Source organism: Thermobia domestica, chromosome 15, assembly GCF_964235325.1.
Source record: "Thermobia domestica chromosome 15, izTheDome1.hap1.1, whole genome shotgun sequence".
Classification (NCBI taxonomy): Eukaryota; Metazoa; Arthropoda; class Insecta; order Zygentoma; family Lepismatidae; genus Thermobia; species Thermobia domestica.
In genome coordinates, this window is record NC_137468.1 from 193752196 (window position 1) to 193896374 (window position 144179).

Sequence of the window (144179 nt, forward strand, 5' to 3'; positions counted from 1 at the left end):
CATTGAAATCTCTTATTTTTCTGAGTACTATGAGTGCATACTGTCCAACGTTGTTCCCATCACTCAACAGTTTCCCGTTCTCTCGATATAAATTGCTAATATTTTGTTTGTAAGGGAGATATGGCGTTACAATCATTACGTTTGAAGAAGAATTGAGGAAGATATTGCCTTGCCACAAACATCACCTATTATTATTATTATTATTATTATTATTATTATTATTATTATTATTATTATTATTATTATTATTATTATTATTATTATTATTATTATTATTATTGCTGTTGGTTTACTTACCACTAATGTTGCCTACTTTTATTTGCAATGCAATGTGTTACTAAAAACCAAATCAAATAACACTCCTCGTCATTCACCCTCGCGAACTCTAAATACATGATTTACAGTTCTCTGTGTTAGGGAAAAGCACATTTATTATAATATTCTTTCAAAAAACACGTTTCACAAGTTACTTCACTTTCAATGTGTAATTTCATATCATCACTAACAATCATCTTGTTCCGATACGAAAATAATCCACTCCTGCAAAAAAAAAAAAAAAAAAAAAAAAGGCTGACCGTAGCAAAAGGGCGTGAACCTTCTTTATGCGATTAATCGGGTCCAATATTTCAATAAGTCCCTGCACACAAATATCTCAGTAAAAGAGGAGAAGTTATTCAAACTTTCTGAATACCTATTTATGGGAGAAATTTGCTTCCCTTGGAAGTTTTTAAGAGTTTGAAGGGCCGCCATTTTGAACATTTTCATCTGATTATTCTGGCTAACGAACTCAAGATATTTCAACAATTAATGTTTGTGCCAAGTTTCGTCTCAATCCGCTGAAATTTAGGGTGGTTATGGCATTCACAAATAGCGTTATATATATATATATATATATATATATATATATATATATATATATATATATATATATATATATATATATATATATATATACAGATAGATGTATAAATAGACTCACAGAGGCAGAGAGGAAAAGTGTTTTGCTCCCTGCTCGCACCTGTTGTGCGTCAGAGCTAAACCGGGCCTCTTTGCAAAACGTATTGACCAGACTACCCTAAACACAAACCTCTTACTTGCTAACGTAGAAATGTGGTAGGGAGGTGTAAGGCATGTAGAAATTGTATTTTTAATAACCATGAGTATGATCCACTTCCATGTTTTTCTTTTTTCCTTATTGCAGCTACATCGGAACGTTCAATTTTTATTCTTTACTAATTGCAAATGGCGTTTACATTCAAAATATGAGGAATTTTGGTGGCATTTGTTCGGATATTCTTCTCTTTTGAAATGAAGAAAAGAATAAAAGGAATACGCAAAGACAAAAAGTATTATGAGTACTAAACATTACCAATAATAATTGCTACGAAAAACTAAATACGACCTCTTTTCCCATCTCTCATGAGCTGCATGTATTATTAACAAAAAAATTTAAGAATGTCTTCACCGAAGTTTCGAACCGGTGACCTTTGCATTTGTAAGCCAGCACCTTAACCACTACACCATGATCATGGCATGGTGAACGTTTAGTTGTCGGCGTATTTGTTGTATTTGTGTTTTATGTTCCCACTTCGACAATTTTTAGTCTTTTTTCTAAGTTTAACAGCTGTTTGTGGCTTTCTCTTTCGGTGTCGTTCTTTATTTACACTATGCACTATTCGTATTCACAGCTTGTGCCCCTCTGCAATGTCTTATTCAAATTAAATTTTTCTTTTTGCCCCTCAGTAAACATTTGATTGATTTAATTCTCATACTCTCCACGGATGGAGCGCAGGAATGCCAGACTCGAAAAATAGGTGTACATTTACTTTCCTGACAGATAATACCTGTTCAAAATGGGGAAGGAAAAAGGACCCGCGAGATTTTAACTGATTCTTGTAGTACTCAACGAGAGAAATCGACTAGTGAAGAAATTTTCAAAATTGGCGCAGGCAAGCATGAAGAAAAACGCATTTTCATGTACCGGTTCAAAATGGGGAAGAAAAAAGGGCCCGTGCGATTTTAACTGATTCTTGTAGTACTCGTCGAGAGAAATCGATTAGTGAAGGAATTTTCAAAATCGGCGCAGGCAAACATAGAGAAAATGGCATTTTCATGTACCGGTTCAAAATGGGGAAGGAAAAAGGGCCCGCGAGTTTGAACCGTTACGATGTATGTTCACGAATGTGCTCGTCTTCTCAAATTTAGTTAATTACTGTAGCACTGAAACATGTGACACAGAGTCACGTTGTGGATGACTCTGCAATCGGCAACCACTGCACATATACTCCTCCAGTCCCACAGTTTTATTATTTCGATCCATTCCTCACGTGCTAACGGCATGGTTTAACATCTGCAAGAAAGAGGTAAATGTAACGTTCAATTGGCAATAGCTTTTCACCAAATTAAGCTGCATGAAATCTGATTGCATTTTTGACATACTGAGAAAATTCTAGCCCGTGGCCATATGTATCACATATCCCACCAGTTCATAATAAAAATTTTGAACACAAAATTACGGTCGTCCGTGTGATGTACTCCCAAAAGGCCTAATGTGTATCACCCACCTCACATTCAATGAAACCACATCCGTGTAGAATTTAGAAAGGAACTTCTTATGATGTATACAGTATGTCTCAAAAGTTCCCTGACATAGGGTAACTCTGTTATTATCAGAGTTACAGCAAAATGTAAGAGGAAAAATCATATCGAAATATGACGTTTTCAATCTAAAGTGAACACTTTTTTTTTTTTTTTTCAAAAAAAATCGGACGAGATATTTGTGCTGTATACTCTTTATGCACCCAAATTTAAATGAAAATGCAACGTTGTCATTTACCTGGACCCACAACATAAGTGAATGAAGTTCCTGTTTGAAACGGGGGCTGGCCATCGAAATGTTAGCGCAAAAGAAAGTAACTTCATTCAATTATGTTGTAGGTCCAGGTAAATGGCAACGTTGCATTTTCATTTCACATTAGGCGCATAAAGAGTGTACAGCGCAAACGAGTCATCCGATTTTAAAAATTCTTTCACTTTAGATTGAAAACATCATATTTGGAGATGCTTTCCTCTCCTACATTTTGTTGTAACTCTGATAATAACAGAGTTACCCTATGTCAAGGGACTTTTGAGACACCCTGTATACCTTATTTAATGTATGTTTTATGTCACTATAACTGTAGTATAATTTAGTTTGTTTAAATTTACAATTTAATATAAGTAGATTCGGATTTACATGCGTAGGATTTTGTATGCATCTAACTAATGAATTATTTTATATTCATGCTTCACTTAGTGACTTGGCTTTGGACTGCAACTGATTATTGTAACCCATTATTGCTTGAGAAGAAACAAGATATCCGAATCTTCATTTGAAGAAATCAAAGGTCTATTGGAAAGCTAGGGATTACCATCATTAATTTCTACATTTCAAGGTGCGTAAATTATATATTCTGTGTTTCTTGTTAAATTACTATTACTATTATTGGGTTTAGAATCAATCAAGCACTTCATGATATTTTATGGGGATCAAGATGGGTGCCGGATAGATAAGTATTTAAGCGTCAGGTTCTTAATTCTTTTCAATTTAATATTTAATCAATGATTATTTTCTCCCTCGTTATTCGGCCAAATCGTATTCCAAGATCATCAATTTTCATTACTCAATTCTGACCGTCAACCTACATAGCATATTCGTAGGACGTAAAACAAAGATTTCCTGTTATTTTTTTTGTTTCTATCTCTTTCCTCCATAGCTGTGAAAAATAACGCCTTCAGCATCATAAATTTGTATGCTACTTGCGCCTTCAGTCGTCTACTCTTCGGTGGCTCAGTGGTAGAGCGTTCACCTCCGGTGCAGGGGGTCCCTGGTTCGATCCCAGCTCGCGCCGTGTGGACTTTGTGGTGGACAAACACCGTGCTCGTGGGTTTTCTCGGGGTTCTCCCATTTCCTGCCACTTTCTTTATTCCACCATTTCAGTCATTTCTCATTATCACCGTCTCCTTTAGCCTAACCAGCACAACCGTGGGACGTTAAAGATTTCATTTTTTATTAATCTCAGTATTTTATAGTGTATTCTTAAGCTTAAGGTGATGTATAATTAAATTTTGAATTCAGTTAACTTATTTTATTTCTCAGATTGTTTTTAAAATGAATGTACAAACGTTTATTTTCATTCTTGAGTGTTTAAAGTGATGTATAGTTATTAAACATAGTATTTAATATTGTACTCTTAACGTGAAAGTGATATACAGTTAACTTTTGAATTCAGTTAACATTTTTCTTTCTGAAATTGCTTTAAAAAGTATGTAAAAACGTTTCTATTTTCTTTCTTGAGTGCTAAAAGTGATGCAAAGTTATTAAGCTTACTACTTTATATTGTATTCTTAACCCTAAACTGATACACAGTGCGTTTTTGAATAAATTATATCAAGTTATTTGAGTGACGAATACTGGTAGAAAATCCTGACTACTACTGGAACATTTTGATTTTAAGGTGACGACTACTGGTGCAAGGATTTTAAAATATTGTTTTTCCTTCAACGGCTACTCCTTTTTGAATTCTGACTATATGGTCATTATAGGAAGGATCAGTGAGTCCTTCCAACTATGGTACAGCTCCGACAGATTCACGATGCTCAGAGAAGAGACAAAATAGTATGTTTTCAACCTTAAAGTGAGAACCATTGGCGTTTTTACCCTGCTATGCAAAAGTAAGTGAGTACTCCAATGGGGTTCCAATGCGGTACCTAATTTCTGCATTTTAGATATTTGGAAATACATGTCTCTAAAATGTAAACAACTGATTTTTTTTTTTTTTTAACTGAAAACTGCAACTCGGTAAGCCTTATGGATACCGAGATATGGGAAAATAAAGAGCGATACTATAGGTATGTGGGACTTGCATACTTGACGCTAGAATTCGGAAATTGAATTAAAATATGACTAACGGCTATCAAGATGTTGTCAAATAAAGGGAGGACCAACACAGTTAAGGGGTTTTAGTGTTAGATGCTAAAATTTCCGAAATCGGTCATAGAAAGTTAATAAACACCAGTAGCAATTTCATCTTAAAGTAATTAGATATCTTCAGGGGGTGTTAGAACATCATGGAGTCTACCAAAATTAAATTTTAAAAGCTTTTGGAAATATAATCTGACATTTGTAAACAATATTTGAAATATGTGTTTACCCAAAACTTCCAGCTAGTACATCTAACATCTGGAGAAACACTGAAATAAAAGCGTATGAGATCTTGAAATTTCGGAAACAATTATTGGTCGCAACAAAATTAAATCAGATGGGTACTTCTATGGGTTAAATGAGTACCTTAGTACAATTTCGATCGAAAATTTAGTTCAGTCCTAGGTTTTCTTCAGGCAATTCCAAGGGTTCATCGAGCTGTGCAAAAGAATGAAAAGTCGCTGTCAATATCTAAGATAGAAGATATAAGGAATTATATATTTTATGACGTAAAAATAGATCTTTATGGATTTGTACTTTTGGGTCTTTCCCATAAGAAAAAAATTCAGGAAACTACTGTATATACCTTAATAGACAATTCAATGGACGGGGATACAGTAGCTTAGTGGTAGGGTTTTTAACTAGTCTTGTTTTGCAGAAACTATTGGAGTTTTCACTTATCCCATAGCGATACGATCATACTTAACTCCCTATTTCATTTTAAAATTAAATAAAAGGAAATATTTCAGTGTAGCGACCCACGATTATGCATTTTAGTCTCAGGGAGATTACGATTAAAGCAAGTGAATGTTGTTGACAGAATTGATGGAATGCAAAGGTGGGAGGAGAGGTAGTACCCCTAGAAAACCCACGAATACGATGTCCACTACAAACTGACGGCCGCGGATCGAACCACGAACCCAATACACCAGAGGTAAGCACTCTACCACTAAGCCACCGTGCTCCCGCCCATTTAATTTTCTATTAAGGTATATACGGTTGTTTTCTGAAATTTCTTCTTACAGCAAAGACTCAAAAGTACAAATCCATGTGGGTCTCTATTTTTACGACGTCATAAAATAATTTCTTATATCTCGCTTGCTATATTAGATATTGACAAAAAATGTTCACTTATTTCAGAGCCCGATGAACGCTTGGAATTGTCCAAAGAAAATTTAGAGCTGAATTAATCTTTCGATCGAAATTGTACTGACAAGTCTGAGGTAGTCACTTAACCCATAGAAGTACCATCTTATTTAACTTTTGTTAGGATAAATAATTGTTTTCTGAAATTTCAAGATCTAATACGCTTTTATTGTATGGTGTCTCTCTAGCTGCTAGATGTACTAGCTGGAAATTTTAGGTAAATACATATTTCTAATACTCTTTACAAATGTCAAAATATATTTTCCAAAGCTTTTAAAATTTAACCTTGGTAGACCCCATGATGTTCTTAAACTCCATGGAAGTACCTAATTACTTTAAGATGAAATTGCTACTGATGCTTATTAACTTTCCATGACCGGTTTCGGAAACTTTACCACCTAACACGAAAATCCCATAACTGTATGGATCCTCCCTTTATTTGACAATATCTTGATAGTCATATTTTAATTAATTTTCTAAATTGTACTGTCTAATATGCAAGCTCCACGTACCTATGGTGTCGCTTTTTATTTCACCATATTTCGGTAACTGTTAGGCGTACCGACTTGCAGTTTCGGCAAACACACACCTCTAACGTTCTTTAAAACGTTATTAAGACATATTTTAGAATATTTAGAAATGAGAGTTCTGCGAATATCATGGTACCCGAAAAGCCCCATCAGGGCGTGTGTGTAGTGTATTTAATTGAGTTACTTTTGAGGTTGTTGTAAGCCCTCGTAATTACATTTCCGAAACTGCACCATCTAGTACTCAAACCCCACACTTCTATGGTGTCGCTCTTTATTTTCCCATATCTCAATATCCATAAGGCTTACCGAGTTGAGGTTTTCGGTAAACAGATGTCAGTTCCTTACATTTTAGAGACATACATTTCCATATATCTAAAAAAATACAGACATTAGATACCCCATGGTACCCCGAACACCATTGGGGTACCCACTTACTTTTGAATAGTAATACATTTTGAGTTGTTATTCAGCATCAATAAACACTTCGTAATTTTTCTATGTGCAACCTAAAAGTCCATACCTGACCGAACAGATTTTGTCCATTTAATCTCAAAAATGTTAAGATACTTTGTATTGTTAAGTACAACCAAGTTGAGCACACCGAATGTAACATTTTAAATGTTTTCTGATTTTTGTTTCAGGTATTTCGTGCGTCAAACCAGGATTCTGCTTGAAAGACAGTGAAAAGAAGCAGTGTAGGTTGTGGCTAAAAGTACGTCCTTTCTGAAGACAGACCCAATTGTACTTACATTCTTTTGTACGAACATATAACCCTAATAAAGATACTGTACTACAAATTATTTCTTTCTTCCATTAATTAGAATAAAATATTGTCTCTGTTTAAAGAAAATGTTTGTTACTGTTAAGTCATTTCAACTCTTTTTCTCTGTAATAAGAACATTATCTTTCGCAATATTTTTTTATCTTCGTGCTATTACGTTTGAATGAAGTAAAATTCTATACGAAGCACTATTATTTCAGACATGCATTAATAACTAATGTATTGTTCTGTATGTAAGACAATGTGTATACTGAACATGTCTAGCAAAGGTGTTGTTTTAATACAGAATCTGTAACTCAGCTTTTCAGTAGTCAACTTTATTGGGAATCCGAAGAAAGAAGTAAAAAAAAAAAAAAAAAGTTCGACTTACCAACGTATATGTGTTCGAATTCTGGACTAATCCAAATTATCCAGAGAAATCATATATTTTTTGTTGCAATTTCAGATGTATCCTTTATCCAAGTCGTATGAAACGGAGACTTCATACATCGCTATACTTTGTATGAACTATGTTCCGTATTTACTTAATCACTTTGTAACTTTCTCTAGTGTTGACAAGGCCGCAGGTGTCAATCGAATAGTTTAGTGTTTCACTCATGTCACCTTGTGACTAAGGTACGTCCTGTCGGTATATATATATATGGTACTGGGTTCAAGTAGCGATAAAATACATTTTTAGCATTAAACAAATGCAAAAGTCTACACGAAATGAGATACCATGATCTCTGACTTACGGATAACACCATGAACTAATGGTACTGAGTGTGATTGAGTTTACTAGTTACTATCTGGCTAAAATCAGTGTTCCTTTAGCTATAGTTCTTTTCGTGCTCTGAATTGCAAAGTTTGAAATAACAGTTTTAAATTATTGTATATATATATATAATATCTTCCGAGTAATTCTGAGAATCATTGCTCTTTCTTTAAGCAATGTATGAGACTGTTAATCCGCTCGTTGCTTAAAATGTTGCACTAAGAAGGATGCACCCACGAAAATCCAAATTTGCAGAATGTCTAGAGCAGGGAAGGATAAATATGTTTAGTCGATGGCTGCACAACGCCTCCGCTGTCACCACGTTGTCGCACAGCGAATACGGCGGACGTTTAAGAGTATTCTGCACTTACTATTAGGTATCGGCCTGGGAACTTTGGCGCAGCTACCCAGCCTCCTTCTTGGTGTTTCATTTTTATGGCGAGTACTGAGTAGAAATCATCTTGTGAGCGAACACGTTTTCAGCTGACACCATACTTTTAATTGTTGCGACATTAAAAAAAAAAAAAAAACATACCTGTTAATTAAAATGTACAGAGAAGTTGTTTGAGTTTGAATATAGGATTGTATATGGCTGTGCATTTTGCATTATTATTAAAGTGCTGGAACTAACTAACAACAAAGCATATGATAAATTCTTACAGTAATATATCACATATTGATTTACTCTGTATGAAAACGAAAATAGTTTAACATATGGTTAACCTCCTTTGTGCCCATAATTTTAAAATTAACGCTTGTGTCACTTTTCAACACTTGGCTTTGCAGTAGCTTCCCAACGAATTAGCAGGAAATCCAAACTTATAGGACACCCTGCAGGTAAATACATTTCTTTGGACACTTTCACTGCTCCAAACTAAGATTGTTAATTTTATTATTATTGGCACAAAGGAGATCAAACATATTTTAAGCTATTTAGTTTTCATACAGAGTAAAACAATATTTGACAACATTACAGTAAGAATGTATCATGCATTTTGCAGTATGTTGCAGCACTTTAATAATGGTGCACTATACGTACAATCTAGATCCTGCATATGTCCAATCCATATATTACAAGAAGGCAATACGTATGCGATACAGGTAAAATCCGTATATTTCATATGGACAACCTATTAGCTATATACATCCAATCCATACATTACATATGGCCAACCTGTACGCGACATACGTATAATCTATATGCTGCATGCATACAGTCTGTAAGCTACATATGTGCACTCTGTATGGTGCATATGGATATTCTGTATGCTGTATCTGGACAAGCTGTGTGCGACATAAGGAAAATCTGTATAATACATACGTACAATGCGTATACTGTATCTAGTCGTACGTACGGGGCACAAGTACAATATAGATGCTGTCTTGGGGTTGAACGAAAGAAACATACGTAAAGAACGTATATTGCATACTTCTTGAAATTATGCTCCGTCCTGATAGTCAGTGTGTGTCGTCATTATTAACCCACATGCTACATACGATCCTGACGTCACAAAGCTAGATATCACCTCCGTATATATTTGTTACTGCAGATGACGTCACACGAATGACGTCATTGCACTTATGCAGACAGTGCGTATAATACATACTTTTTCAGCTATACGTTTGCTGCAGGATGTTATATACGGTTGTACGTTAAGTCCAGAAACTACAGGAATTACGAATGTAACCTACGTTTTTAAGTATGCCACCTACATTTTTTTTTTTCTCAGTGCACTAGAAGTCCGCATCGAATATTGTAACGTTAAGTCCGCATGGGGTCAAATTCGACCCCACACTTAATTTCGCAGCAATTACGTTTCGTTATTTATTTATTTCACTGATTTAGAGTTAATTAAAATTTTTTAAATGATAGTAAAGCATCCATGCGCAGAACCCATATATAATACAAAATAAGAAGTTTCTATAGATATTAACTTAGAAACTGATTCTATAAGTATTTTACTGTGAAATCTGAAATCTACTAGAAATCATACTTTTGATTTTATATCCTATTCCGGACCCATCCTTTCATTCAGGGCCGTCGCGTGGCTTGAAAGGGCCTGGGGGCGAGAATTCCCGAATGTTATGAAAATAACCAGAGTTTATTCTGTACTTCTAGATTTAAATATGGAATGTAAGATCATAGTGTAAGCTAAAAGAAGTTGGTATTATGTTATTTTTGAAAAGTGAATGGCTTTTGTAGTTAAAACATAAAACATAGTTTTGAATTATTTAAATCCAGGTCTATTCTTGTTTATTTTAAACTTGATACACATCAACATAGTAATAGCATAGAATATACAAATAACGATACAAATATTAAATTCCAAGATTTAAAAAAAAAAAAAAAAAAAAAAAAAAAAACTTCTCACCGAGGACTGGAGACAGTTCCAGTTGAATAATCCTAGACGATGTTTTACATTACCGGTAATTCTCAAGTTCGATATTTTATCGGGAGTACCTCAAGGATCTAATCTAGGTCCTCTGTTGTTTCTTCTTATTATTAATGATATGCCTCTGCATTAAAACTTCTCAAGTTCTTCTTTTTGCCAACAATTTCAAATTATACTCCGAAGTAAGTTCAATTGATGACTGCGTGAAACTGGGATCTACAGAGAGTTAAAATATGGTGTAATAAGAATACGTTTGTCCTGAATGTGTCCAAATGTAAATCTGTATCTTTCCTGAAGAAAGAAAATCCAATTAACTCCACCTATACAATCAGTGGCTTCCTTGTCTACCCCAAATACTATCAAAGATCTACGAGTTATATTTGATAATAAATTAATCTTTGCTTAACACGTTGACGCAATAACGAGTAGTGCATATAGAAACCTACGTTTAGAAGAGGACAAACTTTCTACAAAGAATCAACATTTATAAGGTTATATTTTTCGTATGTGAGGTCAAAATTAGAATACTGTTGTATTGTTTGAACACCAAATGTCACTAAATACTTTGATGCAATAAAAGTATACAGTTTATTTTTTTTAATGCTTGCATACAAGAAAACCGGTTTCTACACAAAGCATGTCACCTATGAAAACTTGGTAACGAATTTTAATTTTCAAACATTAGAAAAAAGAAGATGGGTGTTTGATCTGTTTACATAAATTATTAAACGGTAAAATTGACTCTCCACAATTAGTTCTCCTAGAGCAGCAAACATTGGGATATTCTATTCTAGAAAAGCAAGAACTAACATATTACATAAATTTTCTCTATGGAGAATATGTACTGTATATAACGAAATGATTAGATTTAATGTAGTGGATGTATTTAGTGTCTGAAAACAAGTTCAAAACAACTGTCAGGCAATAACTTCTACATAATTAAACTACGAATATTTAAATATAAACTAATTATTTGTTGAGCAAAACTGTATATTTTCATTAAAATTCAACACGTGTTACAGTTTCGCCAACTAACTCTTTGGCTTCATCAGACTCTTTGACTTCTGCTTTTATTTATAACCCTAGGAAAATAAAAGGTGTTTGTGTTTTTGAAATTTTCGCGAAGTCCACTTGTGGTCTTTTGGGACTGCAACACACAGTTTTTCACAAATTTTGTATTTCTATTTCTAACTTTATTATTTTGTTTGAATAAAAATTATAAAATTATACCCAGAAAACGCTACAAAGCAAAGTCACAATACAACAACAACAGAACTAAAAGTGTAAGAAATATAATAAAATATATCATGTTGGGGTCAAAGAAAGACCAAATTCTAGTGTTAATCTCAAGGTTGTATGCATAAAAAAGCGAGAAAACGTGACGTCATTTGAGTTTAATCTCAGGTACCTGACAAAATGCTCGGAACTGATGAATCAAACTGCGATTTCTCACTTTTCGTATGCATAAAGTTGAATATAATCTCAACTAGCTTAGATTAATCTGCAAATTTTGCGAACCACCTCAGTGCTTAGTTCACTTGTCTCACAGTGTGTTAGAGTGGATCGAAATGGCTGAATTTATGGATATGTGGCCAAGAAGAAAAGTGTACAAAGTTCGAAGAGACTCTGATGTGTATGACTATAAAAGTCTATATAGATTTGAAAAACAAAATGTATATACAATGGATGGCACAGCATTTGCTTTGAAATTTACTGGACACCAGAAGTGGGGCTCTGAATAATGAGAAGAAGATAATTTTTTGCTCTCAAGTTGCACTCTTAGTGATAAAGAATACAATAAACAAAAACATGTTAAAAATAGTGGCCCCGCTTAGCGTAGCCCCTAACGCTCTCGCCTTCGGTGCGAGCGGTTCCGGGTTCTATTCCCAGTGGAGGCACTCGGTGGAAAAAGTGGAAAAGCTTTTTCAGACCAGGAATCCTAAATGAGGTTTTCCTGGGTTTTCCTCATTTCACACCGGAGTGGTACCTAACTTCTTGGTCCAAGGCAGCTTCCTTCCTTCCCCAATCCCTTCTTCCTTCCCTTTCCCGAATAGTGTGCACGCCGAGGGACGTCATCCCTCATGTACACTCATGTCCAAAATTATTCTCGCATATCTATAACTGTCTTCTTGTAAGAATATAATTTGATAATGATTTTGTGGGGTATTTTTGATACTGATACTATGTGTATAATCAGGAAATGTTTATTTGTTGTAAATTTCAGAGGAAAAGAATTATAAACACGAAAATTAGAATGAGTAAAACAAAATGTTGCTAAATGGACAAGAAAGTTTTATTTTCGTTTTATTCTTCTTATTTATTGCTCTTATGACACGAAATTTGCCACATACATATCTTTGCCGGTTATAGACATACTAACGTTGTAAGAAATACCGGGCGAATTCGTTATCAAATTATATTCCTACAACAACACATTTATAGACATGCGACAATAATTTTGGACATGAGTGTACGTGACCGGTTAAATGGCCTTCGATGCCGAAAGCTCAAAAATCTAAACTCCTAAATCCTAAATGTTAAAAACATAAATATAATAAATAAATATAGTGATGTACGGAGGAACCACTTCTTGTTCTTTAGTAATTCATAGTGTACTCCATTTTAGGGTCACTGGTGCTCCGTCCACTTCCGATTTCAACATGTTCTCTCTAATACTCGCTATGTGTGATTGCATGTAACCTTTTATGAGGAACAAGATTGCACTTGATCATTTTTTTTCTATTTCTTATAATCTGTGAGCTAATCGAATTTTTTCTGCTTATTTGAAAACTTTGATTCCTGTTCTTTAACCTCTTCTAGAAGTTATCAAGAAACCGAGATTGCCATTTCTTTTCAAAATCCGCGGAAACCGCAAACACCGTTGCATGAGATTATACTCACTAGTACTTAGTCACCTTTGTGCATATCACCCAATCTCACCTTCTTGAACGAGATTCATCTACAAGTGAGTTCTTAATCGTAATTCGTATGCATAAAAAGAACGAATACGAATGAGATTGTTCTCACCGTGACAGGCAGTTCCGTCTTATGCGAACTTAGGTTTGATGACGTTTCATACAGAAATGACGTAATGAAAGCGATGTTTATTTCCTTCCCTTTTATAAATCAGGAATTCACAGGTGTGCAAGAAATGAAAACATGTCAGTAAAATTAAAATCAGTGGCGCTATTTACCCAGCACACAAAAAGCACTACATTTTCTTCTGTTGGATTAGATCGATTAAACTACGGCTACTTTAGTTTTAATTAGTGCTGTCGAAATCGGTTTTTGAAAAAACCGAAAACCGGTTTTTGAAAAAAGTGAAATTTCATAAAACCGAAATGTCGGTTTTGAACACCGCATTTGCGGTTTCGGTTTTGAAAACCGCATTTGCGGTTTCGGTTTTGAAAACCGCATTTCCGGTTTCGGTTTTGAAAACCGATTTTCTCAAAAACCGAAAACTGCAGAAGTCACAAAAATTCGAGAGCACTATTATCAAGTAACGACGAGGAAACAGCAAAGAATCTTTCCCATCTTCGGCTCACAGTTGCCAGATGGAGGGAAATTTCCCCCGGCGTAGGGAAAAAATGCTCAAAATTTGCAGAGGTGAAAGTAGATATTTTTTCTTAAAATGTCTTAACGTGTAGGGAAATTCTTGTTTAGTATTCTTTTACAATTGGCAGAATAAAAAAAATAAGTTGCAGTTTCTCACAAAGAGGCACGGCTATCGTTATTGGGAAGTAAAAAGATATAGAATAAAATATGATCGGTGTTTCCTTCACGTATGAACTATTGCAGGTGTCTGGGACTTGCGATAAGAAACCAGTTAACACATGCAAAACCACAACATTCACATTTATCGGAGTGGCAACAAATCAACAATAAAATTGTGTATTGCGATCTAAATTTTTTTCTTTTCTTTTTTTTTAAGAAAGGGAGGTGGTGTTTTTTTTTTTTTTTTGTTAACAAAAGAAAGAGTGGCAGTACTATTTAGAAACAAGGTGAAAGAGTAATGATAATATAAAAGATCTCAGTCTAAGTGGATGAGATTTCAAATTGGATTTCATGAGTTGCAGATGTAGTGATCTTAAATAGGGATATAGGCCTACCTTATTTTCTATTTAGCTTAGTGTTGTCATATTACCCGATTTTTGCGGGTACCACCCGATTGTCAGGTTCTATATTCGTCCCTCGCTATCTTAATCACGAAAATCCACCCGCTTTTTGGGATTGTAGAAAAATCTAAGACGACTTAGTGAATAAAGTGTTGGTATATTCAACGTAAACCGCTACACCTTTGACAATCTTAATCGCGATTGAGTTAAATTTGGACTCGCGCTCAGGCTCAGGCTGTGAGCTATCTGAGCAGTGCGCTGGTGTAGGGCCATTCGCTAATAAGAGATCTGCTCTAATGCACAATAGTTTTCTTTGTGTAGTTCATGTGTTTTTAATGTAATGTATTGGAGGTTCTATACGAATGAATATTCTTTTGTAGATGTTGTGACAAACATACTTGAATTATTCATGCCTTCATAAGCTACAAGAATGCCGAACGACAATTTCAAGTGTAACTTTAACGGCACTTATAGAAGCGAATTTATGTATGTTAGCCAGGGCAGAACTCAGTTTGAAACAAAATGTACACTCTGGAAAACTGAGTTTCGTTTGAAAAGTAGGCTGCAGGGAAGCAAAGTGGACCCCACCTGATATTTATATATTTTGTAAACTAGATCACGAGGAACACGAATCTGGAGTTTTGACATTCCGACTTCCGGAGCTCGAGATATTAAAACTAAGTTTAATAATTTTCTATACGAAACATATTATGTCCTGTGAGATATATAAAGGTAACCAAGAAAGTCCTGTCGCTTTTTGTGGAGGTCTGTGTTCAATTGATCCTCACACCGTGAGTTGAATGCGAATGGAGAAAAGGCGAAGGTCAAATGTTGGTGTGCAACATTCTACCTGCTTGTGGCAGTTCAGTTACAACATGAACTTGTGTAAGGACATAGTGAATATGGAACCTCCACAGAGCGTCATAAGGGCGTGTATGCTGTACGAATTCAAACTTGGATCAAACGCCACTGCAGTGGGGCGGAAGATATCTCAGGCCTTTCGTGAGGGTGTCGTGATTACGCAGACAGTGCAAGGGTGGTTTAGAAAGTTTAAGGACGGTGACAAAACACTCACGAAAGACGCACCACGTGCCGGAAGACCAATACATGTGCAAAATGAAGATCTTTAGGTAGCAATTAAGGCGAACAGTGGAGAGACCTGTGAGGAACTGGGGCTAACATTCAATGTGAGTGGAGAAACCATCCGGCAGCACCTCCATCAACTTGGGAAACACTACAATTTGAGTCTATTGGTCCCACATGAATTAACTCCGGGTCAGAAGACTACGCGTGCAGACACCTGTGTTTCTTTGCTGTCTCGTCTGAGGAAGGAGCCATTTCTGGACAGGATGTTGACATGTGATGAGAAGCTCCATGGCGTCGTCATCATTGGTTAAAATCCCATGAACTGGTTCCAAAACAGCTGAAACCAGTAATGCAGCAGAAAGTCCTGCTGTGTGTTTGGTGGACTGCTCGCGACATCGTGCATCGTTAACTGCTACCGGCTGGTCAGAGCAGAACATTAATGCAACTGTCTACTGTCAGCAGTTGAGCCGTGTTCAAGAAAAACTCAAAACCCTGGAGCCAGCACTTCTCAATCGCTAAGGGGTTCTCCCGTTACGAGACAACGCTAAGCCCCACATGATTAGAGTGACCCGGGACACCATCCATACTCCCTGGACAATGCACCGTCCGATTATCCCTGAACCATTTCTTGGACACTCACATTAGAGAACTAAAGTTAACTCCGTAGTAAAGGTTCAAAATGCACTTGATACCTTCTTTGCTTCACGGCAAACCAAGTTCTACCGCGAAGGAATCCATGCCCATCCCGAACGTTTTCAGAAGGTCGTTGATACTGATGGGTACTATTTTTGATCTTCCAGGTACGTCTTAGGCAGGGGTGTAGCCACGGGGGGCCCATCGGGGCAAGGCTCCCCAAATGATTTCCTGGCCCTCCTAATGACCAGATGTTAAAACATCATCGTGAGATTACTTCGCTTCAGTCATTTAAAAATAACAATGTTTACATATAATTTATAATTTACGGTAAAATAGTACGGAAAAATAGTATTTTACCATACCGATCACAAAATAGTATGGTATTTCTTCCTTATAGCGATCCGAAAATAGTATGGTATACTTTTTGTGACAGTAGATTACATAATTTACGGCGATTTCTATTTGACAGTTTGAAGACAAACGTTTTGACAAGGTACTATAAATTCTATGAAATGAAATGAAACCGTTGAGTTTAACGTCCCACGCCTATGCCGGTTAGGCCAAAGGAGACGGTGATTATGAGAAATGAATGAAATGGTGGAGTGAAGAAAGTGGGAGGAAACGGAACCCCGAGAAAACCCATGAGCACGGTGTTTGTCCACCACAAAGTCCACACGGCGCGAGCTTGGATCGAACCAGGGACCCCAAGCACCGGAGGTGAACGCTCTACCACTGAGCCACCATGCCCCCCACTATAAATTCTATCATAAAACAATGGTACTATACTAAATCGTAAGTACATTATATTATTTATATGCTGTAATTAGTGTTTCAAGAAAACTTTTTATCAGATGGAAAATTTGGTGAAAAGCAACGTTTTTATTCAGTTTTTCAGTTTGGATTTCATTCGCTTTTTAAAATGCTATTTCGTGTAAAACAGGAAGTGAGGTATAGTTGTTAATAAAATAATTATGTCTTTTTAGTCACGAATAATAAATAAACATTTTTTTTTTCAGAAAATCTTAAAATAAATTAAGTGCAATTTCAAAGAAAATCAGTCTTATGTATAAAAGTAACCACGAAAGTTCTGTCGCTTTTTGTGGAGATCTGCGATAATTGGCCCTTACTGGCGGCCGGGTTTCGTCGAGTCGAAACATATATCTCGCGTCGGGGTGTTGAAGTTACTACCGCGTAGCAGCGACCAGCGAGAACTTCGTCTTGGTCCGCACTTCTTAGATTCTTCGCGGAGAATCGTGAAGGGACCAACACGAACTGTCGCCAGTCATGTGCATGCGGTTATTATTATATTTTATTTTTTGCTGACGAATTGTTCCTAAAGTGAGCTCCGAGGGTCAAGAATAATCTCTGCCTCAACATCATGACGTGAAAAATCTTGAGATAAGTGCGATAATTGTATGAATTTAGATGACAACTGTCGTCGATCATTAGACAGTGAGTATGCGAGAACTATGAAATAAAGTAAATAGACACGCGTCATTTTGTTACAAAATTACATGGCGAACACATTTTATCTAATTCCAAACACATTTTATCAGAAGTTATCGTCGAATATACACGGTTAAAGGAGCACTGTGATTGACCAAATTAAAAAGATATTAACGATTTATCCCTTTACAGGCGACGTTTCCTTCATCGCCATCGTAGCGAAGTAGGAAGAACACTTGCCTAGTAATCGTAAGGTTGGTGGTTTGAGTCCCCTTCGGAGTAATTTTTTGGTACTTTTTAAAAGTGTTCTTTAGACTCACCTTAATGTAACTAAATCACACATATAGCCGATTTAACATTTTGGGGGAGTAATTTTGTGGTTCATTGGCGTTTTGTAGCATCTCTGCCGCTGGTGGCATAATTTTCAAAACGGTAGAGGGGCCACCGGGGATCGTCGCTGCGGCGCCGCCAATGTTTGGCGTGATGTCGCTAATTGCCCATTTGTGGTCCACTGACGCTTACGGCATGGGGACAATTCAGTGTGAGTGGCGAAACCATTCAGCAGCACCTTCATCAACTGAGGAAACACAAGAAGTTGGGTCGATGGGTCCCACATAACTTGATTCCGGGTCAAAAGGCAACGCAAGCAGACACCTGTGTTTCTTTGCTGTTTCGTCTGAGGAAGGAGCCATTTCTGGACAAGGTGTTGCCATGTGATGAGAAATGGGTCCTGTACGAAGTTCCACGGCGCCGTCATAATTGGTTAGCACCCCATGAACGGTTCCAAGACAGCCGAAACCAGTACTACACCAGAAGAAAGTCCTCCTGTGTGTTGATGAACTGCTCGTGGCATCGTGCATCGGGAACTGCTACCAGCTGGTCATCGCATCAATCCAACTGTGTACTGTCAGCAGTTGAGCCGTGTTCAAGAGAAACTCACAACTCTGGAGCCAGCACTTCTGAATCCCAAAGGGGTCCTTATGTTACAGGACAACGCTAAGCCCCTCGTGGCTAGGATGACCCGGGACACCATTTTACGCCTTGGATAGGAAACACTATTGCATCCGCCATACTCCCTGGACATTGCACCGTCCGATTATCATCTGTTCCCTTCCTTGGACAAACACTTTAAAGGATGCCAGCTCAAATCCCAAGTAGAGGTGCAAAATGCACTTGATAACTTCTTCACTTCACGGAACACCAACCTCTACCGCGATGGAATAAATGGCCTTCCAGAACGTTTGCAGAAGGTTGTCGACCTATTCTTGATCTTCCAGATACGTGTTAGGTGACATATCAATGTCCGGAGGTGGTGGGTGAGAAAGCGATAGAACTTTCTTGTTTACCTATATAGATCGGTTCTGTGTATTGAAATAGTTATGCACAAAGGTATAATGTTTGGTCGGGGGCAGTAGTTCTTGGTTAAACATAATACAAACTATCTGTAATATAATTTATGAAATTATTATTATTATTATTATTATTATTATTATTATTATTATTATTATTATTATTATTATTATTATTAATAATAATAATAATAATAATAATAATAATAATAAGCTAAAACAGTGTTTTTAGTTTTCCGGAAGGAAACCAAAATTTTCCAGTTTTTTTCAGGCTTCAAAAACACTAGCTGTAACACATTTTTTTTAGATTGTAGCTGCCCCCTTTCGAAAACGACGGGCCCCTCCTACAGAAACCTGCTGGCTACACCTCTCATCTTAGGTGACATATCGATGTTCTAAGGTGATAGGTCAAAAAGCGACAGAACTTTCTTCGTTAATTTTATACATACTATGTAAAACTACTGTATAAGTTCTAGTATCTCGAGTTCGGGAAGTCGGAATGTCAGGGGTCCAGTTTACTTCCCTGCAACCGAAAAGTACCTTGGAAGTGTCATCAAAGAAGTAACTAAAAAAAAAAAAAAAAAAAAGAGCAAATGATCCCAGGTCAGTATTTGTAACACACAAGTTCAGATCAGTACTTACGGAGTTCTAAACCGTAAGAAAGTGGGAGGAAACGGGAGCAAATACAAAAAGTTGAAACACAGACATAAATCAATACAATTGTCTCGATCGATAGATGCTTTCACAATTGTTGAAAGGTGTAATTAAAAACATTGGTTTCGGTTTTGAAAAACGCATTTGTGGTTTCGGTTTTAAAAACCGCATTTGCGGTTTCGGTTTTGAAAACCGCATTTGCGGTTTCGGTTTCCAAAACCGCATCTGCGGTTTCGATTTTGAAAACCGCTTTTGCGGTTTCGGTTTTGAAAACCGCATTTGCGGTTTCGGTTTTGAAAACCGCTTTTGCGGTTTCGGTTTTGAAAACCGCATTTGCGGTTTCCGGTTTTCAGAAAACCGGTTTTCTCAAAAACCGAAAACCGCAAATGTCACAAAAATTCAACAGCACTAGTTATAAGATGTACCGGGCGAATTCGTTATCAAATTATATTCCTACAACAACACATTTATAGACATGCGACAATAATTTTGGACATGAGTGTACGTGACCGGTTAAATGGCCTTCGATGCCGAAAGCTCAAAAATCTAAACTCCTAAATCCTAAATGTTAAAAACATAAATATAATAAATAAATATGGTGTACGGAGGAACCACTTCTTGTTGTTTAGTAATTCATAGTGGACTCCATTTTAGGTTCACTGGTGTCTCGTCCAGTTCTAATTTCAACATGTGCGCTCTAATACTCGCTATGTGTGATTGCATGTAACCTTTTATGAGGAACAAGATTGTACTTGATCATTTTTTTCTATTTCTTATAATTTGTGAGCTAATCGAATTTTTTCCGCTTATTTGAAAACTTTGATTCCTGTTCTTTAACCTCTTCTAGAAGTTTTCAAGAAATCGAGATTACCATTTCTTTTCAAACTCCGCCGAAACCCCAAACACCGTTGCATGAGACAGGGGTACAGTGGCTCATTGGTGCCCTCAACGCTGGTCTAGTGGCTAACACGTGCCTCTTTGGTGTACGGGGATCCCGGATTCGAATACCGGCGAGAGAGCCTTTGGAAGTTTAACTGTCTTCGTGTCCCTGTTGTTACGGAAGTTACTGGAAAAACTGTAGACTGTACAGTGAAGTAAAAATAGAGTAAAATAAGGATATTAAGTTACTGTTACTTGTTCGGTGAATCAGTTAACTTTTAAAAAAGTGGTACAGCGATTACGTCTAGTACGTGGGTCCTTGGTTCGATCCCCGACAAGTAAGATTGTGGTGTACAACATCGTGTCCATGGATTTTCCCGGGGTATTCCCATTTCCTTGCACTTTCTCATTCCACTAATTCTTCCATAATAATTCATTTATTTTAATCTTTGCCTCCCTTAGTCTAAATGGTATAATAGTGAGACGTTAAACTGTGTGTGTTTTTTTTTACTGTTGCATGAGTTAGCCCGTTTTGGGCTATGCGGGTTGTTGCATAAGAGGACCCCGTTTTGTTCCCCTATTACAAATGCAAAAGTGTTCCCAAATTGGTTCCTCTTAATTGAAACAAGAGTTGTGGCCGTATAGTGCAAAGAACTTGGACGTCACTGTTTTATATGCTGGAGTATTCAAACGAAAGTAGCCGTACTTTAATCAATCTAATCCAGTAGTTCTCAAAGTGGGGTCAGCGGACCCCTGGGGATTCGTGAGCCCAACCAGAAGGTCCATGACGCCTAAAAAGTGAAATGTGTTTTAATAAAATAGAACTTACAGCTGTTATGCAAGAAGTATTTTTTCAGTTACTAAAAAAAAGCAATTAGAAATTATACCTACGTTTGTAGACTTAAATGTTCTCCTACTTTATTAAATTTCTGCCCTGAAGCTCGTCAATCGTTATACAGTACTACTTCAAGTGAGAAAGTTCCTTCTTTGTTAGGGCATTTTTTCAAAGGCAGTTGTACTTTGCCTGCACGACCCCTCGGAATTTCATGGATTTCATCTTCAAGTGGCGGAAAGCTCCCACCATACCACCAATTTCAGACCTTTTTTTAAAAAAGAAAAAGAAATAAATGTTAAGTCATTCCTATGCTTATAAACATCAATCCCCCCCCGCAATTCTGGGATTTCTAAAAAAGAAAAGAAAAGATTAGAAACCCCTCCCAAAATATGTTCCTAGATCCCCACTGGGAGTAACGTTTGACTCAAATTGGTTTGCGTGTGCTCTGTGAGTATGAAGAATTGTCTGAAAAGGCATTGCAACATTTGATGTCTTTCTTTACATCTTACTTATGTGAGCAGATCTTTTCTCCTCTTTGCAGTATTGAAACTTGAAAACGAAATCGTCTTAATGTGCAATCGGACCTAAGAACGATGGTGACAAAAATTATTCCCGAGATCAATGAAATTATGGAAAAACGAAGAATTTCATTCCTCACATTAGTGATCCCCTAATTTGAGAACGTTGTTTCTCAAGTAGATTTCTTTTTTCTAAAAAAAAAAAAAAAAAAAAAAAAAAGGAAAAATCAAGTTTAGTTTTGAAAGTTGCTGTATTTTGAATTAAAATTTCGTTCTCTAAGAAACAATCATGATGTATCTTTAGAATAAATTACTTATTGCATTATATTTCTTGACCCTTTTCTTGTCGGTCGTAATTCTAACTAGTATATTTTTAATACAATGTGAAATGGCAGATAGCATTGCAAGGGAGTCGGTAGATCACTTCCCGAATGAACAGAGGTCCGCGCTATCGGAAAGTTTGAGAATCACTACTGATCTAATCCAACAGAAGAAAAAGTCGTACTAACGCCACTGATTTTAATTTTATTAAAATGCTTTCACTTGCTACAAACCTGTGAATTCCTGATTTAGAAAAAGAATGGAAATAAACATCGTATTCATTACGTCATTTCTGTATGACACATCATCAAACCCAAGTTCACATGAGACGGAACTGCCTGTCACAGTGAGAACTATCTCATTCGCTATTCGTCCTTTTTATGCATACGAATTACAATTAAGAACTCACTTGTAGATTAATCTCGTTCAAGAGGTGAGATTGAGTGATATGCATAAAGATGACTAAGTACTAGTGAGTATATCTCACCTCTTGAACGAGATTAATCTACAAGTGAGTTCTTAGTCGTAATTCGAATGCATAAAAAGAACGAATAGGAATGAGATTGTTCTCACTGTGACACGCAGTTCCGTCTCACATGAACTTAGCTTTGATGACGTTTCACACAGAAATGACTTAATGAATGCGATGTTTATTTCCTTCCCTTTTATAAATCAGGAATTTACAGGTGTGCAACAAGTGAAAACATGTCAGTAAAATTAAAATCAGTTGCGTTATTTATTCAGTATAAAAGCAGGACTTTTCTTCAGTTGGATTAGATTGATTAAAGTACGGCAATCTATTCGTTTGAATATTCCAGGAATATAAAACATTGACGACCAAGTTCTTAGCACCATACGGCCACAACTCTGGGTTTCAGTTTTGAGGAACTTATTTGGGAACACTTTTGCATTTGTAATAGAGAAACAAAACGGAAGTGCTAACTCATGCAACAGTAAAAAAAAAAAAAAAAAATATATATATATATATATATATATATATATATATATATATGAAATGCAATATTTCAGTTTAACGTCTTACGGTTACACCCTTTAGACTAAGGGAGACGATGATTAAAGCAAATGAATCATTATGGAAGAATTGGTCGAATGAGAAACTGGAAGGAAAGGAAAGTACTCCGAGAAAATCTACGGACACAATATTGACCACCACAACCTCACTTCGCCGGGCATCGAAGCAGGGACCTCAGGCGCCAGAGGTAAGCGCTCCATCACTTTTTTAAAAGTTAACTGATTCACTGAACGAGTCTAAGTAACTTAATTTCCTTATTTTACTCTATTTTTACTTAGGGTGACCAAATCGTTAACTAGAAAAAACGGGACAACTTTTTACTTTTGGATAGGTTTACTCCCCTAAATATATATTTTGCCTCTCCGTTCTCTATCTCTCTCTCTCTGTGTATCTCTCACAAAAAGGGCAAATTCACATTTTTCGTTTTAAAACCTATTGAAGGTTGTGGAATTAACTAAATAATAAGTAACTATCAGCAACTAACAAAAAATGAAATTTTGAAAACATTACTAAAACTACGTGTAACATTCATCAATATGTGTCAATCAACAAAATCTGTCACCGGCAGAATTTATAACGAACTACTCTCAGCATCGGATTCCAACTCCCTTTATTTGCTTTTTTCTCATTTTTAAACATTATTTCACTTACAACTAGTTTTCTTCTTACTTTCAGTTTTATAGTTCTATACTTCTGTTCACCTTTCATAAATGACAGTATGTTACATCTGAGTTAAATCACAGAAACACTGTACTGTATTAATGACAGCGCCTCAGTCTTCCACCGTCCGAAACAGAGAGTAAAAACAGTTTGTTTTTCATAAGACTTTCAGCCCCTTGCACTGTCGTCTGCGGAGTGGGAGTCTTGGAAGGGGAGGCCTAGGAGGGAAGACAGTGCAGCCACCACATCCAATATCGCAAACGTCGTAATGACATTGTTCAGTAATTAGACATATTCCAATATAATCACAGCTTAGAAAATAATAATATAAATTAGGAAATTTTAGATTGGAAAGTTTTTTTTTGTACCCAATGTACGTAAATACGGGATTTTTTGGCGTCCCGGGAACATTTTTCGGGACACAGGGAATGGTAGTGTAAAAACGGAACAATCACGCTTTATGGGATGGTTGGTCACCCTATTTTTACTTCATTGTACAGTTTTTCCAGTAACTTCCTTAACGACAGGGGCACGAATACAGAAACATAGAGAACAGTTAAAATTCAAAAAGGCTCTTTCACAAGCAATCGAACCCGGGACTCCGTACAACAAAAGCGCATGTACTAGCCACCAGATCAGCAGGGAGGGCACCACTTAGCCACCGTGCCCCTATCTCATACAACGCTGTTTGGGGTTTCCGCCGTTTTTGAGAACGAAATAGCAATCTCGGCTTCCCGAAAACATCTAGCAGAGGTTAAAGTATGAGAATCAAAGTTAAAAAAAAAGCAGAAAAAGTAGATTAGCTCCAAAATTATAATAAATAGCAAAAATGATCAAGTGAAAACTTGTTCCTCATAAAAGGTTACATGTAATCACACTTAGTGAGTATTAGAGCGCACATGTTGAAATTGACAGTGGACGGAGCACCGGTGTCCCTAAAATGAGATCCACTATGAATTACTAAAGAACAAGAAGTGGTTCCTCTCTACATCACCATATTTATTTATTATATTTATCCTTTAACATGTTTTTGTTTATTTATTGTATGTATTTATCATTGAGAGTGCAACGTGAAAGCAAAAACTCCCTTCTTCTCATTATTCAGAGCCAGGCCCGTATCCAGGGGGTCTAGGGGGTACGCTCCCCCCCTAAAATTTTCCTGCCCCCCTAAAATGTTCACAGTAGGCTTGCAAATGAACTATAATATTGTGGCAGTACCCAAATTTAATCAGAATTTCATGTATAATAATTTTATTTTATTGATCAATTTTATTTATTTTATGGATATCGGGTTTTATAAAATAATGAGGTGAAGGTAAACAACTATTAAGAATCGAGATTAACGGAAGCTGATGCAAATGTATTATTTAATTGTCAGCAAGATTCAGTAAACAAAAATGCACAATGGAGAGTCTGCGAATGCAGGAAGACAATGTATGTAATGCGTTAATTCCTACATAAACGACATTCTGTAAATCATGAAAAATAATTGTAATATGTTTGTGAACATTTCACACATTCACGGATATGAGGAAATTGCCTAGAATCGGGAAATCGGAGTGTGTCGAGTGTTGCAGTTTTTGAGTCTTGACAGGGTCGAGGAAAGAATTTGTTTTTCCAAATGAAAGGAGGTCACACGTGCCTAGCAGCAGACGACGCCAGAGAATTCCAGAACGGAGGAGTTGAACAAAACCAAGAGACAGGAGGTCTTCTAGGAAGATAGAGAGATAGATAGAGTGATAGAGAACCAGGACAGAGAGATAGAGAAAGAACCGTGTGTTCGAAGTGGAGGTAGAAAACCGTGAGTTCTATTGAAAGAGAAGTCATCGCAATCTGGATGGAAGCTTCAACATTTAGAGAAGCTCCAGTATTTTATTAAAGAAGTTCTACGATTCATCTAGAGCATTGGGAGTGAGACTAGACTCAATGCTAAGCAGCAGCGTCTGTCCATAGAAGTATCAAGCTTGGATTCAACTCGTCAACACCGAGGTCATCAGCGAACGTCATTTGGAAGCGAACTGAAAGGTATGTGTTTCTCCTATTCAGGATTCAATTGCTCAATGCTCGTCCGAATATCCGTACTAAAATTCACAACATCCACATTCATTACATTTTACTAAATACGAAATACAGTTGTTACCTAATCATTGAAATTAATGTTTTTATTAGAACTCAATCCCCATTTGGTATGTGTTAAATTAATAAACCTCTCGCATATGAATTTGAGAACTTGCCCACTCATTCTAGATGGTGAGTGGAAGGCGCTCAGCTCAATTCAAATTTAGCATCCCCAAAATAGGCACGAATTGAGCCGGGTTGTCAATATGGTGATGAACTATAATATTGTTGGATCGCCCCCCCCTTTACTTAAGCCGCTCCCCCCCTAAAATTTTGGGCTAGCTACCGGCCTGTTCAGAGACCCTCTGGTTTCCAGTAAATCCCCAAGAAAATGCTGTGTGGTCCATTGTACTGTTTCTCGAATCTATATAGACGTTTATAGTCACGCACATCAGTCTCTCAGAACTTTGAACACTTTTCTTTTTGACTCCAGATCCATAAATTCAGCCATTTCGACACACTCTCACACACTGTAAGACAAGTGAAACAAGTGCAAAGGTAGTTCAAAAAATTTGTAGATTAATCTTAGCTAGTTGAGATTATACCAACTCTATGCACACGAAAAGTGAGAAATCACAGTTTGATTCATAAGTTTCGAGCATTTACTCAGGTACCTGAGATCACGCCACGTTGGGTGACATGGCGTGAGTAAGAGTAAGTACTAGCAAGTATAATTTCACGTCTCAAACGAGACTAATCTACAGATGAGTTCTTACTCGTAATTCGTATGCATAAAAAGAACGAATAGCGAATGAGATTGTTCTCACTGTGACACGCAGTTCCGTCTCATGTGAACTTGGCTTTGATGACGTTTCATACAGAAATGACATAAGGAATGCGATGTTTATTTCCTTCCCTTTTCTAAATCAGGAATTCAGAGATGTGCAGCAAGTGAAAACATGTCAGTAAAAAATTAAAATCAGTGGCGTTATTTATCCACCATATAAGCACAATTTGTGTTTTCTGTTGGAGTAGAAAAAAACTACGGCTACTCTTGTTTGAGTATTCCAGAAATGTAAAACATTGACGACCAAGTTCTCAGCACTATACAACCGCAACTCTGCTTCAAGTCTGAGGAGCCAATTAATATTGGATTAGCGTCAATTATCTGCTTCGCTGGATTAAAATAAGAAAATTAGTAATGTGTTCCGTTAGTCAGACGCTTTTTACTATTACTGAAGTGCTCTTTAATATCGGTCATTTCCGATCATTTTTATGTATATCTTCTCCTCCACCAACTTGCGGGGCTGAATTTGGATTTAAACGGCATCGCAAGTGTCACTGTTCATCTCAACGACCCCGAAAACTATGGATTCGGCACTAATATCGGTCATTTTCGATTATATATATATATATCCCCCTCCTCCCACCATATTGAGGGGCATGGTAGCGGAAATGTCACTGTTCATATCAGCGACCCCCAAAACAATGGCTTCGACGCTGATACTGGTCATTTTCGATCATTTTTATACATCTCCTCCCTCTTCCTCCCCCAATCTGCGAAGCTGAATTTGGATTTGAACGGGATCAGAAGTGTCAGTGCTCATCTCAACGACCCCAAAAACTATGGATTCGACACTAATATGAGTAATTTTTAAAATCATTTTTCTGGATCTACCCCTCCTCCAAGTTGCGCGACGTATGTAAATGGGATCGGAAGTATCACTGTTCAACTCAGTGAGTCGGAAAACTATGGATTCGACAGAATTATTGGCCATTTTTTAAAATCATTTTTATGTATCTACTCCTCACCTAAGCTGCCAGGCTGATTTTGGATTTAAACGGGATCGGAAGTGTCACTGTTCATCTCAGCGACCCCGAAAACTATAGATTCGATACTAATATCGGTAATTTTCGATCATTTTTAAATATTTCCCCCTCCCCAACCCTAAGTTGCACCGTCAAAGTGATATGATAAAAAAACACATCCCAGGTCTGAACCTCATCTATGTTGAAAATTTGATCGAGATCGGTCTGGTGGTTCAAGAGATTAAGAGTACAAACAGTGAATTTTAATTTTATATATATAAATATAGAAAGGGAACACCTTTGCATTTGGATAGAGGAAACAAAATAGAAGTGCTAACTCATGCAACGGTGTTAGGGATTTCTGGAGATTTAAAGAATTGGGTTTCTCGGTTTCCCGAAAACATCTAGAAGAGGTTAAAGAACGAGAGTCAAAGTTTAAAATAACCAGAAAAAATTGTAGGTAGCTCCAAATCTAAAATGTTGAAATGTTGAAATCGGAAGTCGACTGGATATCGGTGACTCTAAGTTGGTGTCCACTATGAATTGCTGAAGAACAATTGGTAGTTGCTCCCTATATCATCATGTATTTATGTATCATATTTATTTTTAATATATATTTTTTATTTATTGTATGTATTTATAGTTAAGAGTGCAACGTGATATGTTTTTGCCATTCTAGGCACTGCGCTGTTTCCCCAGCTGTTGTAGCTTCAATTATACTGTGCAATAAACGTTGTACAGTATCAACAAGGAAACTCATGAAGGTAACAAATGTATCCCTACATAGATAAAATGAAAAAAAAAAAAAGTAACAAGAGTAATAAGATAAGTTACTCTTGTGTTAATATATTCATTCCTATGTTCAGCTGGTTTCTTTGTAAGAATGTGTGTGTGGTAAATTATCCGTATAGCGTCGCGGAACGTATACTTTTTTCGCAATACAGTTCTCGCATTCTGGAACGCTGCAGCGGTTGAGGAGAATTTTAGCTATTGTTCACCTTTTCATTTAAGAGTCTTCATCCCGGCGAAATTAAAATACCACTAATTTTACAGTAATTATGTGATATCTTCAAATAGATAAAAGATAATCGAAATGTGGAACAAGAGCGCCCTAGACAATATTATTTTATATGAGAAACCGTTATCACGACTCACTTATCTGCTTTCGATTTCGAGCCATTTTGAAAGTCGGCATTTATTTTCGCGTTTCTAAATAGCTGAAAACGGAAAGCCACTATGTGGCTTGTGATAACAGTACCTAAATGCCATAAACTTCCCATTTAGTTCTTGATACTGTGGGCTGATGAATACCAGTTTAAAAGCCAGGGTTACCAACATAACGCAAGGAAACTTTTCTCATTATTCAGAGCCCCACCTCTGGTTTATAGTAAATCTCCAAGCAAATGCTGTGCCATCCATTGTACATTTTAGTTTTGAAATCTATATAGACGTTTATAGTCATACATATCACTGGACACTTTTCTTCTTGGCTCCATATCCATAAATTCAACCATTTTGAGCCACTCTCAGACACTGTGAGACAAGTGAAATAAATAGGTGCTGAGGTGATTCACAAAATTTGTAGATTAATCTCAGCTAATTGAGATTATACTCAACTTTATGCATACAAAAAGTGAGAAATCACAGTTTGATTCATAAGCTCAAGCGCGCTGACTATGTGGGTGCTCCGGGGCTCCAACACCTACACAAATAATATTGTGGGTGGACAAGATTTTTAGTTTGGATCCGGGTTTGAACCCGTTTCTTTTGCGTTTAAGTCAGCCGTGTTATCGACTTAGCTAGGGCAGTCACAACTTATCGTTATAGTACCAGTATATTTTACTTTATCACAGCAAAGCGCTTTATGACAGTGTTCATAAAAGATTTTAACTAAAAATAATCAAATATCGAGACTTTTTTGGTAACATATAGCACGTCTCGACATTGATATGCACCCACATAAATTTTGGAAAGTCGGCGGCGTTGCATAAGTTCCGAGCATTTACTCAGGTACCTGAGATTGAATTCAAATGACGTCACGTTTTCTCGCTTTTTATGCATACAACTTTTGAGATTAATCTCAAAATCTTGAGCAAAGAAGATATCACTTTTATGCATATCATCTAATGATATTTGAACGCTAAAGTTATCGTTTTAAAGAGTGATTTTTACTCTGTCCAAATACATGATAGAACACTTGAATACCGATATAAACCCATGTGAAAGAAGGAAAACAAGTGTCAAGTACCAAATTTGGTACTCACGGCAACCGTGGCAACAGGCAGTAAACCATTTAAGAGGCCTCATCCCGACGAAATTAAAATACCGCTAATTTTACAGTAATTATGTGATATCTTCAAATAGATAAAAGATAATCGAAATGTGGAACAAGAGCGCCCTAGACAATATCATTTTACATGAGATACCGTTATCATCACTCACTCATCTGCTTTCGATTTCGAACCATTTTGAAAATCGCCATTTATTTTCGCGTTTCTAAAGGACTGAAAACGGAAACTAGGTGACTTGTGATAACGGTACCTCACGCAAAATAATATTGTCTAGGGCGCTCCTGTTCCACGTTTCAATTATCTTTTATCTATTTGAAGATATCACATAATTACTGTAAAATTAGCGGTATTTTAATTTCGCCGGGATGAGGCCTCTTAAGAAATACTTCAAAGGCAGTGAAGATGTTAATAGATGTCTTCATTGCCATACTCGTCCAATATAATCGCTCTCTAGCTGTCTATTACAAAAATTCTGTTTTCCTGCTAAAAGAAATTAGTTTTTCATGAATATAAGTATACTCCCTTAAAATGGGATAGACTACCACGAATTTCCCTTACTAAACAGTATTTTTATGTTGTTTATTTTTTCGGTGACACCTACTGCAAAGTTTTACTAAAAATTGATTTCTTCCATGCTTATTTTTCTTTTTTAAACCCATATTGTGTGTTTTATAGCCTAGATATTTTCACTTTGCACCACGACATTTATTTCGGTCTTTGAATATCTGAAAATACGAAACTTGAGCTAGGGATGCGTCTACACAGCTTGCAAGACCTACAGACAAACAAAAAGAAACATCATAAAGGCATATCTTTTTATGAAATCGATTTATTGAATGAACAGCACCATATAATTTATGCATATATATAGGCTACTAAAATTTAGAGCTAATTATTCTCGCACCAATTACGTAGTAAATTATGTAATTTCGACGCGAGTCGACAGTCATTTGTTTTTCCTTGTTCCAGCAGTACAAATTAAAGTCCACGTAAACTTGAAAAGATCAGGACTTTTGCTGTGTGTCATAACTTGTGTGTAATTTGGATTACTTCAAAAGAAGAGAAACTGCTATCTTTTTCATATAGAAGATAGTAATTTTAGAGAATGTAGAATGTTTTGATGTAACGTTCAGTAAGGTAAGGCTACTGTGTAAATTCCGAAATTGTTAAACCTGTGTAGTTTTCCTTTATATTCAATATGGTTTTGTATTATGTTAGTTTAGAATGTTAACCCTTGAATAATTATTATTATAGTCGATGAATTATAAATACAATTATGGAATGCTAATTGCGTTCAATAATACGAGAAATATTAGTGCCTTGCACTCTACAGGTTAGATTTATATGTGGTATTTCACTTGTGAAGGGATTACGTAGCCAAACGATTGAGAACCTTAGGATAAGGCTAGAAAGTATATTTCTGGGCATTCGGAATCCTTAGTATAAGGCAGAGGTATAATGTAAGCGTCCAAACACCTTCGCGATTTAGAAAGTGTTCGCAAAAATCGAGCATTACATGGTTTTGGTAGTCTCATTTACGAGATTAAATATTACAGGAATTTTTATATTTCAGCGCTCGATCGCAGAGTTTCCTACTTTATTTCCTCATAAGGCAAACAATTAAACAAAAGCTAAGGGCATTACTCGAGCAGACGGTTCTACCAGATTTCGACACATTTCTTGCACTTTTCTGTTTCTTCATGCAGAACATGCACTAAAAGAGGAACTCTAAAGACCACAGTGCATAAACCACGAACCAACTTGTGCTAGGTTGCCACTGAAAGGCATGAATGCTGTCTAACCGAGTGAGAGTAGGAGCGCAGCGGGGGCCCGAGGGGGTGCGTACGTAGAGAGGAAGTGCGTCAGAGACGGAGGGTATAAACGAGAAGGGTGGAAAAACACTTAAAATATCCGTAATAATCTGTAAAATATCTTCGAAACCACTTAATTTCGATCCTTCAAAAAAAAAAAAAAAAGTATTTTTCACAGCTGATACACGAGTGTTACTGTCTTCTTTTATTACCTTGACGACATAAAGTAGTGTATGTAGGACTATTGCCTCTGTTCTGAATTTTTACTTCTTTTTCACACTTTGCACAGTTCATTTTACGCTTCATTATACCACTACTCTTCAGAAACTTTATAATTCTTCTCTCTTTATCACATAATTCTTTGTAAGAAAAAGAAAAACCCGACGTATGTTTGCATTACATCCATCGCACATGTCCATAACTAACGTATGAATCATAAATAAATTCCTGCTGTTTACTTCTACTCTGTTTGCATTCTTCTATTCTTCCGTTTCAGTAAATAGTTAGACATACAATACTTTCATTACCATTCAAAATCCATTCCAATCTGCTGTGCAATGACAGAAATAATTTACATTCACAGTGTCATTGCTTCACGAAAAATGTTTCACATCATATTTTACCTATAAATTTTGTTTTTGGTAGAACCGTCTGCTCGAGTGAACCCAAGTTAAGCTCCACGTAATTGAAATTCCTGAAGTAATCATTGACTGCCAGAGCCATCTGATGCTCGATTACTGCGATCTCTTGCTAAAATCACATAAACGATTGGCTGTTTATGTTAGAACCATCGCGGGATTTGGGTTAACTTCCGCAGATGGCGTCCCCGAAATACAAACTTTACGAGAAAATCAATAGAATCACACGAAATGTCAGCATGAGAATAAGAAAAAGAGTGAGGGATGGGATTTAAAATCTCTCCCAACTCGTTTCATAGCTTCAGAACCGAGTACCTTGTTTTCATCTAAATTGTGATGAATTTAACCACAAGCACTGTGAGACTTCTCACCCCTTTCGCTCGCTCAGCTATATTTTGTAAAGTAAAACTGAAGATGTTACATGTACAACATGGGGGAAGAAAGTAAGAGATACCCAAAGTGAATGGTCACCATTAAAGAAAGAACAAATACAACGTTTAAAAGCAGCTCATGTGGTTTTATTCGGGGCAGTTTAGCCAACTGCTGTATCGCCGGACCAATTTTAGAAAATTTTCCACATCAATTTAAGAGTTTATGTTGGATTGTAAAAAAGAGTGATTGAAAGTGAGGTGAGGGGAATAGTTGAAGTTAAGAAGACACTTGTTGTAGTTACTTGTTTTTGATGTTTTAAGCGGCACTATATGTAGAGGCGGAAGAGACTATTTGGAGGAGAGGTACATTTGTTAGGATTTATGGGAAAGGCAGTGTTAAAATGGTGCGTAGATGGCAAGATCGTGTCATATCGTGTTTAAGTTTTATCGAACTGTGCAAAACTAAGGAGTGTCAGTTGTTGAAATTGCGTGAAAGACATGGTCTACTAAACAGTTGATCGTAAGTGTGGAAATGAATTGAAAGTACAGAAACGAATAGAAATATCTAACCAAACCTAATTGAATCTAGCCTAATTTAGTACACTTTGATATATATATATATATATATATATATATATATATATATATATATATATATATATATATATATATATATATATATATATATATACGAGGGCTATCCAGAAAGTAGATTACGTTTTGGAATAAAAAATCAACAAAGTATAGGAAACAAATTTTATTATATACAGATGAAAGCCACACACAAATACTACTTTTCGACATAGTCACCATTCAAATTAAGGCATTTATCGTAGCGATGTACGAGCTTGGAAATTCCTTCGTCGAAAAATTCGGCCGCCTGCGACTTCAACCACTTCGTTACCTCTTCTTGCAGCTGTTCGTCGTCATCAAAACGCTGCATAGCCAGCCACTTCTTCATTGCTGGGAATAGGTGGAAGTCGCTCGGTGCCAGGTCGGGACTGTACGGCGGATGAGGAAACAACTCCCACTGAAAAGATTCAAGAACTTCACGCGTGACATTTGCCGTGTGGGGCCGGGCGTTGTCGTGAATCAACAAGATCTTAGAGCTCAACATTCCTCTGCGCTTGTTTCGAATTGCTCTTCTGAGGTTTTGCAGAGTTTGGCAATACCTTTGAGCGTTTATTGTAGTGCCTCTTTCCAGGAAGTCCACCAAAATCACACCTTTTCTGTCCCAAAAAACAGTCGCCATCATCTTCCTTGCCGACATTGTTTGCATGCATTTCTTGGGTTTTTGGGGAGAACCTGTGTGCCCCCACTGCATTGATTGCAATTTCGTTTCACAGTTCACGTGTTTCACCCATGTTTCGTCACCAGTAACGATGCGATCGAGTAAAGAGTCACCATCCTTATTGTAGGCGTCCAAAAAGTGCAACGCTGCAGCCATTCGCTGATTTTTGTGGTCCTCTGTCAAGATTTTTGGAATCCATCTTGCACAAAACTTGTGGTAACCAAGCTTTTCGCTGATGATTTCGTGCAACAAACTTCGCGAAATTTGTGGAAAACTCAAAGAAAGTTCCGTTATTGTGAACTTTCGATTTTCACGGACTTTAACATCGACTTTTTCGACAAGTTCGGCAGTCACTTTGCTGGGTCTCCCACTTCGATCTTCGTCGTGAACATTGGTTCGGCCATTTTTAAATCTTATGACCCACTGTCACACTCCACCTTCAGTGATAATGTTGTCCCCATACACTTCACACAGCTGCCGATAGATTTCTATCGGTTTACAGTTTTTTGCTGTCACAAACATTATTACTGCACGCACCTCGCAGCTCGCGGGATTTTCAATTAACGCAGACATTTCAAACCGTCACAGTATCTTAACGGAGCACAGCACGAACCTCTCACTAGCACGGCTAGATGCCGACTGAGCTGCGCAACGCTCTGACCCCAAGATGGCCGCGCTAGCCCCGCCCCTAGCGGACACAGACGAAAACGTAATCTACTTTCTGGATAGCCCTCGTATATTGGATGGCTTTTAGTATTTCCCTCAAAGCTGTGCAACTCATAAGCCATGTATTTTATGACATATAAAGTGTTTTTTCACTACCCTTGTTTATGTATGTACCCATCACCACTGACGCGCCTTGTCCCTACGGACACTCCGTCGCTCTAGTGCACTGGGTTCGTGTTTTATGCACTTATACGCATAATCAAGGATAGTGGGAAACCACTTTAAATGTCATAATATGCATGGCTTATGTGTTGCACCGCTTTGGGGAGATGCTAAGTGCCGTCCGGAATATTATTTAGTTTCTTCCCCAATCTTGCACATGTGAGATCTCCAGTGTACTTCACAAAATATAGCTGAGCGAGCGAAGGGGGGTAGAAGCCCCGCAGGACTCGTTGTTTTGTACCTTTATCACAATTTAGACAAGAGCAAGGTCTTAGTTCTGAAGCTATGAAATGAGTTGGAGGAAATTCTGAATCCCATCCAATATTCCTTCCATTTTCGTGTAATCGGGCGATACAGCAGTAATGCCCGGGATTTGCTTGGCATGAGTGAAAAAAAGCGTAGGAAAAAAAAACTCACTCAGGATGGCTGATCTGAAAAATGTCCCTATTTGGAATTGAACCCGGGACCGTTGATTATGAACAACGATTTTGACCCTGCAGATATATTCTTGTATGGAGGAAAAATGACACAATGGTACTAACATTGCTCAAATGGGAGCGTGAGTGATAGAGATATCGGAAGGTAAATATTCCAGGGATTGAAAGTAGGGAGGGAAGGCTCATTGCTTCCCAATTGTATGTTCAAAGTAGCCTCTTGTTTCCTGGCGCATGCTCAAATAGCTAGGTACAGATTGATAGTATGCCTACAAACTGAAATGCCATAGAAACGATTAGCCATGCGAAAAATACACAGAAACCTATTCTAGGCGGTGAATATAAACAAGAATTTGGTTAGTAGGGTAGATAGTTAGGTTGGTTAATTTACTAGAGTAAATTAGGTTAGGTTAGTAGTGTGGGATACGTTAGGCAAGTAGAGTAGTAAATCTTCCAGTTTTACGTCACACGTTTATACGTTGTAGGCTATAGGAGACTAGTGATGATCAGAATGTATGAAATGGTGGAATGAAGAAAGTGGAAGGAAACGGGAGAAAACGAACGCACACGACTATGTTTCTCCACTACAAAGTCGACTTGGCGCGATCTGGGATCGAACCAGGGCCAACACCCGAGAGGAGAATGCTCTACCACTGAGTCACCATGGGCCGTTAGTAAAATAGCGTAACCGGTACCTTAGATTAGGAGCGTATGGTAGGGTAGAATAGAGTAAGTTGGTTTATGTTAATAATGTAGGTTAAGTTCGTTTATTAAAGTTAAGTTTAATTAGGAGGTGTATACTACATTTACAAGTACCTTAATGTGAGTTTTGCAGTGAAACTAGTTCTTACAGCACTTGCAGTGGTTCACACTAGTAGCGCTATATTTGCCTCAGTAGCAGCCTGAACATGTGTTGACATACTTGCTGTAGAAGCTCTTTTAGTTGATAAATATTAGTGCAAGTTGTATTGCTGACTTGTTCTTCAGCGTACACCATATTTCTTCTATTGAGTTGACGTTAAGTCTAACGTCCCCTTCAGCAGCGATGAGACGGGACCTACTGATTGGCGTGAAATTCAAAGTACATGAGCTCCCGCTGGAAATCGAAGCCGGGTCTCCCACGCCAAAGGCGCGTATGCTAACCGTTTAACCACGAAAAAACTGTTTCTTCTATTGAATTAAGGACTGGTCTGTTCCTTGGTCCCCTTGCTGCTTCAGATGATTCATAATAAATTTGAAAGTACGGCAAGGTTCCTCATTCTCCATAAAAATTCCACCATTTTCTGGATACCATTCCATATCTGAGAAACTAGATAAGTATCCGATACATGTCGACATTGTTCTTTCCTCATGGTACCTTTAACAAAATACAGTAGTCCTGTACGTTTGAGAGATATTATACTCCACACATTACTTTAAACTAGAGTATTTAACACTTTCTTTGGTACACTTTGAAAGTAATTGTTCTCCAGGTCGTCGCCACACATATTTTTGCCAATCATGCATTATTTCCACCCTTAATTTCATCTTAGAACCAAACTTGCAAGAAAGTATTAGAAGTAAGATGAATAGGAAACCCGATCGTTCGTGATGTTTTTTGATAGGACATATAAAAAAGCGTTATGGTGGGTTTGAATGAAATCTGTTGATTAAATCACTCATGGTCTAATTAACTAAGTAACCTAACTTTGACCAAGCAGTGTGAGTCATGGCCCAAGGCAGATTTTTTTTCATCATACTTGGTGTTATGATTGATATTTTATTAAATAACAATTTCGCAAACAGAAGTCGTGCAGTCCTCTCGAATTGTTGTGCTAATTTTTCATTCCACTTCACTCAACAAATAACTGATGCTGTTTACAGTAGTCTTTCAGGTACGTAATGCGATATTCTTGAGCACTTTGGGCTCAGGCCTCTGGTGCCTGGGGTCCTGGGTTCGATTTCAGCGCGCGCCGAGTGACCTTTGTGGTGGACAAACACCGTGTGCATGGGTTTTCTCGGGGTTCTCCCGTTTTCTCCCACTTTCTTAATTCCGTCATTTCATTGATTTCTCATCATTACCTTCTCCTTTAGCCTAGCCGACATAGAACTCAAAAATTTCATTCTTGAGCATTTTTTCTTGCCTTGATATGGCATTCCTCAGTCCTTGTCAGCTGTTTTGCTTTGTTGGCGATAGTGGTTCGCCCATGTCTGCTTCCTTTATTTATTCTTTCTGCACTTTAGGGGGAAACATTACATTTTGTTGCTTTTCCCCACGATTTTATGTAACATACTCGCCCTAACATATGCTCAATTTCCTTCTATTTATTTGCAGTCAAGTCTTTTCTTTTAGCCACTGCGTTGGTTGTTGTTCTTAGCACATATATCACGCTGAACTAATCATAAACTCATTTTAATTAACTTGTGCTAAACCTTTTTCCCAATTAGCTGAGGGTTTTCGGGAAGAACGTCAAAAACATTCAAGAAGGTTGAAATAAGAAATTTCCTTTCACAATATTGAGCATGTACTAAGAGAAACAAAACTAATGATGGGAGATTCTTGAGCACTCTTATCGTCTAATGGAGGAAAACATCAAATCCCTCTGGTGGGAAAAATCTATATGTCTTTTATGTGCCAATCAAAAGAATGCTTCACATTCATTTCTAAATGATCAGACGCTCTCAGGTGTGTATAATGATGCTAGAAGTTTCTGTGCTGAAATAGGAGAGAAGAAAAAAACATATAATTTGTTGTACACCTACTGTATACATTAACTATATAATGTCTATATACTAACTCACAATATATATTACGTAAGTACTAAAGTAGTCCATAACATTTATATGCATACGTCTTTGACTACGCTGTATTTTTTTTTTTTTAAATATTCTATTCATTTGAAAAGAAAAGATCACCCAATCCTTTTAGTAAATTGGCATGGTGTTCCTGTTGCTATTAGCCCACATATCACGGAGATTGCGCTGAAAGGGACATCTCACAGGAATCGCTGTGAAACCAATAATATGATGATGGTGGACCTTATGGATGCATAAATTTTAGTTTCATCCCCTTCATTAGCATTTACTGCTTCACTAAATTTAACATACCAATGTAAAGCATAAACAGGGCAAATAAACTATAATCACTATTTTGTCCGTATTCCAAGTAAAACTCTTAAATAGTGCTGTCCAAATCGTTTTAAAAAAAAACAACCGAAAACCGGTTTTTGAAAAAAGTGAAATTTCATAAAACCGAAATGTCGGTTTTGAAATTTTAATTTGCGGTTTCGGTTTTGAAAACTGCATTTGCGATTTTAGTTTTGAAAACCGCTTTTGCGGTTTCGGTTTCGGCAAAATCGAAAACCGCAAATGTCAAAAATTCGACAGCACTGCTCTTAAAGTGATGGCATAATGCTCATCAGCAGTTCCCCTTTCGCACTGATTTTTATTGACTAGAGTAGATTGATTTAGATCAGTCTGATTTAAATCACGATTTTAATCAAGATTTAAATCACCTGTTTTTTTAATAATCGTTGATTGATATAAAATTCCGAAGTAAATTAATTTGAAGTAAAAATAAAAGAAAACCCGTTACTGTCCTGAGTTGCATAAAAAGGCTACGTAAATTAAGGTGTGTGTATGAAATAACGATGTTCGAAGCCCCCTTGAACCTTATTAGTTCCCACTGGCTATAAAGTTTGAATTCAACTCTGCTAGGGACCTATAGTTTAATGTAGATTTCTAACCAATTTACTACCCACCAAGGTTTGAACTCAGAACTTTCTTGGTACAAGGCGATTAGTTTAACCATTGCTCCACCGGGAAAATCGCCATTCAATATTTAAGATGAAAATCTTGTGTGTGTGCGTCTATTTGTTTGTTCCTAGATAATAGGGGTGTATTTAGGGGGTCCGATCCCTTCTCCGAAACTTAAGAATTTTGTACATTTTACATAACTTTTGACGAAATTTATGTATTTATATGTATTTCGTGCCGCAAGCTAGTTCTGGACTGCGCAGTTTTTAAAAAAATATATCCCTGCCAAATATTAGTAACTTGTGAAAAATAAGTGCTATGTTGATAAACGTTGTCGTACTTTTTCTTTAAATGCTTAAGAAACATTGTTTGGGTTTGAAATAAGTTTTACTTAAATAGCATAATTAACATTTAATACTAATTCCTAATGTCTTTTCTTCAATTCGTGACTTATATGAGAAGAAAGAGTGATTTAAATAAAAAATCAACAAAAATGATTAAAAAAAGAAGTCATGATTTTTTTTACACCCTGTTATTAATAGGAGCAGAAAGTGAGTACATGGAATTGTTATTGGTTGATGAAATTTGCCACTCAATTCAACACTTAATGCCGTCATGATTTGCTTTGGTACAAAGAAAACTTCAGTTTGTTTAACTGTTTCCTTATAGAAGCCGTATGTGTTAAGAGGAGAAATTATTTATTCCCATGGTTAACAAAAACCATGTTTTTTATTGAAAAAAACCAAAGAAAAACGTTTTTTTTTTTGTGTGTGTGTGGTTTAAACCAGGTTCTTTTGGTTTAAATAATTTGCTGTATGTATTTATATTACATATGGACAGAAATAAGTTTGTTTCGCCTTGCTGTTATTATGCAACAACAGGGTTATGCTAGAAGGGATCTTATAAGCTTAAAGCGGGATCCAAACGGCTTCCTGGCTTACATCCGAGAGAAATTGTCCTCCATTTGGACTCGAAACCGGGACTAATTAGCCACAAATGCAATGAATCTGCTGACTCACTCACGAAGGACTCCTGATAAAAATACGTTGTACTGGTCTTTACATACTTGTTAATATAATTGTCAAGAGTCATTTCAGGACAAAAAGATAAATAGTTGCACAAGTGAAACCAAATACAAAATTACATATAAATCGGGAAACTCCTGCTTTAGCCATTGGGAAAATCCTGTTATTACTTTAAATGCACAGCAAATCCCGTTATTGCTTTGCATGTAAAATTTTAAGGTCAGCGTATTATAATCAGTACGCTAAAACCGAGGTATTAAATTCCAAATATAGTATGTAGGTATCATTCAATAAAATTAAAACGAAGTCCAATCCAAGCTAATGTTGGAAGCTACGTAGGCAGTTGATAAATTTTGCCAATGTCTATCAATACATTTAGGCAACCTTTGCTTCTTTATAAAACAACAAGCATTCAAGCAAGCAAAAATATACAATTTGGCTTTGTTTCGTATGTTTAGGCTTAACATCTTTATGTAATAAAGAGGTTATAAAGAAGACTTTCGCTTTAAAGTGACATCCAAACCCGCTACTTGGTTTACACATGAAAGAAGGGTTGTGGTTCGACCGAGAATTGAACATGGGACGCCTTGATTAAAAGGTGAAAAGGAGATAAAACTAATGCAGATGGTTTGATATGTGGAAACGTCACCATGAAGGTCACACGATTTAAAGCATTTTTCGTTCTTTTTTCTTTTCGGCTTAAATCAGCCAACCCTGTTTATTCCTAAAATGGTCTTTAGAAACTGCGTTCGTGGTAAATTGCATTAATATTCTACCAATACCATCAATAATCTAACTCACCACTACTTAAAAAAAAAAGAAAGAAAAAAGAAAAAAAAGAAAACTATTTGCAATTTAAATTGTGAGTCTTGCTTTTGGTAGCGCAAATGTAAGAAGTTCTTACAATTCTTAAGCCATGTTGAACGCTCGTTTGTAAAAATTAAATCTATATATTAAAATGCTAGGTTTATATGTTTGTGGTCAAGAAAAGTTTATGTTTGTGTCCAATCCTTTCAACAGTGAGTTCTCCGGAACCATAGTCCCTAGAAAGATGCCATTTTCACTGATCGATTGCAAATTTTGTGTAGATTGTTCAGTTCTACTTGATTATTTTGTTTAGTGGACGTTATTTCTGTATTACATTTTTTATTGGCACACTGGAAGTGTAGAAATTTCAAAAAAAGTAAAGCATCATATCCTAGGAGACATACATTTCAACACCACACATTTGTATACAGGGTTAGTATATTTCTCCGGCGTTTGTTTCATGGCCAAATGATAATGGAAAACGAAGGATAACCATTTCACGAGTCTAAAATGAGAATCTATTGTTTTTAGTATTTTGCCTAATGGACACTATATATCACTTACATCATAATTAATTGTGTGTGTAATGTATTTGCTTATTACATACGGTACTGCATGCAAGAAGAAAGAAAGCACTGATCATACATGAATTAGAAACTTCAACTGAAAGTAGGCGCAAATTTTGCAAACGGTGTGAAATATTGAGAAAAAGAAAATCCCTTTATGATACCCTCTGTTAGTTTTTATCAGGATGTCTTTCACTTGTGTATGTAAAGGGACATGTACAAATATTGTGAAAAATGACAAGGAGTTTCATGCTTATATGTGAATGATGCACTTTGTAGAGAGCGCATGTTCGTTAAATTTGATAATATGCCCCCAAGAAATGATAATATATATGACTTTTCATTTAAACACTGAAACAAGTTGATCACAATTGTAATATATTACAGCAGTATGAAGTTTACAATAGTCCAAATGATAATTGTAGAAATTGTCATGATGGATTTAGTTGATTGCGTTCTTTAATTTTTGTTATCATTCGGTTTTGACTTAACTACCAATGTTATTACTGACGTAATAGCTTATATGATTATCTAAATGATAAAAGGTAATTAATACTATTCGTAGTATTTTAAATATAAGTGAGTGCTTGTTAGGGTCATCAAGTCTAGGAGGCTCAGGTGGGCAGGGTAGCCAGAATGGAAGAAAGTAGTTACGTTTTCAAAGTTTTAACTGGAAATCCAATCGGAGAACAGCCATTAGGAAGACCTAGGCGCAAATGGGAGGACAACATTAAGATGGATCTCACAGAAATAGGAATACAAAGTAGAAACTGGATCCAGTTGACTAAGGATAGGAACCAATGGAGAGCTTTTGTGAACGCGGCATTGAACCTCCGGGTTTCATAGGACATAGAGTTAGTTAGTTTGAGTGCTAGCTAAGAGTAGCATTTTACTTTTAAGAGTGAGCAGAAGGAAATTCTGCAAATGAGATTTTATAGATGGCGATTAAACGGTTTCGAGCCTTGATTTTTAAATATAAAATTCACTTTTTCGCAGGAACCTCTGATTTCTCCAAATAAATTACTTTAAAACCTTTGGTAATTTACTTTAAAACTTTAGGTAATTAAAAAAATAAATAATTTTGATGTAATTTATTTTTTGTACAGTATACATTCACTCGTTTTTTTTAACTAACAAGGACACTTTTTCTGGTGTCACACGAAATGTGGAACGAGACTATGGTCAATCGATTTGTGTTAGTGAACAAGAAAATCCATGAGCGGGAAAAACCCTCGATCGCAACCATTCAGTACTTATGAGGGGGGGGGAGGGTAGGGGCACTGCCAACACAACATATTGTGGGTAATGAGACGAAATATGGAGCGAGTTCGATGATAATATGCGTAGAAGCACAACATATACTACAATGTGACATTATATTCGACAATACTCTGACAAGTGATGCAGAGGCGTAGCACATAACGACAGAGGAGGGATGGGAGGAAGCGCAAGTAAAAATGGCCATATAATTGAGGAAAACGGAGAAGCAAGACATGGGGGAATTAATACATGGTCAAGTAATCAATCATAAACTATAGACAGCCTGTAGACGACACCGTGAAGCAGAAATGGAAGAAAGTGAGCTATAGAGGCATGGGCGCTTAAAGAAAATTTTCTAGAGGGGGCTCAAATCCCTGGTTGTTATATTTCATTTGGTATTTTTTATTTGTATTGGGAAAATCTTATGAAATTTAATACATTTTCGTGAACCGGGGGATGCTCGGGCCCCATCCTGCCCTCCCCTTCGGGCCCCATCCTGCCCTCCCCTTCGGGCTTCCATGTATGGAGGGGATTGTCTGTAGGGTCCGGACCTCCTTCTCTCCTAACGTCCGATGTGTAAAGACTGTTGTATACATGTAGGCATTCATTTTGATATGTTTATGATGATGGCATAAAAGTAAGACAACAATATACGCCCCTGTGTGAATGCACTGCAAAGTCCAATACACCACTATACACTGAAAGATCCGTTCAGGAAGGTGGGGGCCGTTGCCCCCTTGCCTTTCTACTCTCCGCACATGTACTTGACCATGTCTATGATATATTACTATGCTATTCCCCTCAAGTTCGGCTCGTATGTGTTGATACCTTCTATGAAACTTTTCCCCTACGCTATACTCTACGCTACCCCCCCCCCTCCTCTGTCGTTACGTGCTACGCCTCTGCCCTTACTTGTCAAAGTATTGTCGAATGTAAAGTCACATTGTAGTATATGTTTAACTGCGCTTCTGTGCATATTTTCATCGAACTCGCTCCGTATTTCGTCTCATTATCCACAATGTGTTGTGTTGGCAGTGTTCTTACTCTTCCCCCCATAATACGGAACGGTTGCGATCGAGGGTTTTTCCCGCCTATGTCTTTTCTTGTTCACTAACACAAATCGATTGACCATAGTCTCGTTCCACATTTCGTGTGACACCGGAAAATATTTCCTTGTAAGTTAAATATATTAGTATTTATATTTCAATAACCGGATTAGCTAATTCCCCAAATAACAATTAGAATAGTACTGCAAAGTATATTGAACACAATAAAACAGAAATCGTGACACTAGCTAACTTCATCCATTTTCTCTGATTATTTTTGTTTCGCTGTGCACTATAATCACTAATATTGTAGACTACTGACAGACTTTAACGAGCTGAAACACTGCAGCCAGAAAATCTAAAATTTTGCTATATTCCTTTACTAGTAAATAAATAAATAAAAACTCCTGTCAAAATATTGTAAAAGTCGCTGTCGATGGGTGTCATACGTTGGTTGAACTGACATATGATGACCCCATAGTAATAAACCGTACTTCTTATTACTGTTTCTATGAGCACAAATCACGTAACACCTTCTGCTACATAAATAAATTCCTTAATCTTTTGTGGATCAACAGATTTTATCTGCGAATTAAAAAAAAAAAAAAAAGCCACGGCATTTTTGATCTGCACCAAAAGTGGCTTTCAGTAGTAAGATACAAAGTGTTGAGTGATGCGCATTGCACGAATGCATCTTTCAGTACCAAGATATACAGAAAATGGATTCTTATATTCATGTACTTTGTGATCGTAGTTGCAAACTTCCCAGAATCGTAGCAAAAAGTACGTTTTGAGTTGCAAAACCTCTGCCTGTAGGATTAAACCGACTAACAGCGTAAGATGTATGGTCAGAGTAATATGGCATTTTTGACTTTGTATATTGCGTAGATCTCTAGTCGAGTGCCCTCTGTGAAGTAAAATGGAAATACGTTGTGTTTGATCTAGTTTACTAGCTTCCATTCTCTTGATGCAAATTTCTAACCTGTACCTACGATTTTCTCTAAGTTACATTCTCCGAAAGTTTTATTTACCGAAACTACTCAGAATATATTCCTATCTTGAACATTTCAACAGAAGGTTATTGCCATTCTCAGCACTAAATTTTTCAGAAGATTAACACTGCTAAACGAAATACAATGCTGTTTATTAACGTTTCCTACAAAATTTTATATCCAGTGGTATTGTTTCAGTGAAATTTCTCTTGCACATTTCTATCCTATTCTTGTGCGCTATCCTTGTAGCCTGTAACGCTGGCGATGGATATTTAATGAAACATTTACTTAAAGTCTCTTCGTTTCATAACAATTAATTTATTTAAAGTCTCAACAATGTGCCTAATGGTTATTCGCCGATCACTCATGATTATTTCATGCACTTTGCTAATGTTCTTCTGAGAGTGCTTCAGCGGGGCTTCTTAATCGAGTGTCATCTCCAATGGAAGTTCTCCCCTCTTAAATTCGGCTCCCCATTTCTCCACTGTAGCATATGAAGGAGGCACTATCACCTAAACTAGAAACCATGTCGGCGTGGATCTCCCGAGGTTTGAAACCTTTCTTGTGGAGATATTCAATAACAGCTCTCACCGTCAACTTCTTCGTTTGGTTACACTTTGCTCACTGTTCTGTTTCTCTGGACTTCTAACAACAGAATAAAAAGTCGATACTAATACCAAATTAGATATAACATCATAGCAAGGTTCAATAAATACTACCTAAAAGTATTACATCTAATACTTTTTGGTTAGGTTTAGAATGTATGTCGAGAGGTTACAATACACAGTGACAGAGTGCTGAGTACACAGGTCTGTGGCTAAGCATGAGGAAAATATTGATTAGATAGGTTTCCAAATATTCTGAATGGTGAACGCAGCCGACAGCTAATGCAGTGTTTTTTCCAGGTATACTATTCCAGGGTGTCTATCCGTCACGAAAGTCATGAAATTTAGCTTTTGAGTCACGAATTTTTTTAATCTGTACAAATATAAGTGCAGAACGGAAAATTTGTTCTATAAAACGTGAAAATTCACCATCAAAAATGTCTATTGTCGGCTTTAGACACTACCAGATCGCATCCAAATTCGCACTTGAGAATGTTACGAAATTTTATGGTTTAGTAAAGAAAAGGTCACGAAATTTCATTTTGAAATTTTAGTAGACACCCTGTATTCCTTCTCTCTTTTTCTTGAGTTAACAAAATGCCTTCCGCCGAGGAAAGATATATCAAATAGTGCCCCAGTGCAGTCTCAACACATTTTAATCTCTTCCTCGGACAAAGTTTCCTGCTTTCCTGGGAGAAAAGTGTACTTGCTTGTGAGTACATCTTTTTTATCTTTATAAAGAAGATACAAATATATTTTAGTCCCCATAGCAGAACATGCCGCGATCTGCGATGTGATCGCAGAAAATTTGCCGCGCCTGTGCAGAAAAAGCTGCCAGAGGAAATAAAATAGCCAACAGAAAAGTATAAAAACGTGAATGCTATGTATAGATGTCTTAAAATGCACGGACGACTCGTATTTAACCTGTTTTTCACGTCGTATAAAGCATATATTTAACAATCACAAGTGTTTCTTCTGCTGGAACTGATCATCTTGATTTTTTAATGTGGAATTATTGCAAAAAAGTTTTGACTTACAAAAGCTCATCGCAGAAAGACAAAGAAAGTTCTGTCATCGGGATTTAGTAAAGATTTGTGACTCAGAATATGAGTTACATCCACCACTTTGAACCTGGAAAAATAAGACAGATTTCAAAGCAGTGGAAAATACACTTCATCCCCACTTCCAAAATACTTAGTAACGGATTTGAGGTAAAGAAATGGTCAGTGTTTAATGAAACTCTGAGGGCATTCTTGTGGTGAATTCTTTACCAAAATGTGCTATGGTAACTAGAGTATACTATTGCGAACTATTAAGGCGTTTAAGTGAAAAGACTGAAAATGCCGTGAAAAGCTGTCTGAAATCATTCTGATGGACCAAGACAGCAGAAAGGTTACAGATCTAACAGCAAATGCCAAGAAATAAAATGCTGTCTCATCAGATTTAGTATCTTCAAATGTTTTTTTTTTTTTTTCTTCTTCTGTTCCCTAGCTTAATATTATTAATAATAATGGACTACGTTCTAGTAGTGATGAAGAAATTATTATAGCTGATAGTGATTTCTCGAACAGTACATTTCATTATGTTTTTCAGCTTTACGAAAATCTTATAGGACAATATAAAAAGTGACTTGAATTAGGAGTTACGTTGGGAAAAATAGAAAAGATTTCACACATGTGCAAATTTTTATTTTTGGTTTGGTTGGAAAGTTGTCAATCGTCCTCGTGCAATACATATAATGAAGAAAGAAGAAGAAGAAGAAAAAAAAAACACCCAAGAATAGTAAAAACAAGTTTTTAAAAAGTGAAGTTACCCAGTTGAATTCGAACCAGCCTCGAAAGTATTAAATTCCAATATAAAGAAACTACTTAACATCCACGGCTTTCGAAACAATAGTAGAGTTTTCCTTCAATTGTATTGATAGCTAACCAGCTCCTAAACAGCCCTCTTTTTTTTTTTTTTGGGGGGGGGGGAGGGAGTCGAAAAGCGTTCGTGTTTTCTTTAATTACAACCAATTTGTTTGGCAAATTACTGTTTTGTTGTTAAAGTTGCATTGCAGTAAACAACAAAATAGGAACTAAATATTTTCAGCAGCGAACTGTGAGCTATATTTGGAAGTTTCGCTGCTGTTTTCCCTTCAATACATAGTTGCCAAACTGCCTATTTTAACGAACTGAGAAAAATTCATATCCGCATTTAAGGTTTGGAGAAGTGTACGCACCATATTAGTAAAATATAATAATAATAATAATAATAATAAAACTTAAAGGGCGAGGGAAAAGTTCGAGCATCAGTTGCTTTCCCGTTGAATACTGTTTCGTAATAATCAAAGATACAAATTACCAGAAATGTTCTTAATTAGCAAACACTTCCAGACCGACATTGGTCAAATTCTGTTCGTTTTATCCTCGATCAGTTAAACAGGTTCTTGTACTTAACATCATTTCTGTTCTAATAATTGATCAAAATAAGAAAGGCGAGTAAACAAAGTTTCCTTAGTCTGTAAGTATATATATATATATATGTATGTGTGTGCATATGTTTACTTCTTAATTTTAATTTTTTGTTTCGTTTCAGGGTATATTGTGGTAACACTAGCCATGTCACATGTAAATAACATAAATATGGACTTGCGCAAACGAGAAGGGACCAAAGTTGTGAACATGAATGATGTGACTGATTTTAAAAGTGAACGTGGTGGTGATGCTTGGAACATAGCAGTGCTGTTGTTTTTATACCTTCTTCAAGGTATTCCGCTGGGACTGACTGCCAGTATCCCGATGATGTTGCAAAATCGTGGTGTCAGCTACAAGGAACAAGCGGAGTTCAGCTTTGTGTACTGGCCTTTCAGTCTTAAACTGTTGTGGGCACCTATAGTGGATTCGTGTTTTATTTCGTGGTTTGGACGAAGAAAGACGTGGCTTATACCAACACAATATCTTCTTGGCTTATTTATGCTGTTGCTTTCGCTGATTGTCGATAGCCTTTTGGGTTCTGAGAAGTTGGTGACAGGTGCTGATGGCATTGAAAAGTTGGTTTATGATAAGCCGAATGTGACTTTTTTGACAGCTATTTTCTTCATTCTTAATTTTTTTGCTGCAACACAGGACATTGTTGTTGATGGATGGGCACTAACAATGCTGAAGAGGTATATTGCCCCTTTTAAATATTCATCTGCACTACCTTTATATAGTTAGTTCATCTGGGCTACTGTGGAGATATGCACTAGATAAAGGTGATTTCTCTTGGGGTCCTCGTCATTAGTTTTATATTATAATTAAGCTAAGTACAGCATGCTCTCGTAATATTACTCATAGACTGAGGTATAACAATAATATTAGTCGATTTTCTTGTCATATAAAGGCTTATTGTGCAGCAATCAGTAAATCTTGCTTTTTCAATTCTTGACTTTCTTCTGTTCATAGCTTAAAAATAAGTTGATCAATTTAAGTATATTTAATAACTAGGAATTTTATGTGTAAAATTTTGGCAAGAGCGGTGCAAAATTGTGGAAGAAACGGTACAAATTTCAAATTCATACAAACAGTATCAAAACTAGTTACATCATATTGCTGTTATGCTATGAATTATCCGTGATTAACATGATTTAGGGACATATGCGAGAGGTGTTGTAAGTCATAGCAACATCCAACTTTTCTTAGAAATCTGGACATCGATAACACAGCCACACACAAACATAAGCACACATACACACACGAAAAAAAAAAAAAAAAAAAAAAGTTCTGTGCACCGAACCCCAGGGATGGATTCAATGTATTTTGTGACACAGAATCCAAATCTCGAAACCCCAAGACAATCGACCATGTTTTTATTTATTTATTCTTTTTTTTTTTTTTTTTTTTTTGTTTTATTTTTATGGGGGGAAAACTTTAGCGATTTTGCATAGGGAGAATACGCGTAAGATGGCCATACAAAAAAAAAAAAAAAAAAAAAACTGTGCATTGGACCCCGGGGTATAAATTCTATGTATTTTGGTACACAGAATTCTAATTTCGAAACCCCAAGACAATCGACTGTGTCAATTTACTTTTATGGGCGAAAAAGTTCAGCGAATTTTGGTACGTAAAACAGCACATACGTTTTTCGTACATAAAACAAAATTGACACTGTCCATCGTCCCAAGGTTTCGAAATTTCGATTCTGCGTATCAAAATACATCGAAACCATACCCTGGACCACGCTGCACAGAACTTTTGCTTTTTGTATGGCTGTGTTACGTGCATTCTCCCTATCTAAAATCACTAAAGTTTTTCTCCCTTAAAAAAAAAAAAAAAAAAAAAAAACTGTGGTCCGGTGCACAGAACTTATTTTTTTGCGTGACTGTGTAATTCCTACGCCAATATTAATTAACATTCTGTTTGTGGTGAAATGAAAAGAATTGAGCTTCGGAGAATGATTGTCCGTAGAATTGTTCCAAGTGTCCACCGTATCATGACTAAGCATGGACAAATATGAAATGGATACATACTTACTTTTTATGTGGTAGACTTATTTATGATCGTATAATAGAAGTCCTATAGATGAAACACTTTAGTATTCGTAACTTTAATTCTAATGTTAAGGTTGGATAAGGAGTCCTTCCAGGACTTCGAGAATCCAAGTCGTTTTGTTCCTTGACTAATGCTGAGGTCTTGCACTTACTGCACTGGTGGTGAAAATAATTGGCACGTGTACGTACAGGAGTATGCTTCTATCATCATTTTTGTCAATGCATGAACTTAAACGTGTAAGGTAGTTGACAAAACACTTGGAAACAAATTCTAAGACAGAATTACAAATCAGGTTTTACAGATAAAGTATTTTTAGTTAATTACAATTGAGTTTTGAAATATCCAAAGTTTCCTTTCAACATCTTTCGCAAGTCATTTTGAAGAGTAATAAACTAAAAGTACAATCGCGGACAAAAGTTTAATACATGAGTTTAATATAGTCCGTGACAATATGTAAAGTCTCAAAATTCACTCATGTATTAAAAGGTCTGCCTAAACAAGTCCCAGAACAGATTGTTATTGAAGTGAAAAGTACAGAAAACACTTAGAACAGATAATAGGCCCATATTTAACATTTCAGTGTTTCTTTTTTCAATGAGGCTCATCTCCGGTTACTACGTAAATATTTGAATCTAGAAAAGCATTGAATATTACCGTACCGATTGTTATTGTTGTGATTGGTCTCTGTGATATAACCTTCCCGTTATTTTTTATTCAATAGCTTTTGAGTTGAGTTGAGGTGATTTTGAGTTTAACGTCCCTTTCAGCAGCGAGGCTATATGAGATGTGGACCTACTGATTAACATGAAATCCGAACCACATGAGCTCCCACCGGGAGTCGAATCCGTGTCTCCCACGCCAAAGGCGCGTACAATAACCGCTTAACCACGAAGGAGCTCTATTTAATAGCTTTTGCCTAGCGAAATTGTACTGAACGAAAAGTAATGTAACCGCACACGATCAGTGTTGCTTGTCCAAACGCAGTAAAGGAGAAAAATGTAAAAAGTGCAAACAAAGTAATATTGAAAAAAGGTATTTACACTGAAAGAAAAGTGCAACTAAAACACAGGAAAGTTCACTTAGTGTTCTCTTTGCAGGACAAACTAATTTGGGCATTTTGAAAGAAAAAAAAAGTAAGGCGTAGCACCTAAAATTCCTAGCACTACTAACCTTACTAAGTCTGTGTATTTATCTAGTGATAGGCTATTGTTTCCTTTATCTGTCAATTTTTCAGTTATAGTATTATAATTTTATGTATTCATGGTTCGGATCGACCTGGAAAATATGGAAAACCAGGAAAAGTCAAGGAATCTAGCTTAGTGATAGAAAGTCGTGGAGAAAACAGAGAATTTCATGATAGAAAAAAAAAAAAGAAAAGGAAAATCAGGGAAGTTTTAAGTGATAGAAAAAAAAAGAAAAGGAAAATCAGGGAAGTTTTAAGTATGGATTTTTACTTCTCAAAAACCATTTCTCTTTTTCTTTTACCCGGCTATTTGGTAGGGGATATTTTATAAAATAAATGAGTTTGTTTCGCTAAACTTCTCTGTCTACACCCACATCCACACTATATATATGTACGTGTTTAGAGATGAGGAACCGCTTGGTAACGTAAATATAGTTGCTTTTTATGCTTTTTACGTTTTTATACAGACTTTTAAATTTGTAAATGGTGTTGTGGAAAACTTGAAAAAGTCAAGGAATTCGTACTCGCCAAGTAAATGGATACCCTGATATTCCAGTTTTTGGCAAATTAGTTATCTGAGTGCTTTCTAGACAGTGATTGTATTTTCTTTTCGGATAGGGAAATTTAATTTTGACTAGATTGAGTTTCGTGCGCTAATTTATCTCCGTATATTGTGACCGATAAAGGAAACTGAACTCTTGCAACTTCTTCACAGGATAAATATACAGTCATAAAAAATCAATTTTATTATTAAGTTTTTAATAGTAGTCGTATACCAAACATTATCTTGCTGCTAAAACCATTATTAAGACTTCTGGGCCTTATACATTTCAAGGAAAATCAAAATTTGTAGTAATGTTTTGAAACTAAAAAATGGATACTCTTTTGTTCGAGTATTCCATTTATACATGAGGGTCACAGACGCCACATCATAAAATCGGATACAAGATCCACTGGTCATAGATGTTAACGATCACTTGCAGTCTCATCTTTCAGAAAAATCGGTCATGCAAGCCACATGAGCGTTCGGTCATAGCCGACATAGAAGCTACAACACGCACAAAATTGGTCATACAAGCTACTGGTCACAGACGCCAATGGACGGAAAGGATGAAATGAATTTTTATGTTTAACGTCCCACAGTTATGCCCTATAGAGTAAAAAAAAAAAAAAAAAAAAAAAAAAAAAAAAAAAAAAATTAATAATTACTGAAAGTAAATCATGGTGGAATTAAATTTTTTGTACTCTCCTACCGGGAATAGAACCCGGAACCATGTACACCAAGGACACACGTGCTAGCCGCTAGACCAGTGGGTTGTCAATGAACACGGGAACAGTATGTGTACAATAATAATAATTTATTTGTACTTTACACCCAAAGGCAATTACAAAGTACAAAGTTTATACATCATTATCGAAAGGATATGCAACCCAACTCCAAATATGGAACTAATATTGGTAACACGAAATAGTGCTATAAATCTTTTTTTACCCTTTACATATGCTGTACAAAAATATTCTACGATGTATCATTTAGTAACTGAAAACCCTTTCGCTTAAAAGTTTTAAATTCATACTGAAATAAATCCAATCCCATAGACTCAATTTTGTTACCTGCATCACATAATTTACACAGTGGTGAATTCCTGTTCACATTTATTCTGTTTACAGGCATATAAAAAACAATATTACCAGAGTGTAAATTTATTGTTTCTTTACAAAAGTAATCAATTCCCTATTTGTTAGCGAATTTTCATATTTGGTCCTACCTCCCATACACCAAGAGGTTACGCGTAACACTGCATACTTAGGGAGGCTTAAAAAAGTGTCAATCACATAAATCATTATTTTCTGTCCCAATGCACAAAATAGAGAAGAATATTACATTTTCTGTCCCAATGCACAAAATAGAGAAGAATATTACATTTTCTGTCCCAATGCACAAAATAGAGAAGAATATTACATATTCTGTCCCAATGCACAAAATAGAGAAGAATATTACATTTTCTGTTCCAATGCACAAAATAGAGAAGAATATTGCATTTTCTGTCCCAATGCACAAAATAGAAAAGAATATTACATTTTCTGTCCCAATGTACAAAATAGAGAAGAATATTACATTTTCTGTCCCAATGCACAAAATAGAGAAGAATATTACATTTTCTGTCCCAATGCACAAAATAGAGAAGAATATTACATTTTCTGTTCCAATGCACAAAATAGAGAAGAATATTGCATTTTCTGTCCCAATGCACAAAATAGAAAAGAATATTACATTTTCTGTCCCAATGTACAAAATAGAGAAGAATATTACATTTTCTGTCCCAATGCACAAAATAGAGAAGAATATTACATTTTCGGGGACAGAAAATATTGGTTTATGTGATTCACATTTTTTTTAAGGCTCCCTTGGTGTGAGGTGTCGTGCCCACCCAATGGTTCCACTTTTAATATCATCACTCTGAAACCAGCAAGTCTTTTAAGCTTTGCGTCAGCTGTACTCGTAGCGACGCCTAGTGTCAGATTCTGCAACTTTGGAAAAACCTCAAGCACGTTATGGTAACACGTTAAACCAAGGGAGGGTACGTTATGTCCACCACTTTAACTTCGAGTTAGTTTCTAGAAATTAAAATATTGAATGACAGGAAATAAACTTGATATTATTTTTGGCACAAAACTTGAGTTATGACACGATAATAAAGAAGCATCTATTAAAGTTCTTATCCTAATAAAAGTGTGGTCAATTGTTAACCCACCTTGGTATACGTAGGGTTAATACGAGTGCCTCCACATACAGATTAATCATTGTTCTACAAAAGTCATATTCTAATGTCATTAAAACTTCTTAACAATTTCCCATTTTGCGTCAAGTTTGTATTATCGCCAGTCCGTACTCTTACGAGACACTTTTCAAACATATTCCTCTATATACATACTCATTATTATTAACACGCCTACTCCTACGGATGCACCTAAGACTTCCATGCGGACCAGTTTTGCCCTGCCCTGGACCGAATTGAATGTATGGCTAACTAATAGTAACCAGCACTTTCTGCAACAGAATATCATGAGCAGGCGATACTAGTGTAAATTAATATCCAGATTTTACAAGTTTAATAATAACTTTAATCACAGAATATTTTCCAATTATTAGGGGGACTGTAAATCTAATTACAATGATACGTATGAAAAACAACCTGGTACTGCTGCACACTGGCGGTTCCAGTGTCCGTTGTCGTCAGTGACTTATCTGACCAACCTTGAACATCCGGTGTAATGTGGGTGCTATGACCGAATGTAAATGTAGTTTCTATGACACATTTCTATTCTGTCAGGCCTTGTTTTCATATTGTCAAACTACTCACAACAGCACACTGAGCAAGGCTATGTGATAATATATATAAAACACACAATCGCTTAACAGTTCCAATACAATAACTGTCTTGTGTCTGATGAAGACAGAGTTATTGTGTTGAAACTGTTACGTGATTGTGTTTTTTATATATTATCACATAACCTTGCTCAGTGTGTTGTTCTGATTAGTTTGACAAATTTCTCTGAAACATGTGGCTGCAGTGAATGTTGGCGTATGTGACCAGTGGCGTGGGTGTGTCTTCTGACACCTGTGATCTATTCCTGTAGATCAGAGCACAGGGTTTGTAGAATAAAATGAAGTATTATCTTTTCTCTCGTTTTTAGTATAAGAGCTGAATTTATACTATAAATTTTACTTTGTATCCATTTAGGTCCTGTAATGTTCTAATTGTGCTTTTGGTTAATTAGAGATTGTGTAATGATCTCTCTATTTTAGATGCAATGTTGGTCATGCGTCAACTTGTAATAGCGTTGGACAAACAGCTGGATATTTTCTGGGATATGTTGTTTTCATGGCTCTGGAATCGGCTGACTTCTGTAATTCATATTTAAGAAGTGAACCATCTACAAAGGGCATTGTAACTTTAGCTGGTAAGTAAGAACGTTTGTTATAACCAATTGTACTGCAATAAATATACAAAAACGGTTTTAAAAAAAGAAAGAAAAAAAAACTTTGTAATCTGTTAATTGGGGATCTAGGTCTTTCTTAATTGTAATCACACCGGAACGCTTGTTGTGTTGAACTCTTTCACATATATCTCTGATGTAAGAAATTATAGGTGTTTCTCTGATTCTTCCATTCTTCCGTTTTCTTGATTCCGTATATGATTTTACATCACTGACGAAGCTGACAGATACCGTATTTTACGAACTATAAGACACACTTTCATTTTTAAGCTTTATTATTATTTTTTTAAAGAAAATACCGTAACATTTTTACAATTTTTATTATTAGATGGTGGGGCGGGAGGGAGACAGTGTTTATCAAGCTTGTGAATCCCCGCAACTCATGTTCGTCGGATCGGTGTACTGCTGCTGCCAGTTGAATCCAATGTTGCCAGATAAAGATAGGTTTCCCGCGGCATCGAATATATGGCCATTTTCAAGACTGGCGGGAATTTTAAATCAAACATTTCTATATATTAATTTCGAGTATAAGATACCTAAATTTTGGAGGCAATTTTTCGAAGAAAAAAAAAAAAGTGCGTCTTATAGACCGTAAAATACAGTAATCCACTAAACGATCGTCAAGAAATTAAAATGTACACGACACAGAAATTGATACATTTATTTGAACAAATATTCTTTATAAAAACTTTAGTTTGTATATAAGGTTATTACAAATGATTTACCTGATTTCATAAATTCTCTGTAGCTTTATTGTTGAACATACTGTCACAAAATTTTGCAGACGTATTGGAAAGCTCAAAAAGTTTTTTATTGACATAAGTGCTCTATATGCCTCCCCCACCCCCTTAAGCAATTCTGCAAATATCAAGTTGATAATGAAGATGTTTCCACATTCGTTCTAGCATTTCCCTGTCAACCCGTTGGAAAGCACTATTGATGCCAGCTCAGTTCTTTTAACACACTAACCTTTGGCGAGTTTCTAATGTGCAGCACGACAGCGTGAAGACTCTTTGTCCCCCAGATTCGCACGTTGTGTCTGTTCACTGAGTCATTCACAAAAAAATATTGCTTTATCACTGATCCACGGAGGCATCCTAAAGCTGTAAAAACTGTGCATACCATTGCCGAATGGACTTGGCAGTTGGTGGATCTTTGTTTAACTTCGTTCGGAATTGTCATTGCATTGTTAGGACATACTGATGTGAATGAATCTCGAGCACATGCAAGCTTTTCCTGCACCTCTCGCCATCGTGAATAAATGCTCACTGCTGCGCTCTCGTGAAAAAAATAAAAAGCTAACCTGTTTTTTTTTTTTTTTTTTTTTTTTTTTTTTTTTTTTTTTTTTTTTTTTGTAATACGTCTGCAAGGTTTTGTGACAATATGTCTAACAGTAAAGCTACAGCGAATTTATGAAATCGGGTCAATCATTTGTAATAACCCTGCGTGTATATACATGGTGGATCATTCATCTTAAAATGCCCTTATAACTACTTTTAAACTATAAACTATAAAGGTGACCAAGAAAGTTCTGTCGCTTTTTGTGGAGGTCTGTGTTCACTTGGCCCTCACACCGTGACTTGCATGCGAATGGAGATAAGGCGAAGGTCAGTTGTTGGTGTGGGTATACCCAACATACTACTTGGTTGTGGCAGTTCAGTTACACCATGAACTTGCGTAAGGACAAAGTGAACATGGGACCTCCACAGAGCGTCATAAGGGCATGTATGCTGTACGAGTTCAAACTGGGGTCAAACGCTGCTGCAGCGGGGCGGAAGATATGCCACGCTTTTGGTGAGGGCCATGGGCGTCTCTGGCATGTTAAAATTGAGGGGGACGGGGACGACTAGAATACTAGTAGACCCCAACTAAGGTTACGTCAAGATTATGTGTAAACTGGAATCTGCTTTATTAACGGGATCCCCTCTCTCTACCTTTACCAACACAATTCATCATAATTTTCTTCCATCACTGGTAGGCTACCTCCCTTCCCCCGAAAAAAATAGTTCATTTATAATATGGTTCGATAATTTCTTTACCTTGACATTCATACTCAGTGTTCTTAAACGCATTAGCAGCAGTCTAGTTTTATAGTCCTCATGTATTTCGATTATTTAGCTAACAAGATCTTAACTCTTTGAAAGAAGTCTTAGGATAACACTTTTGATTTGATTGTGAATTTCAAATTTTTGACTATCCTTCCTCTGTATTCTTAATAAACTCAAATGGTATATTATCTACCTTTTTCATTTTGCAATATGTTTTTGAACTTGTGCAGTGAACCATCCTCGTTTACTTCATTTTACGTTTTAATATCTAAAATATTCAGCTTATTTTTGCTATCACCCCGCTCCTCAATATATTCTTTCCATCTTCCTCAAGTTGTAATTCGCTCATTCAGGCTCCTTTCCTTCTGTATTTTCTATATTCTCCCTTGCTCCCTTCTATTTAAATGAAATTTACCTTCATATACATTATTCAAATTTTTATATCCTTTTTAATTCCTCTTGTCACCGCTTTAATTGTATATTTCCTTGTCTTTGTATAGATTTCCCTTCTTAATTCGCATATCAACTTTCTATACATCCTTTCCTTCCCTCCTCCAGTCTTTCTTCGTCATAGAATTCAATTGTTGCTGGTTAAGCAATGAAAAATGTGTGTTCCTGCTTCCGAGACTACTTTGACTAACCAAGAAGTGTAACTTAAAAAAATAAAAATGAAAGTAGCACACGTGAGGCGAACACTTTAGTCACACCAATCTAATGTTAGCAACAGACATAACTTTTGTTTTCCTTATGTTTTTACTTCTTCCATGTAAATCTAAATACTTTCAGCATTCATCCATTTATCTCGTACTCAAAATATTTGGGGGAAACGCATCACCTCTGTCCCCCTCGCTAGAGATACCCGTGGCCTGAAGGTGTTGTGACTACGCGGACAGTGCAGCGATGGTTTAACAAGTTTAAGGACTGAGACGAAACACTCGAAGACGTACCACGTGCTGGAAGAAAGATATTCAGACCCGGGACACTATTCTGCGTCTTGGATGGGAAATACTGTTGCATCCGCGGGGTCCGCGGTGGCTCAGTAGTAGAGCGTTCACCTCTGGTGCTTGGAGTCCCGGGTTCAAACCCTGCTTCCGCCAAGTGAACTTTGTGGTGGACAAACACCGTGTGTGCGGGTTTTCTCGTGGTTCTCCCGTTTCCTCCCACTTTCTTTATTCCACCATTTCATTCATCTCTCATCATCACCGTCTCCTTTAGCCTAACCGGCATAATCGTGGGACGTAAAACTCAAAATTTCATTTCATTTTTTCACTATTGCATCCGCCATATTCCCCGGATATTGTACCGCCCGATTATCACCTGTTTCATTCCTCGGACAATCACCTTAGGGAACGCCAGTTCAAATCCCTAGTAGAGGTGCAAAATGCACTTGATACCTTCAATTCGCTTCACGGCCCACCAAGTTCTACCGCGATGGGATCCATGACCTTCCAGAACGTTGGCAGAAGATCGTCGATGCTGATGAGGACTGTTCTTGGTCTTCAGGTACGTCTTAGGTGACATATCAATGTTCAAAGTGGTGGGTGAAAAAGCGACAGAACTTTCTTGGTTACCTTTATAATAAACAAAAAAACATTGGTATTTTATGTCATGGAAATAAGAGCAGCGTGACATATTTTGACATAGTCTGTGATACTACCAGATTAGCAGTATTGCCAGCGCAACACATAATTATATTTTATTTCAAGTAGCACTACGTCATGTTATTGAAAATTTCAATACTATATACGAAGGATGATTGAAAAAAAAATTAGAAAGCCTATTATGGCTTATGTGTGAAACATAGGTGGAAGATCAACACACCTGATGATAGTGGGCACTCAAGAATAGTCCTCGATGTAATTACAGTTTTTGTTCAACCGCTTATCGCAACAGCAGATAGTTTTGTATATCATTTGCATAGAAATCCGCGGCAAGTTCTCGAGCGGTTTTGACGTAATCACATGCCAGACAATGGTGACCATCCATTTGTTGTTTTACAGCAGGGGAAAGGTGAAAGTCATTTGGGCAAGATCGGGGCTGTAGAAAGGAGGAGAGGGTGCTCTAGTCGTTCCAAGCGTAACTTCAGTGGTTGAAGTAGTGGATCGACCGCTGTGTTCAAGGTTGTCATTAACAATATTGATCCGTCTTTCTTTAAAAGCATGATTCCACTTCCCTACATGTAGCTTTGAAATTTAGCCTTCCTCATACACCACTACAATCTCCCTATGAATGGCAGCAGGTGTGGTGTTTTTGGCCCACAGGAAACGCACCACTGATCTCACTTCTCTTGATCCAGACGAGTGTAATTTTTAATGCCCGCTTCTCGGGTATACATGATCAGTATCAGAAGTCTTCAAACCTTCACCAAGACAGACAGGATATTCATCTACAAATAAATTTTCGTTAAGTTACAGTGAATAACTTAAAAGTTTTATGATTTGCAAACTTTTTTTTTTTCTTTTCGATCATTCCTCGTATTAAATGAGAACATACCGTATTAGATCTATTGTTCAGTGATGCAAACTAAGTGAGAGGGGTGCAGCAAAAAACATTCATACTATATATGTCGAATATTACCATCATTATATAAGGTACTTGGAATAAGTAGGAACAGAATGAAATAAAGTAGGAGTTTGAAGATTTTAGCTAAAAATCCAATCGGAAAACGACCAGATGGAAGGACAATATTTAGATTGATCTCGTAGAAGTAGGAATACAAAGTAGAAACTGGATCCAGTTGGCTAAGGACAGAAGTCGATGGAAAGCTTTTGTGAACGTGGGAATGAACCTTCGGGTTCTATAGGTCATAGAGTTGTTTTAGTTATTTAGAAACGGAGTTACAGAGACTTGAAAATTGACTCCTCGCCCCCCCCCCCCCCGAAAGGCTTTATTTGGAAAAAGTACTTAGATAAATATCACATGTAATGACACAGAGGGGTCAATAGATTTAAGATGATAATGCTCTTTGTAGTAATTTGTTATCTCAAGCCGTTCCAGAAAAATACTGGCAGAAATTGCAATATTGCTTTAAATGACATGCTTCTGGGGTATTTTAAAGATGATTGTTACTTTCTTTTGTCTCTGTAGTAATGAAATAAAGGTGTACAGGGTGTTACAAAAAATTTGTTGCAATATTTTGGGGATAGATTCCACCAAAATACGAAAAAAAAAGTTCAGATGCACTTGTGGTCGGAAGTGCATACTTTCGTAGTTATAGGGTGCCGAAAACGTGAAGAAATGAGCTTCAAAGGTCCATAGTGGTCCATAGTTCCACTAGTATAGGACCGGTCATAGTCGGGTCAAGACATCACTGAGGAACTAGTATGTGAACTATACAAATATCCATGTTTAAGAATGCTCCAGTACTTGCACACCAATTTTTAGAGAGGCTTTTTGGAAGTACTTGATCGCTCTCCGCCCACCTCTCTAAAAGTTGGTGTGCAAGTACTGGAGCATTCTTAAACATGGATATTTGGATAGTTCACATACTACTTCTTCAGTGATGTCTTGACCCGACTATGATAAATCCCATAGTAATGGAGCTATGAACTTATGAAGTTCACTTATTTCACGTTTTCGGCACCCTATAACTCTGAAACTATCCACTTTTCAGCACAGCTCCATATGAACATTTTTTTTTCTTATTTTGATGTGAGAAATCTGTTTCCAAAATATTATGACACATTTTTTAACACCCTGCATATGTATTGTTTCGACACCACTTAACTAGCGGGATAGAAACGAGAGGCACCTAAGAGGTGCGGGATAACAATACCAAATTTATAGCAATAAAGCACATACTAAATGGGGGCGACTCCACCACTAGTCTTAGGGGACTAGAACCATGAGCAAAATTAGACAAGATAATGAATATGAATTTAGTGTTGAAATAATTTGAAAATAACCGCTGCATTTTCATTGAAAATTGGTAGTAATAAGGGCGTTAAGGGATAGATGGTAGAGCAAAGGAATAGCAACTAATTTTGAACAGTCTCACCCTAATTCGAAGTAGTTCCAATCTTCTCCCTCTTACTCATAGGTGATGTTTAGGCGCTGTCCTCGAGGTCCCAGTGACTTGCTGGTTGGGTTGTTCTGATGAAGTCCATGATGAAAACTTGTCCGACAATCAACCATGGCATTGAATGCCGGACCCCAAAGGCAGGGAGACTCCGATCTGTCTCGCGTTATGGTTGAGATCCAAAAGACCCAGATCGTGCTCTCTCAATTGCTTTTGACCTGACTGTCTCTCTGACGTCAGAATGAGATGATGGTGACACCACAGAGTTTCCTGAGCGTGGTCGATTACCCAAAACTGACATTGACCAAGTTCATGTTTCTACATGTCGACTCAACACAAAGTTCTCAAACTTGCTCCTGAGGCTGCTAACGTTGACAGGTAAATGAACCAAAAGGAGACTCACCTGAGTCAAAGTACTTACTTCTATATTCATTACTTCCTTGTTGTAACATCGTGTCGTGGGTAAACGAACGAAACGGGCCATGTCTTGTAGTAGCCTGACTATGAGGGGCCAATGAGGTCGAACCAATTGAGAGAAGCAATGATCTAACAAAGCAAATTAAAAGCGTCGCGTGTGAGACTGTTTGGTAGGCAAAAAGTAATAGGAAGTTGCTACCAGTGTTTATTACAAATTACAAGTACAAAGACTTCCTCAATAACAGCAAAGCAATAGTTAATTAATCTTTGAATGTAAAGTCAGCTAGCGACGTACAACAGAATATTGATGTTAATAACATCAGGCAGTGAAATCTTGAAGGCTGCTTGGCTTCCATTGATGGCTGGTTGAATTTCCACATGAAATAAAGATGTCCTAACTTGTCCTTACTTCATATCCCGTAACAGTATGTATACACAATAGTTCTATTTGTCCTTGCAATCGTGTCGTTACCAATATACATTTATCTCATTATGTTATATGTAGCTCTGAACTCAAATCTACATAGGCAACTAAGTTAAATATCAAAATATTTGGATCACTTTTTATTAAACAAAACTTGTAAATGCCTTCCAATATTTGTGCATAATTTTCCTTTGACTTATTCTTCATTTACATGCACCCACGATCCAAGAACAAACTTCATCCGAATATCTCTCTAAAAGCCACAGATTATAACCTACATATTGTCAGACTACTGTTCTTCCTTAGCACTTTTCACCCAAACCTCTAACAATTCCCGCAGTTACATGATTTTAAGCAGTGTTGCATCATATCTCCGGAACGGTTTGATATACCAAATTGTAGTAAACGTCATTATGATCTATACGTTTATTGAAAATCATCCACGTGATTGCGTGTGGTACTTAGCTAAGCAATTTTTCGAAAGAAACCTCATGAAAAAAAAAAAGTCAAATTTTCAATCTCATGTAACTTTGAAGTCCCTATTTATTCAAAATATCTTATATCGTAATCATAGTATTCGACACTAAACTTCTATATGCATTGTTGCATTTCACGACCAACTGATGCAATATGGCTTCTGTGAGGATATCTTAGCATGCTATGGGTGGCTTGCAGATTCTGTCTTTAACATGCTCCCAAGGAGAATATTTATAAGGCGTAATGTCTGTCCAAGGTGATGGCCAAGAAAGAAATTCACTGTCGGTACAACTAGCATAGATAATCCATCTGTTTGGTATCTGGCTCTCAGTTCAAGTGGCTTCTCCACGATAATGGTGGAAAAACAGCGTCCTATTGAAATAAAGTCAATTTTTTGTGTAATTTCGCTCATGCCCTGTAGCCTAAACAGGACGGATGATTGGTGAAAGTGAATGACCGTGAAAGATTGATGGGATGAGAATGCGGGAGGAAACTGAAGAACTTCGAGAAAACCTACGGACACAATGTTGTCTACTACAAACTTGCATATCCTGGGATCGAATCAGGATCCCTCGCACCAGAGGTATAAGTTCAACTACTAAACCATCGTACCCCCGATAAAAAATAACGTTTTCAGCATGAATACTGAAGACAGCAGATAGTCACGGTACTTTCTTTATAATTAAGGTATGAGCAAAATTGAAATACTAAGGAGAAGAGCTGATATCTAGAGAGTTCTAACTTGCTACATGCATATATGACAAACTTTCAAAGAAAGAAAACGTTTTTAGATTTTTTTAAAGAAAAATCTTTTAGTGGCTTAACGGAAAACAGCAGCATCATTTCAAATTTTGCTTATTAAGAGAATGGGGAGGGGGGGATTCTACACCGATGGAAGTGTACTTTCACGTGTTTCATTAATGTATTAAAATATACAGTGCGTTCCCAGAAAAAAATTATACCTGTAACCAAGGTATATAGAATATGGAATTTTCGGCCAATTTATAAAGTACTGAGGACCAGAGCAAGATAAGAATCATCCTTTGAGGGAGGGGGGGAATTAAAAAATAAAATAAAAGTATAACGATGGAAATTTAAGAACTTATTATTATTCAAATATTAAAATAAAAATGTTTAACGCAAACAGAGGAACAAGCATTGCTTTTAATGGATACATTGAGCATTGTCATTTTCTATTTTAAAGGGTTTAAAAAAAATAATTTCTGATGTTGCGATCTACAGAATATCGACAACACTAAATCATACATTATTCGTACTTTATTCAGAGATCAGCATTTGGTCATTATTGTTATAGACTTGTACCTTTATAGATATACTTCGTGGCTAAGCGGTTAGCGTACATGCCTTTGGCGTGAAAGAGCTGGGTTCCATTCCCGGCGGGAGTTCATGTGGTTTGGATTCCACGTTAATCAGTAGGCCCACGTCTCATATAGCCTCGCTGCTGAACGGGACGTTAAAATCAAGTCAGTTTTATTAATATACATTCAACATTTTGTAAGAAGAACATTTATAAACTTTTTATCATTTCAAATAATCATTACTAATGGGAGTCGAGCGTTTCTGACCACGCACACTTATTATTCGGCTGCATCCGAGCAAATAAGTTAAGTTGAAACGCAAACATTCATATCCACTGACACTATCCTACTATACTTATAAGGTGTGGTCAAAATATACGGTGAATAATTTTATTAGAAACAAAAAATACGGTGAATAATTTTATTAGAAACAAAAAATACGGTGAATAATTTTATTAGAAACAAAAAATACGGTGAATAATTTTATTAGAAACAAAAATACGGTGAATAATTTTATTAGAAACAAAAAATACGGTGAATAATTTTATTAGAAACAAAAAATACGGTGAATAATTTTATTAGAAACAAAAAATACGGTGAATAATTTTATTAGAAACAAGGTAATAAACTTACATGGAATTTCATTTTATATCCTTCAAAGTACTGTCCTTGGCTAGCAATACACTTATCCCTACGTTGAATCCATGGCTAGAAGCATTTCTGGAAGGCTTCTTTTGGAAGGGCGTTCAGCTACTGTGTCGTGGCCCTCTCACTCTCAAGAATGGTGTACAAAGGTTTTCCTTTAAGCACGGTTTTAATTTTTCGGAAGAGCCAGAAGTCGCATGGTGATAAATCTGGTGAGTAAGGCGGATGTAGACAGACAGGAATATTTTTTCGGCCAAAACTCGGGTATCAAAAGCAATGTGTGGCACTGTGGGGTTTTTGTGTTGAAGGAGGAAGTCGTTTGTTCATTTAATCGGCGGTTAAAATGGTTTTCAGGGACATATACGAGACGTTTAATTTTTCACAAAGCTCTCGAATGGTCATTCGCCCGTTTGAACATATCATTTGTGCCACATTTTGCACGTTTGCATCTGTTTCTGGCATCGAAGGACGTCCTGATCGTTGCTCGTTTCTCAACCGACTCCTTGCCATTTGTGAATCGCTTATACCACTTGCAAATACTCTTCGGTGTCACCGCTTTATCGCCATACACTGATTTTAACATTTTCCGAGCTTCTTTGCACTTTTTACCAGCTTAGAACAAAACTTAATGTTGGCGCGCTACAGACTCTCTTAACACGTCCTCACGGTTCTGCCTCTAGAAGCCAACTAACACATCACAATTCGTCAAACTTAAAACTGATCATCTCAAAGGTTCAGGCTATCGGACTTATATATTGAAATGGATAAAACGTCGATAGGTGGCGCTGTGCAACTAATTCACCGTACTTTTTGATCATACCTTGTAAGTGTTTTGAGAAGTATTCTTTGTTTCTTTCAAAAATTTTTTTTACACTGTCAGTATTCTGTGTATTTTTTTTTCTTCTTTCTTTCCTAAGGTTTCCTGTACTTTTGGGGCTTCGTGTTCCTGGTGACCACAACATTGATAGCATTATTTAAGCATGAGGATAACACTACAGAAGATAGTAAGGGTGAACCAGATTTTGGGGTTACTCAAACGTACTCCATTTTGTTGAAGATATTGAGGCTACCAAGTATTAAAACTACTATACTGATTTTACTTACGAGTAAGGTGAGTTCTATTTACTAACCGTTTCTCTCTTCCTGAACGATTGTTAATATCCATTTGTAATGATGTAAAAGTAACTTTTTGAGAGAGCCAATTTTAGTTTGTTCTGTTATTCTATTTTTATTTATTTATTTATTTATTTATTTATTTATTGGTTCCAAAGATTTTTTTAGTTTCGTTAGTAGTGTTCTTAGAATAATACTAACATATGTCAGAGCACTTTTAATATGAATTGTAATACATGAACATAACAATGTTAGTTCATAACGAATTACTCATTTATTTGCGTTCTTGTGTCGTACATCCAATATTTCGAGTGCTTCATTCAGGCACTTATCGTCAGGAACAAACACAGGCATATGGTCCTTATTCCAGTATGCTTTTCACATGTTTGGTTATGTCAACACAGTGAAAGTGTATATCAACCTTTAAGTGATAAATTACCATTTCTTTCTACATACAGCACATTAATCTACATACATAAATTTAGTGCACTAAATATATGAATAAGAAGGGATTAAATAAAACTCGTTCGAAGCCTATATATCCACTATAGTAGGTGTATTGTTATAAAACACGTACAGGAGCAACATGTATACATGGTGATTCTGTCATGGTATTTGCAGTTCACAAGATGTCCCCGTAGGCCACTGTACCACTAACTGACGAAGTCTGTCCAGTATCGGTCCAAATATCAGTCGGTTGTTAGGCGAACCAGTCACTGACTGCATTTTGAACCACAAGTATCACTGTGAAACCGATGACCCTTTAATGCCTTCTTCAGTGGACAGGTCTGGGTTATACGGTGGCATCTCCCATTTGAACCATCGGAACAAGTTTTTCACCCGTTAGGCAACATGAGGGTGGACGTTGTGTGACGCAGTAGCACCTGTCATTAACATTCCAGGTCGTGTACGTTTGATGGCTTCTCAAAGACGTAGTACAGTAGCGTCTGGCATTGGTGGTCTCCCTGCTGGCTTCAAAAGGTCCTCTGTAGGCAAAAAAGATGGACAATATGACTGCCACATGTCCTCTGCGACTTGAACTTCTTGGGGTGGGGTGACAACGGATGCCTCCAGTGTATAATGCCGGATTCGGAATGATTGTGGTGGCACCATGATTCATATGCTGCCAAAATCCGCAAAAGAATCATCTCCCTCAGTACGGTAACACATGAAATGGTAGAGAGACGCGCCCATAGCTTTTGCCTTTTATTTTTCCGTAAGCATCGATGGTACCCACTGTGCACACACTTTGTGGTATCCTAGATCCTTAACTATTCTTTGTGTTGTTCCAAACCTCATATTCAATTCCGTATCTATAGCTCGAAGGCTTTGATTTTATTTTATTTTATTTTATTTTATTTTATTTTATTATTATTATTATTATTTTTTTTTTTTTTTTTTATTTTTTTTTTTTAAACATGAGCCATAACACTCATATATCCCGAATCTATGATCTTTTTAAATGTCATAATAGTTCAGTGTAAATGACAGATGCGTTGATGCGGCTGTGCTTATGAAAACTTCATGGACATATTGAAGTTATAATTTATTATATTCATGATAGATTTGGTCATCGAATTTTTCATTATTAATATAATAAATCATAATTTTAATACGCCCATGAAGCTTCCGTCGGTACAGCTGCATTAACACATCTATCGTTTACATTGAACTATTGAGACATTTTTCCCATAAAAAAGCTCCATAAGGAAATCGGTTATGAATACAATAAACTAGTATCCATTAACCGCTTCGCTGGGTTAAAATGAAAATTTAAATGCATAACTCAATATCTCATGTTTTGTACGCATAAAATATGCTGTTTTCGGTATTAGTGGCATCGATTTAAACAGCATCGAAAAGATTACTATTCATCTCAGCGACCCCTAAAACTATGGATTTCACACTAATATCGGCCTTTTTTGAACATTTTCATATATATTCCTTCCCCTAATCCGTGTTGCGGGATACGGAATCGGGTATGCGCTACTGTTCATCTCAGCGACCCCGAAAGCTATGGATTCGAGACTAATATTGGCCATTTTCGATCATGTTCATACCTCTCCCCCTTCCTCAAGTTGCGGGGCAGAATTTGGTTTTAAACGGGATCACAAATGTCACCGTTCATCTCAACGATTCCGAAAACTATAAATTCGACACTAATATCGTCCGTTTTCGATCACTTATAAATGTTCGGGATGTTGCACACATACAGGGACGTATTCAGGACGCCTGTGATAGCATCACCCCCGCTGTGTTGTTACGGGTTCAGGAGGACTGAATTAAGAGACTCCGTCTGTGTGTTGGAATGGACCTGCAACATGTAGAGCACATCCTGTAGATGGGACTTTGGGGCGTCATAACTTTGGAACGGGACATGATAACGCATTTCTGCTAACGGGACTGCATTTCTCTGCAAAAAAGAAAAAGAAAGAAAAAAAGTGTTAATTGATGTTTCACGTGCCTACCTTCCCATTTGAAAAAACCACCACGCATGCATCAATCGGTAACTCCTTTACCCAAGTCCGCCCTCCGCTAGTTAGATTTGCTTTAATCGTGTTTGTTTCCAAAATAATCCATTGTACTAGGACTTATGGACCACCCTGTACAATATGAGGCAAAAGTACCTTATAAGTTTGGAAAGACAGTTGTAAATTAATAAGCGGATATTATGTAGGTTGTAACTATTAAATAATGATCAGAGATAAGTTGGAAATGATGTCAGATATGTGTTTGTGCTGAAAAGCACCCCGAAACATATCACATGATTCCTTTCTATTAAAAATTTTGGACCTGGACTTCAACATGACCGCCATGATGGTACTATAAAGTAATAGATTTGGTTCTACCTCCATTACCCTATCTAGGATATGGTGTCACTCCCTCTAGCGGTTCTAAACTTACAAGGTACCTTTGTCAGGGTACATATTGTGTATTGTAAATGCATTGAAAACTTGAGGTCGCTTTGGGTACCATTTAATGTTATTCAGCTGAGTTAATTTTTCTCATGGGTTACTTTGCCACGATATGGAACCATTTTAGGGGGAGACTCACGAAACCTTCGCAGTCGAAAACTCACCCTAATATCTGTATATCTGTATGCATGTATAAAATAACACAAGTTATAACCGAATAAAATAAGGAAATGAGAATTTTTGTTGGAATTTTTTTAAAACTTTTGTTTGTTTGTTTTTGGAAATATTCAAAATAGACCCATACCGAAAGAAATACCACTTAATATCAATTCCAATGATATATAATTCGTCTTATATTTTAATTAGGGGTTGAATTACATACATTTTGATGGGAGTCTACATTTTTGTTAAACGAGAAGAAACTTATAAAAGACGGAAGCTTTAAATACATTTTCCTGCCAAATCGATGGCGGTCGAATTGTAAAAAATTGCATAAGCACTTACTTTGACATAGGAATTTTTCTTTCCTTCCATCAGAAAGTTTACTTATTAGGTGAAAGGTACAGATAAATGGTTTTACTTGTAGCACAGTCACCACTAAAAGTGCATTCCTCTTCCTATATTTTATTGACAATAACTGTGGAACAAATAGACCAACTGCAGTTTTGTATTTACAACAAACTTACCGAAAAATGCGTCATTGTAAACTAATCCTATATAGTTTCGACAGTAAGCCTTATCTTCTTCGGCAGGTCGTAACGCCTTGCTATTAGTTGTAGATTCAGAACTGGTGCAACGTGAAATCAGTAACATTTACAAACTGGTCCTGTTACTTTTCAGAATTACTGTTGTAGAAAATGGCTTCCTGAAACATTCACTCTTTAGGAATATTATTGATTAAGTTAATTGCAGTTACTATTTACTTGATATTGACAATAGACTTACATCAAAAGCAAGTTGGAGTTCTGTTATTTCAAATTGTACTTCATCACTACGGACTTACGTATAAATGTTAGTGTTGAAACAGTATTACTTTATGAGGACTTATTTACTGTTCGATCTAAACATTTAAAAACATGTCTCAACTTATTTTGTTAAATCAGAAATGAAGTTTTCTTTGGTGTAAAAAATTTGTGATTCTTTACAACATAATGAAAACCGTACTTAAAGTAGCATATTATGTTTCCGAAGTGATTAAAAGAGTACAGGGGACGAGGGAGATTTGCTGGTGACTGTTACGTTACAAACATATGTAGTTGTATGTAAGTTCTTGTGGAAGTTAATATCTTTTTATTGTTTTTTTCTTGAAGATTGGTTTCTCTGCCTGTGATGCTGTCACAAGTTTGAAACTTGTTGAAGCGGGTATACCAAAGGAGAAGTTGGGAATGTTAGCAGTCCCTCTGGTACCGTTGCAAATAGTGTTACCATTGGTAATAAGCAAATATACTGCTGGACCACGTCCAATGGATATGTATCTCAAGGCGATACCGTACAGGTAAGACATACACAGTTTTGTCTCTCTATTTGTATATGAGCACAACTTATAAATATGAAATTGAAACTTACTTTAAATCTATTAATACGAACAGTAAGTCTTCAACTACAGTTTGAAATACGAGGGCTGTCCAGGAAGTAACATATGTTTTGAATTTAAAAGAAAGTAACAGAGTAAAAAAAGTAACAAATTAAATTATATACATTTAAAAGGCACACTCGTAAGCTATTTTTCCACATAATCGGCATGCAAATTAAGGCACTTATCATACCGTGACACAAGTGTTTCAATATCGTCGCGGTAGAAATCTGTTGTCTGCGATTTCAACCACTGGCTTACACCGGCATACAGTTCGGCGTCAGTATCAAAGCGTTTGTAGCGAGCCATGTCTTCATCGCTGGGAAAAAGTGGTAGTCGCTCGGCACGAAATCCGGGCTGTATTGTGGGAGATCAAACACTTCCCATCCAAAACCATCCAACAGCTCTCGGGTACGCTTGGCCGTGTGTGGACGTGCGTTGTCGTGAAAAATCGGCCTTCATTCATTATTCCATGTCCGTACACTTTGCACAGTTGGAAGATGGATTTCAATTAGCTTTTTTTTTTTTTCTTTTTTTTTTCAACAAAAACCTAATCACAGAACGCACCTCACAAGAGGCGAGATTTTCTGTCGCATCGCACATTTTAACACGTCACAGAAAGTACAGGAAGAGCGTTACAGTCCTCACGCTACCACAGCTAAATGCGTACTGAGTGTGATCTGACTCCAAGATGGGGGGCGCGGTGGCTCAGTGGTAGAGCGTTCACCTCTGGTGCTTGGGGTCCCGGGTTCGATCCCAGCCCCCGCCAAGTGAACTTTGTGGTGGACAAACACCGTGCTCGTGGGTTTTCTCGGGGTTCTCCCGTTTCCTCCCACTTTCTTCATTCCACCATTTCACTCATCTCTCATAATCACCGTCTCCTTTAGCCTAACTGGCATAACCGTGGGACGTAAAACTCAAAGATTTCATTTCATTTCATTTCTGACTCCAAGATGGCAACTAGCCCCTCTCACTGCCGCGATAGGCCAAAACGTCTGGTACTTTGTGGATAGCCCTCGTATTATTATTTAAGGATATGAGTTGACACATATTTTAAATAATTTGTAAACGTTCTGTCCTCATTTACTGCGTCCAAAACAGAGCCTTGTCAATTTGACACATCTGAAAATAAAGTGCAATTTACGAGTTTAACATGGCGTTGGACCACCTTTCGCCCTCAGAATAGCTCTAATGCTAGTGGACTGGAATCGTAGAAATTGTGAATGGTAGCAAATGGAATATTGCACCATGCGTCAATCAATTCTGTGAGAGAGAGACTGAAGGCGTGTGCTGGACTCGTGTCTCCGAAATGCCACTTCAGTGTTCAGTTATCCTTCAGTTGTGGCGGTTGGGCAGGCCAGAGGAGGTATTCAACTTTATTCCGATATTCCACAAACCATACCGCAACAGCTTCGGATGTGTTAATAGGTACATCATCATCCTGAAATATTGAGTCGTTGTCCGGAAACATCATCTAGACCAGTGATTCTCAATCTTTTCTGACTCACGACATACTTTACTGAAAGTCTAGGGCATCGTGGCACACTTGTTTGATATTTTTATTATAAATAATAATAATAATAATATCTATTATAATACTGAAGCCTGTTAGTTCTTATAATGACTTTATGTAGCACTGACTTTGTGGAGGACAAACACCGTGTACGTGGGTTTTCTCAGGGTTCTTCCGTTTCCTCTTACCTTCTTCATTCCACCATTTTCATTCATTTCTCATTACCACCGTCTCCTTTAGCCTATCCGGCATAACCATGGGACGTAAAACTTAAAGATTTCATTTTTCTAAGTAACTCTGAGCATTATTGCTACCGCTGGAGGTGTTGACTGGTACAGTCTGTCTCAATTTTAATTAATTATTATTAAATTTTTCGTAATTTTTAAATTCTAAGATTTCGCGACACACCTTAGGGGACTGCATGACACACAAGTGTGTCGTGACACATCGTTTGAAACCCACTGATCTCTATAGGATGCACGTGACCACCGTAGGTGAATACCATATGATGCACGTGGTCTTCTAAAATGGGGACATAACACGGGCAGGGACTCGATTGGTAAGTGCGGGACAAGATCCACAGAAAACTAGGATATTGCTGCCTAAACGATCACCGTGTGTTACGATTGGGTGAAGACACTGCGGATCATATACTACTTTGGGCGTCCGCTACATATAAACACGGCTCAGGTTTGGAATACTAAAGTGAATGACGATGATTTCTTATCAGCGTTTTCGCCCGTACAAACCGACTCTGGGGAAACGCGGTGGGTCAGTGGTAGAGTGTTTATCTCTGGTGCGTGGGGTCCCTGTTCGGTCTCAGCTCGTGCTAAGTGGGCTATGTGGTGAATTAACACCGTATGCTTAGATTTTCTCGGATTTTTTCCATTTCCTCCCACTTTCTTAATTCCACCGTTTCATTCATTTGTCATCATCACCGTCTCCTTTAGCCTAGATGGCATAACCGTGGGAAGTAAAACTGAAATATTTCATTTCATTTCATTTTACAACCCGACCCTGTTTGTAGATGTGTGTGTCGCGACTAACTGTTATTGTCTTCATAGGCGGTGAGAGGTGCAGCTTCAGTTCTTCCATCACTTGCTCCGCAGTCGGTTCTGACTGACAATTCGATTTAATGCTCGACAGGACCTGTCTCTAAGTGTTTTCTTCGAATCACTGTTCCTCTTCACCGGTGTGATTTCGCCGTAAGTTGTGTAGACCAGGACACTATCCCTTGCAAAATTTTTGTAACGCTGGCATCACAAAACTGAACGCCAGTAATTTATCATATTTTTGAAATCAGAGATGTTACCTGTTTTACACTATCACGATCTGCTTGGTACACTGTACACTGTCGTTCTACTGCCCCTCAGTTAGTACGGAGTTCCTAACACACCACCACAAATACCTTGGCGTTACAGTCGCCACCTGACAGTTGGTATCCCAGACATTGATGTATTCCCAATTCCAAGTATTTCCATTAAATTGAAAAGGGTCAGTATTTAATGTATCATTAATGATATTGTTTCGGCGTGTCCTAAAATCTTCAGCAGATCGGACAACTTACCGGCAATCCACTCACTTCTCAGAATTTCCTCTTGTAGTGCAAACTTTCAGTAGTACAGTATTAGTACCTGTACATTAAATATTAGACGCAATAAATAAATCAAGAGAAAAGTTTACAACCTACAGTTTGAAGTATTTACTGATAGACACGTATTTAATATTTAAAAAGACGAAGATATATTAATATTACCTTAATATGCCTGTATTAAATTTTTTACACGAACCGTTTCAAGACTTCTCTCGCTCCTTCTCACCTTGCATCCGCTGCTGTTCTATCTCTATTTAAAATCTCACACTATTCTTCAATATTCCCGCCCGCGCTTGTAAAGTTTTAAAGTTATAAAAGAAGGGCCTTGTTATAAGGGAAGAAAATGAAGTCAGCAGATGGATCTTGTTCTATTCCGGAAACTTGATAAAATTTCACAAAGGTATACATGTAGAAACATTAATGCATATTTTTATTTTCTTTGTTACATGTATAGACACGCTGTGAACACAAGATAATATTGCACAGTACTTAGAAATAACGTAAGCACTTTCCTCCACGAAAAAGTATAGTATAACGACTGATCACTATCGTGAACTTCAAAACTAATGTAATCTTTCTTTGTTTTCGAATAGGTTGGCATTTGGTTTAGTAGCAGCTTTTATTGTATGGATTACTCCATCATTTTTGGTGAAGGGAGAGATTCCCTTTCAGTATTACGTGTTGTTAGTTATGGCGTATTCTGTGCATCAGGTATGTCTTTTAGATTTTATTATTTCTACTCAAATAAATACATACATACTACCACTACTTCCTACTCCTACTCCTCTTCTTCTTCTTCTACTACTTCTACTAATATTATTACTTTTTTTTCCCTTTGGGTCATTCCATATCAATTCAACACAGTGACAGAACCTCGCCATCTCAGATTTTAATGAAATTTGCTACATAGATGCCCTATAGATAGACTAAGAAAAATACCGAATTTTAACTTTATATATCAACCTGTATTGAAAGTAGGACTATGTATAAAGTTTGAAAAAATCCCCAGAATAGCATGTTCAATAAATTTTGAAATTGGAATTGCAGCTCTCCTAATGAGCTAGAGAGCCGGTTGAGGTGTCATTTTACAGCATTTTTCATGCTCTTTCTTGTGGTATACATCATATAGGCTGATATAGAATTTGGTTGTTTAAAATCAAAATTTTACTTCCAAAAATTTTTTCAAAAAGTACATATTTTTAAATTTTGAAATTAATTCCATGAATAGATAGTATTGTCGTAAAGCACCTGGCAAAATATTAATATAGGATGATAATGGGTTCATTGTTTCAAAAAAATCAAAACTAACACTTGATTTTTTAAGAATACTCTGTACCTAATGTAATAACACAAGAATGCTAAGTTAAACACTTCTGTGAAAATGAAATGAACACCTACCTGAAGAAAGAGTACTGATGAGTCTACAGTAAAACTTTTTAATGAGTAGTAGGATATGTTTATCATATGAAGGTTGAAAAAGACACATTTTTTTCGGTATACATCACTTTCAAGGAGAACATAACTCCGTCTCCTTTAGCCTAACCGGCATAACCGCGGGACGTAAAACTAAAAGATTTCATTTCATTTTTCACGATTTGTGGCATTTTTTGTTTATACCAATTTTTTTAAACACCTGGTTGTGGTTTAAACCAGCCAACCCTGATGTTATACCAGTGCTAGATATATACTTTTTACAAACAACGTTTATTCACAGTAACATTTTTGTGAAACTTGTATTACATTTTGTATTAAATTCTATAAAACTGAAATTCAGAAGTATCAGCACTTTAACTTAGCTTTAAGTTAAAGTTTTTAGAGCATGAGCTAATAAGTATTGCCAGCAAATTACAAGTCCGTATCATATATTTTAGACCCATTACTCTACTCTTCATATTTATTCCCGCGAGTAAAACAACAAACATTGCATACTTGTATTTTTCAGCTAGGTACAGCGTATTAATGAAAACTCTAGTATTAGTTTTATTTATTTATTTTTTTTTTTAACAATGAGCCCATCATCATCCCAAATTCATACTTCGCCACGTGTTTTATAACAACACTATCTATTCATGGAATTAATTTCAAAATTTTAAAATATGTACTTTTAGAAATTTTTTGAAGTTAAATTTTTATTTTTATTTTGAAAAACAAATTCTGTGTCAGCCTATATTATGTTGTACACCATAGGAAGGGACATAAAAATGCTGTAAAATGACACCTCAACCATCTCTCTAGCTCAATTAGGAAAGCCGCAATCCCAATTTCAAAATACATTGAACAAACTATTTTTCGCATTTTGGGGGGGAAATTTTATATAGCCTTATCTACAATACCGCTTGACATATAAAGATGAAATTTGGTATTCAGACTAGAAGTGGTTGAAATAAACGATTTTTGGTTTCGAGCTTTATCGCCACAGAACAAAAAGAGTAAGGAATAGGGAATAATGGCTTTTTTATACGGATTCAGCGTTCAAGGAACAGGTTCTGTCTTTGATCTTAGCTCTATTGTAACTAGTAGTTTCGTTGTATTAAATTCGCATAGTTTGGGAGTCTTATTATCACACTGTGAAACGATACTCGCTTATTATTTATTTATTTATTATATTAACCTGGGTTATTATTTTTTTTCTTTCTTCACTAAACTGTATGTTTTTAGCCTGTTAACACTATCACATAACCACGGGATCCTGCATTCCAACATGGCGCCTCTTAGACACTCCATAGCTTTTCCGTGTTTTTAATTTTTCTTTTCTCCCTATGTACTAAAGCTCTCATTGTGTTCTGTTTTAGACTTGTGATCATATTTTCACTATTTTCTGGTAAGGTATTCATATTCTATTCTACGTAACGGGTCATAGTAGTTCTTAACGTCAATGGGAAACCTCTCCGTATTTTTTACTATCAAGACTGTCAAGAAAATGTGCGTGTGCATAGTTGCCACAGTAGTGCCGTAGTAGTGCATAGTTTTCTCAGAAAACGTGAATAGTCGTTTTGTATTATTACAACTGAATTATGCAAGAATCTCGTCCGTTGAGATCATGCGACGATGATTATGAGAAAAATTCCAAAAAAACACTACTTATTTTCTAAAATATCACAAAATGGAATATGAAATTCAAGGATAAACATTGCTTTTGCGCAGTTCCTCTGTCGAAACATCAGGGCCAAGCGAAGAAACTGTTAAGTGCAACTCCTTTAAGTCCACACTGTACGTGCTTCTGACAGTAAACAATGTAGCGGATTCTCCGTAAAGAACTAAAGTGTAAACTGTAAGGGCTTCAGCTGCATCAAGATCTCAATGGACCAGTTTCTTTCGTATTTCAAAACACAAAATGACTGCCCAGATTTACTGAAAGCCACATTTGCTACTATTAGTTCCCAGTGGCAAACCACAGAAACTATGCGCGCGAGCTTCTCCTGGAAAAAGGATTTCGAGAAATTCTTTTTCTATTGGCTCAAGAATTAACCATGATTCGTTACATAGTTCGTGTATTGCTATTTTTGTTTTGTTTTGTTTTGTTTTATTTTGTTTCATGAATCCCTTAATAACTAGGGAGTATCATTTCATGTTTTGCTAGGAGGAGAGGGGGAGAGACACTCCGATAGAAGTAGAATTTCTTCTTTTTCATTGTTTTATTCTTAAGTATTGATCAAAACATATATATACAGGGTGTTCATAAATGTTACCCTAATAAGAAAACAATGTAACTTGTAATTGGATACAGTAAATGAAATATGCAATATACCACATATGCTTCTACTCACTAAATTCAGAACCATACATAAATATTTAATACAGTTTATATACTTTAACATTTAAACCACTTCAACATCTGCACCCCTGGTAACACGCAAAATATCAAGCCAAACGGTTCAGCATGTCTGTAGCAAATTGTTCACGTTTTGGGCGATCATGTGGTTGTAGTGCCTGTGAACAACTTGGAACTTGTACACATACAATTTAAGATGTTTGGGAACCACTTTGTGCACTGTACTCCTTGGCACTTGAAGCTCTCGCGAAGCTTGTCTATTCGATTTCTCTGGCGACCTCGTGAATGCAGTTTGAATTGTCTGCACGGTCTCCTCCGAAACAGATGGTTTTCCGCTACGTAAGCGTTTTTGAACTGACCCCGTTGCTAAGAATGTTTCCATCAATGTCCTGATTAACTTGACATCAGGTGCTTTCGTTTCATAATGGGACCTAAGCTTTCTCTGCATAGTAATCTGTGATTTGGTTTCTGCAAATCACCCAACACATTGAGCTTTCTCCTGAGGGGAAACCATTTTAACGATATAGCTCACATAGCGCTCCTGGCGGCGAAAGTGTTGAATGCGACACAACTATACAGAAACTTCATGGGTTCTCAAGTAGACCTGTAATAAAAAAACCAACATTAGAATCATAAATGTAATTGTTATATAGGGCAGACATTTATGGACACGGTATATATATATATATATATATATATATATCCTCAACTCAGGGGAGAGAGGCAATTATCCCACCCCTTCAAGCCTCAAATGACACAACTGTATAAGAGATAAAAAAATATATATATTTATAGGAAAGAGAGAAAAATATGTTACAAATGTTACTGCACGTTTTTAAAGCCGTTGTGCCGTTCAAAACCTGAAATTTTAAATGTTCAATTCCTATACTTTCAGCAAATATTTTGTAAGGAAAACTACCGTCTGTCTTGAATTATCGATAGTAAAAATAAATTAATTTTGCATGGCATTTGTTTCCTTGCAGTTTCTTGCTTATCACTGGACAAAAATTAGCTTCCAAACTATATGCAGACTTTCTTCCTTTACAGTAACGAGAAAAGACTTCTATTCTTCTCCCTCCCCATTCCATATAATCCTTCGAGGGCAAAAAAGAAATTATGGAGTTTAAAATTTTCTTTTACCCAGTTTTACTGGTGACTGTACTTTGAAAACATTGTTATCATTTGTTATTCTTAATTATTCTTAATTTTAATTTCATTTTAAAAAAAAGATAAAAGTTATTTAATCAGGGTGTCTATCGGTCACGAAAAAGTCACGAAATTAAAAAACGGTCATGAAAGTCAAGAAAGAGTCCCGAAGTTTAGCTTTTGGGTCACGATTTTCTTTTATCTGTACAAATGTAAGTACAGATTGGAAAATTCTGTTCTATAAAACGTCAAAATTTACCACCAAAATTGTCTATGCTCGACTTTAGACGCTATCAAATCGCATGCAAACCAAACTTCTATCGCATTGATGAAAATTCGGCCTAATTCGCACCCAAATTCGCTCTTGAGAGTGTTACGAAATTTTATGATTTGGTAAAGAAGAGGTCACGAAAAAGTCGCGAAATTTCATTTTGAAATTTTAGTAGACACCCTGTTAACGGAAAATGCAGTGGTCCTGAGAAGGTTCACTTTACCCGTCATTACTGTTGATTCAGTTATAATAACGCGTTCGCACACATTTATGTTATAAAAGTGATAAAGAATGTGTCTCTTACATTATAACGAAAAAAACGATTGAACTGTTTCAAATAAGTCTCTGAGCAAGTACTTAACTGTCAACTGTTTTTTTTTTTCTGTTATGTCATTTTTATTGCAATATGTATTCTAAAAAGAGAAGAAGGGATTCAAAATTTATGTCAGAAGTAGTGTATCTCAGAAACCTCTAAAGTTAGGAAAATGAAACTCAGTATGTCAACTCCTTATTAGAAATAACCGGATACGTGTCCCAACGATTTTGAAAATTCCGGTTTTAAAGCAGAATGTAGGTGATGTAGAGAGGCAGTTTCTATATTTTTTTTTCTCCATATTAGAGTTGATGTTGCTCTCGTCTTCATGAGAAAACAACTGAGTAGTTTGAAATGAGTTTTTTTTTTTCTTTCTTCTTTCATGTCACTTTCATTAAAATAAGGAGAAAAAAATATAAAAATTGTACGCAAAGTACTGTACTTCACAAGTCTCCCATATTAGGAATATGAAACTTGGCATATAAATTCATTAAAAATATGTGACCACGTGCTTCATCATTATCAATAATCAAGGGAGGGCAGATTTGTAAAATATCCTAATTCTCCATATTGTATTCATAAAAATCGAGGAATTGTTTCAATAGTTTAAAGTAAATTTTCGAACATTAGCACTGAGTTGACTAGGGCTTTTTATCATTTTAGTTTGATTGAAACGTGCACCCTAAGGGGAAGAAAGAGGTTTAAAATTCGCAAAGAACGATTTCGTAAACATACAAGGGTTGGATTTTTAGTAATGGCAACACTGCTATACATACACTCAGGAACAAAGCAATCCGTTATAATTTGTACCAGCGGTAGCTTAGATGCAGACCCTCCCTTAGAGCACATTAACTCGCCTGCCCTCCCCTCCATGCGCGCGCAGCGCCAGCAGTTAGAAGACAGTTCTGAGTGAGTGCTTGTGGACTACGGTCACGCTGCGCGAGTGCTCGCGGAGTACAGTCATGTTTATGATGCAAGATCAGAGGAGCTGGTTGAAAATTGAATGCGCTGGAGGTAGGAATGCAAAACAGTGCTCAAAATATTGCAAGATGTTTGCGGTGCAAATGCATTACCACACCGTACCGTAGCAAGGTGGGTCAAAGCCTTTAACAACGGACTACAAAATGTCACAGATATGCCTCGCTCCGGCCATCCTCCTAAGTGCAGGAGATGTGCAGAACGTGAACGCGTTAGTGCTAGCGGATCGGATAGTAGGGACGTTAACATAAAAATTGCGCACTTCTGGAAAAAAGGTGAAACTTTCAGAAATACTTGTTTACACCTGGTAGAACAAATCTAGAGGTAGGGCCCAAAGTTTTTGCCGCCATATTGGAAAATGGCCGCCATCTTGAAAAATAGGGCTATTTTTCACAATATCCATTTTAAGTAGCTAGTGCTTCAACACTATTCATCCGAATTTCATGGTTCATACGTCATTTTCTTCAGAATAAAACAGGCTTTTAAATGCAACATAGTGCATGTCCGTATGAGTACAAGAAAAGGGAAATTGGAAGAAAATCGGGTATTTTTCTTTAAAAAAAATATTATTTTTGGAAGTTTGACCCTCCCCCCCCCCTAGAGCCTTCCCAGGTGAGAGTGCGCGACCCTAATGTACCCTGAAATGATACAAAAGGGTTGTGGTATCTCTTTGCCAAATAACGTTGGAATATCTTATATAATGACATGAGAAAAAAATATTTCCTAATCCTGTTTGAAAGTACGAAATTTACACTAACAGGGAAAATTGCGATCAAAAATTTCTTGATAAATTAACATTCCAACGAATTTCATCGCTAACACTTCATTTTCTTTAAAATGATACAATTTCTTAATTGCAATACTGTCCATGGCCCTGTGAGGTATGAGAAAAGGGAAATTTGGGGAAATCGGGAAATATAACTGAAAACCTTTCTTAAAAAGGTTTCTTGCTCCTGAAAAGATCCCGTGTGGAAGCACGTGATCTTAATGTACCCTGAAAAATGCATTGGAGTATTGGTAATGTTTCTGCCAAATACCATTCCTATATCATACATAGTAACGTTGTAAGAAATAATTTCCCAATCCTCTTAATTATGCAATTGTACTTTTGGGTGGTTCTTTGGACACCCTTTATCTTGAAACCTAGAGATATAAAGGAAAAATTATTTATAACATTTCATTTGTTTGTGTTTCACTTAATTTTGCATTATTGTACTTCATCATTCTTTTTTTACTTTGGCACAACAAACACCCTTGGTCCTATCTGACACGTTAGAAAGAAAACGGGAAGACGTATTAGAGATTAAAAACTTTTAAAATAAAGGTAAAACTAGTATCATGTAACAAACCACATTAAATGTCAGTCTCAACGTAATCAAAATCATCACCGCTAGTGTCAACACAAGTAGAAAGTTCGAATTGTTAACTTTCATTTTCACAGTCAGTACACTTGTAAAGCATTGTCCACTGTATTCGTGAGCATTGTACACTGCATTTTGTACATGCGACGAGGAGTGTTGCACTTTTTGTAAGAACAACTGAATAATTCCCTCATGTACGAGCTGCTTCACGAAGAGTTGTCCACGTTGGCTCAAATCTCCCAGTTTCATTTCTGTGCCAACCCCAAAGGCCTGGATCAGGTAAGGTAGGTTGTGTAACCAAACACTGTCCCCAACAATAGCCAGTTTGATAAACACTCCTCAAGACATGTTAAAATAAAGCTGATTTGTTGGTGATATTCTTTCCAAGGAACGTCCTATCTATGTAAAGAGTTCTTTCCTACACTCATTAACTATGCTATGACATGATGACTTATCATACATCAAAACAACAATTTTGTCAAGTTCGTCCATAAAAATCTCCATTTCTGCAGTATCTGTGTGATCTTCGGGAGACTTCTGTATGTTTCCATTTTTTTTTTTTTTTTTTTTTTTTTTTTTTTTTTTGTGTAAATAACCAGTAAACGAGGAAGTTGTGTCGCAACCCGACAATACATGAAAAAATAGAAGGGAAGTAGCTTTTTTGATTCCAAGCTTGGTAAATAGTAGATGAATTGGGATGTACTCTGATTTCTTTCCAGTGCCAAATGCAATCCATAAGAAGTCTGCTTGTAGTTGATTAAATTTTGACAAAGAAAGCACTACAACATCAGTGTCCACTGTCCGAATGATGATAGATTTGTATCCAGCTTGACACGTCTCCTTAATATAAAACAAAATTCTTGTATCCGCTTCCTCTTAGACTACATGGCTGAAGATCCTCATGGGTACGTAATGGTGTATTGCATAATATCGCTTCTCCTTTTGTAGTTACCACTTCTTTCCCGACTCGAGATACGAGTTTAGTTGCAAGTAGATCGAAGAATTCCCTCTTGTTATCACCACTGAACAAAACGTTGTTTCAAGTTCTACGCACAGGCGTATTACTACGAACTTTTCGTCTTATGCCAGTATCTCTAAACATCGTGGCCTCGGCTTTCAAACTGTCAGGTTTGTAGTCATCCCAGACAATGTCAGTTCTGTTTATACTGTCCCATTCGTGAAGAACTATGCTGGCAAATCTCTGCATACACATCAAAAGTCTTGGCATCTCCAGGAGGTATCATATGGACTAAGGCTGGGCCATCCATTATGGCACATGATACTGAAAGTTTGTCGCTGGGATAGTCACAAACAATTCTGAAACACTGAAGATCAGATTTCTTAGATTTCCGAAGACGCCCACAGTCTGACAAAGAAGGTGGAAATGGCTGGCTTTCATGGCTAAAAAATTCGTCAAGATCAGAACCTCACTGCTGACACACGATATATAATTTTGAAAAGAGGCAGGCATCATTTCTTGCTCTTTCCATCAGCAATTGGGGTTTGCTCTTGGTTGGAGGTTTTGTTTTGAGTAACTTCACTTGATTGCGTTTGATTGGTTTCTTAATTGATACTACTTGCTGTTCAAGTCTATTGTTGTCAAATTCTTTAAATTGATGCATTTCAAGATCTCTTATTCCTCTTAAATACACAATTCTTTTTTGAGAAACAATGACTTTTTCTAAGCACATTTTGCAACTCTTGGCTGCTGTCTTCAGATGGATTGCCTAAACCTTCAATAGTGTTTTTCAAAGTCTTTATGTGTTTGAAAAATAACGACTAGGTTTTTGATGAGTATTCATGGTGTTCCGTTGAGGCTGTGTTAGGCTTTTTAAACCCTTGTTCAATTTTTTGTATCAATCTTGTTACTTCAGGACCAGCTACCATCCATCGTCTCAAAACATCTGGGTTTTCTGTTAGTCTCACTGCATCTCCATCCTCCTTAACGTAAGCGTTGTACTGTTCATGCTCCTGGTCCAATGCCATTGCAGAAAATAATCTCCCACTACTGTTAGCAGTAAACTTCCCAGCTAAAAACTCCTCATGAATTCTCAGGTGCATCACTGGCAGATTTTTCATGTCACGCTAATCCACTGAAAGCCATCTGGTATAGTTTTGGGGTTAAATAAAAAGAACCAGAAGCCCATCTTGTCAGAGAGTTCACATAGAGCTCAAAGTTAGAGCTTCAGATTGATGTAAAAAAATTCCAGAAGCGAATTCTCTAGTTCCATCACTATACTTCAATATGCGATACTTGGAATCCTTTCACAATTGTCTTTACACCATTCCTTAAACGTAAGAGGCTCAACAGTAGCATGTTTTTTTTTCATGCCCATTAATATATTGAATATAAGCTTGTTTTGACAAGATAAACAGGGCACATAATGTCACCTGATGTGCATACCTTACCATGTAATACGAAGCACTTTGATATAAAACTGAGCACTACCCGAAGATGTTAACCCAGCCTCAATGATACAATCAGTGCATCCACTGCCATCTAAAACATCTCCGAGTACAGTCATGATAGTTTTCTCCAGATGTAGGGCCATCATCATCACTACATATCTGTCTTCGCCAAATTTTTCAGGATATGTCCACTGAATACGTTTTGCAATAGCATACAGGGGAACATCACAAGTAATACCGGGTGTTTGTCCTTCATTGAGATAATTTACAACATCTACTACTACTGACATTGAATGTCTAATCACAGCAGGTGGATGCGCAACGTCTGGAAACATAGGCAGTAATCCACAATGAGTTAAGTGTTTTTCTCTACTTAACGTCAGAGTTACTCGTATGAAATCCTGCTAAAAAGTGATATTTTGTCCTAGCAAACAAGGTTGGGAAATTATATTTAACAACGTTACTATATATGATATCGGAATAGTAATTGGCAGAAACATTACCAATACTCCAATGTACATTTCAGGGTACATTGAGGTCATGTGCTTTCACCCGGGATCATTCTAGGAGCAAGAAACCTTTTTTGAAAAAGGTATTCAGATATATTTCCCTCAAACTTTCCTTTTTCTATACCTCACAGGGCCATGGACAGTATTGCAATTGAGATATTGTATCATTTTAAAGAAAATGAAGTGTTAGCCATGAAATTTCGTTGGAATATTAATTTATCCAGAAACCTTAGGTCGCAGTTTTCCCTGTTAGTGTAAATTTCGTACTTTCAAATAGGATCAGGAAATATTTTTTTTTCTCATGTCGTTATATAAGATATTCCAATGTTATTTGGGAAAAAAATACTATAATCCCGTTGTATTATTTCGGGGTACATCAGGGTCGCGTACTCTCACCTGAGGCGGCTCTAAGGGGGCTCAAAGTTCCAAAAATGACATTTTTTAAAAAAAATCCCGATTTCCTCCAAATTTCCCTTTTCTTGTACTCATACATGCGCTATGTTGTATTTTAAAGCCTCTTTTATTCTGAAGAGAATGACATATGAACATGAAATTCGGATGAATAGTGTTGAAGCAGTAACTATTTAAAATGGATATTGTGAAAAATAGCCCTATTTTTCAAGATGGCGGCCATTTTCCAATATGGCGGCCAAAACTTCGGGCCCTACTTCTAGATTTGTTCTGCCGGATGTAAACAAGAATTCCTGAAAGTTCCACCTTTTTTTTTTTTTTTCTTTCTTTCCAGAAGTGCACAATTCTTATAGAATTGCTCACTTAACCTCTGCACTAGGAACGCCACGATTCGTCAATTGGCCAACGGTACAGGACTAGCGCATTCGACTGTGCTGAAATTTCTGAAGAAAAACCAGGGATTGCGTAAAATTGCCTCAAGGTGGGTTCCACATGATCTGGCTAAATAACAAGTGGCTGCGATATGATGCCGCTCGAACACACTTGGAGCGGTATCAACGTGAAGGTGAGGCTTTCTTACGGCGAATCATCGCTATTGATGAGATCTGGGCCAGAGCGTATGAACCACAGCTGAAACGGCAATCAAACGAGTGCTGTCATCCTGGGTCACCGAGGAAAAACGACAGTTCGGAATACCCCAACCAATGTGAAAGCTATGCTCATCATTGCACACGACTAGGATGGTCTAATCATAAACCATACCATCCCCCAAGGACACACCGTTAGTGCAGAGTACTACTGCAATTTTTTTGCAAAACAATCTGCGAGCAGCTGTAAGACAAAAGCGACACCATTTCCTGACAGGGTTGGCTGGTTTAAACCAAAGAAGAAAAAAAAAAAACGAAAAATGCTTTAAACCGTATGAACTTCATGATGACGTTTCCACATAACATACCATCTGCATTAGTTTCATCTCCTTTTCACTTTTTAATCAAGGCGTCCCATGTTTAATTCTCGGTCGAACCACAATCCTTCTTTCAAGTGTAAACCAAGTAGCGATTCGGACGTCATTTTAAGCGAAAGTCTTCTTACCTCGGCATTAAGCCTAAACACACGAAACGAAATCAAATTGTACGCCCGAATGGGCTTTTGTTTTGTAAAGAAGCCACGGTTGCATAAATATATTGATAGAAATTAGCAAAATTTATCGACTGCCTATGTAGCTTCCAACATTAGCTTTGATTGGACTTTCAGTTTTAATTTAATTGAATGATATCTACATACTAAATTTGCAATTTGATACCTTAGTTTTAGCATACTGATTATGATACGTTGACCATAAACTTTAAGGCCTACATGCCAAGCAATAGCGAGACTTTTCCGTTACTGCTTTGCATTGACACAGGATTTTCTCAGTGTCTAAGGCGGGAGTTTCCCGATTTATGTATAATTCTGTACAATAATTTTATTTGTGCAACTGTGTATCTTTTTGTCCTTCTGAAATGACTCTTAACAATTATCTTAACAAGTATGCCAAGATCAGTACAACGTATTTTTATCAGGAGTCCTTCGTAAGTGAGTCGGCAGACTCATCGCATTTATGGCCAATAGTCCCGGTTTTGAGTCCAAATGGAGAATAATTTCTGTCGAATGTAAGCCGAGAAGCGGTTTGGATTCCGCTTTACGCTTATGTGACTCCTTCCAGCACAACCTCGTTGCTGCATAATAACACCAAGGCGAAACAAACTTGTTTCTGTCCATATGTAATATAAATACATAGATCAAATTAATTAAACCAAAAAAACCTGGTTTAAACAAAAAAAAAAAATAATAAAAATAAATAAATAAAAAAATAAAATAAAAAATAAAAGGGGTTTAAACCAAAAGAACCTGGTTTTTGGTTTTTTCAATAAAAACCATGGTTTTTGCCAACCCTGCTTCCTGACGAACCCACCCATCACTCTGCATGACAATGCAAGGGCACATTCAGCAGGTGCAGTCACTGATTTGTTGCATCGTTGGGGTTGGGAAGTGCTGTATCACTCCCCGTATTCTCCAGATTTAAGTCCCTGCGACTACGACCTCTTCCCGAAGATGAAGGAACCACTTCATGGTACACGCTTCCATACAGTTGACCTCCTCCGGGCGACCGATCGCTCCATCGGCACTATCCAAAGATTAGGCACTGCCAATGGCATCCAGCGGCACCCATATCGCTGGGAACGCGTGATTCACAATGCTAGTGATTACATCTAGGGGCTGTAAAACTTCGAACCTTGCAAGTACTCTACTTCTCAAGATATACCGTTGTTGCCATTACTAAAAATCCAACCCTTGTATTCGTCCGTGCGAAGAACGAGTAATTCATCAAGTGTATTGTAAAAAAGAAAACTACGCTCTGAGTCACATCATCACTCGGGAAAATGGCTGACTCTTTGAAATGATTTTTGAACATAGTTATCTCTTGACTTGAGCCAGGTTTTTTTAAATGTTATTTTCATTAAAATGTGTATCCTAAAGAGGAGGGGTTAAGTAATTGTTTTTCATAAACCAATTATTCGTATGCACAAAACTAGAATTTCAGCTAACTATTGTTTCCATCAGCTAACTATAATTGATTTTTAAAATCTTTCTGAGATACAATATGTTGACAGTTAACTTTGGTCATTAAAAGATCGGCTATTGAATTAGAAACTCAATTTAATCAAAATATGTTTATTAATAGTTGTGGCTTTCGTTCTTTTCCTGAATTAACCAATAGTATAGTGGTAGTAGCAGATAGTATAGATTGTCCCCTCACGGGAGATCCAATTTTACCACCCTATCCACAGCTCAGGATAGGAAAAAAAAAATTACACAGTGTGTCTGTCGGTCACGAAAGTCACGAAAAAGTCACGAAATCAGAAAATGGTCATGAAAGTCACGAAAAAGTCACGAAATTTAGCTTTTGGGTCACGATTTTTTTTAACTGTTCAAATGTAAGTACAGATTGGAAAATTTTGTTCTATAAAATGTCAGAGTTCACCACCACAAGCAAAGTATGTTTTAATCGCATGGATGAAAATTCGGCCTAATTCGCACCCAAATTCGCTCTTGAAAATATTAGGAAATTTTATGATTTGGTAAAGAAAAGGTCACGAAATTTCATTTTGGAATTTTAGTAGACACCCTGTTACAGCACAACCTCCAGTCCCATTCTTCTAGAAGTAGTGTGATCCTTGTTAGTTCATATACTTGACTGTTGTAAGGTGATATGATGAAATAATCCCCAGCTGCTTCTACCCACCTTTTTATTTGAAAGTTTATCTTGACGTCTAGTTTTTATCTTGTTAAAATTCACTTTAATATTTATTTATCTAAAGATTGGGTGTTAGCATGCGGGGTCAAGTTTAGTTCAGTTCAATTCTGGTTTTCATTTATTGCCATTTAATGTTTTTTAAACATGGTCTTTAAAATCATCTACTATCTTTAAAATGTTTTTATCACTCAATGACAAAATTTTCCTTCGTCCCTCCTGGCGGCTATGTGACAATATATAAATATAATTCAACTACAAGAGTGAGTTATAAATTTAGCAATATTGACTTAATGAATAGTTTGCATTGTTTATGTTATATGATCGAATCAGTTTAAGCCGTCGAAATGCCCACCAGCTTGTATAAGTAGTGGTAGTTTATGTCGTGGAAAGTTGCAGAGTGGCACGTTCCGTTTGTAATTTGACAGCTGTAAAGATGGAAATGCAACAAAATGCTGGAATTGTTTTACAGTTTAGAACAGGGTCACAATGCCACAAAAACAACCCAAAACATTTGTTGTGCGAAGATGAAAGGACAGTTGATAAAAGCAAAGAAACCTGATGGTTCAAGAAATTTTGTTTGAGTTGCAAGAACTATGCTGATCAGGCACGGTCAGGTAGACCGGAAATTGTGGATTCAAAGTTTGTGGGCCACGGCATAGAAACATGTTATCAGGCAGGCTCGGTACTTTGTCATCTTCACGACTACGGCAAAAAAATACGGAGCGGCTGAATTGTGCATCACGAATTGACCCCAGCTCATCCGGAGTGGCTGAATTGTACATCACGAATTGACCTCAGCTCATCCGGAGCGTTTGAATTGTACATCACAAATTGACTCTAGCTCATCTGGAGCGGCTGAATTGTGCATCACGAATTGACCCTAGCTCATCCGGAGCGGCTGAATTGTGCATCACGAATTGACCCCAGCTCATCCGGAGCGGCTGAATTGTACATCACGAATTGACCTCAGCTCATCCAGAGCGACTGAATTGTACATCACGAATTGACCTCAGCTCATCCAGAGCGACTGAATTGTACATCACGAATTGACCCCAGTTCATCCGGAGCGGCTGAATTGTGCATCACGAATTGACCCCAGCTCATCCGGAGCGGCTGAATTGTACATCACGAATTGACCTCAGCTCATCCAGAGCGACTGAATTGTACATCACGAATTGACCCTAGTTCATCCGGAGCGGCTGAATTGTGCATCACGAATTAACCCCAGCTCAAACACAGGCGAATGCATATGTGCAAGAAACCCTGGAAACACAAGTAGTCTGCGTTCCTTTAAGAAAGTAATACATACAACAAAAAGTATAGTTTTTCCAAAATCCTAACGTTCATAAACAGTTACATAGCAGCCAGGTGCCGAAACCTGTCGCCAAATGGGGGAATTTCTAATACGAGGATGCTCTGCGCCTAAGGAATTATGAGAAGATAATTCTCTACAAGCTCGCCCCGGATGGAGGAACCATTAATGCCAAACAGTAGTCTTAATAATGGAAACGGGTCTATGTCAAAAATACTTTGCGTTGTAAATAGAAGGCGATCTCTTCTACAGCAAGTCAACGCAAATCCTGATACTTCTCGTACGACCCGAAATAAAATACAATAATTTAAGGGAGTTTAACTGATGCAGCACCCAACAGATAGTCTGACTCTCTCAGCTTCGGATCATTAGTTGTTTTGATCCATATCTCACTTCCTACGCAGTGGTGTTTCAACAGCCAAGAAAAGGAAGAAGTTGTGCAGGAGTTCTTCGCCTTGAAGGACAATAATTGATATCAACGTGAGAGCAAAAACTCCGAAAGTTGATTTCAGACGGTGCAATATGATGTTTTCTACTTTGAGTGCTAAGCAGGTTCCATTGAAACTTGAGCGTAAAACAGGTAAATGACCGAAATACTGCAACATACTTAACTACATATTCCGCCATCATGAGACTAAAGCATAATATTTAATTTTTCTAACAACTAGTTGACGAGTCGTTAAACTCGTCGGTGTTTGCGTTTATTGCCTTCAGTATGGTTTTGTTCTTAATTGTCATGTAAGTACCTGTTACTGGGATTTTTATATCCCCAGGGAATTCCTTTGTATTAACTTTCGAGAAATAGTAAAGGGAAATTCAAGAACGTTAGGAAATGCAATATACAGTTGCAGATCTGGTGGAAAGAAATTTACTTACTTTTTTCTTCTCGTGTTTCAGGTATTGTGAATGGTGAAAAATATAACAAAATTGGTTTTCATTTACTGTTGACATAGCAATCTTTGAAACTCTAATTTCATGAAGTAAAGATTTAACTAAAGAGAACGCTAGAACTGTAAAATCGTGTTCTGGCAACACTGGCAAAATTGAACTGGAACATCTGTCTGCAGTAGTCTGTAAAATATTAGCATGAAGCATGAAGAAATGCACAATTTAATGTCACATTGAAATTTATCTCATTACTGGGATTTAATGGACAAAATGTTTCCCGGCCTCGTTCATGATACGAACTGGCCATATAATCTCTTCCCCTTTTTTTCTATGGGGTTACCTCAAGGGTCAGGTCTCTAAGAACGAGCCGCAAATAATTCGAAAAAAAAAAATGAAATCTTAAAGTTTAACGTTCCACGGTTATGCCGGTTAGGCTAAAGGAGACGGTGATGATGAGAGATGAGTGAAATGGTGGAATGAAGGAAGTGGGAGGAAACGGGAGAACCCTGAGAAAACCCACGAGCACGGTGTTTGTCCACCACAAAGTCCACACGGCGCGAGCTGGGATCGAACCAGGAACCCCAAGCACCGGAGGTGAACGCTCTACCACTGAGCCACCGCGTCCCCTGCAGATAATTCGATATCCGAAATGGAACGTTGAACGCACCATTGCCAATTTACTGCGGAATATGTGTGCAAAAATGGTGCAAAATTGGCATTTCAGAATCTATTCCATGCACCGAAGCGGAGGAGAACATTAGAACATCATTGATTGCTTTTCACAAAATATTTCATTATTACTTGTAGTTTTGAACCTTTTAAAGTTCTTAGGTTCTTGCCAGTAAACCGTTTATTGTAATCAGGGTTTTAATATGCCCGAAAAAAAATTATGAATGAAATCTTGCAAATGATAATAATATGTATTTTTCTTCTCTTTCTCCATAGATAACTGTGTATACTATGTTCGTCGCTATCATGGCGTTCTTTGCTCGTATTAGCGACCCTGCAGTAGGCGGAACATACATGACATTGTTAAATACTTTGTCAAATTTAGGTGGTAATTGGCCTACGACAGTGGCGCTGTGGTTTGTGGATTCACTCACTTGGAAGTCATGTGTTGGTGCAAGTGTAACGAATGTCTGCGGAACTCATGACGAATTGGAGGTAAGACGGTTTCCTTATGGTCTTTAGCAAAATTAGTTGTAATTGTGACTTTTTTAAAAGAAAAATAAGCGCCAGTCAATTAAAATTCAGTGGAGATAAGTAAAATTAAAGAAAATGTATCCTTTGTCAATCTCCTTCATTGGTAACTACTTCTTCTGATGTATATAAGGCAACGTAAAGAACTTGTATTGCTATGTGAGGAGAACCAATGTTGAACTCTTCCCTTTTCTTCTTGCTTCGAGCGAAAGTGCACCTACTGCTAAACTGCTCAAACACATTTATTTATTTATTTATTTAACAATCACCAGATACAGCTCAGAGGCCATTTTACATTGGATATCCAACAACACCAACAACAACAATGGAAAGGATTTTGGGAAGGTATCGGCCAGGGCCTGTTTAGTAGGTACCATTCCGGCATTTGCCTGGTGAGACTGAGGGAAACCCTGGAAAACCACGGTCAGGATGGTCGGCAGCGGGATTCGAACCCATGACCTCCCGAATGCGAAGCGTATGGGGTAGTTCGGAACTGTACGCAGGATGAGCGAGGAGCCTCCAATAGCATACTCTTGGCTGGTAGCATTGTCGTGAAGAAAGATAATTCTGTTCGTACTCCTTGCTCTTGAGTTATTGCTACAGTAATGCAGGGATGTTGATGTTAGAAGGTATATATTCATAGAGATCGAAGGGTAGCATTTTTTTGCTGCGTTCCACCAATTTATTCCATTGCCTTTGTATTTATTGATGTTTATTAACTACACTTTTGTTCCACTTTTTCAACAGACAGAGTAATTTACATATTTTTTTTTTATTCGTAGTTTTTACATTTCAATATAACTGAAAGCAAAACTCACAGTAAACTGTCAAAGAAAAATAATAATGAATGTAAGTAATATTAACTTACAAATTAACTCCATACTTTGTTCGATCCCAGCTCGCGCCAAGTGAACTTTGTGGTGGACAAACACCGTGTGCGTGGGTTTTCTCGGGGTTCTCCCGTTTCCTCCCACTCTCTTCATTCCACTATTTCACTCATTTCTCATCATCGCCGTCTCCGTTAGCCTAACCGGCATAACCGTGGGGCGTAAAACTCAAAGATTTCAAAGATTTTTGTAAGATACGTTGAGCCAAAGCAGCAGTTTAAAGTATTATCGTTACTATTTCTGATTTTTGCATACTAAAAGAGCTATATTGTAAAGCTTGACTGTAGAGTTCCTTTTCCCTGATGTTATTTTAATCGTTGAATTAGAAGGGACATCTCAAACTTTAGGAACATTTTCAGCATTACAAAATACGCTTAAAAGGGGCGCATTATATGGCGAGATGTCATATCATCCAAAATATTTACAAATTATTCGATGACATTTGTAATTTTTTCGACCCATGACCATCGATATATTAATATGGATCTATCGGTAATATTTTCCATCTTGTCAGTAGTGAAATCACTCACAATGACGTTACTGTAAGTTTGTACCGGTTCAATGGTTCATAATAACTTCTCGACTAACCGATCAACGCTGAGAATTTTATTCAGTGTGTTTTTGATTAATTTTTTGTTGTAATTTTCGTTCTTGATACGGGATGATAGAAGAACAACAGAAACAAATGCAGAGGTTTATTAAACGCTTGCAGGAACGTGGGTTTAGAAGTGAATGCAGAGGAAACTAATACATGGAAGTTGATCGGGATCGTAATGCTGCTAATTATGGATACGTTATAATATCAAATGATATTTTAATAAGGTGGATACTAACAAACCAATATTAACAGACCAAAACCATATCAACGAAAAAATTAAAGGCCATGGAGAGCTTGTCTTTCCAACTGGATCCAGTTTCTACTTTGTATTCGTATTTCTGTGAGATCCATCTTAATATTATCCTCCTATCTCCACTTACGTCTTCGTTATGGTAGTTTTCTGGCTGGATTTTCAGTCCAAGGCTTTGAAAACGTTGCTATTTTCCTCTATTCGGGTTACGTGGCTTTCCTACCTGAGCCTCCTAGACTTGATGACCCTAAAAATGTTTGGTAAATGGTACATATTATGCAGTTCTTCGTTATGAAGTTTCCACGATTCCTCCATTTTGGCTACATGACCTTCCCAACTGAGCCATCTAGACTTGGTGACCCTAAGAATGTTTGGTAAATGGTACATATTATGCAGTTCCTTGCTATGAAGTTTCCACCATTCCTGATTCCTGTTCTTGAGTCCGAAAATTCATCTCGATATTATTCTCAAAAACTTTCGGCCTGAGTTCTTCCCTCAGAATAAGTGATCATATTTCGTAACCGTACAGCACAACAGACACAATTATTGTTTTATACATTTTAAGCTTAAAATTCCTCGACAGAATTCGCGACAACAGATTTGAACTACATAATACTACAAATTTCTTGCTTTAACATTTGATTTCTTCGTGGATATGATTGTGGTCTGTTCATATTGATCTTAGATATTTGAAAGTATCCACTTTGTCGAAAGTATTATTTGATATTTTAACGCATCCATAATTTGCAGTATTACGATTCCGATGAACTTCCCTGTATTTAGTTTTCTCTGCATTCACTTCTAAATCCATGTTCCTGCAAGCGTTTAATAAGACTTCTGCATTTGTTTCTATTGTTCTCCTATCATCCGTATCATGAATGAAAATTGTAGCAAAGAATTAATCTAAAACACACTGAATATACTTCTCAGCCTTGACTATTTGCAGAATAATTGAGAAGAAGTATGAACCATTGAACTGGTACAAACTAAGAGTAAAGTTATTGGCAGTGATTTCACTTTCGCAAGGTGAAAAATATTAGCGATAGATCTATATTAATATACCAATGGTTATGGGTCGAAAAATTTACAAATGTCATAGAATAATTTGTTTTAGATGATATGACATTCCGCCATATAATGCACCCCTCTTAAGCGTATTTCGTGACGCTGAAAATATTCCATAAGCTTGAGATGTCCCTTCTGATTCGGGACAGGTAACAACCTACCGGTGACAATGGCAATCTTGACCATAGAAGGAAGCACATACATAGCTGAAGAACATATTAGTTAAATTATTTCTACAGTGCAAGAAATTTACAGATGTTGATTTTCAAACCATGTTGTGTGTTTTAATCCTTCTAGACCTAATGTCTATTCAGTAGACATGTATTCTATAGTGTTACTTCTTATTTCTTATAATAGAATGCTTTAATTGAGTACATTTGGTACCTTAAATGGATACTCCTGAATTGTCGCCTAGTTGTCATCTGGTGACTGTTATTTTTTTAGACGCTGACGTTACAGTGTTGCCAATTCCAATATTTGAAATTCTCATGTAAACTTTACGAGTTATTTCTTCTTAATGTAACTTAGTAATGACGCTTTCAAATCTGTCAGGACTTTCAAAATACCCTGTGTATTAGCATTTATAACGTTTGACTTTTATAAGGTATTATAATGAAATTCTCAATTCTTCTTTTTCAGATTTGCACTAAAGGTGGAGGCACTTGTGTCACTGACGTTGATGGTTACTATATAGAAAGCATAATTTGTATTATCATAGGAGTAATATGGCTTCAGTGGGGAAGACCTGTAATAAAGAAGTTACAGAGTGCAGACGAGAGTGCGTGGAAGGTTTCACTTCGGAAATTAAGTTAACAGAACCACAAATATAGGACTTAAAAATTGATGTCTTTGTCACTAATATTTATTTGCAATGGTGTTTGTGTAAATTTGCACATAGGACCCGGTGGTTTTATGAATAGATGTATAGATGTATATTATGATAGATGTTATTGAATGCAAATCTTTATGCTTGGGAACGATAGAATTGTGCTCTGGTATTTAGTGAGTACCAGCTGTGTACAGAATGGTTTAAACGCTGTGATAAAGAATGGTTTGTGAATCAATTGAGAATGTACATAAAATCATGGTAATTAGCAAAGTACTGCTAATTGATAATTTAATATATAATTTTCCCGAGATGCTCAAGAACATTCTCTCTCCTTTGTGTAAATCATATTCATATTTTTACAGTAATTAACTTTTTTCTACCACAGAAGTTGAAGTTTAGACGATGATTTCTTTTTTTTTTACAATTCTGATGACCATGTTTCGTAAAATCTGCGAAGGATTTCTAATCATAATTATTATTAGACTTAGGGGGAACTGACGCACAGATCGATAGAATATTGCCAACATAATATAGTTTGTTATATGAAAACGTCAACTTTAGAAAACTGTGGAACGAAAAGTTGATAGACCTCTTAACTTGAATTCGCGCTATTCTCGTCATGTTCAGGAGTTTTTTTTTCAGTTATACCTTTTTTTTAAAGGTCAGACAGATCTAAAAATGATAAGGTAATTTAGTTGTTGATAAAAGCGATTTCCCCTGCTTTAAAAAAAAATATCAAGAAAAATAAAGTGTGATGCAGTTTTAAGTATCAGTTTTCTTTGAGCTTTCAAATCCCTGAACAGATTCACAGGATTATATGTCTATAAAAGTAATGGTTGTATTTTATGTGCTTGAAGCGTGAAGTTCGTATATATATCGGATGTTCTCAAAGTGGCACCCACAGATAAAATAAAGCGAAAATGCTATATAATGGTAGACGTATACCCTCCGGAGCCTCCTTCAGCTGCTATGGGAGGGTATAATGCCATCAAAATGCCATCATGTGACAGCGCCGTAGATTAACTTGGAACCGTTAGCATTTCTCTAGTATTCTGTCAAGCAATTACATAGATTGTTACACTACCTAAGTAATAAGTGGTGCCTGTGTCAACGTCTATCAACTTAACTGCCATCTGGAAAGAATCGGTGTGACTTTTTGATGGACTGATAAATCTGCTCCATAGTTCTTTATCTACGACGTTGTTACATTGTGGAATTCGCGTCTCCAGACGAGGGCTCAAAAGGTGTACAATATACATATAATTCATTTTGATGGGCCGAATGAAAGTGTTCAGCTGCTCCAGAGTTTATATTTTGAAACTTGTACGGAAAGAAGTATTGGAGTGCGTCGAAATTTACAGAGGGTATATATGGTGGTGTATTGACTAAATATAGGTTTTAACTATTATAAAACAGTAGGTCTTGATGCATATTTCATTCCATCATTATGATGACAAAACAGCCGTGAAATTAATCCAATATTCTGTCTGACATTGGTCTTTGGTTGAAACACCGTAGATCATAACATGAAGCTAACATAGTCCTTAGTAACTGCGAAAGATAGGTTTTATTTGTCACTTACTGCGTTTTAACAATGTTGTGCTTCATTTAAGGGTGAAATTTTCGTATTCATGACTATCGCATCTTTATGGCGTATTGGTTGAGTTGCGAGAAAGCGTTACTTATCGACCTGTGTGATTAGTAAACTAACAGTTGTGTTTGACAAAATTTTTGGCATTAATAATTCTTATTTGTTTTCTGTTGAGCATAATAAAACAGTTCAGTTGCAACAATGCTGAGGAAAACGAAGTAAAAGTTAACCTGTTTCAGACATTAGTTTCCATCTATATTTGTATTGTACAATAATTTAATTTAGTACTTCAAAAAGTGCATAATGTTACTAACAACAATATAATAATATAAGTCACATCTAGATTTATTTTGGTTCTTCGATTTTTCTTACTACAGGAATGGAATTTCTGAAGTTCTGACAACCAGTAACTGGAAATGTTGAACTAATTAGCTACCTCATTGTGAAAATATATTGTTTATGTACTACTTCGCATTCAACCAAGTTTTGCTGTAAGGATTTTTCATGTGCAGTTTTTTAAGCTAGTAATATTTCAAAGGACTCTATATGTGATAAGCATTTACAGTAACAATGACAATTGTTTCAGATAGTCTGTTTCAGTATGTTCAGCCTGGTAACATAACTTTGTCCTACAAATTTTATTTATTTATTTCTCTTTACTGAACGGAAGTAGGTGTTGCTTCTAGCTTTTGACTTCCTGATTATGAATCTAAAGTCAGACATGCTATACCAGGTCGAATGAAATTTTGAAGGAAGCCCTACATTTTTGAAATTTATGTCTTCTAATACAATTATTATATTTATGTACAATGGAAACTAGATGTAAAAAAATGTATATGGCACATTTGGATAACAGGAGGATAATGCAATATATATAACTTAGTATTACGTGCAGTTTTGCATGAACAATAGACTGGCGAAAAATGAAAAACAGTAAAAATCCACAGGTATGAAACAACCTGTATACGTGTAAAGATGAAATTGAAACAAATGCATTTTTACATTGCCAACCAAACAAAAGTAATAGTAAAGTGACAAAAAAAAAAAAAAAAAAAGACAAAGCCATTGACATAATTGATACATGTTAAGAAGCATAAAATAAAAGAAACACCTATAAAACTTTCCTCATTCCAACAGTAGTCTGCGAGCATTGACACATCTAATTTTCCTTTGTATCGCTGCTCTAGGACCTGAATTGATTGGTGAAACTTCTCACTATGCTCATCAGACACAGCTCCTAGCTTTTGGGGAAAGGCTATGTAGGAAATGCACTTTGCGCGATATATTGCATCGCATAATAAGTTTTATCGATGTGACTTCCCACTGAATATGAGTAAAAATTAAGAATTTCAGTAAATATTCACTATTAAAAAGAAAATGAGAGAGAGAGTGCAGAATAAAGTGGTTATTAAAATTTCTAATTACAGGCATTTGTATCTGATTGCTTTATAATTGTTTATTTGTATATTTCTGATCATGAAATATGTATTATTTTGTATATGAATGTTAGCCTTACTTGTTGTTGGTATATTACTATTGTAACGTAGTAAGTAAATTTGAGTTAGCATTGTTTTTAGTGGATGGACAAACACACAAGTAGTTGGCATCAGTTGCATTTATATCAGACAAATTCCAGTCATTTAGAACATTAATTTTAGTTTTTATTATTATGTAATGCAAGTTTTCTCATAAGCTCATATTTTGTCTATTTATATTTTCGTACAAATTTGTCGCAGACAATCAAGGTAGAGAATGTTTATTTCTATCATGGAAAATAACCAGTAGCGTCTCAAATTTCACATATATTACCCTCTCAATTATATATCTATTTATTAATTAAATTTTGCTTTAAAATATCAGACTTCAGTTAGGATTTCACACGAATCACTTTGCTAGTGAATGTTGGGTAGAGTTTTTCACAATATACTGGTACTGGTGTGTTGTACGCATTAAATTTTCATTAAGTAGAACTTGGTATGAAATGGTTCATGTATACCTCTTTGAACAAATCAGTGGTTTTATTATTATTATTTAGTTTGTTTTTTATTTATTTTTTTTATTTTAATAAGCCGTTTACATTGACAAGTGTCCCGAAAGACGATACGTGTAAAACTCGGAGAGAATTCTTATAAAAATCCAAAACATTTTTTGAGCAATACTAATCGTAAACTAATCAAAATAATACTTTTGCATACAGAATTCAAAATTAAAGAGATTGTTATGCAAAACGTATTTGAATTTGAATTTTGTAAATATTCGACGCTTCAGGAATTATTTTGAAGTATTTGTAATGTCACAAAAAAAGATATATTTAGAATGTTAAATGAGCTTTTATAATTCAGTGAGAAGTTCAGTACTCCAAGGAACGTCAACATCTTTAAATCTTAGTTTTCTTTCGTCATAAATTAACTTTCCGTCATTTGTCTTGGTGAAATAAACCAAAAGTGTAGAACATTATTAAAAATTGAATTCATTATTCCTGTAAATTTACTCTGTCAAAATTTTTCAAAAGCCCTTCTATTAAAGTAAAATTAGAATAATATAACAAAAAGTGAACAGCGATGAATATTCTATCCACTAACAAGTACAGGGTGATTCAAGAAACGGGAAATTTTGAAAAACAATGTTTTGAAAATTATTTATTTCATTTAATAATAAAAATAGTGCCATTTTAGAATACATAGTACAATTTTAGTTACGGGTTGCCACTGGTTTGGCCAATGACCACCGGTTATCATTTGGTACCAAAATGATCAACACCAATATTATCTCTCTATGACTTACCGTTCCCGAGATATTGGCAAAAGAAAAGTTCCTATTTCGGGAGATTTAAGGAGCCATATCTCGGGAAACGTAAGTCATAGAGAGATGATATTGGTGTTGAACAATACCTAAGAGGATGGTGATCATTTTGGTACCAAATACCGGTGACCACTGGCTAAAACCACCAGTTATTAAAGTTGTACTGTATGTATTCTAAAATGGCTTTATTTTCACTATTAAATGAGAAAAATAATTTTTAAAAACTATTTGTTTTCATGGAATTATTTAATTTCCAAAATTTCCTTTTAAAAAAAAATCGCAATGTACTTTTTGAATATAAATGTAATAAGTGTTGTACTTCACATTTCCTTACGTCCACTTGCTCCTAAGAAAACATATTGCAGCATTTGCTTTCTCGAAAAAGAAAGGTGTGATATCACTTCAAAATAACGTAAATTTTTGAGTAAAGTTTTCACTGTTAAGTACATGTCATTTTTTTTTTTTTTTTTCGTATATTGTGGCCAATGAAGGCAACAGAAGAGTTTCTGAAAATTTTTCACAGGTTATAAAGGCATAATAAAATCAGTTTTATTATTACTTCGCTCTATATTACCCTACTTAATTTATATTTTTTAACGATGGTGAAAGCGTTAGGTTAAAGACGATCGTATGTATCCATCAGTGATTTCTATAGATCCTTTTACTCTGTTATTAACTTACTTATAGTCTACTTGTGACGTATTATACAAAGTGTTTCAAAAAATGAATATTGGCGTTTTCCTGTTACATGTGTTGAATATGAGCAGCATTCGTCACACGGTACACATTGAGTCGACAGGCGAGAAAGGCCCATAAACTTCGCCGGAATATGGCACAAAACACATTCAATTTAGGGGAGTCTTGTTGCAACTGTACCATCTCGTGGGGATTTTCTGATCTCCAGATGCGAACATTATGAGTGTTCACCACTTAGGTGAAATGTCGATTCATCAATAAAGACGGCACGATCCAGGAAAACTTCATCGTCATGCAGCACCATTTTATTTGCAAAGTTGACACGTAAACCGTAGTCTATAGGCTTTAAAGCTTGTAGGAACTGCAAACGATAAGGATGTAGTTTGTAAGTATGTTCGTAAAATTTTCCACACAGACGGTTGCACCGTAACTACAGATTCAGTCTGTGCAAAATGTAAAAGTTTTCTGCTCATTAGTCTCCATCTTTGCTACTAGCGCTTTCTAACGGCATACAAAGGAAACAGTGCATGAAGTATGCGTGCGTACAAAACTGTTTGAGTTGCTACTTCAATAAATACTACCAAACCTTAAAATCACGATATTCATTTTGAAACACCCTGTAGAATAAAAATATATTGTTTCTTCTAATATTTATGTTCTAATTCGTGTTTTGACTAGTTGATGATTGCTGTATTTAGTTCTTACACAGTTTGAAGTGTTTTTGTTGTCATTAATAATCATAAGAGTCTTAATTATATTGTCTTTCTGATGAGATCGTTTAGAAAGCAACAAAAGCAAATGAGGTAGAGAAGTACCTACTAACAACATTGTTTTCAAACATTGACGGTCCTTTAGGGAAGTCACACCGGTAAAATTTTATATTTTATCCTTATAAGCTAAAGGAAGGAAAGGAGGAATGTACAAATTCCTGTATACAACTTTCTGAAGCAGTGTGAAGCTTGCCTTCCTTGGTTTGTGGCCATAAAATGTAATGTTGTAGCGATGTGACAGCCCTCAAAAGTCGCCACTGAACAGAATAATTATTATACTTACTAAGGTGAGTTTAAAAAGCGTATAATATTCATATTTATGAGGGATGACCAGAATGTAAGGGTACAAAGGCTGCAGTGAAACGTGTAACGAATACAGCTAACAAATAGTACACGCATTAGGTTATTTTCCGACATAATCTCCATGTTGGTTGAGGCAATGATCGCATCGTGGGATGTGTTTGAAGATTCCCTCCTGGTAAAAATCCGTTCATTGCGTGTTCAGCCACGTTATCGCTTTCCGGTACTGCAGAATATCGTGCGCAATGTGACGAACGCTTCCAAACGACAATTCCAATTCTGCCATCAGATGCCGTAACGTGATCCTCCTGTTGCCCTAAATGAGCTCTACCATGCGAGCTGTGTTCAAATCTGTTGATGCTGTGCTGGGTTGGCCACTGCGTTCCTCGTCGGTGACACCTTCTCTACCCACCACAAACTTTCGACACTATTCTGTGACATGCTGACGAGATATTACCGTCTCTCCGTAAATTTCTACCAGCTGCCGGTGAATTTCAGCTACGGTTACATGTTACGGTTTTCTATTGCAACACACAGTTTGAGACGCTACAAAAGTGAAACTAGTCATCAAACATCCTTCACTCTACAAGGGCTGGATGCAGGCTTACCAACCGCGCACGTCTGTGCAAAGATGGTAGCGCTGCCTCCACTAGTTCACGCAGTGACCAATCGGAGGTTACTTTTCGAACGCGCCTCATAATTGGCTAATGGTGACATAATGTGAGGTATTTGAATTTGAGGTGGCAAAAAGTTTTTAGCACTACATTAAAGATCGCTTCATAACATTTCTACTTATGATCGTCTCATATCTGTACCCCTTTCCATTTCTGAGATAACGTATTTCGCGTGTATCTTAATTTTCTCATGGTTTGCTACACGCAATATTGGGAATATGGCCGCCGTGGGCATATAGAATGGAGTACAAAAATTATAACTATACTATTGTGTTTACGAAACATGTACCAATATATGCGCAATTTATCAGGAATTTTAAAAACTGTTGTGCATCCAATTTATGGTAAATCGTGCTATTTACCGTGTGATGACCCTTATGTCAATAGTAAAAGTACCCAAGCTTAGAAGCATTTCTAGTTGAGTTCTGTATACTAATTTGGGGATGATGTATCCAATGGATTTTTTTAAAACATACGCATCCATGGAATACTTAGGAAATCATCCCAAATTCGGGATTAAATTATCATAAATATTCCAACTTCGAGTTTTTTCTTCTCATGACTCGTTTCCCTCACAGAAATCGAATACCTGAGCGGACTTCCAAACGAGTCGCCATTTGTGTTTGCATACAACTGGCGCCGTAGGTAGCGGGTGGCTGAAACTCTGCACAGTTGCCAACTTCATGCATTAAAATTACCGCACACTTCTTATTCCTCTATAACAAATGAAACTCAAGAAATATCTGCCTTGTATCCTCAGTTTTTGATCCTCCCTCGTATTTTTAATTATGTATAAATAGCAGACCAAAAGTTTCAAGTTGAATCTCTAATAAATTGACGTACAACCTGCATATATAAACGTTTGTCACATTTCAATTAGAAACGATTAAAGAATTTTCCTGCTGCACACATGTAAGAATCACTTTTTGTTAAAAATTTCCATCGAACAAAATAAGAACAGGAGATTGTCGTAAAAGTCTAAGTGGGAAAGAAAATAATATATTAAAAATATAGAATATAAGCATATGATAGTACTACTACTTTCCGTAAAATAACTATGTACTTTAAATTGTGTCTGTATCTACAATGCTAATTTGTCTGTAAATAGTACGATAATTTGTATATTGGAATAATGTATAAAGACTTAATAACCTGTTTATAATTTATTGAATCGCAATTTGAAAACCGTAATTTATTGGTATTATCTAATTTTTGTTGCTCAAATTGGTTGTATTTTTCTAATTAATGTAAAACACTGCATTCGGTTGTTAAGAAAATAGTATATTCGAGTTCATTTAATTTTGTATCCCCGCCAAATACTACAAGTTTTACTGTGATTCGACGACAATATTGTTTTCAAGGATAGATTTCAAGGTACTACCATCAATCTTGTAGGGAAAAAAAACTTGATCCTAGTTGCATGATTTTCATACTGTGAAAAATTACGGTATTGTCGTAATTCTATTGTTTGACCAAACTGTGACATTTTTATATGATAAATACCAAATAGATACATATTGTACGTACGCATTTATTAAAATATATTTTCTATTTGCAGTGTGTAAATATGTTGCAAGAGATGTTAATTTTATGTACGTTATTTGAAGATACATAATATTTTTTGTGGATGGAAACTAGAGTTTTATTTCAACATTTTAGTTTTTAGTAAATTTAAAGGCGGTCATAAGCAAGTTCAACTCAACCTACATTTGTGTTTGTGACTGTCTCAGGATGACTTCTGCAAAGAGCTAACGATCATGCCACTACTAAAAACTGCTCTGGCTTGGGTATATTTCTAATTACCCATTTTATATTGTAGGAAAGGTGCCGAATATCGAATACTGTTTGAAAAAAGGGAATAAAAACTTGACCAGTAGATATTTCATTGCTGTAGCTTCTAAATGTTCTGTTAGCTTTGTAGATTACAATTTAAAAGTTTGGAAGCAATGAGGAAATATTAAGAGACCCCATCACGGCGAAATTAAAATACCGCTAATTTTACAGTAATTATGTGATATCTTCAAATAGATCAAAGATAATCGAGAAATGGAACAAGAGCTCCCTAGACAATATTATTTTACATGAGATACTGTTATCACGACTCGCTTACCTGCTTTCGATTTCCAGCTATTTAGAAAATCGGCATTTATTTTCGCGTTTCTAAGTGGCTGCAAACGGAAAGCTACTAGGTGACTCGTGATAACGGTACCTCATGCAAAATAATATTGTCTAGGGCGATCTTGTTCCACATTTTGATTATCTTTGATCGATCTGAAGATATCACATAATTCCTGTAAAATTAGCGGTACTTTAATTTTGCAGTGATAAGGCCTCTTAAAAGAAAAATACACACACTTTGGTACAAAGTGCCATTTTTCTCAGTTCGGAAAAAAGGTTGCCTAATATCGGACGGAAATTAAATGAGAAAAATTAAAGGAAAACCACAATTGAAGAAGACTGTGCATAATTTTAATTATATTACACGGTATAAACACACACAAAACACAAAGTTGCAAAACATGTAGATTTAAACTAAACGTTGTTCTACAAAATAGACATAAATATGTACATATGTAAATTTATTTTAACTAACATTTCCTACCAAGTCGTAAGCCTTTTTCAGCATGTAGATTTACTTTTAACTAAACATTGTTCTATCTAACAGACAACTTTCTAAATATTCAGATTTTCTGATACTTAAACATTGTCCAACAAAAGATGCTATTTTTTTTTAATAATGTAGATTTATTTGTAACTAAACGTTGTTCTACTCATCTGTAGGAAGGTCTACCAAGAAGTTAAATTACTGACAAAAATTACGAACAAAGGATTTCTACGTTTCTGGATCAGTGCCTGCACATAGCTTGTGTACTCATTTAAGACATTAGATACATCGGATCCATCATTCACTACTTTTGTGAATTTTATAAGGCTGTGAACAAAATACGCATTCGTCATCCGCACTCTTAAGCATCGGTTGAGAGAAGTTAGTGAATCGTCTAAAGACGTTTCATTGTATGATTTTTGGAAGAACGCTTGCTCATAGGATCTGCGTTGTACTTTCGTTTTGTGGAAGAAAAAAGTGACTTGCTGCAAGATAGTAGGCGTTCTCTTTGGGTGTTTCTCGCACTGTCTTTCGTATCCTTTTGCTGGTCTTTAGCTTTTTCCAAACATTTCTTGTACAGGAAAGCAGTTATGCACTGCAGCACTTCCAACAGGACGACCTCTAGCACCTTTAGAGGACCGTACAGGTAAGGTTGGTGGGGGTCGAATGTCGAAAGGAGAGGGTTATCCTAGATAATGCAAAAACTTGTGAAGTTGCTTGTGCAGGACAGTCTGAGGGTGGTGCAACGACTTCAGAAGCAGTATGGTTATCTTCCTTTGCTGAGACACTTCTTCGTGCAGATACCTCTTCATCCTCTCTGCCATCTTCAAACGGAATTAAATCTGCTTCAGAGAAGTTATTTCTGTCAAAAGGGATGGTACCACAATTTTTAAACCCAGCTCGCTGTCAAAAGAGATGGTACCACAATTTTTAAACCCAGCTCGCGCCGTGTGAACTTTGTGGTGGACAAACACCGTGCTCGTGGGTTTTCTCAGGGTTCTCCCGTTTCTTCCCACTTTCTTCATTCCACCATAACCGGCATAATTGTGGGACATAAAACTGAAAAAATTAATTTCATTTCACAATTTTTAAAGCCGCTCGTAGCTATTCGGAAAGAAGGAGCTTTTGAATATGCTTTCCTCATCAATCCTCCTATTTTGAGAAGCTGAAAGAGTTCTATATAGATGATTTGACATTCATGTATCAGCCTCTTGTGAGTAGTAGGTCTTAAATGGTGCCATGAATGAAACATCCATTGGTTGAAGCCTATGCATCTGTATATATATATATATATATATATATATATATATATATATATATATATATATATATCTGTGGGTGCATGCAAGAACCTGATATGTTACAATTAACGCATTTTAAAATAAAGAGCTCCAAAGTTTTTGGGATATAATACCTACATTTATTGCTTTGATCATTACATTTTGGTTTCAGTGTTTAGTAAATGATCATACCATAATACCCAGAAATCGCTGTCTGGTTATATGCGAAAACATTACGTACACAATTGTTGGAAAGAAAAATGGTACCTTCGACTGACAGTTCTTAGCTGCATGAACCTGATATGTGACATGATAGTGACACTACTCTTGATTGTCCCCACTTCCTTCCTCTGCTAGCGTTTCTATTTCGCTTTCTACGTCTAGATCTCTTTCGGAACGGTAACCTTCAGAAAACTAATTTTTTTGGCGATGGAGTATCACTCTGAATATATTTGCCACGTTCAAATCGTTCTCAACCGGCTTCCTTTGCACTCAAGAAGAACATTTATCCTAACCGCTCATAAATAACACTCGAAACAAACCATAAACGGCACGATTGTAATGCTAATAGGACGCGTTAATGGCACCGCTAAACTTATAGAAAAATGTATACATTTTGCTAATGTATCAATAACAATAGTAGTATCAATATGTAAGGATAAATGTTATATTCAATAGTATAAAATATTCAATAGTAGTATCAATAGTATAAAAAATGTTAAAGAAGTCATTTTAAAGTAAATCCAACATATTAAATATGGAGCTATAAAGATTATACAACGTGAAATGAAATTAAATTATTGAGTTTTACGTCCCACGGTTATGCCGGCTAGGCTAAAGAAGGCGATGATAATGAAAGGTGAAAGAAATGGTGGAATGAAGAAAGTGGGAGGAAACGGGAGAACCCCGAGAAAATCCACGCGCACGGTGTTTGTCCACAACAAAGTTCACTTGGCGGGGGCTGGGATCGAACCCGGTACCCCTAGCACCAGAGGTGAACGCTCTACCACTGAGCCACCGCGGCCCCCAGATTATAAAGCGTGTTGACTAAGATTTGTATATTGCTTTCTGTACAAGAAGGTAAAAAATGCAACATTCATTTTTTTTTTAACCATCAGCTCAATCGGAAAACCGCCCTCAAATAGAAAGACTTGTTGATTTGTCTCTCTCATGTAACAAGGACACATGTGGTTTACTTTAATGATGTTCCGCTTCCTTTCCAGCCGTTTGAGGAGGATTTAATTTTACTTTCGTAGTAGTCTCGAAATTCTGGTAGAATATAAATAAGAAGCTTTCCCAAATACTTTATTTTCGCAGCAGACAAGTTTAGCTTACACCGAAGTACAGAGCAAGCAATTCTTTGAGACGTGTGTACTGGCTATACCTGGCGATGTTGATTGTTTGCAAATTAGTTATATCAGAGGAGGAATAAGTGATATATATATAATACGAGGTTTCTCTTTGGTAATTATAATTTTGGAAGCTTTCTCTATGTAAACTGGTTCACCCCAAAACACATTCTTCGCGAAAGACTAATGATGAAACAACATAAGCAAGGGAAAAAATACATATTTCTCGTCATTTCTGTTACTTGGAAAAATTTAGCCCATTTGATGTTCGAATAATGTTGGCCCGCTGATGTGGAGTGTATATTGCTGTTGTAGACCTCTTCTAATTCTCAATAATTCTAAAATCCCTGTCACAATATAGGAATGTATGACCTGGTACCGGAAAATTGTGTTGTACATCATCAAAAATCTATTACAATGTCGTTTGCATCAAGAGTGGGAAGAGTAGAATGCGGCGAGAACATAATTATCAGGTTCTTGCACGCCACAAGCGTTAGTTCCAATTCCTGATATGATGTGTGCGCCAGCTTCTGGTGGACTTGTAAACTTCCCACAACTCTGCATTTTTTTTTTTTCAGGAAGTCCAATGACCTTTACAGCCTTCATGAATGGCGATAGCTCACTTTTCACAAAAATGTCAAATATCAGGTTCTTACATGCACCCACAGATCTATATATATATTGTAAGGTTCCGCATGTCTACACGTCATGCAATAACACACGTGTGAACTACATGTGTTAATAGTAAATAAAAACAAACAGACGACGGTCCCGAAGAGGAGTCGCTCACCATCGCCAACGGTCGGAAGGACGAGAATCAACGAAGGAAGCCGACAATACAGGATAAAAGGGAACTGCACGCCTCGACCAACATCAATCTTTCCAGATTGGCCAAAACACCTAAAACCCCTCTCACAACGCTTGGTCACCGAGAGGTATCCATCCTTAAACCCACGACGCTTGGTCACCGGGTTCCTTTCCTCTTTCTCACGACGTACGGTCACCGAGAATGAGATACCTAATCTACACCCCTCTCACAACGCACGGTCACCGAGAGTACCTCACCTCAAAGCCCACGACGCTTAGTCACCGGGTTCCTATCTTAATCTTACCTAAGTAGAAATTAGGGGAATTACTTATTATAATTGTGTATATAAGAAGACTTTCTATAATAAAAAGGTGAAGGGAAAGTCCAAATAGCGAGTACATTTTATTGCTCTACCCAAGAAATTTTACATGGTAGATGCGTCGGCGTCTCTTTACAGACAATAAAAGGACTTTCCTACGGGACGCTCTTTTTATTAACGAAAATACGGACTTAGAAACTTTTTAAGAATACAGTGTATTTGTGTAAGTGTTACTAAAAGCAGGATCATATAAAGATAATATCCGTATTGTTATATACACTCTCATTACTCTTAACGGTAGATTGATTCGTTATAGGCTGGCAGGTATTTATGCCGACAACTAGATCTGGAAAAAATACGTAGAAAGAAGGTGATAACAATATGGCAGAATCAGGCTCCCGTATACCTGTTAATATTCCTCATTTAACTAGATATTCTGGTCAAGTACAGACGACCCCGGTCGATTTTTCATGCTGTTCGATCATTTGGCTTTACGTCAGGCTTGAACCCCCGAAAAGAAGAAAGAAATTTTCTCAATGTATCTGCAGGATGTAGCTCTCGATTTTGTTTTACAATTGCAAAATCAGAACCAATTTGACACACTAAGTTACCAACAACTTAAAACCAAATTAATTTCTCTGTCCCGCCCAAATTTACCAGCGTATAAAGCAGAATTAGAAATTTTCAAATTTCAACAAAACGAAAATGAGTCGGTTGATTCATATTTCTTAAAGAAATTAAGGGCTATCAGACAGCTAATGCCTGAGGCTTCAGAGGAATAGAAAATTCATTTTCTTTCATTAGGATTACAAAGAAATTTACGGCAAAAGATAGCGTTAGAATCCTTTCCAACAATCCAGCGACTGCAGGATCGACTTCATGAATTGGAAAAAGCTCAGGACCTCATGCAGAAGAAAAATGATGTGGAATTGTCACAGGCAATTCATTCTTTAATCGGCCAACCTAACCACCCCTCAACATTTCCTGTGAACAACTTTCATAGCCAAACGAATCCAAATTTATATTTGCCAACCAGGGGCGTCATTTCAGACCGCTTGAGGGGGGCAAGAGCACCACCGACATAAGAAGACTGTCATGTTTATACTAGTATATTAGTAGTCAATCCATTAAAGCAGTGTTGGGTAAGTTACTTGTAAAAATGTAACTCGTTACAAGTTACTTTACTTTCTCTTAAAATGTAACGCGTTAGTAACGCGTTACTTGCCCCCAAAAAGTAACTGTTACTTTACTTCGAAAGTAACGCGTTACTAACGCGTTACTTTTAGGTCCTAAATTTTAAAAAATGTGAAAAAAATTATGACTTCAATTTTCCGTACTACCATTACTACCGCTATTATTATTATTATTATTATTATTATTATTATTACTATTATTATTATTATTATTATTATTATTATTATTATTATTATTATTATTATTATTATTATTATTATTATTATTATTATTATTATTATTATTATAACAACACTGCATATAAAGAGAAAGATAGGTGGTTTGGTTTGTATTTGAATACTAAAAAACCAGTTGATTGCCAACCTCGGTAGTCGTGAAGTCTAGAAATCAAAGACATTGTTCACGAGCTTCTGAGTTTGGGTTGAGGGTCTAGGTTGAGTATTCGGGCTCGAGCCAAACACTGTTAAAAGTTAAAGGGCATGGCCAAATATCTTCAAAACTGCTAGGCTCGGGTTTAGAATTGTCAACGACTCGAGCAGCTCGGCTCACAGCTCATTCACTATCGACCCGAACCAAGAAGTAAGCGGAGCCAACAGCTCACCCAAACGACTCGGCAAGAGCTCTCGGCTCAGTTGAGCCGAACCGAGCACATGGCTCATCCCCACCAAGCCAGCTGGAGCCGATGGTTCACCCCAAGTGAGCCGGCTCGAGCCATCTGCTCAGTTGAGCCGAGCAGAGCTGAGCTTGTTATAAAACATCTCTTGTGGTTTCGTTATCGAGACGAGACGAGATGCGAGCCGTGTCCCCTCTCGTGAGCAACACTAAAAGTATTCCATATTACTGTTTAGCTTACATTTCTCATGGCTTTCGTTTTCCAGTGTAATCGGACCATGATTTCAAGACGACTTAAAACGAACGAGCCATTTATCAAACTCGACTGGACTCGAAACTTGACGCGAAAAACTGAATCGGCTCGGAACTCGCCTCGAGGATATTACCCTTGACTTGACTCGAAACTCGACTTCAATTCGAGTCGATTCGAGTTTTAGCTTGACTCGTGCTCATCCCTATATGTTAGAAAAAATGGTTGCTTATTATTATTCTGTTAAACTAATTATATAATAATAACAATGTTGCTATGTAAAATTAAAAATAAAGAGTATACTGTAGAGAAACATTACACTACTCTATAATCAACGGGACTCTAGGATAAGCAAACTGATCTGAAAGAACTCGAATATTACATACCATCAGCAAACTATTTTCTAGTAATAAAGTAGGTCTGCTCATCAGAACACAGTTTATTCATATTAACACCTTACTGTAAATCGTTAATTATGGCACCCTAGTTGTTGATAAATATTTTCCGCCGGGGCACTTCAGACACTTTACTTTTAAATTCTGTCCACCATCATCCTTAGCTCCTAAGAAAAAAGTATTCTTTCAAATGTTCGAACGGTAAAATATTTTAATAAAAAACAATACCAATCAAAGTAAAATAGTTGCACTCCTAGTTCACTCACTGAATGTATTGATTTGGAGCTGTCAAAATCTACAACAAAATCTTCCAGGTGTTTGCAATCAGTACACGTGATTTCCCTAAGGCTGTCCTCATCTTCAAAAAACAGCAAGTGGCACTACGAACTTATCTGTTTCTGTGTGTGTCTGTGACTGTCGGTCACTGACATACGTAGTTCATGCTCGATTGTTTCATTCTGAGAAATTCACTTACAGGAAAGAAACATTTGTTTCCGAAAAAAATATACATATATTGTAGTTACTCATCCGAAATGTAACGCGAAAAAAGTAACGCAAACTAAGTACGTTACTTAAAAATTTGTAACGCGTTACCGTTACAGTTACTTTTGAAAAAATGTAACGCGTTACTAGGAAAGTTACTTAAAAAGTAACGCGTTACAAGTAACGCGTTACTTGCGTTACGTTACTTCCCAACACTGCATTAAAGTATATGTATTACTCAAACTCTTGGGGGGGGGGGCAATTGCCCCTCCTGCCCACCCTAAATGACGCCCCTGTTGCCAACCTATGTACAACAGCCAACTTCTACTGTATATCACACCCAACCTACTTCTTGTTATTCTCAATCATTACCTTCTGCACCTTCAGTGCAGAATATTTCCCCTCCACAATCAACATCCTCTCCACTTGAAGTTTCAAATCCGCACCCCCACCAAAGTCAAAACCCGCCCTCACAACCTCACCACACGGACCTCACCAAACTAGCTAATCAAATGGCCGAGTTATCATTAATGGTGACACAGAATGCCATGAAGACCAATTATAGGCGTAACAACGGAGGAAAAAATCGGAAAGGAAATGGACGAAAAGCGGATAACAGTGGTAGAAAAAAGAACAATTTCGTAAAAGACGGTAAAATTTCAGTATGCTCAATCTGTTATAAGAACCACAGAGCATCCACGTGTTGGAATAATCCTAAAAATTCCAACCAGAGAAACGCATAGATGGGCTCGCAGGCCAAAGTCAAGCCTCGCGGGCCATTTCAGAAAAGTCGGCGCGGGCCACACTAACACCACCACAAATAAAACGTAATAACATTCAAGAAGAGCAGCCAATAGTAGAAACTTCTAGGAATATGGACAACAACTTTTTCACCCAGGCAACCTACAACGAACACCGAGAACATGTTAAGCTGGGAATAGAAAATAATAAACTATTGCTCAATATTAATGTAAATGCAAGCAGTCTATCAGCTATAATAGATACAGGGTCTAGTCTTAGTCTATGGTCAAGACGGGACGTACCCCCAAAATGTACGCTAATACAATTTCAAACTCGTATCAAGGACATTGCTAACAAAGTTCAAACTTTGAAGGAAGTCATCATCATCATAGGTATTCTGCCTTTATTGGCAGGTCACTTGCCGCAGCTGAGAAGCTTCCATGCTCCACGGTCCTCCGCTAACCTTTTCGTCTTCGCGTATGATCTTTCTGTTTTAATATCATCCATTAATTGTAGTCTCCTTCGCCCCCTCCCTCTCTTTCCCGCCACCATACCCTCTAAGACGTCCCTCATGATACAATCTCTTCTTAGGCAATGTCCCAACCAGTTTCTCTTCCTCTTCCTAATAATATCTAAAAGTGTTCTTTTCTCACCCACCATTTCTAACACTCTCTCATTCGTTTCCCGCTCGACCCAACTAACTCTTTCCATTCTTCTCCACACCCACATTTCGAAAGCTTCCAGTCGATTTTCGTCACCCTTACGCAATGTCCACGTTTCCGCCCCATACAGCACAACACTCCACACGAAGCATTTTATGAGTCTTTTTCTCAACTCTTTGTTCAAGGTTCCACAAAACAGACTTTTCTTTCTTCTAAAGGCTTCTTTCGCCATTCCTATCCTTGCTTTTATTTCACGTTCGCATTTCATGTCATTACTAAGAACACTACCCAGGTATCGAAAACTATTCACTTGTTCTATTTTCTCCCCTCCTACTTTTATATTTGACACAGACCCCTTCGTTCCAATCACCATGGCTTTTGTCTTTCTAACATTTATTTTCATCCCATATTCTTCAAAGCCCCTTCTCATTTTTTCTAACATTTTATTGATTTTCTTTTCAGATTCTGCAACAAGGGCCATATCGTCTGCAAATCTTATGCATCTAATCATTCTACCTCCTACCGAAATGCCATCATCATCATGTAGGCTCTTTTTCACTATCTCTTCTAGATAGACATTAAATAGTGTTGGCGAGAGGCAGCATCCTTGTCGAACTCCCCTTCCAATTGTACTCTCTTCCGTCAGTTCTTCCCCTATCCTAACACTTACTTGTTGGTTCATGTATAAGTTTCTTATGAGTCTTATATCTTTCCATTCCAACCCTATCTTTGTTAGAACTCCCAACAACAATTCCCAATTCACGCGGTCAAAAGCCTTTTCTAGATCAATAAATACAACATACACCTCTTTCCCTTTTTCTATAAATCTTTCACCGATCACCCTTAATAATCCAATAGCATCTCTTGTGCCCTTGCCTCTTCTGAACCCGAACTGCTCCTCCTCAACATCTTTATTTGTTCTTCCATATAACCTTCTGTTCAGTATTCGGAGCAGAAATTTAGCTGCATGAGATATGAGACTAATAGTTCTATAATCCTCACATCTCTTTGGGTTCGATTTCTTAGCCATCGGTATCATGATCGTTTTCAGAAAGTCTCTTGGCCATTCTCCTGTTTCATATTGAAGGAAGTAGCTTTAATTAAATTTAAGATTGGCATCTCTACCTTTTCACACTACTTCCGCATCATAGAAGCTGACTTTAATCCGATTTTTGGGAATGACATTCTCACAAGACTATTCTCTCAAATAGACTTGGAGAATAAATCCATATCATTATATAGAAAACCTAGGAAACCTACGTTTCCAATGGAAAAAAAAGAAACGAAAAAAATTCACAAGAAACTACTCACTCTTTGCACTTGCAAAGGAATGCAAACGTCATCACAGCCAGTAAAGTTACGATTCCGGCGAGGTCACATTTCTACTTTCCTGTATGGATTCAAAGAGAAACAATTCATGACGCTGCATTTTATATTACTCCACTACAATCATTATTAGACCGATACGGCTTACAGGCAATGACCATGAGAGTACCGAGTAAGGACCTTACGTTAATAATTTCCAATCCTAAGGCACGAATAATAACGCTAAATAAAGGTACACCAGTGGCATATACAGAGGAGGTGGAAGAATTTTCATTTAGAATAGAAGAAGATGAAAAGAAAACGCACCAATTTCGTACTCAAGAAGAGATAAAGAAAAGATTAAGACAAACCGCTAAAACTTTTAACATTAACCTTTTTGATATAAATCCGAATTTACCTGAATACCAGCGAATAGCTGCAACCAACTTATTGTACAAATACAGGGACGTTTTTCATACAGTTCAGAAGATATAGGTTATTTTAGAGGATATGAACACAAAATACGTTTACATAAAAGTGCGTCATTCCATCACCGTTCCCCACCAATTCAATTAGGAATAAGAGATAAAATTGATAAGCAGATACAACAGTTGTTAGAAGTCAAAATTATAACTGAGACACAGTAATTTCTTCTCGCCTTTAATTGCGATCAAAAACCAAAACAGTTCAGTTTTCAGGCTTGTGTTGAATCTACAGGCATGTAATAGCTATACCAAATATTTAAGCGTACCGTACTGTTTCAAAATACAGAGGACGTTTTGTAGGTTTTGAAAGGGAAAAACCCTAATTACAACCTTGGACATTTCGCAATCGTATTTTGAGATAAAATTGCATCCAGAAAGCACTAAACACATGACTTTCGAGGTAAATCATACACGCAAAAGTTATAAATTCCTTAGATGCGTAACGGGCCATTTTACCTCTTCCCAATCTTTAACTATAGTAATTAAAATGCTATTAGACGGCTTACCAAAACGCATAACCAATTTTGCAGATGACATGGTGATCGGTTCTTATACGTGGGAACAACAACTCTCAGATTTGGAACTTTTATTCCAGAAATTACGGAAACATGATTTTCGAGCTAATCCCAAGAAGACGCACCTGTTATATAGAGAGCTCCCAGTACTATGATTCATTGTATCCGGAGAGAAGATAAGCATCTCACCGAAAATAGCAAAGAAGATCAAGAATTTTTAAAAGCCGACTACTAAACGCATACTTAAGAGCTTTATTGGGCTATGCTCCTATCTACGAAGTCATATTAAGGGCTTCACGACCAAGATAGAACCTTTCCAGCAGCTTCTTACTAAAAATGCCAAATTTAAATGGACAGAAAAACATGATGAACTATTTCACAAGCTGAAAGAAGACATATTTAATGCCCCTTCTCTCTATCATTTCGACGAAAAGCTAGAGATAAGGCTGTACACAGATGCGTCCTCACACCAGATCGGAGGGCTATTAGCCTGTTATGACCCCAAAACTAACGAAGAAAGAATCGTTTCCTATTGTAGCAGAAGTCTCACAAAAACTGAGACCAAGAGCTCAGTCTGGCAAAAAGAACTATACGCTATTATTTATGATCTGCATAAATTCAGATATTTCTTACTTAATCGTAAATTTAAATTGTTTACAGACGCAAAATGTTTAACTTCTTTGCGTAAACACCCGGACAGAGTGGAAAAATACAATAGCTACAGACTTTTCTTAGCTGACTATAATTTTGATATCTGCCACATCGAAGGGAAGAAACATCAGGTTGATATCATCAGCCACTTAGAGCAGTGATACTTCAGAACCCATGGACCCACATCAGGCAATCGAAGATCTATATGCATACCGATCCAATTCTCTAGAAGAACCCATTCTTGAAATAGAATACTCAGGATCTTTGAAGAAATTACGGGAAGAGCAGCGTAAGGATGACGCATACGCTGATATAATAATAGTTTTGGAAGGGGAAGAACCGGCAAAAGTTCAGCTAAATATTTTCGATTAAAAGACAACATATTGTATCGTATACAAAAACATCCAGAACTTTGGCTACTTCATCTTTTGTGCATCCCGAAAAACTTGGCAGGACATTGGTTCGAGTCTATTCATAAAGACCCGTCAGTGCCCCATTTTGGGTTTTCAAAGACATATAAAACTGTTCTTAACAAATACTACTTGCCAAACATGAAATCATACTTGGCATTCAGAATTAAGAACTGTAGGGAGTGTCAACTCTTGAAAAAACTCCCACGAAAGCCACAAGGCGAACTTCTGCACCACCCGATAGGCCATATAGGACAACGATGGATGTTCGACGGTTTAGGCCCTTATCCGCACGAAGAAGGGAAACCAAAATATGTTTTAGTCGCCATCGAAACAAGTACACGTTATATAGTGACGAAGGCTGTTAATGGGATCACTGCAAACACAATTGAACAGTTCTTATTGGAAGAAATAATTTTGAAATTCGGCGCCTTTCGTTTCCTTCATCTGGACAGACATCCTCTGCACAGAGCGAAGAAAGTTCAAAAACTAGCGGAAATATATAATTTCGAATTTAAGTTCTGCCCTGCTTTCAACCATCAAGACATAAGATTAGTCGAGGTCATGAACAAAACACTACAGAATTCCTTAAAATTTCTCGTCCAGCAAAATCACGAAACTTGGCCAAAATTATTACCTTATATTACTTTTGGTTTAAACAGTTTCGCTCAATTAGGAACGAAGAAATCAAGCTTCTTTCTCATGTTTGGGTACGAACCCAGGATAATCAGCGATGCAAACAACAGATTACCCCTGAGCTACAGCTTGAACGAGACCGACTCGTAAAACTTCGAGAAAAGACACGGCAAAACTTACTGAAGGCTCACAAACAACAAAAGAAGTATTTTGATAAAAGACATAAACAACAAACTTTTCACACTGGAGATAAAGTACTTGTTTACTTCCCCTTTCGAAGAATTGGAGAGTCATTACAATGGACCGATAGATACTGCGGACCGGCTACAATAATCTCAACACTAAACAATAATCTCTATCGAGTTCGTATGCCCCATAATTTCAGGGACAGAGAACAGAATATTTCCATTGATAAGATTAAGCCATTTCATGCGCCGAAGAATATATATACAGTGATAATGATGACATACGTACCAGCGAAGAAGAAAAGAGAAGATAGGAAGAGAGAAAACCAAGACTAACATAATCCTAGCAGATATAAACGAGCAACATGCGAAGCGCACTCTTCATGTTTCAGCGGCAGACAAAGAAAAAACCCGAGACAAGAAATAAAACATGGAATAGAAGAAAACAAGATACACTATATGACATAGCTAACTATTTGAAGTGACCAAATCTAGTACCTACCTTAGTATTCAAATCGCAAGCGATCCCTTGTCTTTTTTTCACTCTTATAATTCCTCACCTTCCTGCATTCTGTCATACGTAGCTATATACAATTTCCTTCAGGGAACAAAATTGCAAGCCAGCATTTTCTTTCCGAACTTCACAAAGCCAGCTACAACATTTTTTCTCTTCGCTTCTCCGCTGCGAATCATATAACTGTCCCTAACATATTGACCTACATATATAGTGTGTTCAGAAAATCAGGACTTTTGATTGGCAATCTTTTTTTCCGGTGTGACTACTATCAATGTAATGCCTTTAACCGTTCTCTAAGTGTGTTCTGTCATCCATTTGCTACGACTAGTAAGAACTAGACCAATATTAGAACTTTTGTATAATAGCACTCTTTGACGTGCAAACTTCATAAAATATACTACGGACATTACCATCATTGATGTAGCTATTACTATTAACTAAAGATGAAAGGGCTCGGAAAAAACCGCCTTTTTTGGAAAAAACTCGGTTTTTTTCTGCTTCGCTTTTTTTGCTTGGGAAATTTTGGGCTGTTTTCAAAATTCTGCTTTAAATTGATAAAGCAGACTTTGTTTCGCTTCTCTATAACACAAAAAGTCATTTAATTAGTGGTTGATGCTGATAATAATATAAAACCTCGAAAATAAACTATGAATTTCGAAAAGATATTTTAAACAATTTTTCTTCAACATATTTACATTATGAATTCCACAGGATTAACCAATGTATATAATAAGAATTTTTTAACCTCCTATATACAAAAGTAAGCAGAGTTGGCAAGAACCATGGTTGTTTCTGAAAATGCCAAAAACCCGTTTTTTGGGGGATGTTTAAACCAGGCTTTTTTGGTTTAATCCAGGTTTTTTTGATTTAAATTTTTTGCTTTATGTATTTATATTACATATTCACAGAAGTTTGTTTCGCCTTGGTGTTATTATGCAACAGCGAGGTTATGCCGGAAGAACTCCCATAAGCTTAAAGAAGTCCGGTCAGTAAATTTCTTAAATTGAGAATCTCCCGCCCTAGCCATCGGGAAAATCCCGTCATTACTTGAAATGTAAGACAATAACGGGAAAATCCTGTTATTGCTTTGCATGTAAAATTTAAAGCTCAACGTATCATAATCAGTACGCTAAAACTGAGGTATTAAATTACAAATTTAGTACGTAGATATAATTGAAAGTCCAATCCAAGCTAATGTTGGAAGCTACGTAGGCAATCGATAAATTTTGCCAATTTCTATCAATATATTTAAGCAATCTTGTCTTTTTTATAAAACAACAGGCATTTAGGCATGCAGAAATATACAATTTGGTTTCGTTTCGCATGTTTAGGCTTAACATCCTTACGAAATACTGAGGTTATCAAGGAGAAGACTTTCGCTTAAACTGACATCCGAACCGCTACTTGGTTTACGCAGGAAAGAAGGGTTGTGGTTCGACCGAGAATTGGACATGGGACACCTTGATTAAAAGGTGAAAGGGAAATAAAACTATTGAGGTGGTAAGTTCACACGATTCGCATTTTTCATTCTTTTTATTTTTTTGGTTTAAACCAGTTATTTTAAAAAAAAGTTGGTGTAAGCCAGCCAACCCTAAAAGTAAACACTTCTTTTAAAAAAATACACAAATAACTAGCAAAATTGTATGTAGTATTTTTACTTCAAAATATTCCATACCCTCTTTTTGAAACAAAATAAAATTAAAATAAAACATAAGATTTATATTTATATGACACACTTAAAGGCTGCACATCTAGAGCTTTTGGTGCTGTATATTCTTGAAATTCTACAGTTAAGTTTTATATAACCACCATCACGGTTTACCCAATCCTCAAGTTTTCTGAATTTTTAAGAAGAGGGATTCAACATATCGTTACGGAACTCCCCCCCCCCCCCAAAAAAAGGACTAGGGAATATATTTAAGTTAAGCTAAATACAACTGCACAACAAACATGAGTGAGTGATTAGCTTTTGCGCTTCTATCGGGAAGTCCGGGATTCAACCAGCATTCGACCATTCTGACAAAGCTTTTCTTTGTTCCATCTGTGAATGTAGAAATAGTGCGTGTACTGTGAGTTGGCCGACTTCCTTTCTTATTGTTTTTAAATCGTTATTATTACTAATTACCAGCAGTGACGGTTTTGCGAAGGTTAGGGGGGCGGTCTTTCGGACTGAAGCCCGTTCCCCAAAGTTACGGAATGTCTAAAACAAACGAAATATCTATTAGCTATACCTTTACTCATAAACTTTAAGCTCCCGTCAAATAAAAATTACGAATGTTTAGAAAAACTAAACATTAGTAAGAGAAACCCTTCCCAAAATACTTTTCTAAATCCGCCACTGATTCTCAGTATAAAATGATTTTTAAGGTTGTATCCGGAAGATTATTGCTAAACATATAAACGAAACGAAATATTAGTTATGCCTGTATCATAAACTTCAAGCACCTCCCAAATAAAATTAGGACTTTTTAGGAAACGAAACAATCAGAAAAAACCCTCCTAAAGTACTTTTCTAAATCCGCTACTGATTATTTGTATAAATTGGTATTCAAGGTTGTGTCCGGAAAATTATTGCTAAATCACTTCACAGCTACAGTATAACAGAAATGTGGAAGTACGGTTTGACGGATATATTGAAAAACGGGCAAGTTTAACTTTTGCGCTAGAAGCTAGAGTACTAAAAGCTCTTAGAAATGAAACACGGATGACAAACTAAAATGATAGAAAAAAGATGTCGATAACTCAAAAGTTAAAATAAAGTTAAATAGCCTCTAAAATTGCCCTCAAATGCTACATTCTTCATGTTAGCTTTAATTCGTAAAACATGTGCTCCATCCATTTTGATGGTGAATTTCAGAGCGAAATATCGCATTTAGGTCATAGAATTCTTATCTAACTATAGAATATACTATAAGAAAGCTATTTAGATAGAAAAATCATGAAAATGAAAAAAGCCAAAATTTCCATAATTCTCGTTTTTTTCTTCAAAAAAGCCGGTTTTTTATCTGAAAAAAACTATCGATTCAAAAAAGCCGGCTTTTTTGCATCTCTACTATTAACTATGATCACAAGAGCTTCGACAGCCTCTCCTTTGAGGGAAATGACGTGACATACGAATCCTGCTTAGGCTCGAGGACAAACTGTCAGTGCTTTAACATCAACATTTCAACTTTATTTATGTGATCAGTGCTTATTTTGCATTTGTGTTTCAGTGTTTTAGTGCATCTCCATTAAGTGTTTTAGTGCAATATACAGTATACTGTGCCCCATAAACAGATTCCCCATGATGGCACACAACAAGAAAAAAATAACCCTGTGGCTTATTTTTTCTCCGCCCCGGGGGTGTAAAGTTCTGCATGTCCACACGTCATGCAATAACACACGTGTGAACTACATGTATTAATAGTAAATAAAAACAAGCAGACGACGGTCCCGAAGAGGAGTCGCTCAATATCGCCAACAGTCGGAAGGACGAGAATCAACGAAGGAAGTCGACAATACAGGATAAAAGGGAACTGCACTCCTCGACCAACATCAATATTTCCAGATTAGCCAAAACACCTAAAACCCCTCTCACAACGTTTGGTCACCGAGAGGTTACCCATCCTTAAACCCACGACGCTTGGTCACCGGGTTCCTTTCCTCTTTCTCACGACGTACGGTCACCGAGAATGAGATACCTAATCTACACCCCTCTCACAACGCACGGTCACCGAGAGTACCTCACCGCAAAGCCCATGACGCTTAGTCACCGGGTTCCTATCTTAATCTTACCTAAGTAGAAATTAGAGGAATTACTTATTATAATTGTGTATATAAGAAGACTTTCTATAATAAAAAGGTGAAGGGAAAGTCCAAATAGCGAGTACATTTTATTGCTCTACCCAAGAAATTTTACAATATATATATATATATATACATATATATATATATATATATATATATATATATATATATAATGATCGAAAATGATTGGTATTAGTGTCAAATAAATAGTTTTCGGGGTTGCTGAGATGAACAGTAACACTTCCGATGCTGTTTAAATAAAAATTCAGTAACGCAACTTAGGTGAGGGCGAAGGGGAAATACATACATACATACATACATACATACATATATATATATATATAATGATTGAAAATAGCCGATATCTGTGTCGAATCCATAGTTTTGGGGTTCGCTGAGGTGAACAGTGACACTTTCGATATCGTTTAGATCCAAATTTATCCCCGCAAATTGGGGGAGGGGGAGGTATATAAAAATGATGCAAAATGATCGATATTACTGTCAATCTATAGCTTTCAGGGCAGCTGAGATGAACAGTGACATTTCCGATGCTGTTTAAATCAAAATTCAACGCCTAAACTTTAGGGAAGGTGAAGGGGTGATATAAAAAATGATCGAAAATGACTGATATTAGTGTTGAATCAATAGTTTTCGGGGTCGCTGAGATGAACAGTTACACTTCTAATGCCGTTTACATCCAAATTCAGTGCCGTTACCTGGGGGTGGAGGAGATGGGAGATATATATATACAAATTATCGAAAATAACCGATATTAGTGTCGAATCCATACTTTTTTGGGATTGCAGTTATGAACACAACACTTCCGATGTCGTTTAAATCCAAATTCAACGCCACTACTTGGGGGAGGCAGAAGGGGTGGATATATAAAAATAATCGAAAATGGCCGCAATTAGTGTCGAATCCAAAGTTTTCGGGGTGGTTGAGATGAACAGTGACACTTCCATTGCCGTTTAAATCCAAATTCAGTCTCCATTAGTACTCCCAAAGGGGAAGGGTGATATGTAAAAGTAATTGAAAATGACTGATATTAGTGTCGCTACTTGTGCGATATATGTATGTATATGTAAATAAGATCATCTCTCTTTTTGAGTTGTTCGAAAAATATACAAATAATAAAGAGGGATTTTTAAAAATCTGAAATCAGAAAACTAAAAAGTAAAATTAAAACCTGTTGCAGACACGTTACAGCAAATAAGATAAGCATTAGGCGAAGAAATAGTCTTTACATTATATTTTCTTGGTTTTGCCTATATTTCCGAACAAAAGAATTTTTTAAATGGGTTCAAAATTTCCGGAAATTTTGCACAACACAAGGAAGATACGTATCTCGGTAAAATTTATATATTTGATTTTATCATGCTGGTATTAACTAAAATGATTCTGGCTCTGCTATTTTAACACTTCCCTGCCATAAAATGGTAACTTTATAAGATTACTTAAGATATTTTAGATGCGTCTATATTAATTAATCTAACTAGGATTACATTTTAGTATTTTTTTGTAGCCATAACTCCTTTCTATCACGGTGCTAACTTTAAAGGGGTGGGCAAATATATTTGTTGCCACAAAATCCCTATTCTAGTACAGCGGGGGACACTTCTAAATGGTACAGCCATATGGAGATTTACGGCTAAGGTGTACCATTTAGAAGTGTCCCCCGCTGTACAAGAAACGTAACTACTCAATGATCTTAACTGTAAACTATAGTAAATATAAAACAGTTTTCATTTTAAAAGCATAATGTAGTAAAATATTCGAAAATTTCAAATTTTCCCAATTTTTCAGTTTTTTTCAAGCTCGGGAAAAAACGGTAAAAAAAATAGTTTTTACCCAAAATTTCCGGTTTCTTTCCAGTCCTTTAGAACACTAGTAATGATATCTACGATATGTATCTATTGTTAGAGGTTTTCGTCAAGGTTCATGTAGTTCCCGTATGCAAACACGAGATGGCGACAAAACATCACCGCTTCAGAGGAGCTAGTGACATCTAGTGAGATTATCTCAAACTTCATGATCTTTTAAATACAAATTCTCTCTCTTCGGGATATTCACTTTTTATCATTAGTTAGAATGAGGAACAGGAAATTAATTAACATCCAGAGCAACTCAATTATTCCTAACGACTTACCCAATATTAAAGAAAGAAAAGTAAAAAGAGAAGAACAAGAAGCACGACAGTTCATGAAGACAAGAAATTTAAGTTGAATAGTGATTCGTCGACTTATAAAGTATTTAATAGAATTTTCGTACAGATGGCACCAGTGATGATATTCTCCGGTGACCCGGAGAGATAAATTCTTCCCCCTCCCGCCTTGCAGAATGGGATGACAAATAAATACTTTTGCAGTATTACTTTTCACATCCTATTATATTAGTCTTCTCCCCAGGAAAAAAATCTTAAATATTCACTGGACACTAGAGTTTCCAGTCAGAGGTGTACTAGGGCAGGGCACGTGCACTTGATGCAGCTATCCAGAGAGGCTTATGTGATGTCGCACCGTAAAAAAAGTAGTAGCTAGTAGGGGCGAAGATCCTGGGGAGCCAAGGGGGCCAGGCCCCCCTAAGCTCATGTGGGCCCCCTATTGTATTTATGAATTTACAATATTTGGCATAATTTGAGTGCAATTTGTCTTAAAATCTTCATATATATACTTTCTGCATCAGAATGCCCCCTTCAAATTACAGAGAAATCGGCGCCCTTGGTAGCTAGGCTCCACATCAGTAGCTTTATGATTGTTAATGTGCCTAGTGTCACAACTTCCAGAACTGTCAGATTCTCCTGTATAGTCCATTACCTCGTCATAAGGCTTGGACTTCTACGGGCTAAACATTTTGAAAATATGCTTGCATTTATGCCCTAAAAATGACAAAATATAACCCAAAAATAACCTTACAACAAAGTCTTCTTTGGGGCTGCAAGAGTGGGGTGCACATATATTTTAGCGAATAGTGTAACACAGGGGCACGCCTACGGCGCACAGTTCAGTATTTGACCCTAAAACCTGGACAAAAGTCGAAAAAATAAAATTTGAAAAATACATGAAATAATGTTTTATTTTTTGTTTTTCGATAACTGAGTGATCTTGTAAACATAAATTCCATTATTAAAATATAAAATGAACGTAAATAAAATTGCTGAAGTCACTCAGCTTTTCTGGCCAAGTGATTTTAAACTAGTGAGGGTGCGAGTACAGTTTTTGAGGTATTAATTTTAGTAATTGTACGAGGGTCTTCCGAAAGTAATGCTTGCTATTTTTTTTTCATGGAAACTAACGGAGATAGATAAATAACAACAGCACAGCTAAAGAGAGCAATATTTCAGCTACAGACTGTCATTTTTCTACATAGTTCCCACCATTCGTTGTACACTTTTGCCAACGATGAACCAGAGTCTGCATGGCGCGCTTGTAAAAATCGGAACCAACTGAGACTAACTACTTCCTTACAGCTTTGACAACAGCGTCCGAGTCGGAGTCATGCCTCATCTGCAGTGACGATGTTATCCAGAAAATTGTCACATTCAACTTCGTATTGGTCCAGCATTTCCCGACAAATTTTCATTCGCTGAATTTTGTGATCTACTGTAAGCATCCGCGGCACCCATCTCGCACAGAATTTGTGATAACCAAGATGTTCCAGCATTTTTTCAAAGGCATTACAGCCGACATTCAGCTTTGTACACAATTCGCTGGTCATTATCCGGCGATCAGCACGAATGAGTTGATCAAGACGCTCTTCATTGCAAGGGATGACAACTGTGCAGGGTCGACCGGGTCGTGGCTTGTCATGAAGATCGTTTTCACCACCTTAAAAATGCCGTACTCATTGCCTCACATTGCTCACGTATATTGTATTGTCTCCATAAACCTTTACCAAGCGTCGATGGATTTGAATCGGCGTAATTCCTTCAGCAGTGAGGAATTCAATCACACGTCGTTGTTTTATACGTCCATATTAGGCTCTATTTTGGGACACTCCCATGCTGGTGCCAACTACCACAGAACAACGGGACCAGCTGCAAATAAAAAAGGAACGTTTAAGACTTCAAGGTAACTGTGTACAGACATTATACCATAACTAACACTATACTATTGTAACTAAGGGGGGAGTGTAGCCCACTTTCGGACCACCCTGTACATTTATACAGTTTATCAATAGAACTGTACTTGTTTAACAGGAAAAAATTGTTGCAGCATGAAAATTTGATCTTATAATTCATCTTCTGTTCTTATTTTCTTACAATAACAATCTAGTTCCACCATTTTTTCTGAAAATATAGGAAAAAGTATTTTACAATTACTTTTCATATTTTCCGGTGCAGAATAGTACCTGTCAACACTATATAGACGTAGTGAATTGTAGGATTGAACCCTCAAAAGCTTGGTTCAATCTTACAATTCCAACGTAGTAAATTGTAGGATTAAACCCTCAAAAGCTTGGTTTAATCTTACAATTCCTACGTAGTGAATTGTAGGATTGAACCCTCAAAAGCTTCGTTGAATTCTCCCAACAAAAATTTCTGGGTGCGCGCCTGTCAACACCAGCCAATGTGTTTCTGAATGATAAATAAAACTGGCCTAAAATACGACGGAAAATATGCTTTTATATCACTTCGAGCCTACATATTGTAAAGGTAAGATAACACTCAAATTTCAGTCACAATTCTGCTTTAGTCGCATGATTTGCATACTACAATATTTGTTTATGATTGAATTCACCAAAAATTTTAATGAATGAATGCATAAAATTCCTTTGCATTCGAGTTTCTTATTTATTTGATATCGAATGATTTCGGGCTCGGATTTATGTGAAGTTTCTTGAGATTGGACCTTGGAAACCTGAAGTTCATTCCACTGGGCTCGAATTTTCGGTCTTCGTGATGCATTTTAATGCAAAAACTGAAAAGTAAAAGGAAACAAACCCAACATTCAACTAAAGCGTTACTAAACAACTCGGTGGTACTCCATGAATTTGATCTGTGATACATATACATGTATAGCAAAAATGAATTAAACAATTAGTATGAACATTACTATTTTCAACGCACTTAAAAAGTTCGTTACTGAATTCCTTATGTCTGTCTGTCCATCTGTCTGTTATTTGTGATTTTTTTTTTCAATTTTGAACCATGCATTCGATAGAGCATCGAAAACTATCTGAGAAAGTGATTACTCTTACAGTTCCCGAAATATTGGCCGAAAAATGGCCATCTTCCAGAGATTATAGGAGTCATATCTCGGCGGAATCTTAGAGAGATGATATTGGTATTGATCAATACCTAAGAGGAAGGTAAATATTTTGGTACCAAATAGTAACGTGGTCAGTGTCCAACTGGTCACTGGTTTGGCCAGTGGCTACCAATTAATATCGGTACCAAAATATTTACCATTCTCTTAGGAATTCATTAACACAAATATCATATCTATATGACTTACCGTTCCCGTGAAATTGGTCAAAAATGGCCAATTTCTAGATATTTAAGGAGCCATGTTTCGGGAACCATAAGTTACAGAGATAATTTATTGGTGTTGATCAATACCTAAGAGGATGATAAATATTTTGGTACCAAATAGTAACTGGTGGCCACTGGTTTGTCAAGTGGCCACTAATTAATATCGGAACCAAAATGTTTATAATTCTCTTAGGTATAGATTAACCAATATTATCACTATGGCTTACCGTTCCCGTGATACTGGCCAAAAAAAAAAAAAAGTTTCGATTTCGGGAGATTTAAGGAGCCATATATCGGAAACCGTAATCATAGAGATATTTTGCGAGAAACAGAAGAAGGTATGGATAAAAAGATTTACTTTTACATGTAGGAACAATGACAGTTATCCTTCCTACTCCATCTCTCCATTCTATTTAAGTTCGTTCTGACAATGCTATTGGAGCATTTCCAACTGGTTTAATCTTCTATTCCTATCTGCAAATTCGACTCAAGTGACAGGCTGTGGCGTATTTAGGGAGGTTATCGGGCTCAAGCTCCCCAAAATAAATTTGGTAATTTTTCGCATTTCACGTACAACAATAATCCTTTTTACCATGCGCGCCGATTAAGTGGGTGCTTCGGGGCTCCAGCACCCATGCAAATAATCTTGTGGGTGCGCCGCATCCACAAGAGTTTTAGTTTGGACCCGGGTTTAAACACGTTTCTCTTACGTTTAAACCAGTCGTGTTACCGAATGAGCTAGGGCAGCCCCAACATATCCTTATAGTACCGGTATATTTTACTTTATCACAGCACAGTCCTTTATGTCAGTGTTCATAAAAGATTTTAAACTACAATGAAATCAATCAAAAAAAAAAAAAAAATGAAGACCTTCCTGAAAGCATATAACACTTCCTGCCATTGATATGCACCCACATAAATTTTGGAAAGTCGGCGCCGTTGCTTCTTACCATTTCTAAGAATGTCATTGACTTTCTATTTTTTTATGCTGTTTGTTCAGAAATAATACTGTATTTTTTAAAATTTCATTCTATGTAAAAACTGCGTTCTTTGTTTCTTTCTTTTGTCAATTCTACTCTTCTGTTTATTTTTCTTAGTTACTTTATTTCGTTTCTCCTAGCATACTTTCGACCGTTGTCGGTTGTGATTCAAGTAGGGTCGTCATCGGTAACACCAAAACTAAGAGGAGCTGATAAGCGAAACTGGTTTTCACACCAACTTGCACGGATACTAACATAACAGGACTTTATTTATTATAGCAAAGGAATATTTACATCGTTTAGTTATAAAGAAAGGTAAATGTTTGAATTAAAGAAAATCAAAGGGGGAATAAGTAGTGCGGGAAATTACGTAGGCCAAGAGGATGTTTCCTTCTTCTTCTATAAATAAAATAAACGTTAGGTTCACTGCTAAATTTTTGTATCATATCACGTAAGATTCACCAGTCTGCAATTCTTGCTATTAAAACTTCAGTTTATGCATGAATTAAAATATGTTTAATTCTCACACTCAGGTGTGAAATTTCCCCCTGCTACCCCGTGTTGTACATACCCCATCCCCAAAACGAAATCCTAAATACGCAACTAGTGAGAGATATGTCATGTATTATAGGAAATGTTTGATACTCAATATTCATACAGAATACAGGTTCTAAACTCAGAATTAATTCTTTCAAATAACATTATAAGAGCAAACAATCTTCTCTGGGGATATGATAAAATCCTTGACGCTTCTTTTAGAAAAAGAGTACAAACGAACTTTTGGCATATTACCACATTGATTCATTTTGAATACAAACGCAACCATTTGAGAATGCTACAAGAACATTGCCAGAACGAACTTAAAAAGAATGGAGAGATAAAGCGGGAAGGACAACTAGATGTAAAAGTAAATCTTTATATCCGCACCTTCTTCTCTTTCTGGTAAAAATTCGCAAAACATCATCTCTCTATGACTCGAGATATAGCTGCTTAAATATCCAGAAATTCGAACTTTTTTTGGACAATATCTGGGGAACGGTGGCCTATTGGCCAGTAGACAGCTAATCAGTGGCCACCGGTTGCTATTGGGTACCAAAGTGTTCACCATCCTCTTAGGTATTGATCAACACCAGTATGATCTCTGTGTGACTTATGGTTTCCGAGATTTGGCTCCTTAAATCTCCCGAAATCGGAACTATCTTTTGGCCGATATCACGGGAACGGTAAATTATAGAGAGATGATATTGGTTTTAATCAATACCTAATAGAATGTTAAACATTTTCGTACCAATATTAATTGGTGGCCACTGGCCAACTGGCCGTTGGCCAAACCAGTGGCCAGTTGGGCAGAGGCCACCGGTTACTATTTAGTACCAAAATATTTACCATCCTCTGAGGTATTAATCAACACTAATAAAATCTCTCTACATCTTAAGGTTCCCGAGTTATGGCTAATTAAATATCTAGATTTGGCCATTTTTGGCTAATATCACGAGAACGGTAAGACATAGAGAGATCACAATGGTATTAATCAATACCTAATAGAATGCTAAACATTTTCGTACCGATATTAATTGGTGGCCACTGGCCAACTGGCCATTGGCCAAACTAGTGGCCAGTTGGACAGTGGCTACCGGTTACTATTTGGTACCAAAATATTTACCATCCTCTGAGGTATTGATCAACATCAGTATCGTCTCTCTACAATTATGGTTTCCGAGCTATGACTAATTAAATATCTAGAAATTGGCCATTTTTGGCCAATATCACGGAAACGTTAAGTCGTAGAGAGATAATATTGGTGTTGATCAATACCTAAGAGGATGGTGAGCATTTTGGTACCGATATTAATTGGTGGCCACTGGCCAATTGGTCGTTGGCCAAACCAGTTGCCAGTTGGACAGTGGCCACCGGTTACTATTGGTACCAAAGTATTTACTATCCTTTCAGATATTGATCAACACCAATATAATCTCTCCATGACTTATGGTTCCCGAGATAAGGCTCCTTAAATGTATGGAAATCGGCCATTTTTTGGCCAATATCTCGGGAACGGTAAGAATGACGCGAAAAATGTAATCACTTTCTCTGATAGTTTTTGATGCTCTATCGAATACAGGATTCAAAATTGAAAAAAATAGCAAATAACAAACAGACAGATAGACACACAGACATATAGAATTCAGTAACGAGCTTTTTAAGTTCGTTGAAAATTAACTTGCAAATGTAAATATCATTTAACCTTACACGATTAACATGATCTGAATTGTTTTTCTTATACTTTTAGTATAGTTGGTGTTATTAAAGCAACACAAATTAGTTTTTTTTAACTCATTGAAGCGAAGTTATGTAACAAACGTCATTCAAGATATACTGCCTTTTAATCCCTGTTCAGTCTGCCCGGAGACAGATAATCCAATGTCAATGACGATTCCGCCGTGACTTGGTAACTGGCCATATGCGTACGAGGGTGAGATTTGACCAATGTAAATTGCTTTCTAATACCTTCCCTTGGGATACTTAAAAAGAAAATAAGGGCTTGTCTCAGTGATACCAACCTGGAACCTTATAAAATCCCATCGCGAAAGGATGTAATTCCCATTTTTGCTGTTAAATTTCCCACGCGCTATAGGTATTAATTATAAAATTTTCAAAATGTATAAAATATGTGAATTGAAACTACTGTATGTTACTTGCTTTCAGTGACACAAATCTGCCTTGAGCATGGGGGGGGGGGGGGGGGAGTAAGACCGTTCCCATAATCTCTCTCTTTCTGTCTCTCTCTCTTTTTTAAAGCGACGTTCAAAATATTAATGAAGTTGAGAAACAATGCTGTGGAGGATCAGGTTAGCAGAGTTGTCTTCAACATTGGGAGGCGGGCAGATTTGAGGTTTATTCTGGGAGAGGAGGGACATGAGAATCATATTACGGTAGATGAAGCTGATTTCTGAGGTAAACCTGTTATATATTATACAGCAAGGGACATCAATTTCTTATCACTTTCCTTTGTGGCAATCGGGCACAGATCATCACATTTCTCCCTAAAAAAATCAGATTATTGAGGGAGGGGCAGTCCCCCGTTCCAAGATTGGAGGGGACATGTCCCCCTCATCTCCCCGGAATTTGCGCCAGTGCTTGCTTTCTTGAATATTTGCGTGAAATATTCGTAAATTCCGATCTTCTGAATTCCTAATAAGTATTTTCCTTAATTGAAAGTGACTATTGAAATTATTTTTGAAAACAAGGATATTTTGTTGTCAGAATTTAGTATTTCCATTGCACGTTTTGTACAATAATGTTCTTTTGAACGTAATGAAACTAGACAAACTTCATTCTCGAATCATTCCATGTCTGACGTTTTGGAAATTAGCTGTTTCTAGTTTGGTAATTTACTTTTTTACCGCTTATGATGTGTTTTTTTTAAACTACAAAGGTGGAAAACCCGCAACTGATTTTTTTTTTCAGGATAACATCAGTAAAACATATTTCAAAAGATTTCATCTTCTTTTCAAAACGTTTATCTCAATGGACACATAGGCCTACATACAGAAAGATAGTGCGAAAGTCTACTCTCAGAGTTCTTGCGCACCCCCTGCCTACGCCACTGTTTACAAACTATTTATTGAACTAGCCGGATTTCCAAACCTGTTGATACTTACCGGAAATTGCAATGAAAAGCCGTCTCAAATCACTATATATCTTTTTTTTTCATGTTAAATGATTCATTCATATGTTTCTACAGAAATTGTGTGCAGTTCGGTGACGTTTGAAGCTTCATTACGCATCTCTGACATTGTATATAGTGACAATATAAACATCGTTTTAAAGCTTGTGAAATTTCCAACAACTTTTATTCGAGCACTTTTTTCATACTTCTAATCTGTTAAGTTGTATGGACAATGAAAAGAATATGTAACCTAATATAGATCCCAAATTTTCACTTTATTCTAAAATTTTGCATAAGTGGTTACTCGGAGAAAAGTGATAAGAACTTGGTACATTGCCTATAATATTAGAAATATAATAAAGAAAGAATGATGCATCTACGTTGATTAGTTTAGAAGTTATGTGGCATAAGCTAAGTGCATGCGAAAATTCAAGATGGCAGATTATTTATTTAAAATGGCGGAAACCCAGCAACTGGATTTTTTTTTTTTTTATTTTCTGGAGGTTAATAAGGAGGAGATAACGAACAAATTCCAGAAAGTCTCATCTTTTTATTCTAATTGTCTAGGTTTGACCTGTTTTTGATGTAATTTGACTGGACTATTATATTCAGATTTAAGTGTTTTATATTATTCTGAGTATTATAAGAAATGTAGTTATGGTAACGGGTAGTACATGTACAAATAATAAGATATATATATTCCTATTTCTTACGTACGAAATTTTCGGAGAACCTGTTGTTGAAACAGAACAGGGTTGTCTTGTTATTCAATGTGTAAAAAGAAGATCATTTTTTTACTTGTTAATAAAATACTTTGTTACTTTGCAAAATGCGTTCTATAATTCACACTATATATACATATTTATTTAGACCCGCGCTGGCTTCGGTCTAATTTTTTAAAAAAAATCTTAGAGGCGTTGCACGCTACAACGTAGTACGGTACTACGTCATAGCCGTTTCCACTGTACATATGCCATGACGTAGTACTACGTCGTAACCAGTTAAAGGGTTAATTAAGCTGTTAGAACAATTCCACTAGTTATGATATGAGGTGTGCATGATTGTATATTTACGTCAAATAATCCACATGCAACAGATCACACACACACACACACACACACACACCAAAGAATCGAACAATGTGTCACTTTTGGATCAAAAGATCCAATTTCAGTCAAATAGTTTCTTGTAGGCCTTATATCTGGAGAACTACATACTCGTATAATGTAGCTAAACTCAAACTATCAGTTAACTCAGTATGATGTGCTTATTCCGTAGAAAATACCCAACTCGATTTAGGGGCCGTTCAAAAATTTTGAAGCCCCTGATCCAATTTTGGGTCGAAAGATCCATTATATTTCAGGCCAAAATTTTCTTGTAGGTCATATATCTGAAGAACTACATATAGCGTAGCCCAAACCCAAACTATCAATTAACTCAGTATGATATACTTATTCCGTAGAAAATACGAAAATTCGATTTAGGAGAAGTTCAAAAATTTTATGTCTCTTAATCAAAAAACTAATTATGCTATTGGCCAAGATCGCAATCTTTTGATGCATTTTTTTTTATCATTACTAAAATTCTTGGTCAAGGCCACAATGTTTTGATCCATTTTTTGATCATTTGTAAAATTCTTGTTTTAAAGTACATAGGCTGAAAAAAACTGTAATGGCAACAGTTTTCTTAAGGTTGGTTTAAAGGGACAAGTTTTGTCGATAGATGTCACTTCATTCTTCGTATCTCTCTTATGTATTTTTTACCTTTCACAAAAATTTACGATTTCTCTTATAAATTTCAACCTAGAGACTTCAAATTTTTAGAGAAGGAATTTCATAGCCTATCGAAGGCAACAATCTCTGCCGATTTTTTATTTAGAATTTGTTGAAATGGCTTGATTGTTGAAATGCATATCCAAACCTTTAATAATACCCAAACTATTTCAACAATTAACAAAATTCTAAACAAAAAATCGGCGTGGATTGTTGTCTTCAATAGGTTATGAAGTTTGTTCTGTAAAAATTTAAAGTCCCTAGGTCGAGATTTGTAAGAGAAATCTTGAATTTTCAAGAAAGGTAAAAAAAAATATATGAGAGATACGAAGACTGTAGTGACATCTACCGGCAAAGCTCGTCCCTTTACACCAAACTTGAGTCAGAGGGCTGTATCTCAGCACTAGACGAATTCCGTAGCTGATAATGGAATATGATTGGTGAAGCGTGTCGAGTGATAACGACTCTGTGTTATTCAATCAACCAAAGCAGTGCTGTAAATTAGAAGCGACATAACAATATGTTTCGGAAAGACGAACAATGTGTATGGATCAAAATCGAAGTAGCACGTGGGCGCAGTGCTCAACAATGTTTTCAGGGACTTCATGACCATCTTTTTGCCAAAATGAAGAAACCACTCCGCGAGAAATATTACGACACAAAGAAAGCCATCTTCCGTGCCATATGGCGGTTCCTGCGGGACATCAACAAAGGTTGGTGCACTGTCGGTGTATGATGACTTCCATACGTGTGGCAGAAGGTCATAGGCATGGGAGGCAATTACGTTAAAGGAATGTAACAAATGTCCTTCTGTGTGTAAAGCAAGTACGAATTATAACAATCTTGTCATTACCTTTTATCCAAATTTTATGATAGTTTTAGTTACTTTTCGATACAAATGTTTGCAATAAACTTTGTCATTTCACAAAATTTTACGCATTTCACAAAGATGAACCTAACCTAAATTGGAACATAGATGAACTACGGGTTATTTAATGCTATATTTTTGCTCACTGGCTATTGCCAAGTTCCTCGCTTACGGATGTATTGGAAACAAAGCCCTGATTGTTATGATGAAGTGGTAAGTAGGGCTATGTCAAGGCACAGATTCGTTCAAATAATGAAATGTGAGTACGACAACTTGACAAACGCTCGTTTCGCAAAGGTGCTTCTCTTGTGGAAGAAATGGAACAAAAAGTGGAAGAAAAATTTTCCTAACGTATCAGAGTTACCTGTTGATTAATCCATGATTCCGTACTTTGGACGTCATGGTGCAAAGCAGCACATGCTACACATGCTACACATGCTAGGTAAACCAATCAGATGTGGTTATAAAGCTTGGTGCATATGCTCCAGATTAGGTTATGTTATTCACAGTTAATTATGTGAGGGAGCGAAAACGGGCAACACAGATAAAGAAATGGCTCTTGGCGATCAGGCCCATAGCCAACCCAATAATGTAGGGGGGCTGGTAGAAGTTAGAGGGGCCCGATCCAACCATATTATAGTTCATCAGCATATTACAGTTCATTTGCAAGCCTACCGAGACAATTTTAGGGGGACCAGTAAAAATTTAGGGGTGCGGACCCCTAGAACCCCCTGGATACGGGCCTCTTCGTGATCCTGTTGTTTTGTATCTGTTGTAGAAAATACGTTACGGAGATAACATTTCTTTTAGAAGCGTAAGATTGTTGAAAAAACTGAAGGAGAATAGTATGAGTGGGACAGGAATCATACATTCAAATAGTGTTACAAATGCTCCTTTGATTGACGCAAAGTTGTTGTCTAAAAAGCCTAGGAGTTCACATGACCAAGTGACTGACCAGGAAATAAAAACCCTCGCAGTGTGTAATAGAAATTGTGTCACTCTGTATAAAGCTTTTCAGGACTTACATCATCCTAGGGCCTAATATATTGAATACTTGAATTAATTCTCGCTGTTTGTTGGACAGAACACACATGTGAATTCCAATAGAATGGTACAAGATATTTTACTGCAAGTAGAGTCCTTCGGCGGCTACAACCTTTTCCCACTTTTCGGGTAACAAATAGATTCCGCGATTAAAAAGAATTGCAGTTCTTTTGATGTGATCCGCTTATGGAATGAGTTTTCGAGATCGTTAAAAATTGTGAACTGTTCTTTAGAAGGCGGGGTAAGACATCCCATCGAAATCTCAAAGTTTCCTTCAATCCTTCTGCAACATGTGGTTTGGCATTGTCATGAAGCAGGATAACTTTTGTCGTGTCTCTGAGCATATTGCAGACTTTCGACTTTAAGTGCGCTGGCATTTTCATGAAGCAGAATGATTTTGTCATGTCTCTTGAGCATACTGTGGACGTTTGTCTGTAAGTGCGCTATTCAAATTGTCCTTCATAGCGTTCACCATTCACTGTTTAATCCAGTTGCAGCAGTAATACAGCAAACCGACTTGATCCCACCAAATGCACAACATAATCTTCTTCCCATTAACATTCTGGTTTTGACGTTGATATTCATGGTTCACCGCGACGCGCTCATGATTTCTTACGCTTCGAATTGTCGTAGCGTACTTTGATTGCCAGTCACTATGCGATGCAAAAATCGCTTCCGTGCTTGTCTTTGAAGCAACACTCTACAAATGGTTAAGCGTTTCGCAACGTCTCTTCCTGCGAATTCATGTGGTACCCAGTTTCTGAATCATCCCGTTGCTTTCAAATGCTTACTAACAGTTGACGCATCCATACTTAATGTTTCAGACAACTGTATAAGAGTCCGAGTAATCTTCCGCCAGTGCCGATAATGCTTGTAACTGTTCATCGTTAAATCTTTTGGGCTGACCAGGATGCATTTTGTCACTAACATCAAAATGTTTGAATCGTCGAAACCAATCTCTCTGCACATTGTTTCCGACGGAGCATGTTCCTCATACGCTCCCACTAGCAAACAATGATTTTCCGCAGCAGATTTCTTGAGATGAAATCAGAAGAGTAACACTTCCCGCAAATGCTGATTTTTAGGTACAAGAATCGGCATGTTCAAGGTACTTAAATAGGCAAGTTGCTTTCATTTCACTCGGAAGCCACACACAGATCTGAAAGTCTAATGTTTCTACTGTTAAATAAGCCTAGTGTCACTGTCCGGTATCCTGCACTAGCACAACTACTGCCCTCTTCGTCAACGCCGAAAATTAATTCAAGCACCAAATATCATATCACCGTCTATATGTGGTTCAAACCACACTTTTTCTCCACGCTGAAGTTGGAATGATCTTTTCCATGTGGTAATCTACCTCCTCATCATTATCAGGAAGTTGCAAACACGTATGGTATAAAAACTAATCGTCATCTGAGTAACTAGGAAGGTTTTTTGAAGAGTTCTTTGGCAAACAAGATATATTTTCGTACGATGAGCATGATAGTCATATGCAGGACTGGATTAACCCATCTAGAAGCCTAGTGGTAGAAAAAGTATGTGGCCCCTGCTGACTGTTTTCAGGAAAGTACAAAAAAATGAAATCAATCATCCAGAGTCAGTTTTACGTCCCACGATTATGCCGGTTAGGCTAGAGGAGACGGTGATGATGAGAGATGAGTGAAATGGTGGAATGAAGAAAGTGGGAGGAAACGGGAGAACCCCCGAGAAAACCCACGAGCACGGTGTTTGTCCACCACAAAGTCCACACGTCGCGAGCTGGGATCGAACCAGGGACCCCAAGCACCGGAGGTGAACGCTCTACCACTAAGCCAGCGCGCCCCCTTCAGGAAAGTACAGTAGGAAAGTTAAGGGAATATGGACTATGTAGGTTATATTTTTACTTTGTGGTGATTATTGTATCTTCATGATTCTTTTTAAATAGTCAGTTGAGATTTTGATCAGAGTGGAGACCCCTGTCCACCTGGAGACCCGGGGGTATAACCCCCTAAGCCCCCTCAATCCGGCCCTGGTCATATGTTGCTATTTTAGGACACAGAAAAAAACATTCCACGATTTGATGTTTTCGATTATCATTCATTCAAGTTATTGTTAAACTCAAGTTATTCTTCGTCTAATGATTGCTTGTTATCCTAGTCAAGGATCTCATAAAATAGAGGATGTGCCCTTACAACAAAATCTTGAAGCCATACGTCACAGTTTCGCCACCTCTACTCTGCCCACTCCGCCCAATAGGATCGCAATGTTTTGAGCCAACAATCATGGCGGAAATGAAAGTAGCCAATCAGACGATGGTAAAAACGAAAGTAGCTAATCAGACATGCCGATGCTCGGTTGTTTTTTGGCTTCACCGATTTAATAGGATAGATACATATGGGCAGATCCTCTATTTATAACATCCTTGGTCCTAGTCTTGCAATTTTCTGCTTTTGCAGGCTAGGAGGGTAACTTCTTTTCGTAATTTATAGTATATAAAAATAATTTAAATAAATTTACTTACCAATACTCCACCACCAAAATTAAATATAGGTGAATGGTAGGCTGCTGTAATTTCATTATGTTTCTAGATGAAAACCTGTTGAATTACATTAATACGGTGTAGTACAGCTGTTAATTGAATCAACAAAACATTCAAAGAATACAACAGATTATGACCTAAGTCAAAGAATATGACCTAAGTACGACAATTGAATGCCAGCCCCAAAGCAAATCATGTCATTATGGCCTATACAAAACATTGTACAGTTTGATCTCATGATCACTGTGGTCACTGTTACTAATACGAGGGTGATTCAGAAAGTAATGCCTTCTAGGTGATGCCTTTATTTGTGTTCGACAGATATCACCGATAAAGGTATCAGTGCAAAGTTTGAAATGTCAGCTACAAAAGGTGGCATCATTTTTCAACACAGTCTCCATTACGGGTAACACACTTGCGCCAACGCGAAACAAGGTTTTTCATGCCGTCGGCGAAGAATTGTTATGGTTGCTAGCGACACCATTGCAGAACTGGTGCTTCCACCTCCGCGTCACAACGGTATTGTTGGTTCTTAAGATGATCCTTAAGTTTGGGGAAGAGACAAAAGTCGCAGGGCGAAAGATCCGGACTATAGACAGAATGAGGCAGAATGTCAACAACACTTTGCTAACACACGGACAACTTTCAATTTTTTGGCGGAGGAGAGGACGTGTGGTGGTACTCCATCCACTGACACTTCGTTTACGGTTCGTATTGTTTACCCACGGACAGGTCCCTCGACACTTCTGCGCATGACACAAGTAGAAGAGTCCATTACGAAAAATGTGTATGTGTATGTACGGACAACATGTTTTCGTTTTCTCCTCTGGGAGCGAGAGAAAGAAGGTTGGAAGTTTAAACATAGTTGCCGGCCTACGTAAATTGGTCTCAGGTCAGCAATACATTCTGGTCAGGTGATGATGTCACGCAGTGAACAGAGCGCAGCCTAGCATTGTGTTTTAGGGGCTTCGGCATTCAGTTGATTGCGCCAACAACCCGCGGGAGAGCTTCAGTTGTTGTCTTTCTCTACAGTACACATACGCCTGCGAGTGTGCAGTTTATTTTTCTAGTTCTTTTTCTTACCTGTTTCGTGGTGATGCTTGCGTGAGCGTGTGTGTGTACGCGCGTCGTTTTCTTATTTTATTATGATGGAGCCAATACCGTCAACCAATGAAGGCAAAGTATTGTGCTTATCCCCTCCTCCAAATTTTGGATTCCTCTATTTTTTTCTTCATCTTGCACCGTAGATCCCCAGTCATGCCCTACGGACAATAGTAATCGGTAATCGTGGTTTCAGTACTGTAGGCCCACTTTGATTTTATTCTCATATTATTATTTATAAAATCTTATCAGATATAGATTTACTGTACCGGGTTGGTAACACTGGGAACAATACCTTTACCGCCGACCCGAATAACCAACGCCTCCCTTCCTTTTCTTGTTCTTTTACAGTCCATTCCTTTCATTAAGATAGACTCTCCTTGACACTCTGCCAACCAGAGGTCTCAGCCGAAGGGGTAAACAGTAATGATGGATTCATGATTCGTCGCCGGTGATGTATGTTTCTGGGCGCCAATCATCCAGAGTCAGAACTTCAATGACAGCCCGCTGTTTCAACCGGACGTCATCACTGGATGTCATTGATTGCTCCATTACTCTGGAACGAGAAGAGATACGAAGGTGAAACAAATGATATTCTATAGCTTAAACATCAGTGCATTAATGATAAACGGTTCAGAGAGTTTTGTCCTCTTAGCCAAGTAGTGGGCTTGGAGGCATTATTATCTGAATCACCCTCGTATTATAACTTTCTACAACGATTTTTTAAAATAAAATATCGCCACGTCTATTCAAATTCTTATACTTTTCTTCTATTTTGATACAATGTTTCACACGTGCTTTCCACAGTGTTGAAGAAACGTTACCCACTTCCTGCCGAATCACTCGAATTAACTCGTCACTGCTTTTCTGGGTTTTGTTGTGCGAAGCAATTAATCGTTTCAGTGAACTCCAAATCATTTCTATTGGATTCAGTCCACAAAAATAGGGTAACGGTTTGAGTATTTGGTGTCCTTCCAACTTCGCTAGAATGTCTATAGCATATTTTTCTTTTCGACATTTGCACATTGGACAATATATAACAATGCCGCTTTTGTAGGAATAGGCTGAGGAACGGTAATGCTATTTCTTTCATGAATGAAATTATATTAGATTTTATGTACTTCTGCTTCAGATTTTCTCTAATTGAGAGAGTGGTAATTGGACGTATCCATTAAAACCATACAATCTTCGTTCCTGGGCATTTATTTATTATTAGATTGTGTAGCTTCTTTTACGAGATACCCAAATTTTTATCAAGCAGTCTTAGGGTTTCTTTTCGAAAAGTAAACATATATTCATACATTCAGGTTCTACTTTTAGTCTTTCTAAAAGCGTTTCTGTCGTAGGGACTTCCTTTTCTCGATACATTTTATATATTTTTCTCTGTACTAGATCACACACAGAGTCACCTATTTTTCTAAAATTTATTTCGTTTGACTAGCTTTTTTTTTAAAAAAAAAAAGAAGAAGAAGAAGAAGAATTAATACCATACGTAACAACACGCCTCACAGTTTTATCATTTACACCTTTAGATAGCAGTTTCTTTGTACATATTACTTACATTTCTTCTTTCCACACAACTAAACACATTATGCACCGTTTCTCACCTTTACTTATATGCCTATCTATCCCAGATTTTCAATTTTCATTAACCCTTTTAAATTATGGCTTTTTAAAGGTATTTTGTAGACTTTCACTCAATCATTTATTGCATCAAGACTATTTATCATAGGATCATGGTTCATACCCCGTTTTGTTTCTAGTAAAGCAGCGTTTCCAACTGCGTCCGTAAAATTTCCCTAAAGTATACCAAATGCCTCAAATTTCCGCTCAAAGTGGGAAAAAGGGATTTTCTTTTTTAAAAAATCACTTTTTTTTATCGCGAATATCTCCCCTTTGGTATAGAATACGATCATGCGAATGCTACTAAAAAAAAAACTTTGCTTTATGGTGAAGAGAATGAGATACAAAGAGTAGCCCTTGGGTGAATAGTTTTGACGCTACAGCCGATTTACATATTTTCCCTTCATAATACCAATTAGTGAATTTCTGTACTATCATCACCATCATCAAGACTGTTCATTGTGGGAACATGAATTGTAAAAATTTTTTTTCGTCTGTTCAAAAAGTACATATTTCAAACAGCAGTGTAGCAAACTACCTCTTCTTACATCAGTAAATTATATATTCATAATAAAATCTAAAGTCCAAAAACTTGTTTGCATTGTCTTCAGTGCGTCTATTATTATTTAGCAATGTGCTATATTAAAAAAAAAAGGCCTGAAAACCCCGGAATACTAAAATAAACCAGGTCAGATTAGCCCGGGATCGTAAGTGTTAATACTGTGTTTAGAAGAGATTTGAAATTTTTAGTCGGATGACTGGTAATTGATGGACAATTTTTTCGCCAGTAATTTTGATATATAATTTGTGTTTCCAGGAGCAATAATTCTTACTAAAAATAGACGATCCTAAGATTTGATCCTGGGATTTCAGCGATTTTGAAACCAGAACGCTAAAAGCTAACTTTTCCTTGTTTTCATTACTTTACAGGAAAGAAATTAAGATTTACTTTAGGGAGTTCAGCATCTGAAAAATATTTAAAGTCCTAATGAGAATGAGATATCTATGCGGAGTTCAGGAACGTACGCAGGGGTGAGTCCTAGGGGTCCAGACCCACCCCCGAAATTTCGACTTTTGAGTAAATTTCGCCTAATTTTAGGGGCAATTTTAGGAATTTTAATATAAAATACCCTCATATTGAGTTTCGACCCCTACCGAAATAAATTCCTGCTTACGCTACTGGCAGAGTTCCCTAACACCGCACCCGTTCCATTTAATAACTCGTTGTGTAGTTTCACGCTCTGTCACTAGTATGACAGTTGTGCGGATCGATTGATCGTACTGGAATTTCGAATGTTCCCACGAAAAGTATGACAAGGAGTTGTCAGGTGTTTCTAGTTCACCGAAATCTCCGGGGTGCACGCATTCGCCTCAACACCTGAACCTCCCTTTTAACCTCTGCTTCATGTCTTATCTCGCAGATATCTCCTTTGTTTCCGACAAAGCAGAAAGAAAAAAAAAACGAATCAGTCGGTATTCCCTTCGCTTCAATGTTGAAAATCGTAGTAAAATTTGATGTTTACAAAAATTATACAATGCAGTATAACATTACACTTGCGTTGGACAAAAGCATTTTTCGAACGTTAGTTATTATAAAGAAATTAATTATAATTCTTTATGTCAACACACAGCTAGCGAAGTAGTAAATTCTTACGATACCCTGGGCGAGAAATGTTCGCGGATCCCTGGGCAAGAAAAGTTTGTAACCTCTTTTTTTTTTTTTCAAATAGCTAATAACAATAATAAATTCTCGAAATCAATCAATCTCAACAATGTTATTAGCGCTAAACAAATGAAAGATTTGTTTGCTTTCATTATTGCAATGTTAAAGTAAGCTCACTGCCTGTCACCTATGCACTGAGAAAAATCCGTTTTCCGGACATCGGTATATTGTTCAAATATACGGAATCCTCTCGCTTCTTACAGAAATCAGTACGGAGCCTACGTTATCCGTAAGTTACAAAGACACTGCCCTTAGATGTTACATCATACCGTTGCAGGATGTCTGATATCTAACAGTCTTCCTCGGTGCTTTCTAAATATTTCTTCTCTAACTTTCATAGTGTCCACGTCTCTGAACCATACAGTGCAATGCTCCATATATAGCACTTGACCAACTTCTTCTTAAGTCCAATATTGAGCCTGCAAGTTAAGAGTGATCTTTTCTTGTTGAATGCTTCTTTGGCTATGGCAATTCTTGACCTGATCTTTTTGGTGCAGTAAGTGTCTCTCGTCAAAATACTTCCCAGATACTTGAAATTATCGACCATACAGTACTAACGACTTTTTAAATAACTCTTATCCATATGAATGACTATTCCTCGTGTAATTCGCACCTTAACCATAACAGCAGTAAGGTGCCTATTTCGTTTAATAAGGTAAGTAAGAGTAAATATACGAGGAAGTATGAAAAATTTCGTGCAATCACCGAGAAGCTGATGAAATACGAACATCATTGGACATGCATTTTATAGTTAAGTCCTTGTATGTTAACGATGCAAATTCTGGACTCATTAGAACAACTTTTTCTTTATCTTTTTTGTAGGTAAATCATTGAAGGTACGATGATTGACAAGTTTGAGGCACGGAACGCCATTAAATTCCTCCATCTTTAAGGGAAATCAGCAAAACAGATCCACGAAGAGAAGAAAGAAGTCTTTGGGGAGAATAAAGCCTATCCTAAGAGGTGGCATCCAAGTGGAAAGGCAATTCCAAACTGGGTACATGATCACCACGGACGACTCTAAATCTGAAAGACTACACTGCTCTACAATGATTTTGCTGTTTGGAAACTATTAAGGTTTTCTTAATGTTTTTGACCTGAGAAATCCAAAAATGTAGTTAGTTTTGCTCTATCACGTACAGTTTTCTTAAAATAGAGGGGAGGAGGAGAGGAAAATAACCGTATAAATGTATATTTCGGAAGAAATACTGATTATAATTACAAATATAAAAATATACTTTCGATGCCATAGCCTTCTGATTATCTTTGAATTTGTAATAAAAGACGTGCAGTTACTTATTCTGCTAACATTGAAAAAATATGTACTGTATCTGGTAGCACTGAATGATATCACAACGCGTTACACGTTGGGAACGCAATAACAGCGCTGTGCAAGCTGTGATTGCGAGAACTATAATGCAGAGGAATGGAGGCTATTCATTGATTCCAACAAGAGAAGTTTGAACGGTCTGCTTCTTCACAACAACAGCAACCAATAACCCTCTGTATACCTATTATTCATTCTGTACATTTAAAGGAGATTTACGAAAATATTGAAATGTTAAAAAAAATTAAATTAAATAATAGGATCATCAGTGGTTATTGTGTGGCGATCTGAAGGTGATATGTATGCTTCTTGGACAACAGTAAGGGTACACCAAATATCCATGCCACATTTTGCGAATGGAACAGCAGAGAACGCAATAAACACTGGACTCAAATTGATTGTCAGCGAAAGCCGCAATATAGAAAGTAAAAATGTGAAAAACATCTGCATCGTAGACCCTTTACAAATCATATTACCACCTTGCATATTAAACTGAGCCTAATGAAACAATTTTTCAAAGGTCTGAATAAAGATGGGCAGTGCTTCCAGTGTCTAGTGACAAAGTTCCCAGAACTTTCAAGTGCTAAGTTAAAAGAAGGAATATTCATCGGTCCTCAGATCAGAAAGTCTCAGATCAGTCAGACTTTGAACATTGTATGACAAGTGTTGAAAAGGAAGCATGAAGTGCATTCGGGGACGTGAGTCATAATTTTCTCGGGAACAACAGAGACGAAAATTACAAGTACATTGTGTCTAATATGCTCCAGAAGTTTAAAAGCTTAGGGTACAAAATGAGTCTTAAGATTTATTTTTTGTATTCACATTTAGACAGCTTTCCTTCTAACTTCGATGATTAAAGTGAAGAACATTATGAAAGATTTCACCAGGACATCAGGGCAATTGAATTCCATTATCGAGAACAACAATGTTGGCGGATTACTGTTGGAACGTTGGTACGTGAAGATTCACAAACTACTCACAAAAGGAAGTCTAGTTTTAGGAGCTTCCAAGTGCAAAAACAAAGACAAAAATTAGGTAAATTGTTTATCAATGACCTTCAGCGACGTAAATACGCTAGTTGTCGCCT

General features: G+C 36.8%; 1 protein-coding gene across 1 annotated transcript; it reads left to right on the top strand.

The window, feature by feature from the left end:
- Positions 1 to 31130: 31130 nt before the first annotated feature.
- LOC145671522 (acetyl-coenzyme A transporter 1-like) lies at positions 31131 to 103442 on the top strand. Its single transcript, XM_081740711.1, has 8 exons — positions 31131 to 31394; positions 48304 to 48874; positions 55232 to 55386; positions 65688 to 65881; positions 70109 to 70293; positions 74072 to 74189; positions 91092 to 91310; positions 94786 to 103442. Exons 2-8 carry the CDS (start codon positions 48327 to 48329, stop codon positions 94957 to 94959), a joined length of 1593 nt encoding a protein of 530 aa, XP_081596837.1. The 5' UTR covers positions 31131 to 31394; positions 48304 to 48326; the 3' UTR covers positions 94960 to 103442.
- The last annotated feature ends 40737 nt before the right edge of the window (positions 103443 to 144179 follow it).

What these genes read in the sequence shown, in the direction of transcription:
- LOC145671522 (XM_081740711.1), top strand. Translation starts at nt 48,327, where the DNA reads ATGTCACATGTAAATAACATAAATATGGACTTGCGCAAACGAGAAGGG. An exon ending in TGATTTTACTTACGAGTAAG is followed by an intron (nt 65,882 to 70,108) that starts GTGAGTTCTATT and finishes TTTTTCTTGAAG; the next exon opens with ATTGGTTTCTCTGCCTGTGA. An exon ending in TGGCGTATTCTGTGCATCAG is followed by an intron (nt 74,190 to 91,091) that starts GTATGTCTTTTA and finishes CTTTCTCCATAG; the next exon opens with ATAACTGTGTATACTATGTT.